General features: G+C 35.7%; 8 protein-coding genes and 1 long non-coding RNA gene across 10 annotated transcripts in view; 5 read left to right on the forward strand and 4 right to left on the reverse strand.

Annotated features, from left to right (window-relative positions):
* The window catches only part of LOC109065316 (NLR family CARD domain-containing protein 3-like), a 9,527-nt gene extending 2,196 nt beyond the window's left edge, over positions 1-7,331 (forward strand). Inside the window, exons 5-7 of the mRNA XM_042740201.1 lie at positions 1-153; positions 2,285-2,531; positions 4,241-7,331. The exon at positions 1-153 is cut by the window's left edge and continues 160 nt beyond it. Of these exons, the coding sequence (XP_042596135.1) occupies positions 1-153; positions 2,285-2,531; positions 4,241-5,826 (1,986 nt within the window). The 3' untranslated portion in view covers positions 5,827-7,331. The remainder of the gene's footprint in view (positions 154-2,284; positions 2,532-4,240) is intronic.
* A 996-nt stretch (positions 7,332-8,327) lies between these two features.
* On the forward strand, positions 8,328-13,952 carry chordc1a (cysteine and histidine-rich domain (CHORD) containing 1a). Its single transcript, XM_042740230.1, has 11 exons — positions 8,328-8,533; positions 9,078-9,127; positions 9,354-9,410; positions 9,712-9,872; positions 10,064-10,167; positions 11,256-11,314; positions 11,835-11,905; positions 12,003-12,105; positions 12,202-12,321; positions 12,896-12,958; positions 13,416-13,952. Exons 1-11 carry the CDS (start codon positions 8,470-8,472, stop codon positions 13,581-13,583), a joined length of 1,020 nt encoding a protein of 339 aa, XP_042596164.1. The 5' UTR covers positions 8,328-8,469; the 3' UTR covers positions 13,584-13,952.
* Positions 13,953-16,627: 2,675 nt separating this feature from the next.
* On the reverse strand, positions 16,628-29,010 carry LOC109050863 (glutamate carboxypeptidase 2-like). The gene is made up of 19 exons (XM_042740206.1): positions 28,742-29,010; positions 27,849-27,951; positions 26,627-26,813; positions 25,775-25,876; positions 24,937-25,062; positions 24,653-24,839; positions 23,636-23,729; positions 23,120-23,215; positions 20,769-20,854; positions 20,534-20,653; positions 20,371-20,453; positions 19,504-19,567; positions 19,308-19,375; positions 19,144-19,232; positions 18,956-19,046; positions 18,571-18,835; positions 18,157-18,238; positions 17,965-18,057; positions 16,628-17,095 (listed from the first exon to the last, which is right to left on the reverse strand). The coding sequence occupies exons 1-19, from the start codon at positions 28,812-28,814 to the stop codon at positions 16,903-16,905; spliced, it is 2,202 nt and encodes a 733-aa protein (XP_042596140.1). The 5' UTR covers positions 28,815-29,010; the 3' UTR covers positions 16,628-16,902.
* Positions 29,011-32,484: 3,474 nt separating this feature from the next.
* LOC109082593 (tyrosinase) lies at positions 32,485-38,578 on the reverse strand. Its single transcript, XM_019097445.2, has 5 exons — positions 37,689-38,578; positions 34,647-34,863; positions 34,425-34,572; positions 33,221-33,402; positions 32,485-33,141 (listed from the first exon to the last, which is right to left on the reverse strand). Exons 1-5 carry the CDS (start codon positions 38,526-38,528, stop codon positions 32,909-32,911), a joined length of 1,620 nt encoding a protein of 539 aa, XP_018952990.2. The 5' UTR covers positions 38,529-38,578; the 3' UTR covers positions 32,485-32,908.
* Positions 38,579-47,639: 9,061 nt separating this feature from the next.
* LOC109063968 (metabotropic glutamate receptor 5-like) lies at positions 47,640-95,319 on the forward strand. 2 transcript variants are annotated; one of them, XM_042740183.1, is made up of 9 exons: positions 47,640-47,670; positions 49,062-49,988; positions 65,598-65,847; positions 83,530-83,765; positions 86,885-87,131; positions 87,224-87,392; positions 88,493-88,619; positions 90,107-91,046; positions 93,395-95,319. In XM_042740183.1, the coding sequence occupies exons 2-9, from the start codon at positions 49,226-49,228 to the stop codon at positions 94,338-94,340; spliced, it is 3,678 nt and encodes a 1,225-aa protein (XP_042596117.1). In that variant the 5' UTR covers positions 47,640-47,670; positions 49,062-49,225; the 3' UTR covers positions 94,341-95,319. The 2 variants fall into 2 exon arrangements, with proteins under 2 accessions (XP_042596117.1, XP_042596116.1); XM_042740182.1 differs by lacking the exon at positions 47,640-47,670 and adding an exon at positions 47,729-47,911.
* An 11,219-nt stretch (positions 95,320-106,538) lies between these two features.
* LOC109063991 (dipeptidyl peptidase 1-like) lies at positions 106,539-114,250 on the forward strand. Its single transcript, XM_042740245.1, is given in 7 exon segments — positions 106,539-106,828; positions 107,779-107,924; positions 108,595-108,758; positions 108,909-109,087; positions 109,344-109,448; positions 111,135-111,266; positions 112,538-114,250. Coding segments are annotated over 7 exon segments (1,380 nt in total). The 5' UTR covers positions 106,539-106,674; the 3' UTR covers positions 113,038-114,250.
* A 2,067-nt stretch (positions 114,251-116,317) lies between these two features.
* On the forward strand, positions 116,318-121,018 carry LOC109064007 (ras-related protein Rab-38-like). The gene is made up of 3 exons (XM_019081024.2): positions 116,318-116,927; positions 118,439-118,719; positions 120,143-121,018. Exons 1-3 carry the CDS (start codon positions 116,609-116,611, stop codon positions 120,293-120,295), a joined length of 753 nt encoding a protein of 250 aa, XP_018936569.1. The 5' UTR covers positions 116,318-116,608; the 3' UTR covers positions 120,296-121,018.
* Positions 121,019-128,781: 7,763 nt separating this feature from the next.
* LOC122139897 lies at positions 128,782-129,363 on the reverse strand. Its single transcript, XR_006156632.1, has 2 exons — positions 129,177-129,363; positions 128,782-128,850 (listed from the first exon to the last, which is right to left on the reverse strand). It is a non-coding gene; the product is annotated as an uncharacterized LOC122139897 (long non-coding RNA).
* A 4,320-nt stretch (positions 129,364-133,683) lies between these two features.
* Positions 133,684-136,759, reverse strand: LOC122139888. The gene is made up of 2 exons (XM_042740099.1): positions 136,746-136,759; positions 133,684-136,417 (listed from the first exon to the last, which is right to left on the reverse strand). The coding sequence occupies exon 2, from the start codon at positions 135,748-135,750 to the stop codon at positions 133,684-133,686; it is 2,067 nt and encodes a 688-aa protein (XP_042596033.1). The 5' UTR covers positions 135,751-136,417; positions 136,746-136,759.
* Between the last annotated feature and the right edge of the window lie 7,420 nt (positions 136,760-144,179).

A 144,179-nucleotide genomic window follows, 5' to 3' on the forward strand; every position in this document is an offset into this window, starting at 1 on the left:
ACGAAAGAGGAGGATGATTTTGATGAAATTGTTGTAGGTTTCGAAGAACAGAAAGATCCTCCTCCTCCTCCTCCTCCTCCTCCTCCTCCGGAGGGCGTCGGCCTACAGTTTCAACACACACACCGCTCCCTCACCCTGCCCCACGTGCTAAGGGTCAGTAGATGTTTTTGTGTTCCTGTTGAGAGTCTTAGTCTTTGAGAAACTTAAAGCCTGACGTGAAATAATAGTTAGAAAAATCCTTGTGAAATGTATAAATCTGTAATGGCTTTTTTTGTGTTTATGTTGTGAGTTTTTATTTTTGAGACAGTTCTGTTTTTTGAAAATAACCGGAACCGTGAGCAATTTCTAAGTTTCGGTTCCGAAAACGGTTCTGGTGCGACACTTTTATTAGGGATGTGTTCTGTTTTTTGCTGGTGCTCTGAAGATTCGGCGTTTCCCGTAACGGATGTCACAAACCAAATAGCAGAAACGTCACCCTGCCTCTTTAATTACTGAGCACATTTTTTCTAAAGACGCACACTCCACAGGCACGCGCGCCGCGTCTTTAACTCTCGAATACATGTTTCCTACGACTGTACTGCACTCGCGTCTTTGATAACTGTGCACGTCGTTTTGTCTGACTGTACATGTACCGGCAGCACGCAGCACCTGCCGCCACTAAATTACATTATATTTGTCCCATATTGTCATTAATATACATACTGACTTCAACTTGGACCACTTGATAAATAGAATGCTATTTTTATGTAACAATGAGGGTTAGATTATTTAGTGTACAGGTTGTTTCAAGAGTGATAAACAAAGTGATAGAAAATATTTATTTTTATGTGTTTGTTAAAGTGGCGATATCCGAACTTGATCATTGCATCACAGCATCTCCTGACTGCATTATTATTTGTAAAATAGGTGATTTTATGGAGTGTGTGTATACATGGTTATAAGTATAACAGTTTATATTTCATTAATTTAGGGAAATGAGTGTCTCAGCCCTCAAGGGACTATTTGGCCAACCAGCTTATTCCTGATTGAAAAGCAAAATGTTATTGATAGTGTAAAAAACATTAACTTTGAAGCACATGCTGATTGATGGACTAGCATTACTCAACATTACTTACTTCCTCCTTGCAACTACATTCAGTGAAGGTAAAATAGTAAAAAAACATAATAATAGTTTATTTAAATAGAATCGGAACCAGAAAATTTGTATACTGTAATATATATGTTGAATTTTGACATTGACAACCTTTAAATTAAGTTGACAGTAAGTAATAAACAGTATTTGAGTATTGTGCTTTTTTCCTTACCACTATTTTTTTTTAATAGTAGTTTAATGATTTTAATGGAACCGGAATCGGAACCGGAATCGGAACCGGAACCGTTAGGCGGAACCGGAACTGGAAAATGTCTAACGTTTCCCAACCCTAGTAATGGCTCATGTAGTGTGATAGTGGGAATATGGAGCTTATAATTGAGGATAAAAAAACAACTATTTTATTAGATATTTGTATTATTTTGGTGCAGATGCTGATATTTATATGGAGGAAAAATAAGACAAGCTATCAGAATTTTATAACAATATAGCTATTTTAATATCAGTTGTCACTATATTTCCCCAAGATATGTCTTAGTAAGATGATATTTAAATGTTTAGCTTTATGATTTAAGAATCTGTTTAGTTTCTAAACGCATAATGCAATACAGTGATGATTTAGAGATGATATGTTTTAGTAAGATTATATTTAAAGACCATATTTGATACTCATAATTCAACATGATTTTACAAAAAAAGTTCTGTATAGATAATCAAGTAAACCAAATCAGTCCGGCGAGTGTTCATCTTGAAATATTAACAATATTAAAGTTATTCTTACATTTACTTCATAAAAATCAGTTAAGATTTCACAGCAGAAAGACAAGCTGAAAGTGGACACTTGTACGGTTAAACTAAAGGTCCTTGCACACACAGTTCATTTTATTTTCATCCTTTCTTATCAAAATGCTTGCTGCGGATGCTCGGAACTCAAAGTGCAATGACCTTTAGACTTTAATTTGCTAATAAAATAACAAATAATAAAATTAAAAATTAAAAGTCTAAACTATCAATGAGATGACTAAAGGCATGTCGTAGATTGTGCACAACAGGTTTTTCAGCAAAAGTTTTGTTCATTTTGAGGCCATGTACATGTCATTTTTAGAGAGCGAGGTGGCCAGAGGTTTATTTCTATATAAACCCGTGTTTGATACAGGATCCTTCGTGTGTTTTTTTTGTCTTTGTCTCATTCAGCAAATGGTGGGGTGTCTTTCCCAGCTCCATCCGGGAGATATCACCTATTTAAAGCGCTCTCTGAGTACTAACTGCAGATTCAAGAAGTACTACTCAAGGATTGCGGATCTTAATGACCCGCTGGATCTGGCTGATAAAATGATCGAGGTCTGCGGGCTGGGAGAAGCTCTGTATATGACCATACGAGGCATACAGAATGTCGGAAATGACAAACTGGCCGAATACCTGAGGAAGACCTGTAGAAGAGGTACAGCAGCTTCACACCTCACAGAAAACATCATTGTGATTCGTCTTTTTTTCTTTTTTTTTTTGGTCTCCATTTACAATAATACAATGTATTAAATCACTTATTTGATCCTAAAATGCTTATTGAGTTTCATGCACAATTTAAAAAAGGAACATGTTGATATTTTTTCAAAACTACCAAATGTTTAAAAAAAAATCCAAGATTTTAACACTTTAATTACCAAGTTCATAAATTATGTCACTTTGCAATCAAAAAATGTCGTTATAATGGAAGTCTTTTTTTCTTCTCATGTTTAACCCTTATGCGTTGTTGGGGATGTTTTCGTCCACTAGGGGGTAAAGTCTTATTTTGGCCACAACTTTCCCTGTGTTTCAGCAAATGGAATGATTTTTCGTGACAAATCTTATTTTGACACATATTTTGGGAAAATGCTTTGAAAATTTTCAAAAACTTAACAATACACTGTGGGCAATTTCACTACCCTTTTGTTATGTTCGTGGATAAAAACATCCACTAAATTAAACTGCTGTAAAAATGTATCAGATAAATGTTAAATATTTTTTTATCTATTTTTTGGCATAAGTCTTTTTATAGACTTCAGTATTGTTTAAAAATATCAAATGTTTTAAATATTTAATTATTTTGTTCATAAATTGTCACTTTGCAATCAAAAAATGTTGTTATAATGGAAGTCAATGGGGCAAAAACAGCCACGAACAATAAATGAGGGAGAAAAAAATAATATCTAATGCTGCACAAAAACTAAAAATGCATCAAAGCCAATGTTGTTACTAATCTTTGACATGCCCAAGAATGTAAGTTTTAAAAAAAAAAAAAAAAAATCCAGCCACAATTACTTTTATATTGAAAATAAGTAATTTTGTTTGGTTTTTCCCCCAAAATCAGTGACATCATTTATGAATGTGGCAATTAAAGAGTTAAAATCTTGGATTTTTTAAAAACATTTGGTAGTTTTGATCAGGACTGAGGTTGATTAATAGATTTATGCAAAAGAAATTGAAAAAAAATATTTATCTGATACATTTTTACAGCAGTTTAATTGAGAGGATGTTTTCATCCCGAACATAATGAAAGGGTAGTGAATTTGAACAAGGCACAAGGGTTAAAATGTTTGAATTATGTTATAAAAGTTTAGTCAGTTTCAGCAAAAATAAAATAATTTATAGTCTCTTTTGCTCATCTAGGCTGGAATAAAATATAATTTATAGATGATTCAAAGCTGAATTTTCAGCATCATTACTCCAGTCTTCAGCGTCACATGATCTTAAGAAATCATTCTAATATACTGATTTGTTGCTCAAGAAACATTTCTGATTATCATCAATATAAAAAACCGTTGTGCAGCTTCATATTGTATCGAAATTGTTATTTTGTGAAAAATGCATTGTATTCTTTGAATAGAAATTTCAAAACAAGAGCATTTCTTTGAAATGGAAATCTCTTGTAACATTGAAAATGTCTTTTACGTCCACTTTTGATCAATTTAATGCACCCTCGCTAAATAGGAGTTCATTTCTTTGGACTTTTAAACGATTTGTGACTCACTATAATGACTAAACCCGTCACATATGGAAAGAATAACATTTTTTAATATAGCAAAGTTCAATTTAGTATAGATTGTGGTGTAAAATATCTTCCTTTGTCTTTATATTCAGTCCCTGATTTGCTTTTGTTTTGTTTCTTTCCAGCCGTGTTGCAGCATGACCTGAAATTAGCCCACGACCTACGCTATTACTATCTCTACGAAGGCCGATGTCGTCCAGGTCGGCAGCGCTACATCAGCGACGTCTACGTCGAGCCCGTAACAGTCATCAGAGGCAGCAGGGAGCCCATCAACCTCGAGAATGAGGTCTACAAGATACCATACACGATCGAGGAGACCCAAATCAGGGCCGCCGACATCTTTCGGCCCCTTCCTCACGAACAGAAACCCATCCGTACGGTCATGATGACGGGAATTCCCGCCTGCGGTCTAACGGTGGCCGTGAATAAGTTCATCATTGATTGGATGGAGGAAAAAAACAATAAGGATTTTCAATTAGTCTTCCCTTTGCCAGCAAAAGAGCTCCACCTCGGGAAAGATGGAAATCTGAGCTTCCTAGAGATGCTCGGTAGCTTCTTCGCAGAAGCCGATGACATTAAATTCATCGAGAAGCCCGATTGCTTGAGTCTCTTCATCATTGACGCTTTAGAGCTTTGCAAACACAACCTGGACTTTAAAAACAATGAAGTTATCTCAAGCGCCAGGGTGAAAGCGCCGTTAGACGCCCTTCTCACCAGCTTAATAAAAGGCACGTTGCTTCCGAACGCTCGTGTTTGGATCACCAGCCATGTCACTGCCGCCCACCGTATTCCTCCGGAGCTAATCGACAGGTTTGTAGAGTTAAGAGGATTCACGGATGAGAAGAAGCAAGAGTACTTCACCAAGAGAACCACCAACGCTGAGCTCGGGAGGAAGGTTTATAACCACATGAAGCGCTCCAAAGCCCTTGAGATCATCTGCCACCTCCCTCTCTTCAGCTGGATGGTGGCGTTCATCTTCGAACGAGGCTTTCAAGATCCCGAGTACGGCAAACACCCACCTGGCATCACGACGTTTTATGCCCAGTTGATCGTCGTGCAGATGAACCGCTCGTTTGAGAAGTACCGCGGCTGCAACGTTGAGGCACAGAAGTGGAGGGATGAAGACAAGTCGTTTATTGAGATGATGGGGAAAATGTCATATCAGATGATTCTAGATGGACGGGACTGGTTCACGGTGGAAGATTTGGCCTCCGTCGACCTGACCTATGAAGATTTGCGCAGTCGCGATGAGTTAACCACTGAGGTCAGACGAAAGAACGACGACATTCACACTTGGATCTTCAAGTTTGTCCACATCACCGTTCAAGAGTATATGGCCGCCATGTACGTCTATGTAGCGTTTAGGAAGCATGGTAAAAACGTGATCGAACCAAGCAAAATGTCTTGGTTTCAGGGTCAGAATAAGGATCGGCCTGTGATTGAACTGTACCGGCCTGCCATCGACCGCGCGCTGGCGTCTCCGAATGGTCATCTGGACATGTTCCTGCGGTTCCTGATCGGATTGGTGACTCCAGGAACCGAGGATAACCTGCACGGATACCTGCTCAGTCACTACCACCCCAAAGCCAAAGGCACGGAGGATGTGGTCAAATACATCAACAAGAAAATGAGCGATAACATCCATCCTGACCGGAGAAGAAATCTGGAGTTGTGTCTGGTGGAGCTGGAGGAAGGCAAACAGGGAAGATGAGAAAAGCGGGAGAGTGTTCGATCTGTTAAGCAGGACTGTGAAACACTAAACTAAACGCAGTGTCCTGCAGGAATGACTCTGTTAAAGGGATGGCTCACCCTGTCTTTATTTACAATACTGGTCAATGGTTTGGAATAATTTGGATTTTTAATGCTTTTGAAAAGTCTCTTCCAAGGCTGCATTTATTTGATCAAAAACAGTGATACTGTGAAATGTTACTTCTATTTAAAATAGCCGTTTTCAAGTTGAGTGCATGTTAAAATGCGATTTCTTTCTGTAATGCAACGCTGCATTTTCAGCATCATTACTCCAGTCTTCAGTGTGATACGTCAGAAATCATTCTAATATGCTGATTAGTTATTGTTACTTGTGGAATTTTTTTTTTTTTTTTCAAGATTCTTTGACGAATAGAACATAAAAAAAAACATTTATTTGAAACAATCTTTTGTAACATTATAAATGTCTATAAATGAAGTTTAATGTATCATGATATAGCATTAGAATTGTTTCTTGTGCAGAAAATCAATATATTAGAATGATTTCTGAAGATCATGTGACACTGAATACTGGAGTAATGAAGCTTTGATCACAAGTTACATTTCAAAATCTATTCAAATAGAAAACGCTTCAAATTCTAATATTTCATTTCACTTGTTTTTACTGCATTTCTGATCAAATAAATGCACCCTTGGTGAACAGAAGAGACTTTTTCAGAAACATAAAAAAAATTCCTAATGATACCAAACTTTTGATTGGTGGTGTACACCATCAGCATCTTTGCTCACAGCAGGTTTTATTAATTGGGATAACACATTTTTCTTCATTTTTTTTTAAGAGAAAATCCACTGACTTGAGTGACACAGTGGTGTGTAAATGAGTTTGAGTGAGCTGTTCCTTTAACTCTTTTTGGTGCTGTGAGCCGTGAACATCAGTTTGCTTGTTTGAGTCCGTATGATGATGTGCCTGCTTTAGTGTTTCTTCAGCTTAAGAGAATGAGAAGAGCCAGTTGTAGCACTAATAAGTCTTAAAATTCACACAATGCTCTAAAGTGACTAAAGAACTGGATGTGCACTTTTTAACAACAATCACTGCTTTTATTCATTAAGCAGTCAGTAACATGAATAACTAGACTAGTATCCTGACAGAGCAACATGATATGATGTTTTTATTCATTTTTCTTTGCTTTTATTGAGTAGTCATTGTTTTTCAGGTTTTAGGAAATCACGAGATTGATGGATTTTACTTTCATCATTTGCTTCAGATTTACACTTTAGGAAGAAATCATGTAGTTACTCAACTAAACTTCTAAAAATGTTCAGTTGGTCTGCTGATATACACTGACAGTTGATGGATTGGAGGTAAAATAGTATTTAATTAGCTGTTTTTTGTTGTTGTTGGGTTTTTTAAAGAGGAGTGTGGGTTGCAAAGCCATAGGATTTTCGATTTATGGACGATCATCACTGTGTGCTTGACAAACATTTATAATAAAAGTGTCTTGTGGTGGAGTGACGTTTCTTTCCATATATAATTGATTTATTTTAAAAAAGCATGTCATGTACACCTGAGCAAAATTTATATGCATTCTTTATTGCAAAGTAGGTGTTTCTATATTTCTAAAAACATATGCTATGATTTGGAACTTTCATGCGTTTTTAAAATGCAAAAAAAAAAAAAAAATTGTGATTTTTATTCTTAAATATTTTTTCTAGGCTTATTGATTCGTGTAACTAAAACGATTACCATTGAAAATAAATTTCAGGGGCCAAATATTGCCCCTTGATTAAAAAAAAAATCCTAATACGTTAAATGCAATTAAATAAATGTTAAGTAATTTATTAATATATTTAATTACAAGTATCATAAGTTGTTACACCGAGCAGTTATTGTTGTTCGGATAGTGTTCACAGACTAAACTCACCGAGACGTAGGATTTTCCGATCTTTGCCGATGTTGCACGAGTCCCTGCCATGTGCTGCATCGGATGTATCATGGCGAATGTTCCGAGCTAAAACTGTGTTTTTTGTACGACATGAAACAATTCTTCCTGCAGGAGGCGCTTCGAGGTCCAGAAGCCTAATCTTCCATCTACATATCTCCGGCTATTTATTTTTTTTCCCTTTTTTTCCTGTTTTTGGAGACACTTGCACGATACAAATCTTAACCATTTAAATATTTTAATTTCAAGAATTGTTGCATGTGTCAGTATGTAAATCTACCTAAGTAGTTTAATAAAATGATCCAGCCTTATCGATGAATCGTGATTGTGATTGGTCCATCCTGTCAAACGGTGAGAAAAGTAGCGTGTACCACGTGACAACAACTATTTAAAAAAAAGACCTCCAGACAGTAATTTATATTACAAAGAAAAACTTTAACAGCCGCTACATTAAAAAATACACAGAGAATTGACAAAATAATAAAAGCACCCAATTTATAACGTCTATTTCATTCGCTCTGTTTTTTTAGTGATTCATTTCTGTTCACTCTTTTGTGTTGTTTCGGTAGAGTTCGCGAATTTTCCCGAACGCCTCGCGTGAGTTTCCGGCAGAGGACAGATCCGGCGTCTAACGTAGTGCAATATTATAAAAAAAAGACTGTTTTTAAAGGTTGTGCATACTCGATTTGTTTCGTGAAGTGTCCGTGATGTCCGTGTTGTGTTATAATAAAAGCTGCGGCCAGCGGTTTGATCCAGAAAACAATCCTGAAGGTGAGTGTGTGTCATCAAGTTTACTCATCATCTAAAGTCAGCGCATTCATTTAATATTTACCTTCATACTGTTACGTTTCAATGGGCTCCCATGCCTCTGGTTCCCTGTCTGTGCTTTAAAGTACACAGTGAGCCAGAAATACATGCGGTGCTGTTAATGCACAAATATAAATAATCTTGCTTTATTCATTGTTTATGGATTCATACATGCATTTATGTTATGCATAGAACACAATAAATGATATGCTGTCCTTACATGACAAAACACTGCAATATACTTTCATTTCCAAGTCATTAACAAACATATATAATCATGCATAATATGGAAATGTCACATAACTTTGCATTATAATTTGCTTTATTTTTTTAAAGAAGACAATATATGACACTGAAGAAAATATATGAATTAATAATAAAAAGTAACAATAATGATCATTCCAAATGTTAAAATAGGCGATTGAATGAATTTGCATGTAATATTAACAGAGATCTTTGTTTATAGTGTAGTGTTCGTTGGTTTTAAGTGTGAAATCGTGTTTTGCAGATGCATGCACGTACCATCCAGGAGTTCCTGTGTTCCATGACGCTCTGAAGGTGAGTGTTTGAATATCACGGGTATAAAAATATTCATTCTTTACATAATTTTCTATATTGCATTTTCGTAAAATAAACAATGTTATCTCACACTATTCCTTTGCACAGCTGCAAATAAAGTGCATATTGATTTTATTTTGTACCATTTACTGGTTTTTATTGGTGTCAGTGTCGAGGAAATATCTGTATTGTTGTTTTTTACTTTATTTCTCTCTCGTTTCTTCAGGGTTGGTCGTGTTGTAAGAGACGGACCACAGACTTCTCGGATTTTCTTAGTATTGTGGTAAGTGGCTCGGATCCCCGGATCGTTCTCATCTTTCAAGTTTAGTAAAACATTTTATACTCAAGTACATTGCTTCGAACAATTATTCTGTTTTGCATTTGTCTCTCAAACAGTTCCCTTTTGATAAAAGTTCAATCATATTCTAACCAGATATCAGATTCTTTCAGAATCTTTGTCTCAGGTTTATGGCAGAATTCTAGCATTAAAATAAAGCTATAAAATCCCCATTCGTGCAGATTTGTCCATGCAGACGCATGTTTATCTCATCGCTGAAATACCTCCACATGCTTCTTTCTGTCAGGGCTGCACTAAAGGTCCTCATAACAGCGAGAAGCCGCTGGAACCCGTGAAACCGGACGTGAAGGTCTCTGGAGAGAAGAAAGAGCTGGAGGACCTCAAACCCAGGTTTAACGAGTACGTCATCCAGGCGCCCAAACCTCTGGAGTTCATACAGAGACCCAGGTAACTCCTCTTCTTCATCTTCATCATCGTCATTATTATTTTAGCTGCTAATTCGTCAAAAAAAAGCTGCTTTAAAGCTGAAATGGAATCATTTTCATGATTTCTGAGTCATGCAACATTAACACGCTTAGTTTCTTGTTGGAGATGTTTTGTCTCTGTGGTATATAAATGAATGTGCTGCTGTGTTGCAGCTCTGAAGAGCCGCTGGTGGAGCTGCGCAGGAAAGTGTCTCCGTCTCTCAGTCAGGCGCTCGAGAAGCTCAGACTCGCAGGCGCTGAGCAGCCTGAAGAAAAAGGTGACGTTACACTCAAATAAAGATTGTAGAATTTATCAGATTTATTCTCATTTTATTTAAACCCATACTGAAGTTATGCATTTCTATAAAGTGGTGAATGGAATTTAATATATTTATAACAAATTATATAAAGTGAATACAGTTCTTTATTCTGAAAATAGAAATGATCAGACTGTATACAAAGTGTAGAATAAAAAAAAACTCCTTAAATATTAGAATTTTACAAATATCTAACTGGAAGATTTAATGTAATTGTTATTTTAGTTATTATCATTTTTTCTTTGTTTGTAAAAAAAAAAATATATTGTTAAATTGTAGTATACAGTTCATTTAATTATTATTGTTATTAAGATTTATTAAGGTGTTATTAAGTGTTTAGAGCTTGTATTCTTAAGTTTGCCATGAATATTGGTTTTGATGCTGATATGGTATTAATTAAAATGGAACAAGCAAACAAATAAGTAATTGATATTATATAAATATTATAAAAAATAAATTAAATAATAAATGATATAAAATATATTTATTTAAAATATGTGACCCTGGAGCACAAAACCAGTCTTAAGTGTCAGTTTTTCTAAATTGAGATTTATACATCATCTGAAAGATGAATAAATAATCTCTCCATTGATGTATGGTTTGTTATGATAGAACAATATTTGTCTGAGATACAACTATTTGAAAATCTGGAATCTGAGGGTGCAAAAAAAATCTAAATATTGAGAAAATCATCTTTAAAGTTGTTAAAATGAATTCTTAGCAATGCATATTATTAATCAGAAATTAAGTTTTGATATATTTACGGTAGTAAATTTACAAAATATCTTCATGGAACATGATCTTTACTTAATATCCTAATGATTTTTGGCATAAAAGAAAATCTATAATTTTGACCCATACAACGTATTTTTGGCTATTGCTACAAACATACCCCAGAGATTTAAGACTGCTTTTGTGCTCCAGGGTCACATATATATTATTTATTTAACAAATATATTTTCAAATAAATATAAATACATTTTAATTGTATTTGATCACATGGCTGTTGCATGCAAAACCTGAACTGTATGCATTTGTGATTTTTCCAGACGAGGAAGGAGGTGAGGTCAAAATTGGGACGACATGTAAAAATGGAGGCTGCTCGAAGGTTAGAAAAATATTTGTTCTGTATTCATCGTGCACAAAAAAAAAAAAAAAATTGCTACCACTGTACAATAAGGTCTCATCAGCTAACATTAGTTAATGCATTAACAAAGAGCAATACATTTGTTACATATTTGTTTAATGTTAATTAATTACACACATAATGAATTAACAATAATTAGTTAATTACACACACACACACATATATCTATATATGAGTTTATTTGCAAAAACAGATAACTATAAATAACGATAAATCATGTTTTTATTTTATTGTTGGTTTTATTGTGTTAGCTGCATTTTTTAGTTATTTTGAACCTAATAAAAATAACCCAACTGCAGTTTGATTGAGATTAAATGGAATGCACAATGAAAAAAACATGATTTTTGCCATCTGTTTTTGCAAATGAACTCTCTCATCTAAATATGTATTTATATAACCGGTGTTAGCAAGTGGAACCTTATTGTAAACCCATTTTTATAATTAAATAAGCATGCTAATAATATGTGATCCTGATTATCAGACATACAACGGACCGAAGTCTGATGAGGAGATGTGTTTATATCATCCCGGGACGCCCATCTTCCACGAAGGGTGAGGAGCATTGACAGTGTAAACACTGCTGAACAGGGGATGTTTTTCCTTTTTTGATGGTGTTTTTAATGAGCATGCATCTATATTTGCATTTCAGGATGAAGTACTGGAGCTGCTGTAAGAGGAAGACGTCAGATTTTAACTCCTTCCTGTCTCAGGAGGGCTGTAATAAAGGATCACACCAGTGGAGGAAAGACACGGTGAGCATCACACACACACACACACAAACACACACATGGGTCAGGATGATGTGATATACAGCGCTTCTCACATGCATGATGTTTCTTCTCTTCCAGGGAAAGAAAGTGGCTCCGTGTAGATTTGATTGGCACCAGACAGGAAGTCAGGTGACCATGTCCATCTATGCAAAGAACTCGAACCCTGAGCTCTGTTCTGTGGAAGCGAACAGCGTCTCGGTGAGTGTGTGTTATATTACATATACGTGACCCTGGAGCACAAAACCAGTCTTAAGTCGCTTGGGTTTATTTGCAGCAATAGCCAAAAATACACTGTATGGGTCAAAATTAAATATTTTTCTTTTATGCCAAAAATCATTACTATATTTAGTAAAGATCATGTTCAATAAAGATATTTAGTAAATTTCCTACCGTAAATATATTAAAACTTAATTTTTGATTAGTAATATACATTGCTAAGAGCTTCACTGGAACAACTTTAAAGATGATTTTCTCAATATTTATTTTTTTTTGCTCCCTCAGATTCCAAATTTTCAAATAGATGTATCTCAGACAAATACTGTCCTCCTAACAAACCATACATCAATGGAGAGATTATTTATTCAGCTTTCAGATGATGTATAAATCTCAATTTCGAAAAACTGACACTTTTACTTTCTGGTTTTGTGCTGCAGGGTCACAAAAATGTTTTTATTTTGAAGTTACTGTTGTTTCTTGTGGCATTCTCTCGTGATATTGTTTATTATTTTTCTGTAATTGTGTTGTTTGATGAATGATGTGTAATTATCTGCAGCTGAAAATACATCTAAACTTTGAGGGAGATAAAGAATTTGAGCTGAAGATGAATCTGTGGGGCGTGAGTATCATTAACCATCATTTATCTGCAGTTATAATTAAACAACATTAAATCAGACATAGTATTACATTTTTAAATAAATATTTTGAATGCTTTATTTTTTTCTGTTGCTATTTTAATTTGAAAGGTTTAGATGTTTTGTGTTTTTGTCTTTTTTTATTTTTTTATTTGTCAATATAGCTTTTAGAAATTATTGTTTAGTTTTAGTTATTTCTGTGCATCAAGTTAAACTAAATGAAAATGAGTAATGTTGCTTTGGCAGTTACCTGAAATATAGTAAATGTAAGTTTTTATGTTTTATTTCAGTCACAAAAATGTTTTAGTTTTTAGTTAACTACCACAATTGTTTTCCAGATAATGTCACTTTTGCTAAAACATCAAGCTAAAACATTAGCTTGAAACTCAAAGTTAATGATTCTGAAATGTGTTGTGCTAATGTTATCGATTGGGTTGATAGGTAATTGACATCAGTAAGAGTGTCGTTAATATGATGGCTGCTAAAGTGGAGGTAGTCATGAAGAAGGCGGAGCCTATGGCCTGGGCCCGGCTGGACCTGCCGCCTCCGAAGCCTGAACCGACCAATGAGAAGACAGAGAATCAAGACGGAGCGCGAGTGAACGCTTGACGAGGCAGACGGCCGTGATTAAGTGCTCAGACGCTCACAGACAGCAGTGATCAGTGATGAAACCTGCGGGTCTGTGTCACCTTACACTCACCACACACTGTTCAACTAGGAAACAAAGAGAGATTATTTATTTAATTAATTGGAGTTCATAAAAATCATAATGTGGATTCATGTCGGATGAGCACAACAACAGTAGACTATTTAATTTGATGTGAATGAAAAGCTGTCCTAAATCACTATCAAGTTATCAATGGTAAAAATATAGTAAATTAGTTGTTTTTAAAGGGATACTCCACCCCAAAATGAAAGTTTTGTCATTAATTACTTACCCCCATGTCATTCCAAACCCGTGAAAGCTTTGTTTGTCTTCAGAACACAATTTAAGATATTTTGGATGAAAACCGGGAGGCTTGTGACTGTTCCATAGACTGCCAAATAAATAACAGTGTCAAGGTCCGGAAAAGGTATGAAAGTCATCATCAGAATACTCCATCTGCCATCAGACGTGCAATCTGGGTTATATGAAGCGACGGGAACACTTTTTGTAATCGAAGAAAACAAAAATAACTTTATTCAACAATTTCTTTGTCAACAGTCTCCTCTGTGTCTCTCCATATCACCGTATGCTCTTCTGTGTCATCCGTGCCACAAGGATGCGCTGTTTTACGTGTATTTAGCTTTGATTTGAAAGAAAACAGCGCATCCTTGTGGCACGGATGATACAGAAGAGCATACTGGTTATATGGAGAGACACAGAGGAGACTGTTGACAAAGAAATTGTTGAATAAAGTCGTTATTTTTGTTTTCTTCGATTACAAAAAGTGTTCCCGTCTCTTCATATAACCCAGATTGCACGTCTGATGGCAGATGGAGTATTCTGACGACGACTTTCATACTTTAATGGACCTTGACACTGTTATTTATTTGGCAGTCTATGGAACAGTCACAAGCCTCCCGGTTTTCATCCAAAATATCTTAAATTGTGTTCTGAAGACGAACGGAGATGTAACGGGTTTGGAAGGTCATGGGGGTAAGTGATTAATGACCAAACTTTCATTTTGGGGTGGAGTATCCCTTTAACTGCTGAAGCTGATGACGTTTTGTTTTTATGACGTCACAGCAGTCAGCTTTTACAATTTGGTTTCACTCATCGAAATTAAAAAAATATATTTTTCTGCATATTTTTGTCCACTGTAAATTTACAGAATTGCATTTTTCATTGGGTGAACAATTAATAAGCATAACAGTCTCTCACAGCCTTGTTTTGATTGGCGTCAGATTTAATAAGCCATCAATTTCTACTGAAGTCTTTCTTAAACGTTTTCAGTCTTTAACTGTCACCATGGCAATAAAACTGATTTGGTCTAGCAATTCTTGCTTTTCTACTGTAAGGTCAGATATAATTTCTGTATTTTTTTTTTTTTTACTTGAAGTACCATCATTAGTTGTGGATTTGGTTTAGACTTGTTGTCACTGTCTGTAATGTGGTTAATTCCTCTTAATATGTGAGTGCTGTCAGCATTTACACAGAAGCAGATATACTTCTTTTTGTCTTCTTTTTCCATTCCACGTTGTTGTCTGATTCACAGCCTTCTGAATTCTCATAATTTCCTCTCATGCACTTTCACCTACAATTTCGCTCCTGTTGTGGGCTGGAAACTATCATCTGTGTTGTGTCCTGATGGTAGAGACGAGAAAATAAACCATCCATAAACACACGCTGTGTAGACTTACTCAGGTTTGGTTTAAATCCAACTAGAAAAAGCGCAGTAAATCACGGAAAACTGTATTTGCATCTGAATTGATCTTTTATGACACTGCCTCATGTTACTGTAAACATTAAATCACTGTACCGTACTCTCATATTTGTCTTTCTGTCTCATCATTTAATCTAATTTCATGTTTTACTTAATCTTTGCTAAAAAGCATGCATTTGACATGAAAATTTACATGAGCGTGGTTTTACAAATTCATAGTGAATGAAAATGATTTGTACCAGTTTTTACCAATTTTTCCATTATGACAATATATGCAAAAATGGTTTTGCAAACAATTCACTCAAATGCGACAATTTGTTCAAGATTTCCAAGCGATGTATCAAACTGTTGCTTTCATGATTGACTGTTTTTAAATCTCCTTGTGTCACATATGAGGTCAAATTGTCACTATTTTGGAACTATTTTATGATGACACAGAATTTTTTATTAAATATAACACTATCATATGTGTAAAATGTGCTTAGGGTTGTAACATTGCAGTCATTCATAGGTAGTGTACTAAATTAAGGAAACTAATGCCATCCCTGCAATTTGTCCACTTCAAATCTCTTTGGATGGAAGACATCTGCGTAAAGGAATAGTTCAGCCAAAAATGCAATTTTGCTGCAAATGTATATGCCCTCGGGACATTCTAGATGTAGGTGAGTTTTTTGTTCATGGTAAAATTTGGAGAAATGATGTGTTACATCACTCGTTCAGCAATGGATGCTCTGCAGTGAATGGGTGCCGTCAGAATGAGAGTCCAAACAGCTGATAAAAACATCACAATAATCCACACCACTCCAGTCCATCAGTTAATGTCTTGAGAAGACAAAAGCTGTGTTGTTAGAAACAAAACCTGCATTAATACGTTTTAACTTAAAACCGTTGCTTCTGGCTAAAATACGAGTCCATAATAACACTTCCTTCAGTGAAAAAGTCTTCTCGTCTGAATCAGGAGAGAAATCTGCACAGATCAAGCACCGTTTACAAACCAAACCAGTTTAGTGTTTAGTATAGTATAACATGCTTCTGAACAAGAAAAGATGGATTTTAATGTGAGGAGATAGACTTTTTCACTGGAAGAAGCATTATTATGGATTATGGGCTCTATTTTGGCCAGAACTAACAGTTTATGTTAAAAACGTCTTGACGGATTTGTTTTTTTCTTGCAGTTTTTGTGTTTTTGTGTTGTTAAGTTGTGGACTGGAGTGCTGTGGATTACTTGTGATGTTTTTATCAGCTGTTTGGACTCTCATTCTGACGGCTCTTATTCAGTTGAGAGAATGTGTTGATGAGACACTGATGCAATGCTACATTTCTCCGAATCTGATGAAGAAACAAACTCTACATCTTGGTTGGCCTGAAGGTGAGTAAATTTTCAGCAAAATTTTATTTTTGGGTGAACTACTCCATTAATATTTGACAATTTATCTGCTTTCTTCTGAGACTCAGATCTGCATGTGAAGTCCCTTATACACTGACATATGAACAGTTTTGCTGACATGCTGTAGTCCCGCATCCACAGCATGTTTTGAAATCCAGAAGTGAAGGAAGGCCATCTAGCTGACGACGGGCTTTAGCGTCTCAGCAGCTGCGTTGACCGTGAAGGCGGCGATGCTGATTTGGCGTTTGACCTCATCCCAGGCCTTCTGCCAGTCCACTGCGTTCTCAATGTCAAACAAAGCGTCATAAATCCCTGGGAAAGACTCACCCGCATATTTATTGTGACTGCTGGGCGCAAATATGATATGCCTGGAAGAGACGAGAGAAAAAAAGACAAACGTGTACAAAAAACCATGTAATCAGACAGAGCTGATACTTAAACTGATCTTAAAACAGCCAAGTGGTAATTATTGTCGTAATGGAAGCACAGGTAATGTAAATTTGGGATTTAACAGGAGCAGACCAGACCTAGAAGAAGTGTTCTTTTGAGCTCTAATAATGCAAAACGTGGTTTATGCAAGCGCAGATTCTCACTTAAACCAATAATCTCAAGCATTAAACTTGAGCGCGTAACTCATCTGTGACGAGCAATTCATCATATTTTTCCCTGACAAATGTTAGAATTAGTAAACAAAATCCCACAGATGTGCAGCATCAGCATCGTTCAAAAGTTTGGGGTCAGTAAATAAATTAATACTTCATTCATCAAAGATGCATCAAAAATAACAGTAAAGATATGTATACTATTACAAAAGATTTATATTTCAAATAAATGCTGTTCTTTTGAACTTTCTATTAATGCGTGAATCCTAAAAAATAATATGTATCCCGGTTTCCACAAAAATATGAAGCAGCACAACTATTTTCAACACTGATAATAATAAATGTTTATTTATTTGTTTTCATTTTGATTTGAATTTTTGTTAAACGTTTTGAATTTTGTTGCATGTTTTTTTTAATGTCCATATAGTTTTTATTCATTTTTATTAAACTAAATAAAAATGAAAATCGATGCTTTGTTTTTTTATTTATTTGTATTTTTATTGTATTTATTATTAGTTTTATTTTTAGTAACAAGTAGTAAAAAATATTATGTTTTTAGTTAACTATAACCCTTGTCAAGCGGTCAATAATGATTCTCTGAACTTCACAATGTCATGATGACAGATAGTGGTCACCTGTAAAATGGTCTCCCAGGCAAACCCAGCGGATCAGTGAAAGCTCTCTCTAAATACATCAGCTGATCGTTTACCATCCTTACGGCCAGAGCACTGACAGACAGATGCAGAGAAGACAACAGGGGTAAGAAACAGGCAATACAGTACAATTCTAAACCTACGGCAAAAAAACTAAATTTTTGTCATTCGTACTTCGAGGTGTCGAGCTGATCAAGACGCTGATGAAAGTCTCGTGCCACGACCGTGAAGTTCTCAACAGCAAAGAAGAGAGAATCTAGAACATAAACCATAAAGAAAGATGCTGACCGACAGGAAACGAGAGCTTTGCATCTGAATGAAGGGCAGTCACAGCCCCCACTTCTCATACCTAAAAATAAAGGTTCTTAATTGGCATCTATGGTTCCACAAAGAACTTTTAAAATCCATGGAACCTTTTCGAAGAACAAAAGGTTATTTAGAATGTTCCAAAAAATATCGTGTTCTTTTGGAAACCTGAAATGTTTCTTCTACTGAATCACTCACTTTTTATTGTAAAGAGTGTATAGCACACTATTTTTATGTGAACATATTAATTTTGCATACTACATGTCTGGATAGCATGAGTACCGAACGAGACGCTGTGCTGCTGCATGGCAGCAGGGTGCTTCAGTGCCAGCTGGTAGATGCTGTTGGCGTATTTGGTGAGAGACATGGCGTATTCCACACAGTCCAGAGGTAAGACCGGAGAATCGGCCAAACTGAAGATCAGTCCTCCCCGAACACGGGCCACGGCCTCCAGCCGGCGGAAACTCGGGTCGTAGAATCGCTCCACGATCTCGTAGGTCTCGTACACGCTGTGGTACACGGGGTAACTGCTGTAGCGCTCGGTTTTCTGGAGTAGGAGGGTGGGGAATGCTGAGTTAACTAACTTTAAATGCTGAGTGTGTAACTAATGTTTTTACTATGCACAGATGCTTGAGTTTAAAACAGCGTCACACACAAACACACTCACTCGGTTTTTGGTGTATCTCGCTCTTCCAGATGCAATGCCTAATCTGATGAAATACGCTTCAAAATCACTGCCAGAGCCCAGTTTACTGATCCTACAGAGAAAACACACACAAGCAATGCATCTCTAATCAGTCAGATGTTCTTATAGATGATTATGATCATCGTCATCCGGAAGCCGCTCTTCATTACCACGGTGCATCTCTTTCTGTGGAGTTATCACGTTTGTGCCAGCTCTGATATAAAGTCATGCCCTCCTCTCCCTCCTCTGGACTCGAAACTTCAGAAACACACTATTAACATCACTTGCATTTATATAGATAGATAGACAGATAGATAGACAGACTCAATCTCACCTTCTTGGTGATGTCATAAACCAGAGTGTGTAGGGAGGGAGTGCAGTCGACTCTCAGTGTGTACATACCTGCACACACACACACACACACACACAGTATCAGAATAAGAGACTTGAATACTTGCAGATGAGATCAGCACTGATTTTACAGCACAGAGACACTCATAATGAAGTGTGTGTGTGTGTGTGTGTCTGACCCTCAATAGCAGAGTCTGCATTGATGTAAGCCACGGCTCGCTCCTGCAGGACTCTGGCGTGATCCTGCAAGACACACGAGAGGTAATGATTACAGATACACAATCACTGATTCACTCAGTCAGTCATTCCTTTATTTAATGATTCATTGATTCTTTAAATAAGCATTTTTTGAATTAAACGGTTCACTCATTTTGTGGTTAATTCATTTGCTTATTTATTGGTCATTAATCTGTTCATTCAGTCAAGCATTTGTTCATTAATGTATTCATTCAATCATTCATTCATGCATTTTTAGTTCATTCAATTAATGAATCATACATTCATTCATCGATTAATTAAAGCAATAATTAATTTGTTTCTTTTCTGTCATTAATTTGCTCATTCATTCATGCACTTATTCATTTGTTCATTGATGCATTCATTCAGTCATTCAAGTGTTTTTAAATTAATTTTTCCTGCACTTTTTAATTAATTCAGATTTATTCCTTTATAACTGCATTTTTTGTTCATTCAATGAATCATTCATCCATTCAAGCATTTTTTCACTTATTCAATCAATGATTCATTCATTCAGTGTTTCATTCTGTTCATTCAAAGCTTAATTGATTCTTTTGTTCAATCAAGAGTTCATTTTCACATTCAACTGTTCATTCATTTATTAGTTTTTATTCATTCAGTGTCTATTAAATTTGTTAATTTATCTGTAATTTGTTCATTCAGTCAAGCATTCATTCATTTGTGAACTCAATCAAATGATTCACTGATTCATTCCTTCCTGTGTTCATTTTCTGTGCACTCATTCAATCAATAGATAATTCATTGATTCATTAATGCATTTATTTCTTCTTTCATTCATTCGTTCGTACCTCTGCCCATTCTGTGGATCCCAGCAGACCAAACTCTTCTGCGTCCCAGCTGGCAAAGATCAGCGTTCTCCTCGGCCTCCAACCTAAAACACACAGAGAGAATGTGTTCATTTGAATTAAAAACAAAGTGGCACTGTTACGCATGAATCTAGACGACACACACCTTTCTTCATGAGCTTCCCGGCCGCTCTCACGTTCTCGTGCACCACAGCAGCTCCTGACACGGGATCAATCCCTCCGAACACCCAAGCGTCACGATGGCCGCCCAGAATCACGTACCTGTCTGAACACACAGAACCGAGAACAAAATAAACCATCACAAACTCTCAGACAGTGTAACACAACTCTAAAAACTACACTAAACACGTCTGAAAGAAGACTAGATGAGCAGATGTCACCTGGCTCCACCGCTCCTCTGATCCAGCCAATCACGTTGTAGATACGGGTCACCTGATTATTGGTGTGGATGTTCATACGCACTTTACTAAAATTTCACAAAGACAAAATCCAGTAAGGAATCAGTACTTTCTAGTTTACTTTACACTGCATGCATGCATGGATGGATAAAAGCATCTGCCAAATGCATTCATGTAAATACAGCCTTCATTTACAGCCTGCTATATGTGTGTGTGTGTGTGTTTAAAGATGGCCTCCCCAAACACAAGGCCTTTGTATCAAACTGGCCGACCTCTATGGAAGCAGATTAGTCTCAAATATAATTCACGCAAAAAACACGATTCACACATGCGTAGACAATTTCACATGCATTAAACCTAATTCACGTACACACAAAAAAAATTCACGTGCGTGAAAAAAATAATATATTCACAAAAAGCAATTCACATGCGCAAAATAAAATTATATAATCATAAAATGCATTTCACAAATGCAAAACACAATTCGTAGATATACAACTGTGCACAAAAACCTTTGAATGTTTAAAATGTACGAGTGTCTGAATGTACGAATCGTCATTTACTACGAATCCACTCGGATTTGTGTGTGTGTGTGTTTTTGAGACTTTCCTGGCAGAGCTCTCTTCCCACGTGGGTCTGTCATACTCTGTAGCCAATCAGATGCGAGCTTACCATTTAACCAATCATATCATAAGCCACTGAGAGTGCATTCAAGGAGAGTAGTTTTGCACATGTTCAGATGAAGTCACAATAATGGCAGAAGCTTCCTTTTTTTGAGTCTGCGCGTCAGAAACAGAAGTTCTAAAAATCGCTAAAAACGGGCTTCACTTGTCTCAATTGAGTTCCAATTGGGTCGCTGTGTCCATTTCTTTTACTGTCTATGGGATTACTGATGTAAAGGCTTAATTTCTGTTCTAATTAATCCATATTGCGCAAAAGGTGCGCAGAATCTTGCTCCTTGAATGCACTCTCAGTGGCTTATGATATGATTGGTTGAATGGTAAGCTCGCATCTGATTGGCTAAAGAGTACGACAGACCCACGTGGGAAGAGAGCTCTGCCAGGAAAGTCTCAAAAACACACACACACAATTCCGAGTGGATTCGTAGTAAATGACGATTTGTACATTCAGACACTCGTACATTTTAAACATTCAGAGGTTTTTGTGCACAGTTGTATATCTACGAATTGTGTTTTGCATTTGTGAAATGTATTTTATGAATATATAATTTTATTTTGCGCATGTGAATTGCTTTTTGTGAATATATATTTTTTTTCCACGCACGTGAATTTTTTTTGTGTGTACGTGAATTAGGTTTCATGCATGTGAAATTGTCTACGCATGTGTGAATCGTGTTTTTTGCGTAAATTATATTTGAGACTAATCTGCTTCCATAGACCTCCAGGGTTCATTACAGAACAACAACAGAGCCACAGGAGTGTGTGTGATGTCGTGTGAATCTGTGTGTGTGCTGCGGGAAACAAATGCGTGTCGTCTCTCTTTGAGAACGCTGAGTGCACAAACCTCTCAGTCCTGCTGACATCACGCATAAAAATGAGTTAACCATTACCAGAAGTGCATGAATATGCATGTGTAAGCTGATTATGTGCTGTGTAAAGTTGAAGTAACGCATCATAACTGCAGGTTTTGGGGTTAAAGGTCAGGATTGGACTGTGTTTAATGCTCAGACTGAGGTTTAGAGTAGTTAACTGTCTGACTGAACATGAAATCACTGTTTACATCTTTAATAAACACCCATGGTATGATTCTTCCGAGCACATCATTCAAAAGAAAATCATTTCCTAATCTTAAATAGAAATATAGTAACATTTTGTAATCGTTTCCCACATTTCATGATGCAATCAATTCATTTTACCACTAAATATTCTCTTTTACTCAGAAACCTTAGAAGTCAAATGCATTGTTAATACTATTTCATGCAGTCTTAAGCCAAGACACCATGTTTCTGAAATATTACATATTAAATATGCTGAGACAATATATAATTAAATATGTAATATTTGAATCAGTTTCAAGAATAGAAATCCGAACACACTGGATGAAGCCAGGTTCAAAATTCTTGTCATTTTTTTTTTTTTTTTTTTTTTTTACATGTTAAAGGTTTTTACAAAGGATTTTTCTCTTTTTTTTCACCTTATGCAAGTAAAATTTCTGTCTCTCAAATTTCTACAAAGTGCAGTAAAATAAACACTTAAATGTGTATTTTGTATTCTTTCCGCTAGTCTGAAAGAAGACTTATGGAAAATTAACCAGTGCATGCCTGCAGAGTGTTGCCTTAAAAGATCAAATAGAGGATAAAAAAAGTCTCATACTTCTGATTTAAACCGTCTGTGAATCCCGGTCCGATTCTATATGAGATGTTCAGGGAGCCTTTCCAGTTATCCGGCGGATGAGGTCCTCCCATATGCCTACAGGAAGAGACATATATATATATATATATATATATATATATATATATATATATATATATATATATATATATATATATATATATATGATAATGCAATTTTACATGTCAATTTTAAATAGTTTTTATAATTCAAAAATATTATTATTTTGAATAATAATGCATGCATCACATACTGATGAATAAAAACTATTATTCAAAATTATTTTAAATGAAAATATGTTTTTTTTTTTTTTTCTTTATAATATTAAATACATTGTGTGTGTGTGTATATATATATATATATATATATATAAGAAATATACTATTGCAATAATACTATTGCTCTGGTTAAAAAAAAAAAAAAAAAAAAAAAGTATTTTTGTAATGTTTTCTATTTGTTTGAGGTGGACACAAATGTTTTTAGCAGTGGCCGACTCACTGCAGCAGGTGAACCGCGTCATGATATCCGATGGGATGCACTGGAATCTTGGGAAGCCCCACTGCGTCCTCCAGACTCGATCTGTAGGTGTATTCTACAAGACATTGACGATTCACAGTGATCAAGACAGTAATTTCAATGAGAATCTCATTTTATTAAATTGCACTCACTCAGCAATGGATGCTCTGTAGTGAATGGGTGCCGTCAGAATGAGAGTCCAAACAGCTGATAAAAACATCATAATAATCCAGTCCAAACCGTTCATAATAAATAAAATCGCTTTCTTCAGTGAAAAAGTCCATCTCCTGTTGTCTTCTAAAATTAAAATCCACAAACATATTTGTTTAGGACTGTTTTTGCTTGTAAATGGTGCTTGATTTGTGCATATTTCTTCCCTGATTCATACGAGATGGTTTTTTCACTGAAGAAAGCAATATTACGGATAGAGGACTTGTAAGTTTAGCCTGAAGCAATGATTTGAAGTTAAAAAACATCTTAATAGAGTATTCTGATGATGACTTTCATACCTTTTATGGACCTTGACACTGTTATTTATTTGGCAGTCTATGGGACAGTCACAGGCCTCCCGGTTTTCATCCAAAATATCTTAAATTGTGTTCCGAAGACGAACGAAGCTTTTACGGGTTTGGAATGACATGGGGGTACATTTACATTTATGCATTTAGCAGACGCTTTTATCCAAAGTGACTTACAGTGCATTCAAGCTAACAATTTTTTATTTTTATTTTTTAACTGACATGTGTTCCCTGGGAATTGAACCCACAACCTTTTGCGCTGCTAACACAATGCTACCACTGAGCCACAGGAAGTGTAAGTGATTAATGACAAAATTTTCATTTTGGGGTGGAGTATCCCTTTAACTGATGGACTGGCGTGGTGTGGATTACTTGTTATTGTGAATTATTGTGATGTTGTTTTTTTTTTATCATGAATTTAATCATTCTCTACATTAATCATAAAATCAGTTTAGAATCTGTCTGTGGCACAAACGCAGACCTTTGGCAGGGTATCCAGGTGTGAGGGGGTCTCCCGCCCCGTTCAGATTCAGCACGTTTCCTCTCTGAGCGCCTCCTCCTGGCAGGTTCCAGCCGTCGGGATACGGCTCCACGCCGTCAGCACAGTAATCCGCAGGGTCCGAGAACAGCACGATCCCTTTAGCTCCTGCTAACATCGCGTTCTTCACCTGCAAACACCGCCAAACTAGTCGTTCCGAGCCCACAGTATTTTCTTTTATATGTGAAACATAAAACAACTCATTAAACATCACGTCCGAACCTCACCTTGTTCCCACGGAAGATTTTGCCATATCTAGCGATGACGATTTTTCCTGAACAGTTTATTCCCAACTCTCTCTCCAGCTTAAAGAAATCCTCCGTCCGGCCGTAATTCACATAAACCAGCTCATCCTACGGTTCACAAACAGCAGGTTCATTTTACTTCTGATACGGTTCAAAGGTTTGCAGTCTGTAATAGTTTTTATGTTTTAGAAAGAAGACTTTTATGCTCACTAAGGGTGCATTTATTTGATCAAAAATTCAGTAAAATCAGTAAATAATATTACCATTTAAAATATCTGTTTTCTATGCGAGTATAGTGTAAAATGTAATTTATTCCTGTGATCAAAGCTGAATTTTCAGCATCATTCCTCCAGTCTTCAGTGTCACATGATCTTCAGAAATCATTCTAATATGCTGATTTGCGGTTCAAGAAACATTTCGGATTAATATCAACATTGAAAACATTTGCCTTGCTCTATATTTTTGTGGAAATGTGGAACATTTTATTTTTAAGGATTGCTTGAGGAATAGAAAAGTCAAAAGAACAGCATCTATTTGAAATAGAAATCTTTTGTAACATTCTAAATGTCTTTATAATGTCACCTTTGATCAATTTAATGCATCCTTGCTGAATAAAGGTATTAATTTCTTTAAGACTTTTGAATAGCAGTTATAAATTTGATGTAAAATTATGAAGACAACCCTTTATTTTCAATACGATACACTGATTAATCAAGCACAATAAGACCAGGATCATGCATTGAGGCAAAAACAGTTTTGGTTTTGATTTCATGTTGACTGTTAATTAGCACGTGTCAGTATTTGGCTATGTGTGCATCACCTCTGGCTGTCCTTTCGCAGAGAAAGCACTATAAGGAGGGACGATATCGGTAACATCTTCATAACCTTCAGGGACCGGCTCAGCCAGAGACGTGTTAAAGATCTGAGAGAGGGAAAGTGACATGTTGTCATCTATTATTTACTGCATTATGCACTGCAGTCATTATAAAACATCCACAGACACAGTCATGGACTTTAACCTGTCACCATAACAACCAAGGTGGAGTTGTTACTCGCAGCCTCACTGGTGATAAGATAAATGGCCTTAATATCACACACACACCAAATCTTCTGATGTAATGAGAGAGAGAACAGTCCCACACTTTACAGGTTCAGTTATGAACCCACTTCATGATCTAGAACTATTTTTTGCTGTTTAAGGGTCTGGAGTTCATTTAAGGGTTAAAAAAAAAAAGTCACATTAATGTTCTTCAGATCATTGTTTTGGTTTCTTGAAAGCACATGAAGAAAATAAAAACTAGTGAAAATAAAGTTAATTATTTGCGGAACTTTAAAAGGTTCTCCTATGACAAAATCACGCCTTTTAGTTCTAAAAATTTTATTTGAAAGAATTTTAAATATTTACATTTTAAAAAAATGAATTTTGTTCTAAAAGAGTGCAGATGTGTCAGGTCTGAAGAAGTGCATGTGGGCTTGCAGCCTAAGCGCACTTCATAGTATGCAAACTACTGGTTGACTGATAAGGGTTTCTAGAAGGAGGGGTGTCCTTTATATCTACACAAGAGCAGCTCAAATTAATCCCTCATTTACATTTTATGCAATATTACTGATCGATCCTGAAAGTGTATATCCAGAAAGGTGTCTTGTTTGTGTTCTGGTTGTAAGTATGTACCTCAGTGCCCAGGTGGTCCACTATGGAGATGTAATTGGGGTTTGTTTTATTTGGGTATGACAGCAGCACGTCGTACGGCACTAGCTCCACGGAGTCCAGCCCAAACTCCATCCACTCGTCCCGGATCTGCTTTGCCAGATCCAGATTCTGCTGCGATCCAGCCAGGTGGGGCAGCCTTGTGAACTTCCTGTTTAGGTGACAAACGTGAATAACGAGAGACATAATCTAGATATTAATATCAATTCTATATAGAGAGGACAACTAGGTTAGCAGTAAACTTAACTTAAAGGAATAGTTCATCCAAAAATGAACATTTCAGGCCATCCAAGTTTGTTTGTTTCTCCATCAGAGCAGATTTGGAGAAATTTTGCATTAAATTGCACTTACTCAGCAATGGATGCTCTGCAGTGAATGGGTGCCGTCAGAATGAGAGTCCAAACAGCTTATAAAAACATCACAATAATCCAGTCCAAACTGTTCATAATCCATAATAATGCTTCCTTCAGTGAAAAAGTTGTCCTCTCACATCAAAATCCACAAACATATTTGTGACACTCTCAGGCTAAAGTCTCAAAATCTAATTATGAGATGACAAGCATCAAAGTTTGATTTCAAACATTATTTTCACTATGATTTCAATCTTTGACATGTCCTTACTCAGTCGATATTAAAGAAATAAAGGTTATATTTTCACAGAATGTTCTACATCTTTATGAAGGATGATTTTATGAAGAAAACAGTAAATCACAAAGGCAGGGTTTTCACAGGCAGGGTCCCATTTGTTTAGGACTTGTAAATAGTGCTTGATTTGTGCATATTTCCCCCCTGATTCAGATGAGATGGCTCTTCACTGGAGAAAGCAATATTATGGATAGAGGACTCGTAATTTTTGCCTAAAGCAATGATTTGAAGTTAAAACATCTTAATTGACAGACTGGAGTGGTGTGGATTATTTTGAGTTTTATTTTATCAGCTGTTTGGACTCTCATTCTGACGGCACCCATTCACTGCAATGGATCCACTGGTGAGGAAGTTATGCAATTCTATATTTCTCCAAATATGTTCTGATGAAGAAACTCATCTTCATCTTGGATGGTCACAGGGTGAGTAAATATTTAGCAAATGTTCATTTTTGGGTGAATTATTCCTTTAATGATATTATTCAGCAACATCAGAACTAGTTTATTTAGGGCATGTGGACAGACAGGCATCATTTTCCCACCTGAGATGATGTTTAATATTCTCTGCCTGCATCTCATCCAGAAAGTCGTGGAGGAAGCTTTTTGATGCATCTCCGTGATTAATAGTAGGTCGAGCACACCAACCTGAGAACAGCAGTTAAGAGAAACAGACACCTGTTACACCAAATATTAATGAAAAATCCACACAGGAGGAAAGAATAATGAATTATTTCAAGTAATTGCCTAAAAAGTGTCATTAAAAAATCCAGTATCACTAATGCAATAGTGTATTTTTTTAAAGCAACAATAAACAAAGTGATCAAACCGTTTAAGTTCCCAAATTTTGTTAAATGAATTTCCATGATTTTGTCCATGCAAATTTGGTTAAGCAATTTTTTACATTCTATGCAATATTTAAGAGTCAAACATTAACAGAAATAAAAAATGACATTGCCATAGTAAATTTCCAGCACTTTTAATGATTATACAATGTTTAAATTCTCTGATATTTCTAGATTTTCCATAACTGTGTAACACAAGAACATCTCTTCTTCAAGACTGTAAACAATTATATTCAAAATAAAAATATAAATGCGTTTAAACACTTGTTTTCGATAAAGATGGACCTATTAGAAGTGAATGGGGTCTCTGTCTCAGTATAGACACACCTGCCCTAAAGGCCTTCAACACCTGTGGAATGCAGCGCGTGAGATCTGGACAGGTGAGACCAAAGGTAGCAAACACCTGAACTAGTTTCTGGCCAAAACTCCACGCGTTAATTAATGCTGAATCTGAAGCGTCCCAGTGTGTAACAACTTTGTTTTGTTTTAGTGCTGTCTTCTGGCATAATTATGCGCAACAACTTGACTCTGCATTAATCACGACAGGCATTGCATATAATTATAAATACTTCTATAAAAGTAGAAAAACTCACCAATAACAAAGCCAATAAAGAATATAACCGTTAACCGGCAGAGAGAGCTGGTTTTTTTATCCTCAGTTCCCATTTGAATAAACAGCTCACATTGGAAGTTGGAGAACTAGTGCTAGGAGGAGTGAGTGAGATATGTAGGCGGGTCTTGGCTGGCTTGTGTTGTTCATTAGTTCATTGCAGCGAATCGGTTCGTTTGAGTGAAAGTGATTCACCAATTCTCTTGCTTTATCAAGCAAAATAAAAGTTGCCGTGCAGGATTCTACGCGTTTCTTCAAATATTTGTTTTTTTACTGCCGCTGAAAACAAACTACTTAAACTAGTTTAAGAAGCCAAAACCAGGTTAACCGGTTTGTTCTCCCAAACTGAAACAAAGCTGAAAAGGTGCCAAACCCCCTCTGAGCTATCAAATCACCCTGACCATTTGAAACCAGTTTGGTGAGCAGAGCAGACCACTTAAAGTAAAAAAAGGTTAGGCTGGATGGCTGTTGTTGTTGATTTCAGTAGAGACGTCTATTTTTTTACTCTTAATCACACCGATTCAATTCATTGTTTCAGACAGTATTTTTTGTGTGTGTGTAATTTCCAACACATGGCCGAACACATACCTGTACTAGTTTAAAAGCTGCGGGTAAAGAGTGACTTGCAAATACTTTGCGTTGATTCTACCGAGTCATGGCACTGAAACGATTCAGACGAATGATTCTTTGGCGAATCGAACATGGCCGGTTCAGTGTTCAGTAGATAGTTCACACAAAGGCAATATACAACCGCGCATACAGATGCGGTTAGAGCACGTAGTGACTCATTAGGTAGAGTTTCAGTGACTCACTAAAAGTAGGGAGTAAATGTGCATAACCGCAACCCTATTTTGAAGCAATAGATGGCACTGTTGGCATATTACGAGAAAATAAAAAGTGTTTTCACTCATAAATGTAGCTTCTAGAAAGTATTTCCTTTCTACAGTTCTTAACGTAAATAAATAAAGCTAATAAAACTAGATTAACTAGGCTTTTATAGGCTAGATAAACAACTTGTCAAAACAAGTTACTGAGAAAACCTGACCAGAAAGTTTGAAATAGATAGCTAGATAGATATTTTATTAAAGTTATTTGGTCTTTAATAATGTTCTCAAAACATCATTTATACGTTGTTCATTGAATGTTATTTCTGAAACGTTTCAGCTGAACGTTCGTGTAACATTTTTTTTAAATGTTGCTACTTGTTTTGGAATGTTCAGAGAGTATTCCAAAGTAACTTTCCCATAATGTTTGCAAAATGATTAAATAGAATGTTCCCTTAACATTTGTTTAACTAAGAAAAAACTGCACAAATATAGTGTTTTCATAGTTTAATGGGAAAGTTAGCTAAATATTCTTTGAACATATTTTTGTAAGCTCAACACAGTGCAGTATGCAGGAATCAGTATGCTAGTATTCCATTAATTAGAGCATACTGCAGTAGATAAGTGGAATGTATTCCATGCATACAGAAAATTCACACACTGCACAGTTTGTCATACTGCAGAGTAGTATGGAAATATTTGATTCTGTCTACATGCATCTTCTCTAATCTCATTGGTTCTTCTGCTCCAGAGTGCAGGTGGATGGTCCGTTTGGCAGTCCGTCAGAGGAGGTGTTTAATTACGAGGTCAGACTGTGTGTGGCAGGAGGAATCGGAGTCACGCCGTTCACTTGTGTTCTACAAGCACTATTGTGAGTGAGGCAACCTGTCATTTTTGTTACACTTTACTGTAACATTAAATCATCATAAACTCTCTGGCCTGTGTTCTAAATGGAACACTAGTGTGCTGCAAACTACACAGTGCACACTGTGTACTGCATTTCTTTAGTTCAGATGGTGGTTGTAGGTTTGATTCCAGTAATAGATCATCGCAGGATCTATTTGTACAGAAAATACTGTGCACTTTATACATACTATGTGCTAAAAATAGTAAAAGTATGCTGTTACTAATATATCCGTGCAAATCTCTCCGTGCATATACAAACAGTTTAAATCCACAGTAAAGTGTCTGAAGGTGGTGTCGTGTGTGGTGCAGTGATGATTGGCATCAGTATAAGTTGAGAGGGCTGTAATTCATTTGAGTTTGAGGGGCCCTTCAGTCTTTCTATTGGTTTGCTGATCTGCTGTGTGGCCTTCGTGAGAGGGTAAAACACTATTCAGAGGCCCAAACTGAACAAGAATATGCAATTTAGTGCAGATGCTGATATTTATATGACCAAAAATTAAGATGAAATTCTGATGCTTATAATGTAAATTTGTCAGATACTTATAACATTAAAGCAGATACTTACATAAAATGTTGTAAATATCTATATGCATGACAATTACTAAAGGCTATGCCTCCAACTGCAGGCAGATGTTATACATATGTTAATGTATAATGTGAAAAATCCTCTTGAAATATGTTTTTCTAACAGTTATTGTCTTCTCTCTGTAGCTGTGGCAGGACAATCGGCCAGATTATCTGAATGTTCAGCTCTACCTCAGTAACACCCAGGGATTACAGGTGTGTGTGCTTATATCTCATGATATTACTGCTTATTTAATATTCATTTATAACTTGAGTTTTGTAGATGCAAGCATTGTTCTTTTGTTTACAGAAAATCTAAACATCTAGTTCGCTATTTTACAATAAAATATGCATATATCAGTTGTGGACCCAAAGGGATCTCTTGCACAATTACTTTCTCATTCAGGGAATATTTGTGATTGTGTATGTAGTGTTTGTCTGCATGGACCTGCACAACCCTTGATAGACCCTCAAATGAATAGTTCACCCAAAAATGAAAATTTGCTGAAAAAGTACTCATTCTCAGATCATCCAAGATGTAGATGAGATTGTTCATTCATCAGATTTGGAGAAATGTTGCATTGCATCACTTGCTCAGCAATGGATGCTCTGTAGTGAATGGGTGCCGTCAGAATGAGAGTCCAGACGGCTGATAAAAACATCACAATAATCCACAAGCAATCCACACCAGTCCAGTCCATCAACCAAAAGCTGCTTGTTTATAAGAAACAAATCCATCATTAAGACACGTCCAACTTCAAACCGTCACAAGTCCATAACCCATAATTACACTTCCTTCAGAGGAAAAAGTCCATCTCGTTTTGTCTTCTCATATCAAAATCAAAATATCAAAAGCTGCTTTGGCTTGTAAACAGAGCTTTATCTGTGCAGATTTCTCTCCTGATTCAGACCAGATCACTTTTTTACTGGAGAAAGCAATATTAAGGACAGAGGACTCTTAATGATGGATTTGTTTCTTACAAACACGCAGATTTTGGCTTCCAAGATGTTAACTGATGGACTGGACTGGTGTGGATTACTTGTGGATTATCGCGATGTTTTTATCAGCTGTTTGGACTCTCATTCTGACGGCACCCATTCACTGCAGAGCATCCATTGGTGAGCAAGTGATGGAATGCTACATTTCTCCAAATCTGATCTGATGGAGAAGCAAACTCATCTGTATCTTGGATGGCCTGAAGGTGAGTAAATGTTAAGTAAATTTTAATTTTTGGTTGAACTATTTCTATAAAAACAGGGTTAAATAACACTAGTGCACCCAAAATTGAAAATTTCTCGTCCTCGTGTCATTTCACGTGTTGTCTTGGTTATTAATAGTATGTTTTGGTTTATTGTATACCTTTATGAACACAAACGTACACAATCATATTTAAAGTATAACTTTTCATTATTTTTAAATATTTATTTCTTATGTATTCTGTACAGCACAACAGTTAATCACCCATCACTTCAGTATCACAGGATCCTTCAGAAATCATTCTAATATGCTGATTTGCTGCTCAATATTTTGTGACAGATTTTATCTTCAAAATTCTTTGATGAATAGAAAGTTCAAATGAGCAGCATTTATTTGAAATAGAAAGATATTACAAAAGTCTTTACTGTCACTTTTGATTCATTTAATGCATCCTTGCTGAGTAAACTCTGACTGACCCCAAACATTTGAACAGTAGTGAATGTAGTGTGCATTATGAATACTATAGCAGGATTCAGAACGCAGCCCTTGTTGCATGACCCTGGTTTAGAGGCGAGACCTTGTCTCGTTTGTCACATGACCTGGTTTAACTGGCGTATCCGTACGGTGTATCCGTCCTCACTGACACGTGTCTGTAGGGTCACAGTGTAGTCTGATATGAAGTCGATCCCTCCTCTTCGCTGCTGTTCAGAAGCGGCTGTCTCTCCCCATATGACTTTCTCCTCCTCGTCCGTCTGTGACACGCCACAGTGATAATAGCTGCAATAATTCCCACCACGGCCGCCCCGAGGATCCCCGCGGCCAGCAGCCAGCGCCAGATCTGCCGAGCTTGCTCCAGATACGGCGTCAGAAACTCCTGCACAAACCGCTGACCTGACAGAGAGAAGAGTGATTGAGAACAGAGAGAGACTGAAGAAGAAGGAAAGTCTCTCAATGCATGCAAATGACTCACTTGGGTCCTGTAAATATGCATATTCATAACCCAGAGCTTTAGTCGAGAGGAAATAATCTCCGTTTCTGTAGAGAGGGATGAAGGGGACCATGTAATAGCCGTCGTTGTGTCCGATCGGGGCGTTGGCGGTCGGGTAGTGTGTGCGGGGAGGCTGGTGTCTCCTCAGCCATTGCTCAAAGATGCTGAAACACAAACGCAGAAGTCAATGGGAATGAGGTTAATCATGTTTGGATTCATGTTTCAGTGAAACCTTCTCAGCTATTGTTGTGTTTTGCATTCAAATATGTTTTTTATGTTGTTGCTAGGGTGTTCTGGCCAGATGGTTTCTAACCGGCTCAAGTCAAAAACACCAACCCTCAAAATTATGACTTGAATTTGTGTAAAACAATTAAAATAGGCTTATGCATTAAACAAAAATGCAAAACTACATGAATTTTCAACCAGGCAAAAGTTAGAAGCTAAAGTTGGCATTAAAAAAAATGTTTTGTTGTTTATCTCACATTAATATGTAAAATTAAATTGCACTGTACTTCATAAATCATAAATAAGGTTCATAAATCCCTGCAGGTTTGTGAGTTGATGAAATGCTAATAATTAAATCTTTAAAAATGTAAAATTAAAATAAACAATCTTGAAATAAAATAATCAAAATAAAACTACTAAAAAAGAGATATGGGAAAATATGTATATATTTTTATCAATGCAAACCCCTGCTGATTTGTGAGTTTTTATGAAAAGCTAATAATTATTTTAAATCTTAATGTAAAATTAAAATTAATAAATAATCTTAAAATAAAAATAATAAAAACAAAACATAAAAAAATTACTAGTATTTATATATAATTTTATTAACAACTCGAACAGCCCTGAACTGTACATAAAAATGAAACACTTACTGAAAAAAGACTATATATATTAATATTTACCTGCATGCCATTTAAGCATTAACTGACATCATAAAACAATGCAAAATTAGTTTAAAAGTATAGTAAAGTCAAGCTACAGTATTATAGTAAAAAAAAAAAAAGTTACATTATTGTTCAAGTGAATATTTTAGGTCAGATGTGTTTGGCTGTATTAATGTATGTAATATTTATGTGCATGATTTGAGGTGTCGTTCATGACTATTGCGCACTATTTTATGGGGAAGATATGCATGAAAATGCTCAGGGTTAGTAGTTTGCTATGTGTGCATGCATTTCACCTGTCGACAAAGGCATGATGTAGAAGGAAGATGGGATCGTTGGCGGATCCCTGCACTGAAGACATGGATCCATTCATGAAGGCGTGTAAAGAGTTGTGCATCAAGCTCTGCCCCGTTACTGCCAGCCCCGTCTCAGGACTCGCAAATCCTGAGGAAAAGGTGAGACGCGTTCAGTGCTTAGAGCCTGTGGTGTTAAAGAAGTGTAAATTCTGTTTTTCTCACCTTCCAGAGCGTTCCTGAAGCTCATGTTGGCGCGTCTGTCCATCAGACCCGTCTCGTACTCTGTTAGGCTCAGCACTGACTCCACGTCTGCGGAGGTGGGCAGCCGCGGGACACGCTTTCGGTCGTGGTTTCCTGGATTACGCAGTAACGGTCCCTCTGGAGACCCGTCACACAAAACCTCACGCTGGTTGTAGTCTTCGGGTTGTGAACAGATCACCTGCACAGGTATAACACACCAGCAGACAGTCCAATATCATAAAACAAAACACATCTAACCAATAAGGGTGCAATATGTGAATCAGCCTGTCAAGAACACTAATCAAAAGAAATAAACTAATAATCATAACTTACTTTTCAAAAGTTTGGGGTCAGTACATTGTTTTCATTTATTTGGAAGAAATACATATTACTCTTATTCCGCAAGGATGCATTAAATTGATCAAAAGTGACTGTAAAGACATTTATTATGTTACAAAATATTTCTATTCCAAATTAACTATTGCTATTCATCAAAGAATCCTGAAAAATAAAATGTATCACATTTTCTACAAAAATATTGGGCTGCACAACTGTTTTCAACATTGATAATAATCAGAAATGTTTCTTGAGCAGCAAATCATCATATTAGAATGATTTCTGAAGGATCATGTGACCCTGAAGACTGCAGTAATGATGCTGAAAATTCAGTTTTGATCACAGGAATAAATTACATTTTACAACATATTCACAAAGAAAACAGCTATTTTAAATCATAAAACTATCTCTCAATTTGACTGTTTTTACTATATTTTTAATCAAATAAACGAAGCCTTGGTGAGCATATCTATATTAATAAATCTTACCAGCCCCAAACTTTTGAATGTTAGTGTATTTATTTTTCTGTTTTATTATTTAATTTATTATTCAATATCGATTTCTTTTAGTAATACATAATTAAAATAAATTTTATATTGAAATCATTACTTTAATTAAATATTTTATTTTGGCTAGTTGCCAAGGAAACATTTTATTTAGTTGTACTTAATGTACTAAAATAACTAAAACTAAAACTGAAATAAAAATGAAAATTATATAGACAAAAAAAAAAAAAAAAAAACGCTAATAATGTTTATAATAAAATCGGAGAAAATAAAATTACAAACTAATAAAAACTATTATTTTAAAATTGTAAACTTTTTTCAAAATATTACTGTTTTTACTTATTATTATTATTATTATTATTTTTTTATCAAATTAATACATCATTGGTGAGCAGAAGAGACTGTCTTCAAAAACATAAAAGAAACCCAAAACTGACAGACCCACACTTGAAATAAAATAAATGTTTTAATAAAATAAAAAAAGTAAAATTATTTTTATTTCAGCTAGTTGGCAAGAAAAGCATAAAAACACAACAAAATTATTAAGAATAGAACAAAAAATGAAATAACAATGGAAAAATATAATAAAAATAACTATTAGCTATTTTAAGTTGTAATTTGTATTGCACAATATTACTGTCTGTACATTTTGTTCTTCAGATTTAAACACATTAATTAAAAAAGTTAATTCTAATAAAATATAGTATTAAAAAATTTAACTTATTTAATTTCAGCTAGTTGGCAAGGAAACATTTTATCATTTTGATTTAGTTTAACTTGATACACTTAAGTAACTAACTAACTAAAAAAAATTAACTATTAAGAAAAATGATGCTGTTGTCTCAAACTAGTAAAACAACACTGAGCCAAAGTCTTGTCTGTACTGCTCAGAAGCTGCTTCGGTTAATTCTCTTGTGGCTCTTGTCGAGGGTCTGTGCTGAAGTTAACGGGGGTTTAGGGGCCAGACACACTCGTGACCCTCTACAGCCTCGAGGCCACGTCACACAATCACACCTTTATTAACACATCGTCACACGCTGCGCTCTCAGAGGAATGTGTGACATCATCAGCGCTCTAGATGGATCAGCTGAACTGACATCTGACACGCTATAGGACCAAATCCCAGTCACATGGCTAAAACAAATACAGCTGATATCCTGTATTAAAAAGACTGAACTTTTAAAAAAATTATTTTCTTTTTAAGCTACGTGTTTTTAAAACCTGACATATACAGCTATCACAATGCTTTTGAAGGTACTCCAAAAATCAGGCCAATTTTTAAAACTGAAAAGATTTTAGATTTATTTATTTGTTTATCTATCTGTCTATCTTTTTTTTCTTCAGTACTGTCAATAATTTCTTTAACATAGCAGTTATATTTCCTATGATACAGTTTTAGTTTTAATTTTAATTACTAGAAGGATAAGTAGAACAAAAACATAATAAATACTTGAAAAATCATGTAAAATGAAACTGAATGCCTTTACTTAACTGAAAATAGTTTATGGATTAACATGAACTTTTTTTGAAGTAAAAATGTATAAACAATTATTTTAGGTTTATTGCCATTTTAATCCCTACTGTGATATGCATTTTGATTTTTAATTATTTTGTTCAAAACTTTTTGAGTTTATTAAATCTAAAACTATAATAAAATCATGAATTGAAATAAAATAAACATTAACTGAAATAATATAAAAAATATTTTTTTATATATAAAAAAAGTTGCAAAGGAAACATTTCTAATTTTTGTTTACAGTAAAATAACTAAAACAAAGTCAACTAAAAAGGATTTATTTATTTATTTATTTTTAAAACTTTTTTCACACTTAAATGCTAAAGAGTGACTTCAAAACTAACAACAATAATAATAATTTGCAAATAATACTACAGGCTATTATCTACCTTGATTGCATAATTTAACCTTATCTAAATTTAAACTATGCTATAATAGTTGCATTGTGTTCACTTGTTTGCCCAAGAGCTACTACAAAAATATGAATATAGTGGGATTTTAGTTTGTTTTTGTGTGTCTGCAAGAGACTTTTGACTTTGTCATGAAATTGCATTTCCTGAAGTGCAATTTTAAATGAAACGAGCAAACATTACTCGAGGGATAAATGACTAAACCACACTGTATTACTGGCATGTAAAAATAATGTTTTCATGTTTTCATGTTTACCTTCCAGGAGGAGAACACCGAGGATGGGCTGATCAGGTTGGGGTTGAGAGGACTGCGCGCCCCCATCAGCTCATCCGTGCACACCTGACAGTCTTGAGCGTCACGCCAGTCCCAGTAAGGGATGGTGAAGTTAAAGTCACCGGTCAGCTTCCGGATCTCATGCTCCCAGAACAGCAGGTAAACGCGATGCCAGGGCAGAAACGCGGCCGATTCGTGCGCAAAGTCAATGTCGGCCCACACGTTCCCGGGACCCCCGAGCAGCGCATCACGGGACACGTAATAGTGCATCCAGACGAACAGATCGTACACACTGATGTCGGTGAACATGGGTGTCGAGCCGTTGTTCATCTGCGCATACGTGCCCGTCACGATCACATAATCGGGGCTGATGGTAGTTTTGGCGAGGTTGAGGTACGAGATGAACCTTTGCCTCTCAGATACGGATAATTGGAAGATGTTTCTGCGCACAGATTCCCGTCGTTCCCCGCAGCTGGCACCAAAGTAACCAAACTTGCACTCGCCGCAGTCGAACCCCATGTAGTTTCCGGCGCACTGGCAGGTTTGGTTGTAGAACACCAGAGGCCAGCGCTCGCGGTCATCCAGGCCTGAATGTGGGTACTGCGGCCCGTCGGGAAGATCAGAGACCGTGACGTCTTGGCAGAAGCCTCGACCCGACAGGGAGCCACACACCGAACCGTCACCTGGCCAGACCGGACAGCAGCGCTTGCTCTGCAGGACGTCCGGTGTGGTGCACGGCCGAGGAAACTGCTGGAGAGACGGACTCCAGAACTGAATGAAGAACAGAAGCAGAGGGAGAGACATGATGAGACCCAGACGCATTAGAGAACTTCAGCTCACTTTCTCTTTACACACCGCTCTGCATCCCTCCTTTCCACACACACACACACACACACACACACACCCTCGTATCACATGCTAGGGATGAAAGCGGTGACCCCCGCTCATGTTCGGTCTCGGGACTCTGAGGAATCCTTGCGAGATCATTTCATTTACAGTTTGGGAAGGAGCTCCTTTCATCCAGAATCAGGCATTTTAACCCAATAACCAGCAAAGTCAACACCGTTAATGAGGGTTTACTGCCTGCTGCTGAATAATAGAGTTGAGAATTGTGGTTACTTCAGTACATTTGCTTGTTTTATGCATTATAACTCTTAAACACAAGCAAGTTTGAATGCATATTTGATTTCTCTTTTTCTCATAACTGATTTTGGGGTGAGAAAAATTTCCGTAATGTTTCTTAAAGATGTTTTTTATGCTCAACAAGCTGAATTTATTTGATCAAAAAACAGCAAAAACTGTACAATTATGAAATATTATTACAACTTCAAATAAGTGATTTCTATTTGAATATATTGTTTATTTATGTGATCAAAGCTGAATTTTCAGCATCATTACTCCAGTCTTCAGTGTCACATGATCCTTCAGAAATCATTCTAATATGAATTTGCTTTCTGATTATTATCAATGTTTAAAACAGTCGTGCTGCTTCATATTTTTGTGCAAACTTTTTCAGGATAAATGGGAACTTCTAAAAAAAAATGTCAGAATTTATGTAAAAAAAAAAAAATAATAAAATTTGTAACATTCTAAATGTCTTCACTGTCACTTCTCATCAATTTAATGCATTCTTGATGAATAAAAGTATTAATTTCTTTGAAGCAGAAACAGGCCCCAAACTTTTGAACAGTAATCTATTGGTGGTAACAAAAATGAAAAGTTGGCCATTTTTTTTTACTGATTTTATAATTTTTTTTCTGTTCTATAGTCCTGCAAATTTGTCAAATCACATCCATATTTAGTCCTTTATGCCAAAGCATATGTATTTTATGATAATTCAGTGATGTGATAGGGAATGATTACCATATTCATGTACCTTGTTTTTATGTTTATTAGAGGCAAGTTGCACATTTGAATTAATTTTACTCTAATCATGCACTTCTGAAAATTTTCCAAAAGCATTTTTTTTTTTACAGAGAATAAAATCTCTAAGAGTTTATTAATGGCTAATTTGTACTGAACCTCAAACTACTCCAAGAATACCACGGTACATGTCCAAAATATGGTGTAATCATGGCGCTTTATCCAAACTAGCCAAATCATAAGCCCAAATCATATCCAAATCATAAGCCCATCACATGTTATTGTAGTGGTGAGGAGGTGCTGATGATAATGCAATGGCATGAACGTCACAGGATTACTACAGCCGTGGGGTTTCTTTCTCTCTGCAGTCAGGGGTCATCTGCACAATCAAACGGTTTCTGCATTTCATTCTTAATGCAAAGAGTGGCCCATAAAAGAATTAAGCTACTTTGAAATGTTAAAATGCAGTTGCATTTGATGAGAAAATAATAGCATGAATTCACATTTAGAAAAATGTAGTGAAGAATGTTGTTAGGTTTAATAAAACAAATTTATTGTGACATTTAGGCTATGAAATGTTGGTAGAACATTGTTATAGTTAATGTGATTTAAAAATGAACAAATGAATAAATGAATTTTGTAAATAAAATTTACAAGAATGTTCTACATTAGGAACAGGATTATTATATTTAACTAAAACAGAACCTAAAACATTTTCATTACTTGAAACAAAATAAACATTAACTAAAACAAAAATATTTAAAATATTTTATTTTCTCATTTAAATTGTACTAAAATAACAAAACTAAAACTGAAATAAAAATAGCTAGAAATTATACACACGCACACATATATATAAAACTATTAACAATGACAACAACAGACAACAAAAACACTAAACCTTTAACTTAAAAAAACTGATTTAAAATATGAATAAAAAATAAACAGTATCTAAGTGATAATTGAGTGTGATTTGTTTGTGTTTATTTTTTTTTTTGGTTTGGGAATTATTAGGCTTAATATTCTGATTTCAAAATCAGTGGAAAAAAAAATTATATAATATATATATAATTTTTTTTTTTGGAAAGCTGGATTATTTAGCATGATTAATACAACTAGATGAATTAACATTGTTATTTGTGCCAATTAGATATACTAGACCCCCCCCCCCCAAAAACAAACAAACAAACAAACAAACAAACAAAATTAATAAATAAAAATAAAACTGAAATAAAAAAATATTAAAAACTATATAGACATGCATACATAAAATACTGAAATTATAATATTAATACTATAATACTAAAATACTAATACTTCAAAATTGAAATTAAAATTCCAAAATATAAAAATATAAAAATAAAATTCTCAATATTAGCATGATAAATACAACCATATGTATCTGAAAGAGCAGTAATCTAAATATAACATACTTATCATGTCAGTTAGATGCCCAGCTGCAAATAAACCAGAAGCACTGAATTTGACTTTAATACCTCAAGTGGTCTACAGGCGGCAGTGTGAGTTGAACTTTTGCCAGTCAGCACTGGATGAAAGCCAGGATCCTCAGTGAATGGAGTCAGTCGTTTCTTCTCCCAGAGACTGGACACACTGCCATCTGTGGAAGTTCCTGTGTTTGACCTCTGGATGGATGGATGAGACCAGATCATTTGGTAAAATGCAACAAAGGTGGATTAAATTCTACATGGTGGAAATCACAGGTTATGAAAGACTGCAAATAAAGGGCCTAGTTGTCACAGTTTTTACACTGTTTATACACTACCATTTTTGGAAATTAATACTTTTATTCAGCAACGTATTAAATTGATCTAAAGTGTCAGTAAAGACATTTTTAATGTAACAAAATGTTTGTTTCAAATAAATGCTGTTCTTTTGAAATTTCTATTCATCAAAGAATCCTGAAAATAAAAAGTATCACAGTTTCCACAAAATTATTGGGCAGCACAACTGTTTTCAACATTTATAATAATCAGAAATGTTTGCTGAGCAGCAAATCATCATATTAGAATGATTTCTGAAGATCATGTGACACTGAAGACTGGAGTAATGATGCTGAAAATTTAGCTTTGATCACAGAAATAAATTACATTTTACAGTATATTTACACATAAAACAGCTATTTTAAATCAAATAATAATTTAATGATTTCAAATAATATTTCACAATATTTTCAGTTTTTATATCAAATACATTTTTGAGTTTTGCCCATTTTTGTAGTTTATATTTTATATATTACTAGTAAAAAGAACAAAATGTTTTTTGAAAAACTAAAATGAAATCAGAAAATATATAAAAAACATTATTCAAAATATTATTCTTATTATTTTAACATTATTAATAATGCTGGTCATAAATAATAATAAATGATACTAAAATAACACTGATTGGTAATATTTGAGCTTTTATTAGAAGTTGAAATTTCTAATTTCTATTGAAAATGCATAAAAAACTACACTGAAAACTGTACCGTTCTTTCCCTGAAAGCTGCAAATGGAGAAATGGTTTCTCTCATGTCTTTAACTTTTTCTTATTGTTAGCAGATTTTCAAATGCAGGAATCTTTATATCATCTGTGTTTCTATGGCAACAGAGATTATGTCAATGTCATTTTGAGACACCATCAAATAATTGATTTACTGTCATTTTTATGGGTTTTGTCATATTTGTAGAATGATAATCTCTCTCAGCACACGCCGACAGCTCACAACATCACCGCTGCCTTCGGTTCACAAGCACACCGAGGTTCAGTCTGTCCTGCTTCAGTGATCTGACAGATTTACAAGTGACACAGGACTGACAATAGCAGATGCAGGGAATTGATTTTATCCATCATTGATTGGATTGTGAAAATTTGCCATTTCATTAACAACATGGAGTTGGAGGGGAGGGATTATAAAGTAAGAGGGATTTGTGACATCACCTAAAATATATATTTTATATTTTTTTATATATATATTCATTTTAATTTTAGTAATTTTGTAAGTAGTTTTAGTTTTTATATTTTTACTTGCAATTTTAATAGTTTTATTAATTTAGTACTAGTAGTAAACATTACGGAAAATGTTTTGCTTAAGTTGAAGTTTTTCATTTAATATTTGTTTATGTATTTTATTTAAATAAAAATGTTTTTAACTGTTACTTTTAGTTAACAATAACAATATTAATTAGATGTTTGTATTAGTAAACTTATAAATACTTAATATATAATCAAGTATATATGTGTGTGTATATATACATATATGTGTGTGTGAGCATGTTTATGTGGTTTATGAGGACACAAATTTGTATAATGACATGGTTATGACATAGGTATTACAATGAGGAGGTGATTTATGAGGACATTTTCAGTGTCCCCGTAATTCAAAAGGCTTATAAATCATTCAGAATGAGTTTTTTTGAAAATCCAAAAATTCACAAATTTTCCTGTGAGGGGTGGGTTTAGGTGTAGGGTTGGGGTAGGCCAATAGAAAATACAGTTTGTACAGAATAAAAACCATAAACCACATATACCAACGTGTGTGTGTGTGTGTGTGTGTGTGTGTGTGTGTGTGTGTGTGTGTGTGTGTGTGCATCATATGTAAATATATAAAGAAGTGATAAATAATAACAATACTTGTCTTGTTTTGTCAGGGTACCATCAATATTCAGATTAGTAGTTAACAAACTTTTTTTCTCATTACTGATTCCTAACTTGTTTGTTTTGGCTCCTCCTTGTCCTTAATATTTGATTGCATCCTTTTGGTGCAGCAGTTGCCATGGTTACTTCAGAACGCGACTATATTTAGCGGCCAGTTTGAGTTTTGTCATTACTGAAACTTTGCTGTTGAAAAGTAAAAAAAGAATATTTGCTTTTAAATAAATAATATGTACTCTTTAGTGGGTGTCAAGCCTTAATCACAGGTTTCAGACCCTCCCTAAAGCCTCTGTAATTCACAGCCAGTGTGCGCCCCGAGAACACCCTTTAATGTGACTCCATGAAGCTGCGCAGCAGACCGTGAGTCACTCTCACACCTGCTCTTCCCACGCACGTGTCCAGCTTCTGAGTGTGTGTGAGTGTGTTAAAGAGTCATTCAGGAAGCTGACATGTCCTTCATGAATGGTTTCTGTTTAAATTACAAGTGTGTGTACATATGTGTGTTCGGGTCTGGTTTGAACTTTGAATGTTGTGCTGTTTTGGAGTTTGCTTGACTTAATGTGTGTGTGTGTGTGTGTGAGAGTGAGTAAGTGTGTGTTCTTGCATGTGCATGAGGACTCAATTACACACTTGAACCTCTGATTACTCGTCATTACGCCTTTAAGAGCGGTTGGGAGGGGTTGCCATAGTAACCTGACCCCAGAAGCCATTGAACAATTACTCTTGTACTTTCTAAGAAGTGTTTAGGAAGCTTTCCAGCATCTGAGTGTAATTTATTACAAGCCTACACTCTGCGGTCTCAATCATGCTAATTCTATAATTAACAAGCATAATGCTATTAGCAGCATTCCAGCGCTGGTTGCTGCGTCTCTGAGCGTTTGGATGAACAACCAGCGGTCAAGTGAACAGGGATTAGATGGGTCACATGATTTCTGTGGGAAGTGCTTTTGCTCTAATATTGATAGTAATGGTATTGGTCAGTTGTATTAATTGTTCTAAAATATTGTACAACTCCAAAAGAATCTGTTTTGAGTGAATAATGTGTAATGTTTCACATCTTTATTGTTTTGGAAAAAAGATAATTTAACATGTTCTGAGCTTTTATGACAGACTTGCTCCAAATAGTAGGTTGCCATTAAAGAAACAGGAAATGCTTTCTCCAGTAAAAAAAAAAAGTGTTTTTTTCTGAATCAGGAGAGAAATCTGCACAGATCAAGCACTGTTTAAAAGCCCAAACAGTGCAAAACAGCCCTAAACAAATATCTCGGTGGAATTCAATGTGAGAGACAACAGGAGATGGACTTTTTTTTTTTTTTTTTTTTTTTTACAGGGGAAGCATTATTATGGATTATGGATTAAATTGGTATTTTAGCCGGAAGCAATGGTTTAAAGTTAAAACTTAATGTTGGATTTATTTCTCACAAACACACAGCTTTTCACTGTTCAAGACATTAACTGATGGACTGGAGTGGTGAGGATTACTTGTGGATTATTGTGATATTTTTATCAGCTGTTTGGACTCTCATTCTGACGGCACCCATTACTGCCATACACTGATGCAGTGCTACATTTCTACAAATCTGATGAAGAAACAAACTCATCTACATCTTGTATGACGTGAGGGCGAGTAAATGTTCAGCAAATTGTCATTTTTGGGTGAACTGTTCCTTTAAATATCATATTATAGCCTGTTTAATGGCCTTTTTAGTGAAATTTAACAGTAATTTCAACCTAAAATCATTCATTAAATGATAGCAAATCAAACCATTGTTTGTCTGACAGTCAATGCAATTAATAATTGTATGTATTCTAAAAAGCATGTGACAACCTGCCCCAATCTAACAATTATGAAGAATACTCTTGTCCTGAGAGCACATTTTGACCTTTCTGCTAAAATCATTAGTAAACCTTTGTATTCCAGACTGACTTTATTGTGTTCATTTGTTTACCTAAGACCTATAATGGGATTTTTATTTGGAAAATAAATAAATATAGATAGATAGATAGATAGATAGATAGATAGATAGATAGATAGATAGATAGATAGATGCAGTTAAAGTTCTGACTTTGATACTGAGCTATAGTGTTTCTGACAGCTCCACAATACACATGTATAATATATATGAAACCAATCAAATATATATGAAGAAATATGTGTTATATCGGCCCTCACAGCATCTTATAGCTTGCAGTATGTGTTTGCTTTTGTTGGGGAAGATTTGAAAGCTGGTTGGATTTAGCGTGGGCTTAATGTTCAGCATATTGTTTATTCTTTTTTAGATGTTTGCATATGAATATGGAAGCAGATTTTCCGCTGTAATCTGTTTTGTGGTGGGCGGCTCACTAAACGCCAGTCAGACATTAAAGAGAAATGCTGAGATTAAGAAGATTACCTGGTTTGTTTGAGTTTTTGCCCGGCTGAAAAGACCAGTAGTTGGTCTCTTCCCAAGAATAGCGACTGAAGCGCCTAAACCAGACTGTCCTAGTCATGGTCTTCTCAGTAAGGTACGGGAAGAAAACGAGAGTGTATAAATTACGACTTTAAGTGAGTAATGTTAAATTTAGAGAGATAGCCTATATAGAGAGATTTACGAGGAAGGCTATCTATATTGTGGTAAACATCACAGGAAGCTGCTGGAGTGGCTTTGCCCTTTTAACGGTCGTTAATCCCGCGCGCTGTTGGCGGGAACGTTAATCCCGCGCGAAGCCCAAGGCCACTTTGGCTAAAAAGCCCCATCCTGTAAAGGAGCCACCGTTTTATCCACTTGTGCCCGCACATATGATGACGCACAGTTAGGCTACGAGAGGTGTTTCACACGAGATATCGATCGGCGAACCGCGCCGTTTTGCGTTTTAAACTGTTGGCATGGAAACGAGCGGGAAAATGAAGCCACTGTTGCGTGACTGAGATTCTGCCGTTGCAACGTTAAAGGTGGATTAATAATAGAAGTGATGATCTCTTCCATGCTAGCTTGAAATAAACCGAGAAAATAAAGTTTGCTGATAAGGTGAGTAACTTAACTTTATAGTATGGTCGCTATATTCTCACATAATTAAGTTGCTTTCAGAAATAAATTGTATATAATTAATACTAAAATAAAATAATCGACTTTTTCCTTTTTATTTAGTAATATCCATATAGATAGCAAAACATTTTGTTGTTGTTGTTGTTGTTATTTTTGAATACATTTTAAATTAATAGTGTCTTAGTAGTTTACCCTAAAATTTGAAAAGTTTATGATTTACTCACCATCATGTGTTTCAAAACTTATATGACTTTTTTTACACTACATTTTGCAATGCTAAAGCTAAGCTGTTTTCTGTGAATGTGCGACTTCCGATTCTTTAGCCGCTATAGAAGATAACTAGAAATATACTAACCGTGCACTGGACGGTAAAAGTATTTGCTCTACAAGCAAGTGCATTTATGATTATGATAATAAATTAAAATGATATAACAACAAATACCAGATTATAAGATTAAGCAGTATAGCAGACCTTTTTGACGTTTTATGAAAAGGTAAAATAACTGGAAACAATGACACCGGAAGCCTCGCACATTCAAGTAACAAATGGCCGGCTCTTAAATTAAAAATAAGGTTGTTAAAAGAAGATGTTTTGAAAAATCTTTGGGTGACCCCAACGTTCTTCAGAATTTCTTCTTTTATGTTCCACTTAAAATAGAAAGTCACTCGTGTTTGGAACGGTATGAAGGAGATCAAATAATGACAGAGTGTTTATTTTTGAGTGAATTACGCTATACATTTTGCAGCAAGTTCAGTCATTTCCCATCACCTTACACTGGTGTTCATTTAGCCTGCATTTGATCTTTACAGCTTTAAATCCACTGAATTAATTAAACATCATCCCTTAGACTTTGAAAGGGGGTGATTTGCATTTCAGTCCCGAATGGTGAAGTGCCACAAGGTGGTGGTCTTCCGCTGGTTTGAGGTGGGGTACCGCAGGGATTGGTGTGGGGCCCCTCTCATTTTAAAAACATATGCGATCTTGCACCTTGTCACTCACAAACAGGCACCCTTAACGCATTACCTGCGTTAGAGCCTCATCCATTCATTCACAACAGCAGGAAAGCATGTTTCGCAAACGGCCCCATGGTCTTTTGTCTCATTTTTAAACATTCAATGATAAAAGAATCACTGTAAATCATCGACACTAGATGTGAGAAGGAGAAGCGCACGCTTGCAGGTGCCACGGCCGGTTGGATGCAGCCAGTCTCGGGGTTCACTGGTGGGAGGGGTTGAGTCGCGGGCTGGGATGTGTGTGCCCGATCACGCTCCGGCAGTGTTAGTGCGTGACAAGAAGACACTACAGCTGTGGCTCTCTGGTGCCCCTCCGTTTACCGGGATACCGACCCCAAATCTCCGAGTGGTGGGCCTGTGTAGTGGAAGGGACGTGCGTTACGTGAGTTGATTTTGGCGCGGGGCAGGTAAGAAGAAACCGTCACCAGAACATCACCACAGACAACCTGTGCACGGACACACGCTCTGCGCGCGAGTTTGGATCTGTGGAAGCGATGATGTTCTGGAATGAGGAACGCGCGCTCTCTTTTTGTGTTTCGCTCTCTGCAGATTATCGTCCGACCGCGAGCATATCGGTTGTATGGGTACCAGTGTGACTTACTGGGAATGTATCACGTGCAATTTCATATGCATTGCATGTGTGACTTGGTACGAATGTTATATTTGCAATGTTAAATATGCAATGTCTTATCAAGGCTGAGGAGATGCAGGAGGTTGTTTATGAGATGCATTTGAGCACATGGAGTTCTGTGGCTACTGCAGTGTGATGCGTTTCAGCACCGCGGACAGCGCAAGGCTCCCGTTCTCTCGGTGATCAACGGCAAGGTCGTTCACTCTCATCCGTCCCGTTCCATCTTTGAGTGGAGCTCTCTGCCATATCAGCCTGACATTTGCATTCACTTGAGTGAAGTGTGCATTAAATCCCAGCACGATTTCAATGCGAATGGCTGATATTGGCGAGGTTTTTGTGCGATTGCAGTTTGTTTCCCCTCCTATTGTTTCTTTTATGCCGGAGGCAGAAAGATGGTTCGGTGGGATGCATTAGTTCTTTTCGCTTACATTCAGCTCTTGCCATAGTCTTTTATTCGAAAGCGAGGCAGCTTTTCATCGCCTCTCTAATGGACCCCACATTTTAACAAGGACCCAGGGTCCAATCTGCGGTTTGGCAGATGAAACCGGCCCTTGAATGCAGCTGAATGAGGGAATTCATTTATGCTGGTCTTTATTTATACAGATGCCATTGCTCTGAGACCAAAATGAGTTGCTTTTGAAAACCATGCAGTGCAGTGCTTTAAATACTCTCCTGTTTTTATTGTAAAAAATTGTCACCTCATTTTTGGTCTCTATGTGGTCTGCACTTGGAATGAATGGGTCTGACAGACAATATGAGTGGTTTTTGTTCATGTCGAGGGCCTGGAAGCTTTCTTGGCTATTCTTGAATGTCTGTTGATAGCCTTGTAGCAACGTTTTTGTTGCACTTTCAGATCCAGAACACACGTTATATTCAGACAAAACATCATGGCACACTGAAACAGATGAACTTGCAACCATATACACTAAAACAATTGATGTAGAAACAGCTTTCACTCAGAAATTTGAGTGAAATTTGAAAGACATTGAATGAAGTGTGAAATTTCGAAGCAGAAAGACTGAAAAAGTATTTTCTTGTTAAATGCGCTCTAATAATCTTAATCTGATTTACAACTTTGAAAAATAATTTTTCCAGTGTACATTTCCCATGTTTTGTCTGTTTGTGTGGATGTAATAACATTGCAGTGTCCATCTCCTCTCATTCAAGGTTATGAGACCCCTCATCTCATGCCGGCCCCAGCTCCAGGTTGCCACGGCAATGACCCAGCATCCTGCTCAGGGTCATCATAGAAGCTCTCGGACAAATGACAGCACGGTTCAAAGCCGCATGACTCCAGAATCCCCTTTTTGTGTAATCAAATACAGAAAGTTATGAGAAGGAACGAAGCAACTGGAATGAACTTCCTCACTGTGATTGCATCTTTGGCCCAAACAAGAACAAAGACACGGCCTCTAATTTACTCCGAAATGGTCAGCCTGTATTTCTTTGCGATGCTGCTACTGGCATCACTGGCGACGGCGGGCCAGGCCAGCGAGCGGCGCGTCGTGGCCCACATTCCAGGTGACATCATAATCGGTGCCCTCTTCTCCGTCCACCACCAGCCGCCGGCCGACAAAGTGCATGAGCGCAAATGCGGGGCAGTACGGGAGCAGTACGGCATCCAGCGTGTGGAGGCCATGATGCACACACTGGACCGAATCAACGCCGACCCCAAAATCCTCCCCAACGTCACGCTGGGCTGTGAGATCCGAGACTCTTGCTGGCATTCTGCCGTCGCTCTGGAGCAAAGCATCGAGTTCATACGGGACTCGCTCGTCGCTGCCGATGAAAGCGAGGAGGCTGGGGGTGGGGCCAAGTGTGCAGATCCCGGAGCCACGCCCATGAAGGGCAAGAAGCCAATCGTGGGGCTGATCGGTCCGGGTTCGAGTTCCGTGGCAATTCAAGTGCAGAATTTGCTGCAGCTGTTTAATATCCCGCAGATCGCCTATTCCGCCACCAGTATGGACCTCAGCGACAAATCACTCTACAAATACTTCATGAGGGTGGTGCCATCGGACGCCCAGCAGGCCAGAGCCATGGTGGACATAGTGAAGAGATACAACTGGACCTACGTATCTGCCATCCACACAGAGGGTGAGTGTTTCATTTACATTAGCATTTAATCTAGCTGAAGTTTATGAGTCATTTCAACGGATTCATTACAAGAATCCCAATATAAGATTCTTTTGCTTGTGAGTTGAATTCAATGATTAATTTATTAGACTAATTCAGCTTTTTAATTTTTTTGATAATTCATTGCAAGAATTAGATTATAAGAGTCATTCATTTCTTTAACCAATTCATTAAAGGAATCTGATCAAAGAATCATTCAGCAAATCATTAGAGTGTTTAAACGTCTTTTTGAATGATTCATTGCAAGAATCAGACTCTTTGGTTTGTGAATTGGGTTCAGTGACTAATTCTGTCTTTTTGACCAAAAGACAGGATTTTTTTGACAGAATTCAAATCATTTGCGATTTGTATGAGAACTGTATTAAGCTTGTAATTCATTAGATTGATTCAACTTTTGTCTCTTTGACCAATTCATTACAGAAACTGAATCATAAAATTCATTTAATTGTGATTCATTTAATTGTTTGATTCATTATTCATTAGCTGATTCCACTTGTGATTCATTAGAATGATGTACCTTATGATTCTTTTTGACCAATTTGTTACAGGAATCGAATCGTAAGAGTTATTTGTTTCAAAACTGGATTCAGCTACAGAAGTAGTCCATTTGCCTGATTCAAGTTGTGATTCCTTTTGACTAAATTAATACAGGAATTGGATCATCAGAGTCACTTATTTGTAAATTGTATTAAGCAAGTAATTCATTATACTAAATCAACTTATGATTATTTTTAGCCAGTTTATTACAGGAATCTATTTTTTCTTCCTGCAAGAAATTCATTAGACTGATTCAGCTTGTGATTCTTTTATGATCTGATTCTTTTAATTAACCTCTCAGAGAGTCCTTCATTTATGAATCTGACTGCACTGCTCAAGCTGTTTGTTTTCCATGTATGGTGAAATGGCATGCAGTGGTGGTCTGTTTTATCACAGTAGTGATGTTAACATTCAATTCATACTGCAAACTCATAGCTAAGATATGATTTGTTTTGCCATGCTGCTTTAGATTCTGTATCAGTGCGGTGCTGTTCACACACACACACACACACACACACACACACACACACACACACACACACACACACACACACACACACACGCGCGCGCGCGCGCGCGACAGCATTGAGGCGTGATGTTCATGGTGTCTGTTTCAGAAGAGTCACATGTATTCTGTCAGTGTGGCCTCTTTTAGTGTCAGATGGGAATTGTGTGTTAAAATGTTTGTGAAGTATGTGTGTGGACATCTTTACAGAGCAAAAGAAAAATATTAAAAAAAAGTCTGTTGATAGGTTTGTAAATCATGTAAGCATATATATCTCCACTACAAGGTTATTATAATTTTACATTTCAATTTTGTCATGCTTATGAGGGCAAAAAGCATCATTTAGTTTTTTAAGGCTCTTGAAAGTGTGAAATGGACTAGTATAATATAATGTACTGATTTTCATTTAATACATGTGCGGAATAAGAACACATAAGGTAGGTGAAGTGTTTAAAACACACAAGCACAGTTTAACTGAATGATAAAGTTTAACCTCTTTACTTCATGTTGTTAACTCTCTGTTGTTCTGCTGTTTTGTGTTCATCTGCTGTTCCCATTTGCTCTTTTATCATTGACTATAATTTGATTCAATGACACGTTCAAATCTGACACATTTTGATTTGTTTGGCATCACTGACATCGGACACTGAGGGATATGTTATGGCTAAAGCATGCTGGGAAAGCACACACAGTAGTCATGGTAAATGAAGCCTAATCAGCATTCAGTACAGAATGTGTTTGTAATTGTGTGTGTGTGTCAGAATCTGGTGGAGTGTAACCTTCACTTAAGATCTCAAGAACTTCAGCTCTCTTCCCACGCTCGCATCCGTCTCTCTCTCTCTGTCTGCGCATCTCGTACCGTCTCTCTCGTCTCCTCTCAGGAATAAGCAGCTGTGGAGAGAGTGACTGAAGGATGGAATAGAGATTAGTTTAACTAGATTGGGTGGAATTTAAAAGCAGAAAAAAGTGGCATGAGCCGAGCACTGGAAGAGTGTAAGAGATGGAGAGGAGAGGGGCAGATGAGTGAGAGACGGCCGTAATGGAGAGAAAGCCAAATAGCACGATTAGGAGATGAATATTAGACACAAGCAGAAAGAGAAATAGAATCAGTTCAGTTTGAGGAGAGCTGAGGAGCTCATCACACATGCTTAGTCTTACAATGATAGTGTTCTTAGTGGAATTTGGAAATGTTCTCCAATGATGTCATGGTTCTAAATGGAACTTTTGTTCTTAAAGGGATAGTTTACCCCAAAATGAGAATTCTGTCTTCATTTAGTCACAATCATGGATATAATGTATCATCTTATTTGTGTGTGGTTGTAGCATTAATATTAAGATGCGCTCATGCGCTCATTATGAAATATTTATTAATATCTACCTTCTCGCTTTTACCCAAATATTAGGTAGTGAGGAGATTAGACAGCAGCATATTTTATCTTTCGCCAACCATTGCATCTTTACCAAGCATCTGGTGGTGACACAGAAACATCTTAAAGGAAAAGTTCACCCAAAACTGAGCATTTGCTAAAAATGTACTTACCTTCGGGCCATCCAAGATGTAGAAAAGTAACATGTTAAGATTTGGAGAAATGTAGCATTGCAACAGTGTCTCAGCAATGGATCCTCTGCAGTGAATGGGTGCCGTGAGAATGAGAGTCCAAACAGCTGATAAAAACATCATAATAATAGTAATCCACACCACTCCAGTCCATCAGTTAACGTCTTGTGAAGCCAAAAGCTGTGTGTTTGTAGAACAAGTCCATCATTTAGACATTTTTAACTTAAAAGCATTGCTTCCAGCTAAAATATTTCCTCTGTCCATACTAATTCTTTCTCCAGTAAAAAGTCATCTTGCCTGAATCAGGAGAGAATTCTGCACTGATCAAGCACTGTTTACAAGCAAAAACAGTCCAAAACAAATATGTCTGTGGGTTTTGATGTGACAGATGACAGGAGTTGGACTTTTTCACTGGAGAAAGTGTTATTGTAGATTATGGGCTCATGTTTTGGCCAGAAGCAATTGTTTAACATTAAAATGCCTTAATGATGGATTTGTTTCTTACAAACAATCAGCTTTTCACTTCACAAGATGTTAACAGATGGACTGGAGTGGTGTGGATTACTTGTGGAGTATTGTGATGTTTTTTGTCAGCTGTTTGAATTCTAATTCTGATGGCACCCATTCACTGCAGAGGATCCACTGGTGAGCAAGTCACATCTGGAGATAAGCGAGGTGTTATGGAATCATCTAAAGCGAGGTTAGTAAAGCTGTCACGTTGAGATGTTTTGGTTCTAGTTTTGAAGAGCAAGAGCTACTGCGAGGGTTTCGTCGTGACACTGGGCTGCTCTCTCGTCTTGTCTCGATCGGATTCTTTTCTTTTGATCGTTTCACCTGCTTGCCTGCATTTGGGAGACACTATGACACACCTGCAAGCACTTGTTTATGCACTGGATATCGCAGGTCCTGTTGGAGAGACGTGTCTCTTTGTTTCTCAAACTTCAGGGTGAATGAGAATATTTTGAATGATTATTAATGACAAACTGGTATATTCTCCATGGCAACCTCTCTACCTTCTTTCACTCTCGGTCCTTTTCATTTGGATTGTAAACTCTGAGCTGCGTGGGTGGACGGAGTGAGCGAGAGACAGGCATGAATAAAAGCGGGGTTTTGATGCGAGCTGGGTTTGTGTCATTTCTATCAGCCGGTAGCGCTGATGAGCGCGGAACACAGCTGGCTTAACGAGGCACAGAATGGGCCCTTAATAAGCCACAGGAACCTTTACAAACACACAATCTCACAACCTTTTCTCAACGGCACACACAGTGTGTCATAACAGACTCCGGCCGAAGCACGAAAGGACACAGTGCCACTCAAAAACTTACAGTCCTGTCTCATTTACGTGCACTGGCTAATTTAGTTTTTTGTGTCTGTGATGCCAGTTGGATTGAATTCAGTCCGCCTCTTAGAGGCTGAATCTTACAAAAACATGTCAGGGTCACATTTCACCCCAAAATCAAAAGAAAACAAATAAGAACTGATATCTTGATGAAAAATTAAATTTAAGAAAATTAAGCCTATATTTAAGATTATTATTATATATATATATTTTGCTGTGCATTGCAAAATTTCTCCCTAATCATAATGCAAAACCCCCCAGGTATTTACATTACAATAATGAAAATTCTAAAATATAATAATAATAGATTTAAACAATTATCCATATGTTAAATTATTAAATATATATTATTATGTATTTATTAATAAATAATAAATAATAATTAATAATTAATTAATTTTTATTTATTTTATTAGTTTATTTTTTATTTAAAAAATGTATAATACTTTATTTTTTATAATTTTTTTAAATCATTGTTGTTATTAATGTTTTGTTATGATGATATTTTTTTTGTATTAATTAAAAAAAGCTTTGTTTTATGCAAAATATAACTTATATTAACATACTGTATATCTTTTTTTCTTTTGACTTTAGGGTAAAACATGACTTTTTTTTTATATAGATATTTATAGGTGATGTGTCTCATCAGTTTAATTTGTTGCAAAATTATGACAAAGCCATTTGTAAGTTAATTCCCCAAAAGTGTAACTCTGTGGTATAATATGGTTTCAGTATGTTTTTATAAACATCACGACCAGCCCAAAACAGCAGTTGACTCAACCAATGGACCAATAGTGAGAGTTAGGGGCGGGGCTATCTGTTTATCTGCCCAATGACAGTATAGGAGACTTGTTTAAAAACAGTCATTATTTTAGCAAAGTCATGCATGTGGCGCTGAAATTACACTCTTCACCTTTCAGGTTTGTGAATCTGTAACTAGACTTTATATCAGAGGTTGTATGATTCCCTTCCATATAAGGCAGTGGAGACATTGAAATGCACTTCCAGAGGGTCATGGATCTGTTACCATGTTATTTTCACTGTTTCCATTTCTGCCAACGGGGGTGGAATTTTTTAAGTATTACAGCCTGTCTGATGTAAATGCGTCTTTGTTTTCCATGCAGCAGACACTTCCTGTTTCATAAACAGACAGGTGACAGCTGGAGTCCTCAGTCTGTGGTGTTTTGCACATGATGTTGTGGGTTTCATCTGGCTATAGTCTGAACTTTCCATCTAATGCATAAGATACAGATACCTGCCTTGATTATATCAGCAGATCGAAAATTAGTTTCAGAGGCAGTGAAATTTATTACATTTTCATAAAAGCAATTTTTTGAATTGGAAAAATGTGCACTGATGAATCCCTCACAATATGGGCAGGGACATTCGTTGCACAACGGCACAGACCCTTTTAGTCGCAGTTTATTCCTTTGAAATTCCAAAAGGAATCACTGATCATCTCAAAGCCTCATGGGATTGAGAAAATGTGTTTGTGAATATGGCATCTCACACCCTGATCCGCTGCGGGCCGTTTACTGTCATCCTAACACTGCTGATGCACTCTGACATTTACACAAACATCTATTCTGATCTCTCTGGCCGGCCAGTGGCTTCATGATCCACCCGCCGTCGGGGCCAGACTCATCCGTTCTCAAGCCAACTCTAATTTCAGCCATGAGTAATCTTCTGAGGCTGGTGTTAAATGGCTACACATGCTTTTAGAGATTTTGTATCAGAAAAATGCAAAGACTTTTTCTAAAAAGTTGGATTTAAATGCTGAAAACCTGCTCAAAGAAAAGATTGATCGTGCAGCATGATGACTTCACATATTCGTCTCTGTCAAGCCAACATAAAACAACATTTGTGAACAATTTCACTTCATAACATTTTTATTAGGAAGATAAAATGGATATTCAGTAAAAACATTCAGCATATTAGAATGATTTCTGAAGATCATGTGACACCGAAGACTGGAGTAATGATGCTGAAAATTCAGCTTTGCATCTCAGGAATAATATATATTTTACAGTATATTCACAGACAAAACAGCTATTTTAAATTGTAATAATATTTCACAGCATTAAGGTTTTTAATGTATTTTTGATCAAATAAATGCAGCCTTTAACATTAAAAATCTTACTGATCCCAAAATTTTCAATTGTAGTGTGTGTGTGTGTGTGTGTGTGTGTGTGTGTGTGTATATACACACACACACACACATACACATTAATATATACTCAAAATATGAATTTTGAAGAAAATAAAACAGATTACTGGAGTACATTTTACAAGAAAATACAAGAAAATTGTAGTCTTTGTACTTCAAAATTTTACATTTAATTCAGTGTGTTGCTTGTAGGTTCTTTAATCATGAAACAATTGTTTCTACATCAAACCTTTTTCAAGGTAGGATTATTTACTTTGAACAAATTTTTACTCAGAAATTGATAAAGTTTTAAAAAAAGGCAAGTAACACTTTAAATTAAATGTGAAAAATATAAAGACATTAAAGACTGAAACAGTATTTTCTTGTAAAACTTTCTCTGAAAAATCTTTACAACTCTGAAAAATCTTTTTTTACAGTGTAGTTATTCATATTTTTCATAATAGATGACAAAAGTATGTTATATAGTAGTGTTAATAATGAAAACAGAGAACCAGAAACTTATTTTAAGAAAGCAAACAGGATCAATTTTGTTTTTATGTTGGTCTTCAGGCGTGTGTTTTCTAGATTATTTTCCCGCATGTCATTTTTAGTAATAGCATGGTCATCAGAATTTTTCCGTCCATAAAAGAAATGAAAGGAAAGTGTTTGGGACTTTTCACGAGTTGCTGTGAAGCTCCGCCTGAGGTTATTTAAATTAGATTGAAATGTCATGTCGATTGAGTACAATCTTGTGTATTGAACAGGATGGAGTCTTTGCACTCGGCTCTTGTCGTCAGCACTTTACGGGAGGCGGCTAGTTATTCAAGAACGTAAGAGGACAGAAAATCATTTAAAACAAATGTTTAGAGAGACGATGGCCAGACTCAGTGTCTGAATGCATCACAGAGAAGAAATGAGACCAAAAACCCATTCAAAAACCATTTGACTTCAGTACAGTGGAACCTGAAGTGCTAAAATGCGACTTATTTTTGGGTTCTGTTGTAGGTCATGCAAACCTCTATAACAGAGGTCATTTATGAGTCACTACAGGCAAAAATGCTTTTTTTTTTCCATGCATCTGAGATTTTGAGGTTTTTGGCTTTTCATAAACTTTTTTTTTTCAGACTACTACAAAGAAAACATCTAAAATGCACTTTCAAGTTCAATTACAATCCATATCTTTAAAAGTGTCATCGGATGCCCATTTTCCACAAGTTTATATGATTCTTTAGGGTCTTAATGAAAATTCTGTATCATACTTTGGTTAAAATTTCTCTATGGTAGTGTAAAACAACACCCTTTTACCCTTGTCAAAAACAGCACTGTTCACAGAGACCCGTTTTGGTGCCTGTCCCTTTAAATGTTAATGAGCTCTTCTGACCCCTCCCCTCTCTTCCATGGAGTGATGAGCTGTTCTCATGAGACTGTAAATTTTAGCCGCATTCGTCATGGAACTTACTCAATAGCACAGTATTAGGAAAGGCGATTTAAAAAATAACTTATACTCACTTCTTCTTTTGGAGAAGCTGGAGGGGCCTGTGCAGAACTACGTCACACTGCCTAAAATCTGTGAACAGCTTGATCTGAGACACTTATGATTTACTGGGATTAAAAAAAATAAAAAATGGGTGGATTATTATCATTAGGATGCTTGTGTGCACACACTGCCAACACACATTTCAGTTCAAACAACATGTAAAAGTGAATTTTGCATCCGATGACCCCTTTAAAAGTACTTTTAACAGAGAATTTTGTTTTTATAATGGGTTGGGATGAATTTTTCATCTTATGAAGCATTTAATTTTACTAAACTCTTTATTCCTATCCATATCTATACTGAAGGATTTGTTCATATATAATTAACCTAATTTTTTGCAAAGCTTTATACCTTTAAAAATGGCTATATATATATATATATATATATATATATATATATATATATATATAATTTTTTTTTTTTTCCTTTCTGTTCACAGTATAATAAATGAGAAATACAAAATCTCCTCTGTAAAAACCTCTGACTTTAATGTCAACAATTTTTTTTTTTTTTGTTATAGAAATCTAAAGATTGTAAAAAACAAAAACAAATGCTTGGTTGAAATGGTTGTAGAAATCCTTGCAAACCAGTGCATCTTTCATTAGATAGTGCCTCATTTGCATATTTAAACAACATTTCAGGAAACTTGTAATGCAAAATTTTTTGGCAATTTTTAATGTAATCAACTGGGGAGGTATGGTGATATATATTAGTTATGTTTTACCCTATTGTCTCCACTTATATATAGGCTAGAAGTTTTAAAGATGCTAAGCAATGGTTTGGAATGCAGTGCAGCAGTCATAAGTAGTAATTTTATGGTGCTTTTTTTTTTGGTCCGTCCTCATTCATTTTGATTGCATGAAAAAGGAACAGTGTGAAACTTCTCCACCAGAGAAAGAAGGTCATACATGTGTGGAAAGACATGAGGGTGAGTAAATTATGACAGACTGTTTATTCTTTCCTGAACTTTTCCTTTCAATATCATCTAATGGATTCACACACACATAGGGACGCGTCTTCTGTGTATTCGCCACAGCAATTAACCATGATGTCTAAATGTCACACCGAATCAAAATAACATGTGCAGATCAAATTGTCAGGCATTCAGGATGCTTGTTTGAGTCTGCGCCGGTTTCATTTGGCTGTGAGGAAACCTCTCGGCTTTATTGAAAATACAGCCGTCTCCTGTAGCTTTAACCTGACTTACACCCATTCAGAACGGACTGGAAATCTGCCCAGTCTCGCTCTCCATCTCTCTATTTTACACCTTTTAACTGCTGTTCATTGGTCAGATAAAATGAACGAGGTCACTTTTGTACGGAAATCCGGATGAAATTAATCAAAGCGGAGAGAGAGTCACTTTTCTGCTCTGATGAAAGAAAGGCTTTTCCACCGCTGTTAAATAATCATCCCTTTAATTCAAGAGAAGAAGAGACGAGAGCGATGGTGTGTGGGTGTCTCCTGATTTTATTCTGCATTTCTATTTCTCAGTTTTCTTACTTCATTACTTTTGCCTTTTTCACCATCTGCCATTTCTCCTTCAGATGCTTGTCATGCACCTTTTGTCTCGTTGTACAGTCTTAGACATGCTAAAAAATAGCCAGTAATGGATTATGAGCTTTTCCTTCTATGGCGTCTTCCCATTCATCTCATTTGCATATACAGTTAAATTAAGATAAATAAAGACATAATCATGATACCGATGCATTTTTCACACTGTGAAAAAAAGTGTAAATAAAACAAAGATTATTAAAACATTTTACAAAAAAATAGCATTTCAGTATGTCAGCTTAGTGTTTAGTTCAGTGTTTTACTTGCTGTTTCTTTTTTGAATGTGAAAAAAAGGTAAGTGTTTTATCAATATTTTTTTTTTTTTTAGCGCAGGATCCCAATTCTTGTCTTTTTCGAAGACTTCATGTTTTTTGCCACTGTGCATTTTTGTTTTAATTGCATTGTAGTTGCATTCTAGCTTGTCTTCATTCGTATATAGGCCCTTGATGTCTTCCTTTTTGGAAATTAATTAGTTACTTTTTTTAATGTAACACTCTCCTCTGAACATTGAGGTCTTTTAAGGAACATGTAGCTGTTCGTTTGAACAACTTTGTAAAGTTTATGGCATCAGATGAAGAATTTTCATACATTTTAAAGGGATTGTTCACCTAAAATTCAAATTTTAGAATTACTTTGTTGTTCCAAACCTGTGGAACACCAAAGAAAAAAATATATAGAGTAATCAATAAGTCATGACAACATATTTTATTTCATAATACTTTAACTTATCAAAATAATTTTATCAGTTTCAACTATATTTTATATAGATAAGGGATTCAATTAGACACAATTAAAAAAAATGCATTATAATGACTAATCTGATTATACTTCAAAGTTGAAAGCAGCACCTAAACTTAAGTTAAACTACATTTTTGATACATTTTCCATCTTTTGTGTTTCAAAGTAAAAAGAAAGTCAGCTAGGTTTGTAATGACATTAGGGTTATTAAATATTGACAGAACATGCCGTTTCAGATTTATGTGAGTTTTAACTGTGGTCAGTTATTTTTTATGTCAGTCAGATGGTCTCTTGTTGTCTAAGTAGGCGATTCTTGGCCAGAATCAGTTGTAATGTGTGCCAGATTTGTTGTCGATAGTCAAAGGTTTGGGATGCATGAGGCTAGACGTTTTGTTTCGTAATTGATGAACTCAGTAACATTGACGCTGTTATTGAATCAACACTGAACTGACATCTTCTGTAGAGCTGCTTTACAGCTGAAATTGAGTTTGTTTTATAACTGATGAATGTTTACAGCACGAACACCGATATTTTCCTGATTATTATTGTGAATCTGCTTTGAAACTGTCTGTATTGTATAAAGTGCTATTTAAACAAATGTGACTTGACTTGACTAGACAAGACCCACAACTCCTGAACACACACACACACACACACACACACACACACACACACACACACATATATATATATATTTCACATTTTATTTAATCATTATTTCGTACTGTAGATTTATAAAGCTGTTAGGACTGTTGGTTACATCACATAACGTAGTTGATTTCAGATTTTAATCCTTGTGTGAACATTTGGCACAATCTTTCATCTGGTCTTTTAATGCTTTTTATCAAATTTTGTAATATTGTGATTCATTCTGAGCTGGTTCATTTAGTTGAATTCTTTGAATCCTCATGGAAAAACATGGAAGAATGCTTCCAGAACCCACATAGTGCTGATAAACAACATGTGTGCGATCCAGTGCAAGTCATTGGCTGATGGAGTCCCTTCTACCTGTCAATCACTCAAGCCAGCCAATAGGCTTAAAGCAAAGGAGGGGTTATGTGATTATGATGTAATCCTTTCTAATTGTCTTTTTTTAATGTCATTAGATTGGTTTAAGGGTAGGGAGTGTTTATTTGATTATTGTGGACAGATTCTCCATTAATATACTGTGTGTTTCCTGTGGAGAGGGACATGTATGTGCCATCTGCTCACACATATCAGTGCTGGATTCCTCACAAACCAAAAGTGCTCATAGGATTTTGATGTAGTATGCAGTTAAATCATGGAAATGATAGTAGGAGCGTAGAGCTGAGGGGGAAATGCGTTTTAAGAGATGGATTTCAGATGATATCACCACGGGACATTTTTCAGACGGCGTGGCGCGGTGGGGGATTTTTATCATTCGATGCTGCTGGATACTCCACTTGATTTAGTGCAAATACTTAACATAATGTAACGGGCTGATAACAGCATCTGTCTCTTATACACGAGCAGCGGGGCAGCTTTTAGGACATTTATATTATAAAAAGCCCATATTTTACACTCCTACAGCATTTTATTTTCTCCCCCTGAAGTCAACTTATTATGCCAGAAACGTTTTTTCAGGATCATTTTACATTTTATCTCTGAGCGTTCGAGTTAAAGAGGATTTTGCTACTGTACCTTCTATATGCAAATGAGCCCTGTTGTGATTGGCTCACCTCTTTGCATGTGAAATTAGATTCATATTTACTTGCAGGTTGTGCTTTCAGCTCCAATATGCACTGTAAAAATTATTTTTTGTATATGTAAATAAAAGAAAGATAACCGGAGTACATTTTACATGAAAATATTAATAGTCAATGCTTTAAAATTTCACTTTTATTTCAGTGTTACTTGCTGTTCATTTGTAATTAATTGTGAAATTTACTAGTAATTTCTCAGAGAAAACTGTTTGCAGTGCACACCAACTTTTTTCAGTGTAGCCATTCTTCAGTAGTCACATTATTTTATTTTATTAAATATATTATAAAAATTATATATATATATATATTTTTTTTTTCTGTCAATTTTTTTATTTACTTTTTTTTATTTAGTTTTTTAATTTTATTTGATTTAATATAGCTTGCTCTGTTCTTTTTCTATTCTGTCCATTTTCTTTTTATTTTATAATAATAAAAAAAACCTTGCTATGTGTACTTGTTATAGCACTTGCATATCATTGCTCTTTTGTTGATTTTGATTGCTACCATTGTCCTCATTTGTAAGTCGCTTTGGATACAAGCGTCTGCTAAATGACTAAATGTAAATGTATTTGGTGCCATCCAATAATAAACAGAACGTTACAAAAATGTGTCACGGAGGAGCATACGATAAGTTTTGTGTCAATATTCTAGACGTTTCACATGTTTCAACAGCATTCAGCATATGAGTCAGTCAATACAGAACTGGTTAAACTAAAAATAAATAATGTGTCATTATTTACTCACCCTCATGTCGTTCCAAACCCGAACGACTTCTGTTTCTTCTGTGGAACACAAAAGGAGATATTTTTACACAAATGTGGACAGTTACAGAAATGTTTTCAGTGAATAAGACATTACATTTTAGTCTGTTCCTCATCATATGACATTAGACAGATGCATATAGTCATAGTTACTTCTTTTAGGTGCTTTTTACTGTCTTTTTTTAAGCTTGATCATTCACTAGTTTGTATTGACGAGCAACCTGAACATTCTTCAAAACATCTCATTTTGTGCTCTACAGACGAAAGTTAGTCATATGGGTCTGGAACAAATATGAGAGTGAATAAATGATAACAGAAGTGTAATTTTTAGGTGAACTGTCCCCTTAAATCCAGAAGAATGAATGAAGAGCCACACATTCCTTCACCTATCGTAACAATAAAGTCCAGACGACTAAAGTGCAGCCAGAGAGAGAGAGAGACAGTGCTGATAGCATCTCTCTTCAGCTCCAGTGTGTCTGCTGTAATTACAGAGAAACACACTACAACACATCCATGTCAACACTCTCTCAGGTAACACAACTGTTACCTCGCTCTTCCACTAATACACACTCTCTGAAATCTGATGGATTTCTGCTTGGGTTAAAAAGGGCAGCTCAGCATTTGACGTTCAGATGTTCGATTTTCTGCTGTAATATTTATCCACATTCCAGCCGAGCGAGTGCTGCACTTTGAGGTGGAGGTGTGTGTGTGGTTTATGAATTAGATTGTGTTTAGACTGTGTCTGTTTCTTTAGGAAATCGCTAATGAGATCTCTATCATCTCTCCTAGACAGCAGTGAGATTAAATGACTTTTATTTGACGCTTCTGCTTTTCTGCTTTTTTTTTGAAGAAAAAGACTCTATTTGTCTGTAGAATCTCAACTCACAAACTGTTTGGATTTGTCAAGATACCAGAGTATGCAATCATAATGTATAGATCTTAATATGAGTTCAAGCATTTCTCATTAAATTCTTGCAAAACAAAATGACCTGAGCTATGCCTATTAAATTCATTTTTTATGACTTAAATTAAACTTTCATTTGTGTCTTTTTAGTTCTCTTAAAGAATTTCAGAACGTAAAACTATGGTGGAATGTTTCATGTGATATGGAATGTCATTTTGGTAATATTATTTTTAAGCTTACAGTTTATCATGAAAGTATATGTAGATATTTTAATAGAATATATTTAAGATTTTTAAATCAAAATTGTTACGGTTATAAAATTAATATTTTATAATATTTTATAACATAAGTAATTTCTTCTTGTTTAATATAATATTTCACTGTATAGGTTATCTCAACCTAAAGGTAACAATTAATAATTTTTGAATGGTGACCTATTTAGATTATTTTCTGCTAAAATTACTTTTATATATTTTATTTATTATTTTAACATTTTTATTTTATTTTATTGTTTTTTCCCCATGAAGTTGCATATATTTTATCTCTGCTTTGAGTTTTTTAATTTTGCTTTTTCTGAGCTAAAGGACTATAAAATATTAATTTATTAGTTCAAATATCATTTTGTAAATATTTATTTAATCAGGTGTTTAGTTGAGAGTAATTTCATGCTTTGAAAATGATCTTTGTTCAATGATCTTTTACAGGAAGATCTATTTTACACCAGTATTATATGTAATTTATTAGTGTTACTTATAAATTTAAAATGTAAAAATACACATTTTCACTGTATATGGTTAATCAGCTCAAAGTGAATTAACATTTATTTTATTTTTTTTTTATTTTTTTTTGAGCTCTCTGTGATGTTTCTAGGACATTATGGGTCCTCAACAAACAGAGATCATTAGTTTAATCGAATGTTTAGTTTCATGAGTCGTTTCATGCTTTGAAAATGATCTCTGTTCAATGATCTTTGACAGGAAGTGAAGGCTAGTGTTCTCTTTATGAACGGAGACTGATTGTGTCAACAGTGTGTGTCTGTGTGTGTGTGTGTGTGTGCCATCTGTTCGTGTCTGCTGCTCTTACTGTGAAACTAATTACAAGACTTTACACGTAACCACAACAACCAGGACCAGAACCTGATGAAACCTTTCTGAGGAACCTCAGTCCTCTCACACATCTGACACCTTCACAGCTTCATTTATATATATTTATGAGTTTATATATATTTATGAGTTTATATCATATTCTGGAAGAAAGAGTCATTATTGTCTCAGCAAACTTTAATAAATCCATACAGCTGTAGTCTGACACAATGTCAGTATTTCTCACTGTAACACAACGTTCTGTGCAAACAGATGAAATCTGCTATAAACGTGAAAAGAAAAAGATTGCTAAATATATTTTTCTACATTTAGTTTGTGTTGGTCTCTACACTAAAAAAAAATGTTGTAGGATTTACACTGAAATGATTTTTATAAAAATAAAAATTGTTTTTTTATTTTGTATAAAAAATTGCTAGTAAATTTATATACATTTATATTTAAATTAAATGTATATATTATATTATAAAATTATATTTATACTTATATAAAAACAAAAGTAGTCTGTTATGTTTTCATTATGTTTTTGTTTTGTTTTCATTTTGACATTATGATTTCATTTTGATATCTATAATGATACTTTTTCTAAAGGTGTGTATGAAACAATTTTCACTAAGATTTTTTTTTTCTCCAGATTATTGGAGTACATTTTGACAAGAAAATACAATTTGAGTCTTTGTACTTGTTTTATGTTTAATGCAATGTGTTCCTTGCCATTTCTTTGTAATTATTTGTGAAATGTACTAGCTTTTTTTCTAATAAAAATTGTTACAAAACAGATTTTTTTCAGTGTTCACACACATTATTGAATAGCTTCTTGAAACACATTTTACTTCATTAAAAGCAATTCAAAAGAACTTATATTCTGACAAAATTTTTTTGCAAGCAACATGATCCTTTTTTATGAATTAATCAATTTATGGGTTGGTTATGATTCATTATTTGTGAATTTTTTACAGTTTCTGAGTAAAATTTGTTTCTACGCCTTTGTTTCTTTCTTCAGTGTATTCTTTGGTGTTGTGTTTTCTTTCAATTTCAACCATATTCTGAATTTTATATATTAGATTTGTCGAAAGTGTGTCAGACATTTGATATATAATACTGTGACTCATGACTAATTTCTTTAGTTAACTGAATAATCATATCAAATTTTCTCTGTTTTCCCCCCAGGCAACTATGGTGAGAGTGGGATGGAGGCTTTTAAAGAGATGGCGGGGAAGGAAGGCATTTGTATCGCTCACTCGGATAAAATCTGGAGTAACGCCGGCGAGAAGAGCTTCGACCGTCTGCTGGTCAAACTGCGCAAGTATCTGCCCAAAGCTCGCGTGGTGGCGTGTTTCTGTGAGGGCATGACTGTACGAAACATCCTGATGGCCATGAGACGACAAAACCTCGTCGGAGATTTCCTGTTGGTCGGCAGGTCAGTGGAGGAGTGAATGATGAAGAACATGGAGAAACTGAGTGTGATTTTACTTGGCCTTCGACTGGAGATTTAATTTGTAAAACCAACTAAATCTACAACAACAAAAATATGTTTGTTACTTGAAATAAAACAAACATTAACTAATACAACATGAAATACTTTTATAGAAATATGTTTGTTATATTATTGCATATTTCTGAGCATCAAAATAATCCCAAAGATTTTCAGTTCACAGAGTTTTTCAGTAAATAAACAATGCTGGGTAGGTTACTCTAAAAAGTAAATTACTACCCACTAAACACAATGTATTTGTGTTTTTGTCATTTTTCGCTTTTATTATTATTATTATTATTATTAAAATGGAAAAAAGTTGCCTTGGCAACTAGCTGAAATACAATAAGTTTAAGCTTTTTTATAGTTTTTTATATTTCAGTTAATACTTATTTTATTTCAAGTAATGAAAATGTTTTTATGGTTCACACTTTCAGAATGACAAGGTGATTATTAGATTTCCATTTTTAGAGGAACAGTTCCTTTAACAAACTCTTCTCTCTAAATGCACTCAAGAATCAATGTGTGTGTGTGTGTGTGTGTGTGTGTGTGTGTGTGTGTGTGTATGTGTGTCCCTATATGTTTGACTTTTTCAGCGTCAGCTGTTTAGTCCAGATGAAAATCAACAGGAAGTTTCTTCATCAATATCATCTTCATAACCATCATCATCATTACATTATCTTCATCAACATCATCGTTGCAGGTAAAATGTCTTGGGTTTCTTAAAAATAAGGTTAAAAAGGGCGTTTTCGCAAAAAAACTTTCAGTAAACAGTTCTTTAAAGAACCTTTTTTTCTTAGTTTGAAGAACATTTTATGAACCTAAAGAAACTCTTTCCATTTTAAAGAACTTTTTTTTTTTGGAATGGAAAGGTTCAGTAGATGTTGAAGGTTCTTCATGGAACAATCAATGCCATTAAGAAGCTTTATGTTTAAGAGTTCACCTACACACACACACACACACACCCACACCCACACACACACACGTCTCCTCTCGTCGAGTCTGAATGTCTCTGATGGCCGCTGTAAGACTCTCACACACCGTTAGTACCGCATTTACTGCTTCAGTCTCAGGTCAGATGGAGGGCTTTCTTCTGTCTGAAGTGGAATCACAACAAGAGCCGACGGTTGACCGCAAAACAACACAGCATGTGTGGACAGAAATTGAAATTAATAAGTAATTAAGCTCCTTTTTTTTTAACTGTGTGCATCTCATGTCTGTTTGTGTGTGTGTGTGTGTGTGTGTGTGTAACATATCATATCATAAGTGATGAAATATTTGACAATTTTAGATGAACTATCCGTTAAAAAGTCCAATGTAATAGACCTATTTTCAATGGTGCAGTCCACACTAGGATGTGCATCTCTCATAGCTTTGTTTTCATTTGATAACGCCCTAGAAACCACCCAGAACACATTAGTAATACCCTAACTACCCCTCAAAATACCTTAGTAACACCATAGTTACCACCCAGAACACCTTAGGACTGCCCTAGCAACCAGGTAGAACACCTTAGTAACTCCCTAGCAACTAACCAGAATAGTAATTCCATAGCAACCATCCAGAACACCATAGTAACACCCTAACAACCAGACAGAAGACCTTAGCAACATCTTAGCAACCACCTACAACACCTTAGTAACACCCTAGCAACAACCCAAAACACCTTATTAATGACCTTGCAACCAACCAAAACTCCTTAGCAACACCCTATCAACAACCCAAAATGCTTTATTAATGACCTACCAACCACATTGAATACCTTAGCACCACTTGCAACCTACCAGAACACCTAAGTAGTGCCTTATCAACAGCCAGAACACCTTAGTAACACCTTAGCAACCACCTACAACACCTTAGCAACACCCTTGCAACCAGCTAGGACAAATTAGTAACACCCTAGCAACTAGCCAGAAAAGTAACGCCCTAGCAACCACACAGAACACCTCACCACCACTCTAGCATCCAGCTAGTACACCTTAGTAACCATCTACAACACCAACCATGAACACCTTAGCAACAATCTAGCAAACACTAAGAACACCTTAGTAATGCTGCAACCACACAGAACAGCTTAAGACCGCGCCAAGCAACCAGACAGAATGCCTTAGCAACACCCTAGCAACCAGCCAGAAGACCTTAGCAACCACCAATCACAAATCTATGAAAGATACATATATATGGCTTCTTCTTTTATTATGGTCAGTATCTTTCTCAGATTTCTTGCACCTTGTCAAATCCTAGATCTTCTGCGTTTATTTATGATGGCAGTGGGAATTCATACACATGACTGTGTTTCCCGGTGGACTGATAAAAATCGGTGCTTCCCGACTCCCGGAAATTGCTTGAAACCAGACAATCAGATTAGAGCTTGTCACTGGAGAAGCTCCTGCCGTGTTTGTGTGCAGAATGTATCGGTCCAGTCCTTGGGTCAGATACGCGGCAGTCCAGAAAAACGTGAGCAAATAGAGCAAACTTCATGATCATTAAGAGCCCTGAGGGTGTTTATGATGCGTTTCCTGTCTGCCTCCCTCTCAGGCAGGATGGGATGTTTGCGATGTGGTCTGTGTTCCATGCGGAGGAGCTGTCAAGTCTTCGTCACCCTCCTCTTCCTCCCGGCAGAGCCGAGAGTGTGAGAGGAATATTTATCAGATGAGAGAGAGAGAAAGAAAGAAGAGAATTCTAGGCCAAAGCGAGGGAATGACAGAGCAGGCATCGGAGATGTGTTTGCACTAATGTATTTGTTCAAATCAGCCAGAGTAAGGAAAAATAGATTTATAAGTGGATGATTTTTCACTAAATGGCTTTTAATTTGCACAGAAATTTGATTAAAAACATTAATCACATCAATTACGTACAGTGAATTGCATGTATAAATATTTGCTGAGAAAAGTCTCAAATTAAGATCATTTTAAAGAATTGTTAGTCTGTGTTTATATATCTGGTTATATACCTCAGATGTTAAGTAAATCCATTACTATGCAACTGTTTATGGAATATGTATGCATTTTTTATTGTCTTGTTTTATAATCACTCTAAATGAACTAAATTTACATGTTCAATTGGCATCCCCGCTTTTAATTTGTAATGCGGTTGAATCTACTTGAAGGCAGACTTAGAAATGAAGCGTGTGTGCATGTGTGTGAATTCCCCTCTGCTAGACTACTGATCTAAGGCCAGAGATGAAACACAGAGGATCAAAGCGTCTCATAGTTCAAGGTCTGTCGTTTCTAGAGTGCACACACACACAACAGAACAAAACATCTGCTCAAGGAAGCACATGAACTCATATACACACCCACATTATTTTTAGGATGTTAAAATACTTTCTCACATAGTGCATGAAAAATTCAGACTGACGTTACAGGAAGGTCCCGAGCCATATCTAGAAACGAGAACATCACAGAGACTGGTTTAGTACGAAACCATCTAGCAACCATTGCACCTTAGTAATACCCTAGCAACCAACCAGAACACCTTAGTAATGCCCTAGCAACCACCCAGAACACCCTAGCAACACCCTAGCATCCACCCATAGCACCTTATTAACACCCAGACATCAGAACATCACAGAGAATTGAAGGAGGTTTTGTAAGCAATCACCTAGAAACCACCCAGAACACCTTAGCAATGCCCTAGCAACCATTTAGAACACCTTAGTAATGCCATAGCAACCATACAGAACACCTTTTTATTTACTATTGTGAAAGTGCTTTGAATCAGTCTACATTGTAAGAAGTGCTATATATAGTCAGATGTTATTTCACTTGACTTAATATCCTAGCAACCATCCAGAACACCTTAGAAAAGCCCTAGCAACCAACTAGAAGGCCATCTTGATTATTACCATGAAGCAGCTTTGAATCAATATGTATTGGAAAAAAAGTGCTATATGCTTAAAGTCATTTGACTTGACTTAGCAATGCCCTAGCAACCACCAAGACAGCTTAGCAATGCCCTAGCAACCACACAGACCACCTTAGTAACATCTAGCAACCATAGCATTGCCTTAGAAACCACCCTCAACATCTAGCAACCATAGCATTGACCCATAACACATTCAAACAACCTTAACAAGAAGTACCTTAGCAATGTTAACACCTATGATACCATAGCACACCCCAGCAACCTTCATAACGTTAGTAAGTGCCTTAGAAACCACCACTTCGCATCCCTAGCAATGTCCTAGCAATGCACTACTACCACCCAAAATAGAAAATAACAACCACCTAGGAACATTAGCAACACCCTAGAACATAACTTAGTAATGGCCTAGAAACTGCCCAGAACACCAACACATTCAAGCAACCATACAATGCACTAATAACAAACCAACACAACCACCTTAGCAATGGCCTAGAAACTGCCCAGAACACCTACACATTCAGCAACCATACAATAGCACTAACCCCACCCAAAACCACATGCAACATCCTAACCACACCTAGGATACATTAGCAACACCCTAGCAACCTCTCATAACTTTAGTAATGGCCTAGAAAACTGCCCAGAACACCAAAACACATTCAAGCAACCAGAATGCACATCAAGCAACCATAGCAATGCACTAATAACCACCCAAAATACCTTGGCAACGTCCTAACAACCACCTATGATACCTTAGCAACACCCTAGCAACCACTCATAACTTTAGTAATGGCCTAGAAACTGCCCAGAACACCAACACATTCAAGCAACCATAGCAATGCACTAATAACCATCCAAAATACCTTGGCAACGTCCTAACAACCACCTAGGATACATTAGCAACACCCTAGCAACTTCTCATAACTTTAGTAATGGCCCTAGAAACTGCCCAGAACACCAACACATTCAAGCAACCATAGCAATGCACTAATAACCACCCAAAATACCTTGGCAACGTCCTAACAACCACCTAGGATACATTAGCAACGCCCTAGCAACCACTCAGGACACCTTAGCATTGAGGAGACACTTTTTCTTTTATGTATATAGTCAATTGTACTATTCCCTTTGGTGCTGCTGTCGGCACAGAAAATGCACTCTTTGTATTGGTTTAACTGCTCGTTTCTGAGGGTTTGTCATGTGGCGTTCCTCACAGGTTTGGCACAGCCACTGTGGTTTGGTGGATTGGGCTTGTAGGATTACAAATGTGCAACAGTAGGAATATCCCAGATCCTCTTACACTCTCGCTGCAGGATCTAGTGCACACGAGTCCGTCACGAGCAGCTCGCACATCTGCCCTCTCCTCATTCCCGCCGCGAGCGTCCTGTAGGGTTAACAGAGATGAAACTCTATGTGAGACGCCCGCGTGTCAGTGTTAATGGACTCGTCTCTCTGAACTCTCCCGACAGTGATATCTACAGCCCGCGTGACACACATTAGCCCCGTCCTGCTCGCAGCTTTTGCCCCAAGCGCTAACTGATTAATGACGCTCGAAGTGTGTGTGTTTGGCACGGTCAACAGAACTATTCTTTTCCATTTCCCCATCCGTGCTGCACTCTGAGCTGGAGACAGAACGAAAACAGAACCAATACCCTTCCACGGCTTATTGCCATAGCAACAGAATTGTCACCCGTACCAACACCACCGCCTTCCGCCAGCCTCAGATTTAGTCAGAGAGGGATGTGAACAGGCTGAGAGAGAGTTTAAAGTCAGGCCTCTGGAATTACCATGAATATCTCGTTCTGCCTCCAGGATTCTCACAGATGAACTACCACGAACTTTCACAGACGCAGGTACAGCTGCTCAGAGCTGCTCCACGGTTCCTAGAGTCTAGAGTAAAACTGAAAAAAAAAAAAGAGAGGCACGTCTTATATTCGCCTCTGGTTGGTGTTTAATCAGTGTTGGAGAAGCTGCTTCTCAAGCTCCTCATAATCTAACATGACATAACATAACCAAATAGCAAAACATATTGATAGAGATAAATAATAAATGCTATATAGAAATGGTGGATTTTTCAATGAACTCTATTAGGTTGTTGTTAATAATATTTCATAAAAAATTCTGAAATAAAAATGTATTATATACAGTACATATTGTATAGATACAGATGTTATTTTAGTATTATTTTACTTTTTAATATTTTGAATATATTTTATTGTTATTAATTGAGTTTTTGTTTAATTAATTTAACATGAAAGGTTTTTAATAGTTTTAATTGTAGTTAATAACAGATACATACTAAAATTCTTTGGAGGAACTTTTGTGTAGAGGGATCTGTTTTTGAACTGAATCATTCATCTAAATGAATCAGACTTCCTATTGCTTCAAATGAGAGAGGGTACAGTTTTACTGTTTAATAAGGCTTTAAGTTGTTTGTTGAAGGCTGTAATGGAAGAACACAGAGAGAGAAAACGTCTGGAAGTGTTGAGTGATTGTTTGAGTGTCCACAGTCTCAGAAGTTTCCTGACTTGCCGATCAAAGTGACAGGAACATTTCAGTGTGAGAAACCCTGTGGGTCACTTGTGTGTGTAAATGTCAGGATTTTGGGGTGTGTGTGTCTCTGTCCTATGATTGCCAGCACCCTCTGGTAATCTGTCTGAAAAACTTAACAATGTGTGTGTGCGTGTCTGTGTGTGTGTGTGTCCATCAGTCTCATGTGAATGGGATTGTTTTTCTGTCCTGTCAGATTTCACTGTTAGTGTGTGTGTGTTTGTATGCAGATGGACACAGCATGAGGTTTTGACCTCATGGTTCTGATCTGCAGCAATCCTAAAACACACACATACCACTTAACCTGACGTTTTTTAAGACAAAAAAAAAAAATTAATAAAAAGAAGTCCATACAGATTGTGCACTATATAATTTTTTATATGTGATATATAATATATATAAGTTATATAATAGCAGTAGATTGAAATTTAGTTGTTATTTGCTGAAATTCTTCCTGTCTGCCATACAGCAGTTGTGTATGAATTCAACTGTGGTGTATCGAGATGAGCTGCATTAAATTTTTCAAAATGTCACACAGCATTGTTTATCCTATGGATGCACGATTAATTGAAATAAAACTAAAATTACAAAATCATTTATTGCAATTATCAAGGCAACATGCACTAACCATCTTCCAATATGAGAAGTGCTTATTAACAAAAACCACTCCCCATGCTTTTCCATCAAAATAAATGAAGAAATTAGGACAACCATAAATAATAGTTTTAATTTTACAGTAGATAAAACTATTATTGTATTGTTTCTTTAATTTGTTTTCAGTAAAATTGCAATATTAATATTTCCTATTTTGTTTTTCTTTTTTAGTAATTTGTAACGTTGTTATGGTTATAACAATAATTTGTTATTATTATTAATAATAATTTATTCTAAATTATAATAATAATTATTATTTTATATCAGTATAATCTAACCATATAATCACAAAATTTCAGCCAAATTGTGCAGCCATACAAACAAGCCACAAACCTTTTTTTTTCAGTCAAATTTAAATCATATTCACAATTTTTATCAGAAAAAAGAATCATTTCATGTTTGAATTGGATGCAAGCATAAACAAGGCTTGACAGCTATTGTATTAGTTTTATGAATTCTATTGTATACTGAGAATGTCAACAAATATATATTATCACGAGACATACAAACGATACTTCATATAGAAATCTGAACCCACATGAAACAAAATATGGTTTTGGGATGACGATGGTAAGACTTTTTGGGTGATAACTTGTTACTAGCTTGTTGCTTGGTTCCTAAAATCAAAGTATCAGAAACACCGACCGTTTGACCGAAAGCTATATTTGTAGTAGTTTTGTGATGACTGAGAGTTTGCCCGAGCTCCCGGTCTGTACGTTCAGTGTTGTTTAGGCATGTGTGTTGTGTGAAGGGCAGCTGTGGCCAGTGTTTTGACTGGCTGTAGTAATTGCGCTCTATTTTCAGCTCTCTCTGAACGCTTGACGATGGCCCATTATGGCCTGACGTAAACAAATGCAAAGACCACAGATATCTTTCTCGTTCTCTATTTACTTTTCATCTCTTCTGACACCTTCACAAACCCTGTTTACCACAAACTCTTTCATGCTCTGCTTATTCTGTCCTTTAAAGTCAACATGAGCTCAAAATGGACCCTATTTATCTTCTTAATGGATATTTCTGGTCTAATTGGGGCACGTTACTACAAGGACAAAAAATTGTTTTCAGTTTTAGCCTAAAATCTTGCCAATGGCAGTCGTGAATAATGATTCGTTTAAAAAAGAACCGTTGGCATTGGAAAGTCAAATGTATTGTGAATGTTGTTTCATGTTGACTTTAACCTCTCGCTATCTCTTTATGCTGGTTTTCTCTCGTTTGGCACCCAATTAGCAGCCCATCCTAAGACGTCACTTCATCTACAGCCATCACAGCATTTTACACATGACAGGAGAGCAGAGAGGAGATGAGAGGAGATCTGGTCTGATCTGGGCTGTACGGTCACAACACAATTCATTTGGAGGTCGTAACTGTCAGAGCGGAGACACGGATCTGATGGAGAGACGCTGGCACACGCTGACGCTGTCCTCCTGTGAACGTCCTCTACATATCGTCACCTCATGCTGATCAGCACATGTTTCTGTAAAACCTTGGTGTGTGTTCCTCGTTGTCATGGCAGCAACACTAGCGAAACACTCAGGTTCGATTCCGATCTTAAATCTTTAATATTCATGTACTCTGGCGTTCAAAAGTTTGGGGTAGGTAAATTTTTTAATGTGAAAGAATTCTCTTCTGCTCACCAAAGCTGCCTTGATTTAATCAGAAACACAGTGAAAACAGCAATATTGGGAAATATTATTACAATTTCAAATAACTGTTTTCTATTTTGGCAATTTTTTTTTAAATGTGATTTATTTCTGTGATGCGCAGCTTAAATTTTAGAATCATTACTCCAGGCTTCAGTGTCACATGATCTTCAGAAATCATTCTAATATGCTGATTTGGTGCTCAAGAAACATTTCTGATTATTATCAATGTTGAAAACTCTATTGCTGCCGAATATTGTTTTTTAGGTATTTGATGAATAGAAAGTTCTAAAAAACAGCGTTTATTTGAAACAGAAAACTTTTTAAGATTATAAATGTCTTAACTGTCACTTTTAATCAATTTAATGCATTATTGTTGAATGAATGTATACATTTCTCTGAAATAAAGAAATCTTACTCACCCCAAACTTCTGAACAGTAGTGTAGATCTATACAAAACCCCTTTAGTTTCCTCTGATTGGTTTAATCAGTGGTAGAGGTGTTGTTTATTGATCAGGGATTGGAGTTGTGATCAGTATTGATGTGTAATGCTGGCATACTGACAGAGAAATGTGTATGTTTTATGAGAAAGACCTAGAGGGAGACATTTAAAGCCACACAGTGTTTCACCATTGACTTATTTACAGTTGCCTCTTCATATTCAGTGGAGCTCAGAGAAGGTATTTTGACACTGAAAAATTGCACACTGCAGGTTTAAAGCAATAGTTCATCCATCAATAATGAAAGTTCTGTCATAATTTTGTTCCAAACCCGAATGACTTTCTTTGCTTCTCAAAGCTCAAATGGAGATGCAGTTGTTCATCAGTTCATGTGTCATACTAAAGCTCTTTAGAAGAAATAAAACAGACAATAGATGTCATCCAGTAAGAGAACACTGTAAAAAAAAAGAAAAAGTTTTCAAATATGAGATATATTTTAAGTAAAACATATATAAAACCTATTAGAAATTGTAGCAATTTCATATATTAACAAATATAACTAGCCCATACAAATTTGTATGTTCATGTATGTATATATATATAAACCAAAATCCATCAGTACATATTGATATTATATAATTGAAAAATTGAAAATTTAAAAATTATTGCAAAAACATATATATAAAATACATATTTTTGTACATATGTTGTTTTAATAAAATTGCATATGTAACAGAGTATAGGCTATCTATTGTTGACATATGGTTGCTACATTTAATACCATATAAAATATCACCTTACATACATACACGTACATTATTAACATGTATACATACAAATTTTACTATGGGGATTTTATATAAGCTATATTTATCTTCACCTACTCATACGTATGTGAAAATTATATATTGACTTATGGCAAAATCACTCTTGGCAATAAGTGTCATAGATCACATTTCTAAAAGGGAATAAAACAGAATATTGTAGCATGCACTTAAAATTGTCATTAAATCAATGTGCAAATCTTTTGTAATTATTTGTGAAATTTGTTATAATTTTTTAGTGTCTAGGCCTATAAACAGATTCTGATAAATAAAATACTGGACGATATATTGGCTATGTATCGGTCATCCAATAATTGTTTCTCCTCTGAAACGCTAGAGGATCCACACTTGAGATGTAGCCGTACAGAAAAATTTAAAATAAAATAAATAAATAAAATTGCCAAAATAAATGAATAAAACTCGGCCATGGCTATATATTAGTTAACCGCTAATTGTTTGTCTTTTAAAACTAGCAGAGTTACATGTGAGATTAGTCAGGCCTTTTTCTCTGGAGAAACATCTGAGAAGCAAGAGACTTATGTAAAATCTTCATTTGCTCATTTAATCACTGCTCGATAAACAATCAAGATATTTAACAAGATCTCATTTGTGGTTTTTCTCCCCTGTTGAGAGTGAAGCAGAGAGTGAATGTTGTAGAGTGTTTTCGGTAATGGTCTTTCTCGTGGAGCAGCGGATGAGATTTTGGGGCGCAGCTGTGTGAAAGCAAGGATAGATATTATCCTTCAGAAATAAACAAGTCCAGACCGTATCTGTCTGCCTGTTCATGTCCTTTTCTGATGGCACTGATGGATGTAAAGAGACAATCCCAATAAATACAGACTCGATCTAAACACGTGGGTAAACGAGTCAGTCATGTTCACAGGTAGATGATGCTTATCTGCATTTATTAATAAATGTAAGATATTTAATCCTATTGTGGCAAACAGGAAACTCTTTATATCCGCCCACTCACACAGAGGCTGTTTGAGGTCTGCATGCTGAAGAGCAGACGCCCACATGTGTGGCGCTTGTATGAAGTGTGAGAGGTCTGTTGTAAAGAGCCTTTCATAACACACACACACACACACACACACACACACACACACACACACACACACACACACACACACACACACACACACACACACACAGTCAGCTCTTTCACTAGACACAAGCCAGTCAAAAATTACACAGTTGTGTGTGTGTTTGTCTTACAATTTTGAGTTTTTGTGAAAGGATTCCTTCAGTTCACTCTGTATCATAAAACTGATCATTTTAGTTCTGGATGCTTATTGGTCAATCCTAAAACAATTTATATTTTATATAATATTTTCTAAAATAATTTAGTAAAAACTTGTGCTGTTGCTGATTATATTCTCTATAGAAGTGTCTTTTGTACCTTATTGTTTAATTAGTAATGACATTTGATTTTGAAGGACCCTTCTAAATTAATTGAATGTGCCTTTGCATAAAAGCATCTTCTAAATGAATGCATATGAATATAATGTAAATGCCAATGCCATGGTAAGCATTTCTTCTGCCAAAATACTTGTTAGTAATTATTATTAGTATTGTAAAACTGCGGAAACTTGTTGTTTTCCAACAACAACAACAAAAAAAATGCTGTTACATTTTTACACTTTTGGAAGGTGATGCCATGCTAATTTATTCTAATTTTACAATAATATGAGCAATAACTGTAGTAATCATGGTGTTTTGTTGAAAGTATGGTCATAAAAGGAAAAGCAACAAAACATTTAGCTCATGTGGATAATATGAATATTAATCATATATATTTTATTTGTCTGTGATTTAGTTGACTGTGATATGTATGTGTGTGTATATATATATATATATAATTTGGTTTTAATGTAAATTAATGTGGTATGTAAATACAGATTTTATTTGAATTAAGGTTAAAAGGTGATAATTTTTATGTTAAAATATTTTTTATCCCATTTTAATGTGCCAATTAGTAGATGGTTGTATGTTTTATAATTATTTTCATTGTCATAAGCAGTTTTATTTAGTGATGCCTGTGGTTTGAAAATTATATTCTTTGGTTTTAAATTGAACATCCCAGAGTGTCTGAACGTGTGTGAGTGTATGTGAGGCTCAGATGACATTAATCAGTGTTGTATTAGTGTAACATTAGTGTTATATGAATGTTTCTGCAGTGATGAGAGTTTGATTGATGAGGCACTTCTCATTTTTAAACACCTGCTCAAATACGCCCAACACATTAATAAAGACTGACGTTATGCTCAGATTTACACACACACACAAACACACACACACACACACACACAATCTCTCTCTCTCTCTCTCTCTCTCTCTCTCTCTCTCTCTCTCTCTCTCTCTGAGACACAGAAAGCGCAGGTGTGACCTGTATGAGTCGCTCCACAATAAAAAGAGACATGAAGTCAAGAAACAGCAAATGTTTCTCTCTGTAAAACTGACCTTGTCTTTTTCGAAAGTCGCTGTCAGATTTATCAAACAAGGATAGTTCTATCGCCATGGCGATCTGTCTCCTCGTCTCCATGGAGACGGGCTCCTTCTGATGGAGAAGATGCTGAGAGACTGAGAGAAAGATCAGCTGCTGGAAAGTTGTGATTCAGAGCTGAATGAAGAAACAAGAGGAGATTTAAGCTTCCTCCCTTCAGGGAAACCTGACGGAGCTGTGATTAACGATCCGAGCTCAGAACGGACCTTGTTTACATTCTCTAGACACACTTGTGGTGTTGTTGTGAGCAGTTCATTAGTTCATACATCACAGGAGTCAGTAATCCGCTGCAAATAAGAGTTCTTCAGAAGGAGTGCATTGTGGGAAGCTGTAACGGCTCTGGGACAGAAAGCGTTCGGTGGAGAGAGGAAGTTGGCAGTGGAAGGGCGTTTGTGCCCCTCTGATGATGCCGGACACAATGTGCCAGTGTTTGTGTACGGTCACGGTTCAGTTATCTCTGCTATGCAGCACTTGTTCCAGGCGAGAGTGTGTTTGCATGATGAACTGTGCTGCTGGTCAGCGCTGGTTAAATCCTTCACCTTGGGATGTGACAGCGGCATGAGCTGCCCTCACTCTCTCTTTATCTTTGGGGTTTTAATAACTTTTTGTGTGAATCTGATGGGAATGGAAAAAGTTTTTGTTCTCTCTCCTTTCCAATTACTTAATTAATATCAGTATAGATCCCAAATATCCTTGATTTAATAAAAGAAATTTGAAAGTCAAATGTCTCTCTCTCTCTCTCTCTCTCTCTCTCTTAGTTCAGTTCAGTTCAGTTCAGTTCAGTTCAGTTCAATTCAGTTCAATTCAATCCATTTCAAATGAGCTTTATTGGCATTACTGTATAACATATTACAATGTCTCTGTCTTTCTCTCTTATTGCACACTCTTATTGCAAGTCTCCTGCTTTTCAGATATTTTTCTTTAGAAAAAGACTCAAGGGTTTGTATTTTTGATTAAGTTTTTAGTTCTATTATTTTTGTCTTTTTTTTGTTTTAGTTTTACACTTTTAATTGTTTTAGTATTTAGTGTTTATTTTGTTTTCAGTTTGTCTTTTCTGTTTTCTCCTTATTCTATCATTATATTATTTTTGTTTTAATTTAGTTTTCATGTATATTTCAATTTACTTTAGTTGATAGTTTTCACTCTATTATCGTTTCAGTTTAGTTTTATGTTGTTTAATTTTTTAATTTACTATTCATTTGTATTTTATTTTTTATTTGCTATTTAGTTTTTTATACTTTTCATACTATTTTTTATTTTAGTTTTACAGTTTTAACTTAGATTTAGTATCTATTTGTTTTATTATTATATATATATATTTTTAAATTAGTTTTCATTTGTTTTTTCAATTTACCAATTATTATTTCAGTTTAGTTATATTGCATTTTCTAGTTTTAATTTATTTAGTTGTTTTTGTTTTAGTGTTTTAGGGCCGCTAATAATAAAGTTAATATATTAACATCATTTAACAGTATTATATTTCTCAGCACAGCTCTTGTATGTTAAATAATTGTAAAGGTATCAAGTTTTATACTATGCCGTGTTTCATTATTAATCATTATTTTATTGTATATGTATTTTATTTTTAATTTAATGTAATGTAATTTTTATTTGTTTTAATTTTACTATATTCATTATTATTATTATTTATTTCATTATAATCTTTTTTTTATTTTATATTTTACATTTGGAGTCAGTAGATTACATTTAGAGTCAGTTTAATTAGCAATTTTCCCCAGTTATGTTAGTTTTTGTTTTTATTTCAGTGAAAAAAATGTTTTAATTTAGTTTCCTTTAATGTTTATAACACTGCCAATAATCTGACATCTCTAGAGTTTCAGACGAGATCTCAATTATATCTTAGGACATGCTAGAGTCTGCAATCAAAAGTCCGAGATTTCAATATAAACTCAAACATTTCTCATCAGAGACTGAATAAAAAAATTACTTTTTTGCATTTATATTTTATTTTTCCTAATGTAATTTAGGAGAAACATCTAAGCCGATACTGTAATGAAACACTACTGTGAGCCTTCACCACAAACACACAATGTATCATTTTCAGTAGAGTTCCTCGGAATCCCCCATAAGCACCTACTTTAATGCTGTCGCCATGGCTACAGTCTCAGCCAATCACGTCGCAGCCAGCTGTGAGGTCATCAGTCCCTCCACAAAAGCGCACAGGGTGTCAGATGAGTTTGCCCACAATGATACCATCTGCACCCTGAGTGTGTGTGTGTGTGTGTGTGTGTGTGTGTGTGTGTGTGTGTGTGTGCTCGTTTGCACTAGTTTCATTACTGAGGTGACTGTCCTTCTCTGACTCTGTCCCGACTGAAGTGTGTGTTGTGATTTGATGTGTGTGTTTTGTATTAAGCTTAACCCCGGGTTGATTTCTGCAGCTGACCTGTTGGCGAGGATGTAATTGAGTTAGCAAACACACACACACACACACACACACACACACACACTCACACACAAGCTCCTTGTAAGCTGCCTACCTACTCGGGTGGTGCTTGAGATGCTGCCTATTAAGAGCAATACAAGTAAGCTGCTTAAAACATTACAATTCAGTTCTGATGCTCATTAGGATTTGGCTACAAAATCATACATGCACAAACTTTAAAATATGTGCAACTTTGATGGTATATATAACACATGAACTCATAAATCACCTCTAGTCAGTTTTATTGTGTGGTTTCATGTAAGAAATAATTCAATGCTGTATGATTGTGTCTCACACATACACAAAAATAAAAAAACATTAAATGATTTTAAAATATTATTACAAATAATTAATTTTTTTTTTTTTTAAAAAGTCTATAATTTATTGAAATAATAATAATTATTAATGTTTTATATTTATTTCATTTTTTATAATTTTGTTATTATTTAATAATTTGTAATTATTTATTTATTTAATTATGTTATGTATAATAAATTAATTTGACATTTTTAAACAAAATAATAAAATAATAATTATTAATATTATTAAGTTTTATGTTGTTTATTTATTTTTTAATTATTATGACAAGAACTCAGAGTTAAACTGTGTCAGAACAAATTCATCTTGATAATGTCATAACTTTGATAGAAAGGTATGTAATGGATAACAATCATCCAAAACTTCAGACATTTGTTAGTAATGACAATATATACACAACTATCAACACTTTGTTGAACAATTACCAAGCAATGCTTAATTTTGTTCAGTCTGTGGTGTAAAAAGTTCCCATTAGCATTAAAGAAAAAAAACACTTAAGCAAACCATGGTCAGGTCAAAGTGTCTGAATCATTTTTGGTCCCACATTTTTATCAATTTTACTCGTAGTCCACTGTATGAAGACTTTTTGGGTATAATATGTCACAGTTTACTTTATTTTGCTTTACTCACTAACATAAATGAACTACAGTGTCCTGCACTAGTAAAAAAATATCAGAAATTATATCTGGTGTCAGAATAGATTTTGGTTTAAAGTGATTTTCTTTCTTTCTTTTTCTGTGATTAACATTACAGCAGCTAGTAAATTAGGTGCGGTCACTTTAAGAGACAATGCATCCGTTATAATGATACACATCCAATTTCTTTCTCCACTGTTTACTTTCATTTCAGACATAACCAACAGTTTTTTTGTTTTTGAGAGAATACTCTCCAAGACCGGTATTTTGTCAATTTTGTATGTATTTGTCGGCCAGTTTCGGTGTTTAAGCGCTTTGAGACACGTCTCTGTGTGTGTGCGCGGGTGCTGAATTGGGCTCTTTCACGTCTTTTTCTGTTTGCATGTTTAAACTGCGATTTACAGATTACTAAATCTGTGCAACTTTGACATTTTATATAAAATATGAACTCATAAATCACCAATTTAAATGTGTAATTTAGTGCTTAGATGTCATAGAAGATATGATTCAGTGGTGTATGATATGTATGATTCAGAGTCGCACACACATATACACTTACATACAGATGCATGTGAGATTTTCACATGAACAATTATCAGTCTTTTAAAAATATGCCTCTAGTTGTCATGGTTACTGGGGAAACTGGCAGAGAAAAATAATGAGTCATTTGTGTGCGGTGTTCATTTAATTGGCAATTTGTATCTACTTTGTATCAAAACTATTTAATTTGTTCAAATGTATCAGTGTGCGTTACGGGAAGGCTTCATGTGGCTGAACCGAATGTTTCAGCTTCACGTTGCCAAAATCTCCCCCCTTCTCTCTCTCTCTCTCTCACACACACACACACACACACACGGGCTCTGTTCCAAAACATAGTCTTGCTGTCTGCTGCCTACACAGGGAACCACTTTCTAAGGCAACACCCTACATGTTATGCAACCTCATAAGTGAGTGATTTGAAATGCTGCAGCAACAAACAGCTCTTCATGTGAACATCAGTTGATTTCAAAAGAGTTAGCTATTATCATGTTGCTAATTTTTTTTATTTTATTTTTTTTATTTGTTGTTTAATAAATGAATGCATTTATTATATTATTATTACTTTCATTTGTAATAATTTTTATTTTAATTAGTTTTGGATTCAAAAGAATAATTTATATTCACACTTGGTTTCAGTCAATAATTTATGAGTGCATTGAGAATCAACATTTTTCACTTTATCTGTCATGTTGGATGGTTGTTTCCCACTGAAATTGTTGCAGTGCATTCTGGGATTTACTACAAAGTATGAAATTGTTATTAATAATATTATATTTAATATTGTTTATTTTATTTTTATTACATAATGAACATTTATTTGTAGTTATTTTATTTCATTTTAATTAGTTTGATATAATATATATTTAAAAACTAAATTTTATATAATATTTTTATTTATATTTTTCTAAAAGTCATTATATAATATATAAATATGATTATATTTTAAATTATAAATCTAATATATATATTATTTTAGATTTTATTTATTTATTTATGTTTATTTTATTTAGTTTTTTATTTTGTTTAGTTTATTTTAATAAGTTTTGAATAATGTATATTTGATTTTATATTAAAAATTTACAATAACAAATTTAAAATTATCATTTTATACATTTATATCATATATGTCATCTTGGATAGATTTTTCCCACTGAATGTGTTGCATTGCATGTTGCCTTATGGCTTCGCACACTAATTCGTTCTCTCCTTCGCAGTGACGGCTGGGCGGACCGTTATGATGTCACTGACGGGTACGTGCGTGAGGCCGCCGGAGGGATCACCATAAAGCTGCAGTCCGCAGACGTCAAGTGGTTTGATGATTATTACCTGAAACTGCGTCCCGAAAACAACCCACGAAACCCCTGGTTCCCCGAGTTCTGGCAGCACCGCTTCCACTGCCGGCTGAAGGGACACCCGCAGGAGAACAGCAAATACAACCGCACCTGCGGCAGTGAGTTTCCACAGCATCACTCAGTCTGAGTCTGTGTCCTCATGTGCTCCCACAGTGACGTTTAGCGTTGAGAAGAAAAGAAAAGCCAATCCTGTCTCTCGCAGACAGAAACACATGATTGCTTTCTTTCATCCAGACTTTCTCTTCAGATGTCAGACCTTCCATTAGTCTCGCTGTCTTTCATTGGCTCCATTTATCTGAGCTCTGCTTGAGTTCAAAGAAACTTTGTCAAATTTTCCTATTTCAAAAAAAAAAAAAAAAAAAAAAAAAACGTTCAATAGAAAAGAACAACCACTTTCCCTCTGAAACTGGAATCAGAGCTGTTTGCATATAAACCAGCGTGAGCAGACAGACAGAGCAACAGTTTAGACTGAGACGCTGCTTTAATGGCAGTTCACAAGAATTTTTCAATCAGAGCGAGCACTTCTGAATGAAATCAAGTTTGCTGTGAAAACAAGACCGTGCGTAAGAGCAGCTTCGTCTTTGTCCAGTATCCAAGTTCTAAAATTATGAGCAATAAAATGCCATGGAACTCTTTTAATATTTTTCTACTCTTTGTGAAGGAGTTTGTTATTTTTTGTTTCCTCTCTTCCATTTCTTTTGATTTGCAAAACAGTTTTGAAAAAATAAGGCATGTGTAATTTGGTAAATATATTCTATATTATTAATATACCAGCTTGACAAACAACACCAAACTGTTGCGTCAAATCAGGTGCTTTAATGTTTCAAAGCAACCAGTTTTCTGATCAAACAATTAGGAAAATATATTATGTATAATCTGAGTATTTATATTATAGTGATTTTATTATTGATATGCAAAGCATATCCAAAACTGAGTAGATTTACTAACTGCAGAAATTATTGTTTGTTTTAATGATTTTCCTGGTGTTTTTTTTCAGTACATAACAGAAAATATATGAATGCTTTTGTATTTGGGAAAATAAATACTAAATATTGAACCAATCCATAAATACAATTTGAGGGAAAAAAGTAATAAGAAGAATAAATTTAACAAATTAATGTATTTTCTTAAAAGTACCAAAGGTCCAAAGTATCGTGTTTTTCAGTATATAATGCAGTTTATTTTAGTTTTATTGAGATACCACTATAGTTTTTATTTTATCTTTTATTTTTACATTTCCTCATTTAATGTTATAGTATTTTTGGTTTGTGTGTGTGTCTGTGTGTGTGTGTGTGTGTGTGTAATTTTTTGTCAGTGCCTATACATTTGTGTTCAGTTTTAGTTATTTTAGTTATCAGATTAAACTAAATGAACACGAGAAATTATATATATATTCCTTTATGTTTAAACATGCCATTATTCATTCATTATTAAAGAAGTCCTCTCTAGACCCTTCACATTTTAGTAATTTATACTTATTTCTAAGTTGCCATTTTTATCATAGAGTTTAGAAAAAGTTGTGTCCATGCAACTGACTTATTTTATGAATAATAATTGAATCTTTGAAAAATTTCAGTCTGGTTTCTGCTCCCAACATAGCACTGAAACTGCTCTGGTTAAGCTCACTAATGACCTGTTGCTTGCAGCCGATGCTGGCTTGTATTCTATTTGAATTCTTCTTGATCTCAGTTCAGCCTTTGACACAGTGGACCACAATGTCTTGATCAACCATCTAAAGACTTATGTTGGTATCAGATATGTGGCTCTGGATTGGTTATTTCATATTTGTCGAACAGGTCCTTTTCTGTGGTGCTAGGAGATGCCTCCTCTTCTCGTGCTCCTTTTTTTTTTGTGGGGTCCCCCAGGGTTCTATTTTGGGTCCCCTTTTGTTTACGATCTACATGCTACCCCTGAGTCAAATTATGCATAGTTATGACATTGAGTTCCACTGCTATGCAGATGTATGTTGCAATAAAGCCTGGCATTATTGATATATCCCATATTATGTCCTGCTTCATAGAGATGAAAAATTGGATGTCTAAATATTTTCTGTAGTTAAACGACTCCAAGTCAGAGGTGCTTATAATTACCCTGTGTGGCTCCAGTATTGTTATCATTAATAATCTCTCCTGTAGCCTGGCTGCCTTATCTAATAATGTTCGAAAAGAGGCCCGCAACTTAGGTGCAATTTTTAATTCAGAACTGTCATTTGATGCTGGTGCAGTCTTTTTTTGCACAACTGAGGCAACTAACAAAGATAAAGTCATTTCTTTCTTTTGCAGATTTAGAAAAGGTCATTCTTGCTTTTATCTCCTCCAGACTTGATTATTGTAATGCACTTTATTCTGGTATTAGCAGGCAAAATCTCCAAAGATTGCAGCTGATTCAAAATGCTGCTGCTATGTTTTTAACACATACTAAGAAAAGTGATAACATTATACCGATTCTTGCTGCTCTTCACGGGTTGCCTGTGAGTTATGGAATTGATTTTAAAATTTTGCTGCTTGTTTTTAAAGTATTGAAGGGTCAGGCTCCTGCCTATTTTTATGATTTATTAACTCCTTATAAGCCTAAACGCTGCTTGCGATCCTTTGGTAGGCCCTTATTATTGGCTCCGAAATCTCGACTTGTTACTAAAGTTGACTGTACCTTTGCTGTCCATGCCCCTAAGCTGTGGATTTCCCTGCTCGAGGATCTTAGGCTGGCAAGCACTGTATCCTCTTTTAAGTCTCTTATTAAGACTCACTTTTACCGTATGTTTTTTTCTTAATCTTGATGGTATTTTTGTATTTTACTGCTGTACTGTTATATCCTTTTATTGTAAAGCATTTTGTAACTTTGTTTTGAAAGGTGCTATATAAATAACAATAAAGTAATAAAATAGTTTTTTATGGTTTTAGTTTTAGTAAACTAATAGGATAATAACCTTGAATTATAGTGCTTTAGTCAAATGTCAGATGTGTTTCTTGTGCTCATAAACCCAGACAGCATGCAACATGCAAAAACTCATCAAATGTATAAGCAGTGTAAGACCACCAATTATGAGCCTCTCACTCGGCAGAGGTGGAACTATGTGTCTCTTCACTGCACAAAATCAGTTTCACAGAGCATAAGCAAATTAGCACAGTTCATCATTGACCTGTCTACAGGATACAAGCATGAACAGACGAGTGATCTGTCATTAACCCCAATCTCTTCCTCTTCCTCTTTCTCTCAGAGCGGGATTCTCTGCGGCAGCAGTATGCGCAGGACACCAAGATGGGCTTCGTGATCAATGCCATCTACAGCATGGCCTACGGCCTCCACAACATGCAGAAAGTGCTGTGTCCCGGTATGGTGGGTCTGTGTGATGCCATGCGGCCCATCGATGGGTCAAAGCTCCTCGAGTTCCTCATGAAGACCAACTTCACTGGAGTGTCGGGGGAAAACATTTATTTTGACGAGAACGGAGATTCGCCTGGGAGGTACCCTACCAATCTAATAATCCATTCCACCCTTCATTTCCATTCATCTTAATTTCAGTGCACTAAATCAATACTCCTAACTGTGTTCCCAGTTACGTGATCATGAACTTTAAGAAGATGGGCAAAGATTATTTCGACTACACGAATGTGGGCAGCTGGGACAACAGCGGACTGCAGATCGATGACGATGAGATCTGGCCCAACAAAGATGAGATTATTAAATCTGTGTGCAGTGAACCTTGCGATAAAGGTCAAATCAAGGTCAGGAGACTGTGAGCTCTTTATCAAGCCTCATAGTGCTGTGTAATGTTTAATTATGCCCAATAATTGTGTGTTTTTGTTGGTAAATGTATTGGAGTAACAAGTAAAATCCAACTGGATTCAACTGGTTTTGCTTCAAGACACACATTTTATACTGAAAATCAAGCGGTGATTGCGCCAAACAATATATAAAATTATTATTAGTTTTATAAAATGAAAATCAAGAGTTGGTTTTAGAAGAATTATTATTTTTATGATTATTATTATTTTTTTATTATATTAATAAAATGCATTTATTTTAAAAATGTTATTTTTATTTAATTAATATTTTTATTAACAATACATATAAGATTAAAAATATGTTTAAAGTGAATAAACATTCTAAAAGTAAATATATTTATATTGACTATAAAAATAGAACTTTTTAAAGTAAATAAACATTCTAAAAGTAAGTATAATATTTAGATTTAAATTAGTTATTTAATATAATTTAATATTTACTATAAAAAATATTATATATATTATATAAGTAGTATATTATAAATTATATATTTAAAATATTATAAGACCTGGAATATCATAAATGAAAAGCATAAATTGACCTGCTATTATCTGGTGAATCATAGGCGAAACCTATTAATAAAAATAAGTTAATTAAATTAAGTTTAAACATGCTATTAAAGTAAATCTAATGTTTATATATTTGCTATATAAATGTTTATTTATTTTCAAAAATATTTAATCTTTTAATTAATATTATGCAATATAATTTATATATTTTAGAAAAAATATACTTTTTAGTAAATAAACATATAACATTTTAGATCATCTGAAATATTCTAATTAGAATATTATATATTTCAAATATTATAATTATTTATTTTATTTTTTTTTTACAGTCAAGCGTTTTATACACAATTTATCTAGTTTTCTATGACCTGAAATATCACAACTGTAAAGTATAAATTGACTTACTATTATCATCTACTGAATCATAAAATGGCTATCCTAAATGTACTATTTACTATTTAGAAGTGCTGTTTTCCGTCCTGATGTGATTATGACGGCACGTCACACGTGCTATCCTCTCTTGCCCGCAGGTGATACGTAAAGGAGAGGTCAGCTGCTGTTGGACATGCACTCCCTGTAAGGAGAACGAGTTTGTTTTTGACGAGTACACATGTCGTGCGTGTGAGCTGGGATCCTGGCCCACCAACGACCTCACCGGTGAGTCCACAAACACATCAGCTCAGCGGAAAGATCAGACCGATGACCCCGATTCTCCTGCCCTCACCGCCCGTGCCTGTGTTACACCGCGGGTTCACTGACATGCTTTATCCCTCTCTATTCACATCCAGTTTAGGAAATCTCATTCTGTAAAGTGCTGCAGCCTCGGCCACATGCGATACTCAAATACAAATCTAAAATTTCATGGAGTGTTGTTTGGGATCCCAAACCACAACCAAAACAACTTATTTGCAAAGTGCATGTTTGCATCTCTCTTACATGGCCAATAATAGAAAGAGAAAGAAAGAAAGAGAGATATTTGTGCCGTAGAAAGCAAATGCATTTCAATAAATCATTTCAGGGAAATGCGAATACACACAGTCATTGAGCTAAAAGGTTAACAGCATCAAAACCATCTGAGCTGAACTTATCAAATCTGTCTCCCTGTGATCGGCCCCCACACTTTATTACCACCTATTTATACCATCAGAGAGAAAGACAGAATCATACAGCCAATATTACCAAGTACTCTACATTATTACACTTTTTTAATGAATTTGTGTTTGCCAATGCAATACCCGCCTCCATGATATTAGGGCTTTGTGGGTGGTTGCATTGCTATATGGTTGTTTAGATGTACAATATAACACAATATAATATAATATAATTTATGATTACATTGATAATTTTTAGAAAAAGTATTTTTATAGTAAATATAAATATTCTATTTACTCATATAGTATATGTTTATTAACTATAAAACATAAAATATATTTGTTTTCTATAATATTTAATCCACTAGAAAATGCTTTTTTTTTTCAAAGTATTTAGAAATTATTTTTAATCCTTATCATATAATAAATATAAATTATATTATGTTGTATTATATAAAGGATGTGATATTTAAAATATATATATAATTTGTTATATATTTAAGTAAATATTTATATAGTTAATATAAATGTTGTTTCATGTTATAGTGTTTATTTACTATAAATATAGTTAAACCCTTTGCTTTTAAGTGCAATTTCCATAAAATTATTTTTGAAATAGATTTTTTAATATACTTATCCAATAATCAAGCATAATATTATAAATTATATTGTCATAGTATCTAAACTAAAGAATGAAATTTAATTTTTTAATTATTTTATAGTAAATATTTATATTGTAAATAATATATTACATTTTAAAGTATGTTTATTTAAAAAAAAATAGTTAAATATTTTCTTCTAAAATACTTAACTAGAAAACGAGTGAGTGAGTGACGTGTGGCCAGGTACGGTGTCCCATACTTGGAATTTGTGCTCTGCATTTCAACCATGCAAGTGCACACGCACAGCAGTGAGTAATGAACAAACACACACCCGGAACAGTTTTTTAAGTTCGATGCTCTTTTTGTGAAATAATTTCTAAAAGTCCTTATCCAATAATCAGAAGGATTTGCAAGAAGCACCACTATTTCTAATTTTCTTCATTTGTTTCAGGATGTGACCCCATCCCAGTGAAGTATTTGAGGTGGGGTGACCCCGAGCCCATCGCGGCCGTGGTCTTTGCCTGCTTGGGCCTGATGGCCACGTTCTTCGTCACCTCCATCTTCATCATCTACCGCGACACTCCGGTGGTGAAGTCGTCCAGTCGTGAGCTGTGCTACATCATTCTGGCGGGCATCTGTCTGGGGTACCTGTGCACCTTCTGCCTTATCTCCAAACCTCACGTCATCTACTGCTATTTGCAGCGGCTGGGCATCGGCTTATCACCCGCCATGAGCTACTCGGCCCTCGTCACCAAGACCAATCGCATCGCTCGGATCCTGGCCGGCAGCAAAAAGAAGATCTGCACCAAGAAGCCTCGTTTCATGAGCGCCTGCGCCCAGCTGGTGATCGCCTTCCTACTGATCCTCCTGCAGCTGGGCATCATCGTGGCGCTCTTTGTGATGGAGCCTCCCGACGTCATCCATGACTATCCCTCCATCCGCGAGGTCAACCTCATCTGCAATACCACCAACTTAGGCGTGGTGGCGCCACTGGGCTACAACGGCCTCCTCATCATGAGCTGCACATTCTACGCCTTCAAGACGCGCAACGTTCCCGCCAATTTTAATGAAGCGAAGTACATCGCCTTCACCATGTACACCACCTGCATCATCTGGCTGGCCTTCGTGCCCATTTACTTCGGCTCCAACTACAAGACCATCACCATGTGCTTCTCCGTCAGCCTGAGCGCCACCGTGGCTCTGGGCTGCATGTTCGTGCCAAAGGTTTACATTATCCTGGCCAAACCGGAGAGGAACGTCCGCAGCGCGTTCACTACATCGACAGTGGTGCGCATGCATGTGGGAGACGGAAAATCATCATCCGCCGCCAGCCGGTCGAGCAGCCTGGTCAATCTGTGGAAGAGACGAGGATCGTCAGGAGAGACGCTCAGGTGTGTGCAGAGTTTTTAAAAGGTACCGTTTAGGTACTAATATGTACCTTTAAAGGCTTAGTTCACCCAAAAATTAAAATTCTGTCATTAATTACTCACCCTCATGTCCTCCCAAAAACCTTCGTTCATCTTTGAAACACCTGTTGCGATATTTTTGATGAAATCCAAGAGCTTTTTGAGTCTCAATAGACAACAACGCAACTGACACGTTCAAGGCCCAGAAAGGTAGAAAGGACATCATTAAAATAGTCCATGTGACATCAGTTGTTCAACTAGGGGTGGGTGATATACTGGTAGACACGATTAACCAGTAGAAGTTTGTTAACTGGTAGAGATTTTGGACTGTTGTCTCTATCGTGTTTACGTGGCTACAAGGTCACATGGCATTGCTGTGCTACTTGGTCACAAAAACGTATTGTGTGCTCGTGTTTTCAAGCATTGCAGTTTAAAAACAAGTGATTTTAAGCCACTGAAATGCAATCAGCATTAGTGCAGGAGTAATGAACAGAGATATCTTTGCTGCTTCATAGGCCTTGAACGGTTAAATACACACACTTGTATGTCAAAATGCCCATCTCTGCAAGTATCCTCATAAACACAGAAATTTAGGTCTTAAGTGAAACCAAAAGGCTGAGAAAGAAAACACTTGTGTAACAGTATATTGGATCCAGGCAGCTCTTAAAGTGACAGCAGTCTAATATTCCTATTTTCTGCCATTCAGGTTAATCAAACAACAAAAGACAGAAAACCTACTCTTGATGAATTTATCAACTTTTTTAAATTTAATAAGTTGTGTTAATTTTTTAATTTGAAATGTGTATTTTATTTAGTGTTTTTATTCATTTGATTATATGATTATGTATGTAGCATTTCTTAATTATTTGTTCTACTGTAGTTTTTTGTCCTATTACTTGTAATTAGTTTATTATTCTTTTTTAATCGCTGACTTTACTTTATTATGTTTGTTTTATTTCTTAATTATTTTTAGTTTTTTATTTGTATTAGTTTTTTTGTGATATTTACTGTGGTGACACGAAATATGAATTATGCTGTTTGTTCACGAGCATAGCAGTGCACACGGATCCGTTGTGGTACTCTTGTGAATGCACATCGTAGTCTGACACGGAAGAGAATAAATTGTTGAATAAAATCATTATTTTAGTTTTTTTGCACCCAAAAAGTATTCTCGTAGCTTCATAAAATTACGGTTGAACCAGTGATGTTACATGGACTATATTAATGATGTCCTTACTACATTTCTGAACTTAGAACCTGTCAGTTACTTTGCTGTCTATGTAGGTCAGAAAGCTCTCGGATTTTATCAGAAATATCTCAATTTGTGATGTGAAGATAAAGGAAGGTCTTACAGGTTTAGAACAACATGAGAGTGAGTAATTAATGACAGAATTTTCATTTATCCCTTTAAGGTACTAATATGCATCCTTTAGGTGTAAATAAGGTACAAAGGTATCTTTCCAAAGGATACTCCCCCAGTGTCAGCTTTTGTACCCTTTTTCTGAGAGTCTAGATTTGCATTTCCTAATGAAAACAGATGCATACATAGTAGGCAAAGAATGGTGTTAACATTTTGGTAAGTTCAGGATTTATGCCTCGGTTCTGTGAAATTGAGAGTCGCTCTGCTGTTGTTATGACACGGAGAGCACATCTTGTTTGTGTGGTAATGATGGGGCTGTTAAGTTATTGACATCCATAAAAAGAGAGTGTTTACCTTAGACGACCTGTGATTATAGGAATGAATGTATTTAGTGTGTCTGCTCACACTGCCTGTTTACCACGTAATCTCTGTTCACACATACTACATAACCCATAGATAGACAGAAAGTTCCATAGAGACACAGAACCATAAATATTAATATAGTAATTTTACTGTTGTACGCTAAAATTAAAGAATTATTATATTTTTCTTAAATGCTTGTTTTTATTTTACAAGGAAATATAACACATTACAGAATGGTAACAGAAACACACTGCCCAATATACAAAGGGAATACAAAAGCAAAATTATACATAAGATGACAAACACAGAGCATCGTATCACAGATTGAAATTAAAAATTTAATCAATAAAAACTAGGGAGAATATTGTTAACTAATTTAATAAACATAAAAATAATAATTAATATTACTACTATTACTACTACTACTATTATCATTATTATTGTTGTTGTTATTATTATTATTATTTTTTGCCAAATTATGCAACTCCACAACATTTTAAACCTCAATGTCAGTTTTTATGAGAAAAACTAGGTAGATAGATAGGTGTTATTTGCACTGGAGTTATTTTTCAACCATTGTTACGGTGAATATTATTTAATGCTGTTGCAGCTCTAATGGGAAGTCAGTGACGTGGGCCCAGAATGAGTGCAGTTCCAAAGGCGGCCACCTGTGGCAGCGTCTCTCCTTCCACATTAAGAAGCGCGAAAGTAACCAGACGGCCGTGATCAAACCTTTCTCCAAAACATCTGAGGGACGCTATTGCGGAGGCAGCGACATCCACACAGACAACAGCACCAATAAGCTCTATGAGGTCACCGAAGCGGAGGAGCGCTATCCCATCACCTACCGGCCCCAAACACCCTCACCGATCAGCACCGTGTCCCAGAGAGCGAGCATTGCATTATCACAGAGCGCTGGCGCCGCTGACTCCCAGGTCATGAGCGTCTCTTCATACATGTGTCAGACTCCGCATCGCGGTAACGGCGGTGGAAGTGCATCGCAGGGATCTCTGATGGAGCAGATTAGCTGCGTGGTTAACCGCTTCACAGCTAACATCAGTGAGCTCAACAGCATGATGCTCACCAGTTCTCCTCCAGGAGGCGCTGTGGGTTTGTCCACCAGTGCATCCGCACACGCTCATTCTGTCGAGCCCTGCTGTCCTCCAGCCTACCGCCTATCCCGAGAAATTTCCATGCCGACTACCATGACCACCTACGCCGAAATCCAGCCCCTCCCACCTGTGGAGTCTAATGTGGGTCGCTCCGCCCCTCCCTGCCCACTTTCCAGTTCGTCACGACTCAAAACTTCGCCCACGACCAGTGGGAAGGAGCTAAAGATGGGCGTGCCCTCAGCTCTGGAGTCGCCGCCCAATCAGCAGGAGCTCGAGGAACTGCTAGCGCTGACTCCGCCCTCCCCGTTCAGGGACTCCGTCGGGTCGGGTAGCGGCTCGCCGAGTTCTCCCGCTTCGGATACCGAAACATCCGCTCTTCCGCCCATCACAAAATACGAGTGCCTGGTGCTCCGACACTACAGCCAGAGTTCGTCTTCGTTATGAGGTCAACAGATGGAAGAATGGAACGCCGAATGGCGTAATTCACGTAGGTCGGATACGGACACTGCTTGAGTGTGTGTGTTTACATGTTCTCACCTTTGGACCAATGCAAAACAGGGTGTTGCCGTCCCTGTGGAGGAATATCTCCAACATCAGACCTGCAGTAGAATCACAACGGTGTCTAATCTTTCGTCTAGTTGGTGTTCCGTTGGTCTATTTTGGTAGTGGCCTTAAACAAACATGGCTTTCATCTAATTAGTGCTGTTTCTATGAGGACTACAATATGTTGTTGTGCCCCCAGAAGGACGGGGGTGGAGAAACACCCAACCTGGGACCTTCCCACACACGGATATTACGAGCCTTTTTTGCTACGTTCATCATCAAACAATGAGATTATTAAGGGCTGGAAAAAGGCACGGCATCAAAGGGAAAAGCCTGTATAATTACATGTTGCATAATCTTTAGCTCGCACACTCGTATGCCACTGCTGGTGCGCTGTAATAATTGAAGAGTGCGAGCTGACGTCCCCGATGCTTTCCGAGATTCAAACGCAATCTTTGAACAAAGTGCTTTGTTTGATGTACCACAGGACAGCGTGAGAGACCAAACAGACCGATACTCAGACACCTTAGTCACTGTCCATAATTTTCTCTTCTCCTTTTTCTTTCTCTTTTCTCCTTATTCTTCCAGTACTCTGCCTTTTTCAGGAACAGAATATATGGGTGAATCTCATGAAACCTGTTAAGATTATATTTCAAGTAGTCCATTCATTCATTCTATAATAAATAAATTACATATAGAAAACTAAATTTATTTTTTAATTTACTTTAATCATTTTTTTTTCTTTCAGTAATTCATAATTTATTATTTTAATATTGGGTCATTATTTAAAAATAAATGAAAACAACTGCAATGTTCTTAAAATATGCTTAACATCCTGTAGGTAAAATATTTATTTATTTATTTTAAATTGGTTTATTTATTTATTTATTATAGCAAAAATATTAGATTTATTAAATTCAATAGATAATAGATTTGTAAAAGAAAAAGAGAGAGAGAGAGAGAGATTTATTTAAAATGTTTTTTTACTTACATTTTTTTATTTATCTGTTCAATTTATTTATTTATTTATAAAAATGCATACATACATTCATTCACTCACTCACTCAATCATTTCTTTATTTAGTATTATTATTATTGTTCATTTATTATTTATTTTTATTTTTTTTTGGGGGGGGGTCGGGCTTTATGAGATTCATCTGTATGTTTTTTTTTTATTATTATTATTATTATTTATTTATTTAGGTAGATTTAATTGTGGAACCAAATTCATTTCCAAATTATTGTGGTACCATGATACAGTGGTAATATCAGATGGTAATACCATGGCACTCCAAGGTACTTTTAAGAATACCATAGTACTTACACATATCACTCCTAATAAACTAGTTCACAGTGGTTCATCAGTGAGCTGAATCAAATCACACTCTTAAAAATAAAGGTGCTTCACGATGTCATAGAAGAACCTTTTTGTCTATATGGTTCCATAAAGAACTTTTCTGTTCCATAAAATGTTCTTTGTGGCAAAAGAAGGTTCTTCAGATTATAAAAAGGTAAGAAAGAGATGGTTCTTTAAAGAACCTTTGACTGAATGGTTCTTTGTGGAACCAAAAATGGTTCTTCTATGGCATCGCTTGAAGAACCTTTTGAAGCACCTTTATTTTTAAGAGTGCATAGCACTCAGTGAACAACATTTTGGTCTGGTCCTAAGGTCAACATGGAACAAAAATGCACCCTGCTTACTTCCTTAATACACATTTCTGTTGTTATTTTAAACAATTAATTTGTGCACATTATTCCAAAGAAAAATAACTTGCTCCACCTCTGAAATTATGTACAAATGGACATATTACAGAAGTATAATGGGCTGCAAATAATGTTTCATGTTGACTTTAAAATATACTTTTCTCTAGCAGAAGGGCTTTTTATGTAATCTTAAAGATGTATCTATCTATTGTTCTATCTATAGTTCTATCTATCATATCATATCATTCTATCATTCTATCTATTAAGTTTTGAATCATAATGAATGAGTTATGAGTGCACCATGAAGTCATTCTAATCCTTTTGACTGATCGTTCCTATCGATTGTGTAAATATCAAGGGCATGCGCACAGCAACAAGTCTAGAAAGTTTTAACAGTGACTTATTGTCGAACCTGAACAATAGCAGTAATTTTACACAGATTACATGAGGACAGAGTAACAGAAGATCTAGAGTATAAAGATGTCTTTTCTTACCATTCCCTTGTGTACAGAACGTGCTTAGATGAATGTGAGGCTACTCAAGTGTCTAGCAATTATATGATAAACAAAAAAGTGAAATTTACAAGTAATATTTATCTTAATAGAGCTTTTAGTGCCAAAGGGGGGAGGGGAGGTGATGGGCCGAAATATGTGTTTTTCGTAACATGATATGAATCGTTTTTATGGTGAGCATTTTTTTATATATATATATTATACATATATATTATAAATGTACCAGACTTTGGGACTCAAAGCAATACAAACCATACGCATATACAGAGCACATCGGCTTAAGACAATATTTGTGCTACATCAAGTTTTTTAATCATTTTGAAACTTCTTTCTGTGAATGAGAACTCTTCCTCCATCTCTGACGTTATATTTTGGGGATTCAGGCCGCGTCTACACCAGAAACGCATCAAAACTAGATCGCTCACATTAAAATGTGCTTCTGTCTACACTGAAATCTGCACATCTGCTTCAGACACTTTATAATCCCCAATTACCTGAACTACAATTTTATTTCAAAATATTTTGAATTTTATTTGTTATATATTTAAATAAGTACCGAGAGTTACATAAAAGCCAGCTAACTACTATATATGTTGTAGCAATACTAACTTAAGCACATATATATAAGTATTTAACATAATAAGTATATGATGGTAAATCATGATGGTCACTTGTAGACAGTCTCCTAACCAGGCACAACATGATTAAGCATGAAAGCTTATGTTCGCCACAAGCAAATTGAATTAATTAATAAATAAAATATAATTGTGATTTTTTTTTTTATCTCACTATTCAGGCTTTTCTCAAATTTATGAGTTTATATCTCATATTTACGTTTTGCGCTATTCTGAGAAAAAAAAATAATTGCGTGATATAATCTCAGAACAGTGAGATAAAGACAAACACACAATTCTAATAAAAAAAGACAGAATTATCTGTGGTGGATACTCTGAATTGCTAGATGCAAACTCAGAATTCCGACAAAAAAATCAGAATTGTGAGACATAAACTGAGAGTTTCCGAGAAAAAAAGTCAGAATTGTGAAATGTAAACTCAGAATGCTGAGAAAAAAATCAGAATTAAGAGATGTAAACTTAGAATTCTACGAAAAAAAGAATTGCGAGATGTAAACTCGGAATTCCGACAAAAAAAATCAGAATTGTGAGACATAAACTGAGAGTTTCTGAGAAAAAAAGTCAGAATTCTGAGAAAAAAATCAGAATTAGGAGATGTAAACTTAGAATTCTACGAAAAAAAGAATTGCGAGATTTAAATTCAGAATTCCGACAAAAAAGTAAATTGCAAGAAGTAAACTCAGAATTCCGAGGAAAAAATGTGAATTGAGAGATGTAAACTTAGAATTCTACGAAAAAACTATTACAAGATGTAGACTCAGAATTCCAACAAAAAAAAGTCAGAATTGCGAGATGTAAATTTAGAGTTAAACTTCAGAATTTTAAGACAGAAAATCGCAATACCTTTTTAATTTTTATTTAGGGGCGGAAAAAGTAATAAAATGATCTCTTCAGGTAAGTCTGACTCTCTATTTCTGCAGTGTTACGACATCTCCAAAAATTCTTCTATGCAGACCTAACTGTATATTAGGTATCAAATATCTTCTGTGATTATGCAGCAGAAAAAATTTTTGTCGTTGGAAACTTGTCGCTTTGTGCCTGGTTACGACAATGTAAGCTGAACGGACCGCTGATGTAAACTAACAGAGAAATTGCAACTGTGTTTTCTATTTATCGTTCTATTTATCGTATCATGAAGTTTAAAGGAATGCGGTTTTAAAATCTCGTCACACCGCCATCTTACTAAATGACTATTTCCTCTGAGAAAATACTGTGGTCAGCATAATTAATCCTTTCTCTTTGTTTACTTTTCTAACATATATCAGGGTCACATATTGAATCATAAATCTGTGTAATATCCCAGATGATCTTTTGCTACAGGTACACAGGAACAGCCGGAGAGATTATTCAGATTTACTGTGCTACATAAGAAAGCAGCTGTAGTTTGTCAGGAAAGGCTTAAATTTCATTCGGCGAGATCAAAAACATGATGCTTGAAAGACCCTGTGAAATATTAATAAATCTGCCCCGGAAGGCGATCTCTCCGTTTGCTTCGTTTCTGTTTGCGAGTTTCTTTTTATTAAGTGGGTTTATGAACATGACAGATACTTTTGGTGCATTTGTAGGAGCTCTGGGTTGAATGTGAATGTTGCTGCCTATAGTAGACTCACATTGATGTTTACATTTTGCTACATTATCATGCTTGCTGGAGTACATGGGATCATTTATCAGTGGTGAAATGCAATCATTTAGCGTTCGGGCTACAGAACGTGGTCGCTCTGAATGTGTTGCACATGTTCGTAACCGAGGGACGAAAACGATTCTGTGACTCCATCTCAAGTGCTAACATCATTTTGTGTATGGTTCTTTACTCTCAAGTGATCGGTTCTATTTTTGTTATATCTATATCTATATCTATATCCATATATTGAGACTTGTGTTTGCTGATTCTCTGATGTAGAGATTCTGTAGGATGTTGATCATCATTGACGTGGTACTGCAGATGACTTTTGTTGACATTTGTTAATATTCCAGTTTCTTGCAGCTTTGTGGGGAAAATAAAAATGTGAGAAAATGCTTACGGCTGTGTAAAAACATAATCCCTTTTTCTTGACATGGAAACCATTGTGGTGTAGTATGAAACCTTTCCAATCATTATTAAAAACATGGAATTAATCCACCCGTCTCTGAGAATTAATGACTGTTGAGACAACTTTTCCTTTTCAACTTTTGTGAAATTTATAACTATACAAATTATAACTATACAAATTAATAGCTATTACAGTTTATATATACAGTATATATATTTTTTTTTGTTAAAGTTTTAGTAATGTTGTGCATTTTTTTATTTTTTATTTTTATTTATTTATTTTTTTTAAATGTCTATATAGTTGGGTTCCATTTGTAACAAAGGTTCAGAAAGATATATTGCTCATTATTAGTTCATGTTAGTTAATGCATTAAGTAATTTTAACAAATGACCTTATTGTAAAGAGTTAGCTTTTTTTAAAAATACATTTTTAATTTCAGTTTTAGTTATTTATAGTTCAAGTTAAACTAAACAAAAAGGACTTGACAAAATGACAAAAATGTTACCTTGACAAGTTTCTTATTTTATTTTTATGTTTATTAAATAAGTGTACATTTTATTTCAGTTAATGTTTATTTCAATTAATGATATGAGTTTACTTTTTTTTTTGTTTAAATGTTATGTTTATAAAATAAGTTAACATTTTAACATTTATTTAAACTAAAATGTTAAAAATGTTTAGTTTGAATTTTATACTTCTGTTCATTTTAATTAATAAAATAAGTTTACATTTAATTTTGGTTAAGGTTTATTTCAAATAACATTTTTTTTTTTTTTTGAGTTTAGGTTTAGTTAATAATAACTGATTGGGGGTGCATGGCAAATGCTTTTATCCAAAGCGACTTACAGTGTATTCAAGGCACCATATTCCATATTCAACACCATATTCAACATATTACCATCCATTCCCATGGGAGTCGAACCCATGACCCTGACTCTACAGTTTGAGCTACTGTAGTTACTGGTTAATGGTCACATTTAAGCAAATTAACATCAATATGTCAAAGTTCCTATATTATATGATAAACAAAGAATGTGTAAAACTGTAAATCATCTTCTATACAGGAAATGTGTATTGCAGTTTTATTTACACGTCATCTTCCCTCTTTTGGACCAAAGTCAGAGATATTCCACTTTGTATAGATCAGAATGAGTTACCAAATGCGAATCTGCTCCAGTTTTAATCTGTTATTATTGGCTGACTGGTTTATTACGGCACTGTTGAATAATGTCTGTTATTGTATTTTGCCGTATCAGAGCTCAAAGCCACCAGCCTCCACAATGAGCCTCATTCATAACACACAAGCAGAATTAATTTGTGTGTGAATTGTTCATGCAACCATTTTTACGTAAATTGTTGCATTGAATTGCATTCGACAATTTGCGTAAGAATAGTTTCAATTCTGCAGAAAAATACTCAAACTCTGAAGCAGCGACAGACTGATGAACATATGAATGAAAGTGCGTCAGTATTATTTTCCATCACTCAAATGTCTTGCTTTCATAGCTTGTGTAGAAGTGGGCGGCAGTTTCCATTATCCAGTTTTCATTCTCTATTAAAGACTCTCCGCATCGAACATGCTTGGCATCTTATAAACCCCTGGCTTCTCTTTGCTAGTGTACCTCCATTTAGATTTGTTTTCCCACTCTGACTTGACAAATCTAAAGCATTCATGAGAAACATAAATAAAACACAATGCAGAGAGAAAGTGGAGGACATTGTTTGAAAAATCTCTCTCTGTGGAGAAGAATGGATAATAATGTGTTAACTTGAAGGCCGTCGCCTGCAGCCATTCGAAAAGATTCAGCACTGTCAATGGATTTAAGCTTTATAAAAACAGATATTATTCACATATGTTACTGCCCAGACCTTTAGATGGGAGACTCATCTGGCTTTGGGTGGAATGAAATGTGTTAAAAAAAATACACATGGTGAGAAAGCTAGATTAGTTAGTTTTATTTCCATAGTTGTGTTGTTTAACTTATGCACAAAATTGGAATATCGCATGAAACATATGCAAATAAGGCACCATTAAACTGCCACATAAACCTGATGCAAAGCAAATATCATTAAGAAAAAGGTCATGTGCTACGGGTGTCCCAAATTCGAATCCCGACTGAGGACCTTTCTCAATCCCAATAAAGGCAAAAATAAATCTTTAAAAAAGAAAACAGTAATTTGCTGCAGTAGGAGAAGCTTTGAGTGTCCCATTGTGCATAACTTTTTTAATGTGCATCACGGAATTTATTCTGTAAATGTGTTTCCATCGTAGTTTACAGTATGTGCATGTTTTCCTATTCTATAAAAAATTGGATAAAAAAATAGTACATATGTTTTTAATGCACATTTTAAGAGGTGAAGAGTTAATTTTCTGTTCCACTAACATCACTGAATGGAATTGCAATTTTCTACTCCATCCGTCTACCTTTGGTTGCATCAGGTGATGCACAAGAGACATTTTTAGCAACTAATATATTTGCTATTTTAAAGAATTGTCATGTAGCAAAGGTCTTTTCCTCAAAAGCGCTGTGCTGCAAACCTGCTGCATGAACACTTTCCCCCAGAGCTTTTGTTTCTCACTCTCGGATAGGCTGGAGATCGTATCTCAGCAACTCTAGTTCACAGTCTGGCCCATGAGACCTTTATTACACCAGCCCAGATCATTAAGCAGCAGACCAGCACTGTGCTCCATCATTTCAGCCGTGTGTTTCACTTCCAAGCTCATTTATCAGCACTACACACACACACGGCAAAGTCATGTGAGTGAGCATGTGACTGAACATGCAAAGCAAGAATGGCAACAGTATGTTCAAAATATAGTATTGCACAGTGTATACTGTATTTGCAATATGTAAGTATTAAGGTCACATGACCTCATTACATTGATTCAGCAAGTTACACTCTTTGCATTTTTTTATTACAAAATGTATTAGCTTTTGGCACAAAATAGTCTAGACAGAGATGTCAAAAATCATCGTTAATATTGCTTTCTGGTTTATGCTAGAAATATCACTAGAAATACACTGCAAAAAAATATTTTTCAAAGTTGTAAAGTACATTTCAGTACATTTTGAGAACATTTTAGAAAATGACTTTTTCTCACAATTCTAAGATATTTTTCGCAATTGCTATTTCAACTTTTCTTCTCAGAATTCCAAGTTTACATCTTAATTTGAGTTTATACAGTATGTAGCAATTCTGACTTTATATCTCACAATTCTGAGATATGAAGTCAGAAATGTCAGAATTAAATTTTGAGTCAGAATTGTTAGATACAAAAAAAGTTGTGAGATTAAAAAATCGAAATTAATTTTTTATTTTTTATTCTGTGATGAGAACAAGCTTCCACAAGTCTGTCTTTGGTTATTCAGTGCACATATTGACAGATGCATACAGAATACTTGCATAAAAAACAAAATTTTATAGTAATGCATAGTGCATACTATAGAACTCTTAGGAGTTGGGGTGAGATCCATGTGTGTTTTAACACTGTACTGAGTGACAGCAGATGGCGAGCTTATGTAATTACGTGTGGGCGAGAGCAACCAACAGCAACGTGTTTGAATTCAAGACCCCCAGATCACGTCATTCAAACACACACACACACACACACACACACACACACACACACACACACAGCATGAAAATGTGTGGTGATTATACTAATTACATATGAGACCACTTTAGAAGCACACACACACACACACACACACACACAGCTGTCAATCTGTGCCCTCGCACTCAAAGCTCCTCCACACAAGCATATCATGTAATGCTGTTGCATTTGTCTTACAGGATGCTTCCTGTCTCATCTGTGTAATTTTACTTGTACTATGTGCTCATCTGTAATGTAAGCAGAACATCACTGACTGATAATAATGGCTTTGCTACCACACTACTTTCTGCAGTGCACATACACTGACAGAAAATAAATGTAATTTTTAAATTCACAACTTTTTATCTACTCTAAAATGTGCAAATTAGTACCTTAAACTTGTAATATGTACCCTTACTGTACTACTATGAATCTTTGGTAACGCTTTACTTGTAGGCTTTATATATAATGCATTATAAAACTATTTTTAATGCATTAATTATGCCTTGTAATGCACATTATCATGCATAGAACGATCTCATTTATAATTCTTGCTACACTTTTTACAGATTATACTGATTCATTAGTATACCATTGACAATATAACACATTCAAATACATAACATGAGAATCTAACACATTTTAACTTTGGTTACAGTAATTTATGAAAATATATAATATATTACAATGTACATTATGAACACTTACATAATGAATTATTCATAAATGCTTTAAGTAAAGAGTTACTGAAACTTTTAAGGGTAAACAAGGTACACATTTGTCCATTTGTGTGTACTGCCTCAGAAACTTGCTTTGTATCTACAAATGCATGAATGTAAAAGTATAACATTTACCAAAATGTACAGTATAGAATGGAGCACACTGCATTGGGAGTCCCACAATGCAATGTATATACTGTAGCTTAAACTCCTATTTGAGTGAATGAAACAGAGACAACATCTATTTCATCTTATCATTTGGTCCAACTTCCAAAGGTTAAGGTGTTTGAAAATGCTAAATAATCTAAACGAGCAAAATAATGTCATATGTCATTGTTGCATTACACTCCTAAAAATAAAGGTTCTTTATTGGTATTGATGGTGAAGAACCTTCAGCATCCATGACACTTTCTATGGTTCTTTCTAGCAGAAAAAGAAAAGTTCTTTAGATTAAGAAAATGATTCTTTGAAGAACTGTTTACCGAAAGGTTCTCTGGGGAAACAAGAATGGTTCTTTTATGCCATCACTGTGAAAACTCCCTTTTGGAAGCTTTATTTCAGTGCACTATGCTACTCTGCAATCTCTCCTTTTCATTTCCCACTTCACAAGCGTAACAGTGACAGGAAACTGCCCTGAAATCATCTTCTCATTAGTGTCAGCGATACGGCAATGCTTGAAAACAATTCTGGCAGATGAAACCCTGGTGCCGCACCAGGACTCCAAATAAAACAGCTGTTTTAAAGTGGACGCACTCAAACTCTCACTTCCTTCTGTTTCTCGCTGTCTTCCTAACACACACACACACACACAATGGCAGTGCTGTACATCTAAATAGCCCGGGTGACTAATTCCTGTGCATTTCAGTGTTCTGTGCTGTCTATTCTGGGCTTTTAGGATGGAGTGTGTGAATCATAGTCGTTGTGGTAATTGCTCCTCTTTGTCTTCCCCCACCCCGCTCCGTTCTGATTGGTTAATGAGGCTCGTTAAATGCACCAGCTTGTTCGTTCAGTAGAAGAGACAGCTGAGCTCAGAGGGGACGTCAGATGGCCTTTTCTGTCTTGAACAGCTTTAAATTTAATCAGCCAATAGCATTTAGGAAAAAATAATGCAGGCAATGTTTGTTGGCTCCATATATTTTGTTGCTCACTGCATCATTAGGTGTTTAAACCACTAATGGAGCGAGGAAGTTTTTGCTCATACAGTACAGCAGTGGGGCACATTACTGTTCCCAAAGGTCAAAATGTGTGTTATGCTGCTTAAAGTCTTAATGATTTTGTGTGTGTGTGTGTGTGTGTGTGTGTGTGTGTGTGTGTGTGTGTGTGTGTGTGTGTTTTGCAAAAGTTTGTGTTTTTGTGTGTGTGTGTGTTTTGTTCTTTTTTATTGTACTGAAAATCTGTTGGGTTTTTCAACCATCAGGTGCTGAAACTTGCATGTGAATGTTCCTGGAACGGTTCAAAGTATGTGAATGTTTAATGAGGCAAGCACTGACAAGTTTGTGATTGATTGTCGCTGGCTTCAGAAGAAACGGCAACATTAGTAAGTTTAAATTGAATTGTGAGAATGAGAGTCTGACTCTGACAGATGAAACTTTACTCATCCTCAGTCCATTCAAGATGTAGATGAGTTTGTTTCTTCATCAGATTTGGAGAAATGTAGCATTGCATCACTAATTCACCAATGGATCCTCTGCAGTAAGAAACAAATCCATCGTCAAGACGTTTTTAACTTCAAACCATTGTTTCCTACTAGTCTGCACAGATCACACACCATTTACAAGTCAAACAGCTTTAAACAAATATGTGGGTGGATTTTGCTGTGAGGACAACAGCAGATGGACTTTTTTCACTGGAAGAATCATTATTATGGATTATGGAAGCAACGGTTTCTTTATTATGATTTTTTTTTTCTTATAAACCCGTAGCTTTTCACTTCTCAAGATGTTAAATGATGGTCTGGAGTGGTGTGGATTACTTGTGATGTTTTTAATCAGCTCTCATTCTGACGGCACCCATTCACTGCAGAGGTTCCATTACTGAGCAAGTGACGTAATATTACATTTCTCCTAATGTGCTCTGATAAAGAAACAAACTCATCTACAGCTTGGATGGTCTGAGGGTGAATGCCTTTTACATTTTTATTTTTGGGTGAACTGTTCCTTAAAGTGTAGTGTAAAACTATATTATGAATACTGCAACTTAATGCTCTAACACAAAATGTTGTGTAACTTATGCATAAAATGGTAACTGAATCCTACTGTAAAAGAGCAAAATGTTTAAGCAAAGTCCTGAAACTTTCATTTACAGTCCTCAAAACAGTCAGAAGTGAAACGAGTAACTCCTCACTAACACGTATTTCTGTTGTTTTGCTGATAAAGCGGTTATAAAACAGAAGTGTGTAACTCATGACTCTAAATTTTCACTTCACTAAAGAGCTGTCTCCAAGGGATTGCATGTTTCTAATGCAGTGATAGGCCTACTGTGGAGACACATTTGTTGAAAACATCATTAAAATTTCAAATTCAACATAACACAGCATTTGCAATGCACTCTAATCTATTTCTGATTTAAACATGATTGTTGTTTTTGTAGCATATGTAGGCTACCTTGTCCTGATTGAGTAACTGTCACTGTAAATAATGTGTGCATGATCAAATAATGTTTGTCTGTTCGTGTGATGAATGGGTTTGTGATCAATGCATGTACTGTACTTAAGTGATTGAGTTAATGCATGCTTGTCATAAGAGTTAGGCCTAATTATCGTGTGTGATAGAATCAAATGCGCATGTTTGCATGATGAATGTGTTTTCGTCGGTGTGACGGTAGCTATTACTTCTGCGCGCTCACAGGCATGTCATGTGACTCGTGTCATATGATCATCGCTGTATAAGTTCCGTTGCAGGCGGCTGGTCAACAGAGAGTTTGAGTGCCGCAGGTGGAAGGACGAGAAGGACGAGAAGGACACGCGTTTGTATCCTTGCGTCTGGTCAGCTATCACTACCGTTATATATCACTGTCTGTCCGCTGTCGAGCCGTCGTAAGGATGCGCGCGCTCGCCTTCATTGTTTTGTTGGCGTTCATCGGCGGGTCTGCGGCCGACACTCCGGCCAACTGCACCTATGAGGACCTGCTGGGCACCTGGATCTTCAGCGTATATAATGTGGGTCAAGACCGAAACATCAGCTGCTCCAGCACAGGTCAGACCAGATCAGACCGTCATACTATCTGAATCAGTGCGCTTTTGTCTTCCACACGGAAGTTCAGTTTTACTTTCGGTTTCATGCTCATGCTTTTTGGATACTCTTAATAACACTGATACTGTGGTAGTACCAGAAGGGTGCAATGATTAGCATTGCTATTATACTTTGTTTGCTATTTACCATGTTAGTGAATGGTTACCATGTTCGTATACCAAAGTATTTCCAAGTTACTCCAAGTCAAAAAACATGGTTGTAGTAGTCATAGTAGTATTTTGTTAGTGTCAGTCCATTAGAGTATCTTTTTCCTAGTTAACAACATTATATCACTAATGCTGTCTGAGAGTACAGCAGTAAACTTGATTGCTGTTTTTGATAAATATTGTATATATTGTTAACTTTCCCCATTGTATATGTTGGGTGTGTTTTAAAACCTAGTAAACTGCCCAGAAATGTTGTCTATTTGAATGTTCAAAAGCAGATGATAAGCTGCTCCATTGGTATACTTTGATATTTACCATGCTATTGACTGAGTTATTACCGTGTTCATGTGCCATGGTATTTCCAAGTTACTCAAGTTATACCATGTCAAAAACATGGTTGTACGATATTAATGTAGTGTTTTTGTTAATGTCAGTTTATTGGAGCACGTTTATCTTAACAATATTATATTAACTACTTTAATTCTGACAGAGTACAAAAGTGTAAACTTTGATTATTGGGTAATAATTTATTTTTCCTATTGTAGATGTTGGCTTCGTTTTTAAAAACCTAGTGAACTGCCTTCGTAGGCAGCATTTGTGGGCATCATAGGTGCATCTGAACATTCAAAAGCACTTATGATGTACAGAATGCTATACATAGGCAGGTATTGAATTGCAGCCTTTGTGTTTGCATATCACTAAAGTTACTTCCTTAAGTTCCTAAATCAAACTCTGACTTTTAAACAGGAAAATCAGTGAAAACGGTGACCGTGGACCTGCAGAAGTTGTCCGTAGCTGTGGATGATCTCGGGCACACTGGGTTCTTCACTCTCATCTATAATCAGGGCTTTGAAGTGGTGATCAATGACTACAAATGGTTTGGGTTTTTTAAGGTAAGCATGACGAGACACTTTTAGTCTCGGTAACAGCACATGACTGATCAGATGACTGTGGTTTCATAACAGAAGGGAAATTCTGACATCAGCTCTTTTGTGTTTCGCTGTTCTTTATTGTACTGGTGTCTAGCTCAAATGTGGTATGTGGTGGGGTTTTTTAATGTAATTTTAGTACTTCAACTTAAACTTATTACAGTAGTTTCCAAGGCAACGTTTTTTCATCTACCATTGAATTGTATTTAGTTTTTTTTTTTTTTTTTTGTCCTGCTTTGAGTAATTTTAGGTTTTATTGTTTTTAAATGTCTATATAGTTGTTGTTGTTTGTTGTTGTTTATTTAAATTTTAGTACTTTTGGTTATTTTAGAAAATGAGAAGTGTTGCCTTTCGAACAAGCTAGTTTTATTATTTTAGTTATCAATAAAAACAGAGCATTCAAACAATAAGAAATCAACAAAATATGAAGACTTTGCCCTTCATATACATATTTAAGAACAATTTTAGAATTCGACTATTTATGTAATTTTGCATATCCCTAGTATTAAAAGGATCACATGATGTTGTTTGAGAGTCATATAAAATGCTTAAATCTATTCATAATAATAAATGTACTTTAACAGTAACGTTATTGTATTGAGTGTTGTTATTTTTTTTCTCTGTGTGTGTCTAGTATTCTCAGCAGGGTTCAGAGGTGACCAGTTACTGTGATCAGACGCTGCCGGGCTGGGTTCATGATGTTTTGGGGAATAACTGGGGCTGTTTCACTGGGAAGAAAGTGCAGCCCATCCCACCCCGAATCGACCACAATATCATGCTTGAAATCCAACACACACTGTAAGTGTGTCAGCAGTTTTAGTTTCTCACTCGTGACTCAATTGTCCTTTAATTGCTCTCTATATCTTGATAAGCTCTCATGTGATTTCATCAACCTTGAGTGATTGATGTATTTACTGGGTTTCATGATAACAAACATTTACTCTCTAGACTCATGAAGCTGCCATACACAAACAACATGGTGTTTGTGGATCAGATAAACTCCGTTCAGAAGTCTTGGAAAGCGACAACATACAGTCTCCATGAGACCCTCACCATACAGGAGATGCTGAGAAGATCAGGAGGACATGCCTCTCGTATACCACGGTACGCTCACTTTAACTGATGCAGTCAGGGCTTTTGTGAAAAATAAACAACTGATTTGAGTTCATAAATGTCTGGTGTGATTTTTAGTTGGAAGCATTTTACAGTAAAAGTAGTGACTGCATAGGTGATTATTTTTCTGCAGAATATTGTGTACTGAATATTAAGAGCAGCAACATTTCATTTGGAAGATAAATGGTCATCTGCAATTTTATGTTGGTTTCTCTCTCTCTCGCTGGTGATTATTTTTTTGTTGTTTTGCTTTCTCTGTCGTTTTATGAGTGTTGTCGGTTTTTTCAGACAGTAAGATGGCAGCTGGTCTTCCAGAACACTGGGACTGGAGAGACGTGAATGGAGTCAGTTATGTTAGCCCTGTCCGCAACCAAGGTGTGTGTGTGTGTGCGTTGAGAGGAAGAGGAAATGCTTCAATCTGTCCTGTATTGTTCAGAGTTGTGATTGCTCAAGTTAAGTATATCAGAAAGCTCTTGGTGTTCTTTACCATCTGCAGTTGAGTCCTGGGAATAGCTTCAGTATGCTTCGATTGATTGATTGATTATTTTCCCTCTAATCCAGGAAGTGTGTGTTATTGAATGATGTAGCTGTTCTTACTATAGAACAGAGCCTGATAAATGATGCTAGAAAGACTGCCATAAAATTATAAGCTTATTCTAGTCTGTGTTTGGCTATTGTTTATTTTTACAGAAATTTCCCCAACAAACCTAATACAGTACTTTATTTATTTGTTTGTATAAGAGAATAATAATAATAATAATAATAATGATAATGATAATAATAATTGTGAAGTAAGCCTTCTGGAGAGGAGCGTATGGATATTTAAACTTAATATTTACAATTTAAATTGTACATAAGCCAGAGTGTTTTTTTTTTTTTTTTTTTTTTTTTTTTTTTTTTTTTTTTTTTTTTTTCCAGATTCCTTTAGACCGTTTTTGATATTGATATTATAATTTGGTGATTATTTTGATTTGTTTTTTTTTTTTTTTTTTTTTTTTGATATTGATATTATAATTTGGTGATTATTTTGATTTGGCTTTTTATATTTTTAGTTTTAATTTTAAGTTGTTTTTTTTTTTTTTTTTTTTTTTTTTTTTTTTTTTTTTTTTTTTTTTTTTTTTTTTTTTTTTTTTTTTTTTTTTACCCCCTTTGATCCACCCTCTTTTCCCTTGTTTTTTTTGTTTTTGGGAGTTTTTTTTTTTTTTTTTTTTTTTTTTTTTTTTATATATATATCTGTTTTAGCATTTATTGTAATTCAAATTAAATGAGTTACAAACGTCGCCTTGACACTGAAATAAGTGAAAGTTTTTCATGTAGTGATTTATTTTCCTTTTAAAAAAATAAATAAAAAATACCGCAAACAATAAAATCAACAGAATGGACTTTTTTTTTTTTTTTATGCCACTGATCCTTTTTGATTTTCATTTTGTCTTGTTGGGTCATTACTAGTTGGACCCAATGGTTAGCACGAGCTAGTTATCTTCCACTGGAACTACACCATCTTGTTTTAAAATGTATTTCAGAATTAGCCATGTATTCTAAAGATATTTGTGGGAAATGGATCTTTTTGGACTGAAGTGATTTGGTTTAAGATCTGTTGTCCCATGAGCAAGATAACCAGGGCTTGTCACTAATTTGTCTGTTAAAAGCTTTGGTCAAAAATCGTCTGACCGTCTTTGACACTAAGCTTCTAATCACTATATGACTCGAATTTGTTTCTTTCAACTTATGTACCTAAAGCATGCTACTCTTGGGTTTACAATCTCATCTTTCCTAGTCAGTCTTGGTGAAAAACACAAACTGATATAGTCTTGCTGGTTGGTTCTCTCTGAAATAAGTGCTAGGAGGTGATCGGCTCTTCAAGCACTGGTCGACGTGTCCCGAGTGGCTCGTTCCTTTCAAAGCGTGATGGTGTCTCACTTTTGTTAAGAGCTCCTTCAGATGCTCTGGACACATTAGAGGAGGAATGAGAGGATTAAAGGATAGCTCTGTAAGACAAGTAAATGAGGTTGTAAATTGTAATTTTTCATCTTTAAATGATTTCCTTCTCTTTCTTCCTAGCTCAATGCGGCAGCTGTTACTCTTTCGCCACTATGGGAATGCTTGAAGCTCGAGTCCGAATCCAGACGAACAACACGCAGCAGCCGGTCTTCAGTCCACAGCAAGTGGTGTCCTGCTCCCAGTATTCTCAAGGTAAAAGCACGTGTTACTGCACTGAGGCAGTGTTTAATGTGACCAGTATCTGTGCTGAACTTCACAGGGCTTGTCTGCATATTAGCAGTTATAAAACCGGGACTGTTTGCTCTTCCAGTACCCTCAGGATTATAGTTACACAATCCGATTGAGATCAGAATGGATTCTTTGCATAAATGTTTGACTCTGGGGTGTTACACAATCAGATTGAGTTTTTTATGGTTTCTTTGTTTTTGTTGATTTTTTTACAATTTTTTTTTTGGGTTTTTAGAATTATATATTTATTTCTTTAGGGATGTAAAATTCTATACTTTTACATTATTCATTATTTAAGCTGTTGTTTTAATTTTGTTTGATTTTAAGTGGACTTTCCCTTTATAAAATATAATGGGAGGATGGTATGGGAGCGAAATGAAAGCATGTTAAAGGGATTTTTTTTTTCTTTTATTGCCTGTTGTTTTTAATAATAAAGTGTATTAGTAGTGTTAAATTTACAAATATACAGAAGTCCTATTATAAAATTGTTGCTACCAATGTTTTTTTTCTATACATGCATGCTATTGTTTTAAATATAATGGCTTTTATTAAGTTGTTATATTCTAAATTGTTGCTACTAAAAAATGAATTATAATTTGTATAATGAATTATCATTTTTCTGATCTAAACTGCAAGTTATTCTAATCTAAGTCAGATTAATTTTATACATTTGATTATAATACTATTTTTATATACAGACAACAATTTTGTCATTCTCAGTTTTATTTTTGTATCGAGAAACTATTACGATATTTTTTTGTTAATATTTTGAATTGTATTTAGTTTTAACAATTTTGTCCTGCTTTGAGTAATTTTAGGTTTTATTGTTTTTAAATGTCTATATAGTTGTTGTTTATTTCAGTTTGTTATTTTAGTACTTTTGGTTATTTTAGAAAATGAGAAGTGTTGCCTTTATGTACTAGCTAGTTTTATTATAAATTTATTTTTTCAGATAACTTTTTTCAATCATTGAATATTATTATAGGAACTAGCTAGTTTTATTATAAATATATATATATATATATATATATATATATATATTATATATATATATATATATATTTTTTTTTTTTTTTTTTTTTTTTTTTTTAGATATTTTTATAACCCTGGTTCTTCCCCCGTTTTTCCCCCATAAATGTTGCAATTAATTGAATATTCTGAAGTTAACACTTTGGATTTCAGTCTGTATTTAAATTTTTATTTTTTTTTAATATATATTTTTGTCTTTTGTACAGGTTGTGATGGAGGTTTTCCATACCTGATTGGTAAATATATCCAGGACTTCGGCATTGTGGAGGAGGACTGTTTCCCGTACACCGGGGATGATTCTCCCTGCAAAGTACCTGAGAAATGCACGAGGTACTATGCCTCCGATTATCACTACGTGGGTGGGTTTTACGGTGGCTGCAGTGAGGCGGCCATGATGCTGGAGCTGGTCAGGAACGGCCCCATGGGCGTGGCCCTGGAGGTCTACCCAGATTTCATGAACTACAAGGAGGGCATCTACCATCACACCGGCCTCCGTGACTCCATCAATCCGTTTGAGCTGACCAATCACGCCGTGCTGTTGGTGGGGTATGGGAAATGCCATAAGACCGGCGAGAAGTACTGGATCGTGAAGAACAGCTGGGGAGCCGGGTGGGGCGAGAATGGGTTTTTCAGGATCCGTAGAGGAACCGATGAATGCGCCATTGAGAGCATTGCTGTAGCTGCTACACCAATCACCAAACTTTAGAGAGTGTAGACGAATTGGTCAGTTGAAACGAGCACAGCCTGGAGAAGTATTTTGATGATGGCAATTCGGAAAAAGGGAAAACAGTGCTGTTCCTTTTTTTTATTTTATTTTTTTAACTTTGTCGCCAAGTTATAAACATCTAATTTGTTTGGTGAAATGGCCTTTTCAGGTCCCTTTTAGTAGCAAACCATTTGAACGTGAAATTACAAGTCTCTTTAGATTTAATTTTCACTCATTTCCCAATTCTTCATACATTATGAAGCTTGAAACGAAGTTAATTTCGGCTTCAAGGTTCTACTCTTCGGTTGTCATGTTGCTCTTGTTCCATGTGAGTCGACATCATCTCTGTCTCCGTAGCTTTGACTTTTGGTTTTTACTGTTCTGTTTTGGCAGCCCTTTAAGGAATAATGGTGAGGCCATCTAGTTTCTGCCTTTTCAAAGTCCCAGTTATCATCTTCCTCTGAGCCACCTGTCCACCTGAAAACTCCTGATTTGGCCCGTCTTGGGTCACCTGCTCTTTCAGTTGTTGCTGTCACCCAAAACCAACCCTGTCTAGAGTGTGGTTATGGTTTTAAATTGATCTAAAATGTAATTTTTGTAGGTCTTGTCACTAGATTTTTGCAGTACCGTGTTTTGTTGCAACTGACCTTCTGCCTACATTTGTTCATAATCTTCTACTTTAACACACAAAGTTGTTCTGCCCTTTTTATTTTTATTTTTTGCTCTGTTTGTGGATTTCCACAAGGACTGTGTGTATTACTAATAGCAGCATTGCCCTTTTTTTTTTCTTCTCTTTTTTATTATTTTTATTTTTTTTTTTTTTGTTGGATCTGTGCTAATGAAAGTTGGGTGCCTTCAGGTGCTGCAATGTGCCTCGACTGCTTATAATGTGTTTTTAAGAAAAGGGATTTCAGATTTTCATTGATCCATGTGAGCTCTGAATGTCACATTTGCACTCTGCCTTTTCAATTTTTACACCACTCTTTTAATTGGACACAGTCAATTTGTATTTAGAGAATATAAAGTTGGCAATTGCTCTCAGGAAAATCAGTACTTGTGGTTTAATGAACAATCACTTGAGTCCTTTGCCAACAGTTAAGCTGCTCAGGACTATTTGAATCCATTGATTTTATCACAATCTTAGATTTTTGCCTTTTTTGTGCTCCTGTATACGTGTCATGATTTCATGATGAATAAAGTTGCTTTTAAGATACTTTTGACCTCAAGTGTACTTGACTTTTGTATAGCCTAAATGGAAAGAAATGCATGAAGTCAAATTTGTATTTATCCCATAAGTCCATTTGAATCGAATTTCATAATAGTTCTGTCAGTTCAGAATTTAAGTGGGCTTTGGTCATTTGGGATGTTAACTATATTCCATGGTGTAATCATAGTATGGAAATGTATCTATGATACATTGCCAAAAGTCTGTGTGTACCTGCTTGACCATATTTTGGGGACAGATTTGTACACCGAAGTGAGCTAATTGAGTTACATTACTTTGGGTATGTCCAGATCTGAATGGAAGAAAGGAGAAAAAAAAAACAATGCAGAAACTAAATGTCCCCATTTAGACAGATAAATGTTTTTGTTTTACTGATGACCGCTTTAGTATCAGGCAGGGGCGGACTGGCCATCTGGACGTTCTGGAGAAATCCAGAGCCTGGCTGGTTCATCATCAAAGAAAAAGTGTCAGATAAAGTGACGTTGACAGCCGACAAAAGGGGGCGCTAATGCAATCTATTTTTGCTTATAAGAGGTCTTGAATTTGGGGACAGAAAGACAACAATTGCAATATAGATTAGGCTATGATTTCACTGAATAAACTTGAGCGATGCACGTTTCAAAGTCAGGCGCACTGCTTTGTCCTGCGGTTATCTGGGAAGCTGCTATTTCCTAAAGTGAAACTTGCTTGCAGAGAACGAGTTTACTTTTCAATAAGCCCGTCTACTATTTTTGCTACATATTTTTAAATGTGAACCAGTGGTTCGACAAAAAGCTAATGCATTATAAAAATCTAAACAATTAAGACACTAATATATATTTATATAATTTAATATAATAATTGACTAATAATAGCCTAATTGTTTAAATTAATATAATAATTGATACTTTTGACTCTTCCCTTTTCTTAAAAATTATTTAAAGTTTGAAATGTGAAGTTAAATGTTATTTTAAAAATCCTGCATTAACCCGATTATTTTATGGTACCATTTGGAATGACTATTTATTTTTAACTGTTGTTTTGAGAATGTTCTGTAATAAAAAATAGGACCTTTGTACATTTGTTTGTTGCAAATTTACAGACAATGCAATTGAGATGTTTATTTGTTAGGGCGTTACTGCTGACAGCAAAGTTTTCCTTCTGAATTAGCTTAACTGCACACGTTTTATAGTTAATAAAATCTTTACAAACAAATTACATTAATTATACTTTAATTTCCTTCAATAAAAAGGAAATTGGGTAAGACAGTGTAAAAGGTGTGTGAACGTGGATTAGTAATCTGGCCCCTTGGTATAAAAGAGAAAAAATGCTGGCCCTCGTCTCTGTCAAAGTTGCCCATCTCTGCTACAGAGCATATAGCCTATCAGCACTATATTAACATCCCAGGACACCCCTAGTCCAAACGTTCACTGCTATTTATTACTTTATATTGTCTGACATGAATATTCCATTCATTCATAAAGAGACAGCAGCGATTCTACACTGGGTTACATTTGAGAGATAGGCCTATTGAGTTAGAAAATAGAGTAAATGAAATCATCGCCTATAAGGTGATAAGACTGATTAACATGAGACACACACACACACACACACACAGAGAGAGAGAGAGAGAGAGAGAGATGTGAATACTCAAAGTGAAGAATTCTGTTGAGTTTCTAGATGATTCTGTTCAGGTTTCTAGGTTTATGCTTATTGTCATATTATACATTTAGCATTCTGCTCTTTTTCTATAGATTTAAAGTATTTTAGTTCATACAATAGTACATTTATTTCAATCCCCTACTGAAAAAAATAAAAGAAACCATCACATAATTTGTAATAACTGGTTATAATGAAATTGCATTGGTTTTAATAGAAACTGTAATGGTGCCTGTGTCGGTCTCTATTGTTAATTGATCACCTTCTGTTGGTGGCTTTTGTTAAAACCATTAAATCCTAATGTAATATGTCCCCCCAAAAAAACACACTACATGATACCATTATTTAATGGTTAAAAGTTGATGGTTTGTAGTGGTATTTGTAGTGGAAATCATTAGGATTTCTGTGCTGGTTTCTATTGTTTTTGTCAGCAGGGTCACCATGGGGTTTGTGATGTTATAAGCCATAAATACGACATAGGATAGTCAGTATAAACTTATTATAGGACCTACACTTAAGTCTTCCCGCATTTTTGTAATTGGTGAAGAACACGTGTCAGTTGTTGAGGGCGTGATCCTCACAACTTCTACTTCAGAAGGGTGTTTTCTTTAAGTGTTTAATCGAACATTAGTATTAATAATGATCTTTTACGAAAACTGTACTTAACATGATGATGAAGTTTGAACAGGCCCCTCCGTCTCTGGTCTCATGCTCGACGGTCGAGTCACAAGTTGCGCTTTTCTCGCCGCGGGGCGTTTCTGTTTCTTCCCTCAGAGTCTGACCGCGGATCACACGCGTCCATGTTCGGCTCCGTCTCACACAGCTATGCAGAGCCATCACCTGAAGGAACACTTGTATAAAATCCTGGTGATCGGGGATCTAGGTGTGGGGAAAACCAGCATCATCAAGCGCTACGTGCACCAGAACTTCTCACCGAACTACCGCGCGACGATCGGCGTGGATTTCGCGCTCAAAGTTCTCAACCTCGAACAGGAGACCGTTAGACTACAACTCTGGGACATCGCCGGTAATTATTATTTTTATTATTATTATTTAAAAAAAAAAAAAAAAAAAAAACTTTTCTTCTGGGCCTTAGATTTTGATGTTACTACATAAATAAATAAATAACAGGAACAAAATTACACAATTTCATAAATGCATTAATTTGTATAGTTATATGTAGCGTACAGTCTTAGACAATGATATGCGCGTAGTATTTTTTACGTTATTTTTCTTTACTTTTAACTTGTCACAAAGTTGTGAATAACTTGCATAATGATAGATAGATAGATCAGAATCAATTCATATGGGGTAGATTTTTGCAGTTACATATATAACATTATATATATAATTTATATAAAGGCTTTATATAACTTTATAATGTTATGTGAAACAAACATATTCAAAAATGTCGTAATCTAATTACGAAGCGGCATTGTTTTATTCTCAAGTCTCTCTTGAATAACGTTCCTCACGCGCGCTCGCTCTGCGCGGTCATGTGTTCCTCGCTCATGTGAGGGAGATTTACAACTGAAAAAAAAAACAAGGAAAACAGGAACGTCGTTGTGAATAGAGGTAGGCTATTTAAACACTTCAACAACGTTTAGCCTACATGACGAATGTCTTTCCATTTAATATCGAAAAGCCTTTTATAATAAAGAAAGCATGACATCTTTAGTTGTTAATGGCAACTATTTATTTTTTTAGCTGTTGGACCCTTTATTATAAAGGAGGTCTCGTGTTGCTGCACTACCCAGCTAACAAAAAATATGTTCTGGGAATATTTTGCTAACGTTTCCATTAAGTTATGAGGAAATTTTTTCTGGATGTTCTCGTAAAGTTCAAAAGGTCCACTTTTTAAAATGTTAAAAAAAAAAAAAAAAATCTTGTTTATGCAAACATTAAGAGAACATTCCAATTTAGAATTTTGCAAACATTATGGAATGTTACTTTTCAATATTCTCTGAATATTCTGAAACAAGTAGCAACACAATGTTTCAGAGAGAGAGAGAGGAAAAAAAACATTCCATAAACAATGTACAAATAATGGTTGTGTGCATTAAAAAAAATGTTTATTCATAACTTTGAGAGAGCATTGCTAGAAAGTTCTGAGAACATTCTCTGTTAGCTGTGTAGTTTCCATTGCTCTCTAAAGTTTCTCAGGCTTCACTCCACTGCTCCAGTAACTTCTGACACTAATCCTGAGCGCTCAGCTTTAAGTTTTCACTGGAGCTCAGTGGAGTTGATCAGTATGAGCCGTTGGAATGTGCTTCTCCTCATTAACGATATCCAGGCTTTAGTTCGGACCCTTGGAAATGTGCACAAGAATCTCAAAGTACTATCACGTGGATCAGAAAAAAGGAAAAGGCAGAAAGATTGAAATTCTCTCGCAATCACCCAAGGCTTCAGCTGAAGATAAACCTCTCATTGTTGTCTTTGTGTTCTGCTGTGATCACCATGAAGTCACGGTGAAATGTATGTTCATGACCTATATAGCTGGTATTTACAGAAGACTGTTGTGTGGTCTTTCTTCTGCAGGCCAGGAGCGTTTCGGGAACATGACGCGGGTGTATTATCGAGAGGCCATGGGAGCCTTCATCGTTTTTGACGTCACCCGGCCATCGACGTTTGAGGCGGTGACCAAGTGGAAGGAGGATCTTGACGCCAAGTTGAGTTTATCCAACGGTAAACACGTGGCGGCCGTGTTGCTCGCCAACAAGTGTGATCAGGGCAGAGATGTTCTCACCAACAATGGCATCAAAATGGAGCAGTTCTGCCAGGAGAACGGCTTCGTGGGATGGTTTGAAACTTCAGCCAAGGTACGTCATGAATCATCATTTAAAAACAGTTTTCATATCTCCAGCAGAGTCTTCAGATATTCAATGTGATGTGCAGAGAGGTTAAAAGGTCAAGTGAAAGGTCATGGTATATGATCTAGTTTCCGTTCTGTTGGTTTGTGGTTTAATTGGTTGAAAGAATCATTTACACTTGACACACAATCATTCATGGAAGCTTGTTTCCGCTATGTGATAAAAAAAAAAAAAAATGTAAATGCAGCTTTTTATCTCACAATTTTGACTTTTTTTTTCTCACAATACTGAGTTTTTTCTCACAATTCAGACTTTTTTCTTGCAATTCTGATAAAAAATAAATAAATAAAGAGATGTTAAACTTGCAGTTATGAGAAAAAAACTGATTTTGGAGATAAAAAGTCTCAATTACCTTTTTCTTTTATTCCATTGCAGGAAAAAATGCAATTGCAATTTTGAGAATAAAAGGCAGAATTGCAAGATAAACTCAGAATTGAGCGATATAAACTCAAGATGTTAACAAGAAGTTAACTCTCAATTCTGAGAGTTTTTTATCTCGCAATACTGAGATTTTTTTTTCTTGCAATTATGAGATTGCACAAAAAGTCAGAATTGTGAGATGAAAGTTGCAATTACCTTTATTATTTTTTTTAGTCCATGGCAGAAACAAGCTTTGTGTCGGTTCAAATTCTGCTCACCAAGACTGCAGTTATTTGATCAGAAATACAGTAAAAACAGTAATAATGTGAAATATTATTGCAGTTTAAAATAACTGTTTTCTATTTGTATTTACTGTAAAATTTAATTTATCTCTGTGATCAAAGCTGAATTTTCAGCACCATTCCTCCAGTCTTCAGTGTCACATGATCTTCAGAAATCATTCTAATATGCTGATTTGCTGCTCAAGAAACATTTCTGATTATTATCAATGTTGAAAACAGTTGTGCTGCTTAATTCTAATTTTTCTTTTTTTTGTGCAAACTATAGTGCATTTTATTTTTCAAGATTTTTGATAAATAGTAAGTTCAAAAGAACAGCATTCATTTGGAATAGAAATCTTTCATAACATCATAAATGTCTTTACTGTCACTTTTGATCAATTTATGATGAATGAACTTTTACTGACCCCAACCTTTTGAAGAGCATGCGAAGTGAATGAGCTGTTAGACTTCTCCTTTTATGCTCAAAGGAAGAAAATGATAACAGAATTTAAATTATTTGAATGAGCTGTGTGAATCAGTAGTGAATCAGTGTTTGTGTGCGAAGATGATTAAAGTTGACAAAACCGCTCACACTTTCTGCTGACTCACAGTCCTTCGGCTACAGTACGTCATGAATATTCACAAGCTAATTAATGCAGTCACAGCCAGAGACGAGGTGTGTGAACACTGACAGGAAAGGTTACTATCTCTCTCTCTGTCTCTCTCTCCAGGAGAATATTAATATAGATGAGGCTGCACACTGTCTAGTGAAGCACATTATAGCTAATGAGAGTGATCTGCTGCAGTCAGAGGTTGCAGACACCATCTCGCCGCAGCAGGAGTCTAGCCGCGGAGGAACCTGCTCAGCGTGTTTCAGGTCCTGAAGAAGATCTCCAGAGGGTCTCTGAGGAGCGCTTCTCCATACAACCTCATTCTGGCTCTTTCAAGTCTTTCCATCACGTGTCTTCTCTTCTCATCTCATTCACATCTCCTGTCATCTCTGTTTATCTGTGTCAATGCCGGAGAGGCGACCCTGTCGCCGTGTCTCAGTTTCCATGGTAACAAGACTTATCAAACACTCTGCAGAGGAGAAAATGTTTTAAGAGAAAGAGACAGCGGTGAGAAATCCATCTGCAGAGCTTCAGGAGAACTTCAGGTTCCTGCAGAATCAAAACCATACATTCTTTCATTTTATGATCATTTTACTGACCTGCTTTGCTTTTAATTAATATTTTTACTGACTAACAGAAATGGGCTGAATAAGCAAAACCAACAAATTAAAAAACATTTTATTTTTGCCCACTGAGCAGAGCGAAACTCTTTTTCCATGTTTTCATGTTTTTTTTACCTTTTAAGTCAAGATGTTAATGAATTATGTACGCAGGTCTTAAAAATATTAATGAATTTGAATATTTTTGGTACATGCAGTTGCAGATGTTTCTAAAACAGGGTTTCTGAAAGCAAATGTAAGACCTTTTAAGACAAAGTAAAGAAAATTTAAGAAATACATTAATATGGTGCCTAAATGTATATGTTTTGTATTCGCAACACTTAAAAATGTGAAAGTTACAGTTATTTTATTAATTCCACAAAAAAGCATAAATAGCTCTCTAGAAATATGGAAATCACTTTTACTGTACCTTCACACTGCAAAAATTACTTGTTTTCCAGTGCAAATGTCTTTTTAAATCAAGATACATGCATTTCAGAAAAACAAATGTCTGCCAGTGGGCTCAAAAAAAATCAACAATTCAAAGGGAAAACAAGTTTTTTGTTTCCCATTGCAGATATTTTTTCTCATTTTAAACACGAACTCACTTCATTTTGTTCAATTTCTCAGAGAACAAGACTTCATATGTTCAGTTTGCTTCTCAAGTGAATATATCTTGATTTAAAGATCTTTATCAATTAAAGTCTTTCTGCATTGATTTAAGGCCTTAATTTGTGGAAGGTCCAATGAAGAGCATTATAAACCCACAGGAACCCTGTCAAATGTTGTGATTTCTAATGCAGTGCCATCAACCAACAACATTTGTTCTTTTATTTATCAAGTGTCAGTGATATAAATATATATATATATATTAGAGCATGTGTGATGATGTCCTGTAAATACCCCTGTATTTACCCAGTATACAGCAGAGGAGTTCAAAGTTAAAGTATTAATAAACATGATCTTTAATAAAGTGTGTGTGTTGTATTTCTCACTGCTGTTGGGATTTGAATGTGTTCATGTTCAGTGAAACGCTGTGTGATTGTGTGATTGAGGTTAGTTATTAGGCTTTGTTGTATTATTTAAAAGAAAAGTTCAGTTAGCTGGAGCAACAGAAGCCTCTGGAGATGCTGGTTTCACACAAACATTTTGCTGAGAGCAACATCAGATCATACACATCACTCCAGAGACAGTTATTGAACACTATTACTGTATATTAAATAAATAAATAAAAAGGAAAACCTGTATACACAATACTTATGGCTATCTGCTATTGCAGACAATGGGCAGGATTCCTGAAAAGCTTCTTAAAAGGGTCATGACATGAGAAACCAAATTTCTCTTGATTTTACAGAAGATGTCCTTTGTATACTTAATACATCCTGCAAGTTTCATAACTTCAAGTTAACATTCAGGCTGTTTTTCAGAGACAGGTTCAGAATGAGGGTTTAATTTTTCCACATATTTATTAAATATGTTCCTCAAGGAACATATTAAAATAATCATTTAAAAAAATCATGTCATGGCCCCTTTAAGAAAGAAGTTCAGAAGAATGTTACTAAATGCAGTTCTTCAAAAGACATTTTCAAAAATGTTGTTCTTAAGAAAATGTAAGATTTAATGCAAGCTACAATTTATCCCAACTTCAAGAGGCTATTTACGATGATTTTTACAAAAATTATTTTCAATTTGTCTTTAAAACAGTCATCAGAAAAAAAAAAGATTCTAAAAAATGTATTTGGGAATATAATATTCAAACTAAAATTTCAAAATATTCTTAACTTAGAAAAAAAGCAGTTAAGCAGAATTTCATTCTTAAGAATGCTTTGTGAATCCGACACAAAAAATCTAACATTTCTCAGTTTGATAAAAAGCATAAGAAAAGCATTTATTACAAAAATTCATACAATTGAAATCATATGTCAATAAAATCTAAAATGTAAAGAATGTACTTTTGTTTAGGCATGTTAAATCTTAATGTCTTAGTTTTTTTAAGTATGTATAGTACTAATAAACTGAATGTGTTTTAAATACACGATAACCAGCTTTATATATTTATCATTTTTCAATCAAATTCATATTTAATATATGCTGATTCTAAACTATCTCAATAAATGCATTTTGAAAATAGGATTAAAATCAAGTAAATGCAAATAGTTCATAATAAACTATGCTATTGTTTACTGAGTGTTGAAATCTTACCTGTTTTATTGATGTATGAATGACAAATATGCATCACATTAAAGGGATAGTTCACCCAAAAATGAAAATTCTGTTAATAATTACTCACCCTTATGTTGATCCAAACCCGTAGGACCTTTGTTTATCTTCAGAACACAAATTAAGATATTCTTGATGAAATCTGAGAGCTCTCTGACCCTCCGTAGACAGCAAGGGTACCACCACGAATCACGGTCAAGGTCCAGAAACGTAGTAAGGACATCGTTAAAATTAAGGACATCGTTAAAATTGTATTTTTGAAAGCTATGAGAATACTTTTTGTGTGCAAAGAAAATGTCAAATTTAGGCCTAAATTGTTCTTTTGGTGTAAGCTGATTCTCCTGAAAAGCATTGGCACAATGAAAGATGTTTGGTGAGTTTGCAGATAGTAACAATACATATGTTAACATCACTACATATTGATTTCCTTGCCATAATTTTGGACTGTGTCATATACTGAGCTACAGAAGATAGATGTGTGTGTGTGTGTGTGTGTGTGTGTGTGTGTGTGCGTGCATGTTTGATCAGACCATGTGATCCCGGTCTCACAGCTCCTAATGAAATAAATTGGTTGTGAGATAATCCAGGTCAAGTCAGCTCTGACCTGACACACAGGGAGGAGAATTCATTTGATATGCAAACTAGAGCATGACCAGCAGGTCAAAGAGTCATTTTCCCGCTCTTGCTCTGATGTGGTGGGCTGGAATGATACACAAGCTTCTGCTTCTGGATCTTGTGAGTGTTTTATTGCCCTTGATTAATGATGATTATGATTTGGTTATATTCTCAGAGAACTTTATCACTACTGTCTTTCATACTTAAATTCACATGCTACTATGCATTACAAATACACTTAAGAATACTTAGATCTAAATTTAAGATTCATGTATTTGAAATGCATATAAAATATCTATTTATTTGAATGACACGGTTTTAACAAACAAACCATTAAACTTAATGTGGTGCATATTTGTCAGTCATAAAAAATCATGACATAGTACATTATTAGCTATTTGCATCTATTTGATTTTATTTATCATATTTTCAAAATGCATTTATTTAAATCTGTTCAATTGTGAAAACATGAACATGGTTTAAAAAATGGCTAGCTGTGGAATATGTCATAATTAAAGCATATGAGATTGAAACAAATTAGATTTATTGATGATTCATGTATAAAGCCTGTTAGTGTGTATTTAAAACAATTAACAGTTTATTAGTATGCCATGACAGAAATATATCAAATTTTCATGTACTGTATGTATGACTGATAAATATGCATCACATTCAGTTTATGTAAAAACTGTGTAATCCAACTGGATGTAGATTTATATTACAGGCTTAACATTTTAATTAGGCACTTTGCTGGTGGTGATTGGAAAGCGTGTACGTTTGAGTATGAAGAGTACAAATTGTAAAAAATGATTTAATTAATAACCTAAAATTAAGCATTAGAATAACTTCTCTAGATTGTTGAGATACACAAATATCAAAGCTGCCAATTAACACAACTTTACATTTCAAGTGGACTAAACAAACTTTTAAGGCAGCATAACAATAACTTTTCAAGTTGAAAAAATAAATAAATACAAATAAATTATAAAAATACATAAATAAAAAACAGACACAAACTTGCATATTGATACTTCAGATCACTTTATATACTTTTGCATGAAATTGTGAGTTACCTCAAATGTATACCTCAGAATTCATTACTGTTAAATAGTGCAAGCTTTTTGCATGTGATATTGAGCACACTATAGTTTGGGATGCATTAATCTTAATATTGTGTTGGATATACAGTATATGAATTGGCATTCAGCTCAGGTCTCCATGTTTGTCTCATTTTCTATTCCCCATCTTGTATCTTGTTCAATAGCAGGTTGAATTTCTCAGAACTGAAAGGAATAGATTCATTTTCGGTCTCAATTACTGAGAGATGTTTTAGTCCATCGATCATATTACAACCCTTCCCTCATCAACTCTCTCTCTCTTGGATGTTTTAAATGAGGAGGTGAACTGAATTCTGGGAATGGAATCCCAGACTCATCCCTGACAGGAAGTCACAGTCTGCAGGAGAATAAGGTCTTCCTGTCACCGAGAAACGCTTTTCTTCTCTTAAAGGTTTTGCCCTCTTTTTATTGTCTTTTTCCTGTTCTCTTCTGTAATAAGCTAAAAGTTTTCAGCAGTCAAAAAAAAAAGCAAGAAAATGCAGACATAAGAACACATCATCATTTATTATATTATATTATATTATATTATATTATATTATATTATATTATACAGAGCACACTGTAACAAATAAAATATCCATCGAAGAAATGTCCAATTTCACTTACTGTACCAAACTTTTTTTGACTTATTTCTTCACTCATAATAAAAAAAAAATACATAATTAAAAAATGTGAACGTATTTTTAAGGTAAACAATGCTTAATTGTGTTGAATGTGCACTTGTAGTGTACTTAAAATCTTTAAAGTATATTTTAATATTATTTAAATAATTGTAATAATTCTTAAAAGTAAATATTAATATTACATTCAAATTTTTTAATTGTTGATAATAAAATATTACAATAAAATACTACTTAAATGCACACTCGTGACTGTTTTACATTTTAAAGTACAATATATGTTTTATGTAATCTTTGGCAATGCTTTAAAAAAGTACATCTATTTTAATGTGTTGACTAACATACTAATGCACATGTAAAGTACTTGATTATAATTTTAATTTTTTTGTGTTGAGTTTTATAGTTATTATATTTTAAAGTTGTTGATTATATTTTTAGGTGTATTTTGTCATTAAAGTGCATTTCACTTTACCATAAATGCTCGTCAGTACAATCAGCAGTACACATCAACCATATTTCAAAGACAACAGAATTATGAAATTACAAATTGAGATGTACTTAAGTAGGTCAAAAAAGCACTATAGCATTTCATATAAATTTAAACTTTAATAAATTTTCATTTCATTGTAAATAATATGCAATTAAGTGTCCTAAAAGAGTTTGCCATTAAACAGTTTACTCTGAATTGTATTATTTCAATAAAAAGTTTTCAAATATCCATAAACAAAAAGGTAAATTTTCTATTGTAAATAGGACAGTATAGAACGCTTGTTTTTACCACAGGATAAAAAATGCAATTCTGAGTTTACATCTCACAATTCAAACATTTTCTCAAAATGTTCTCAAGAATTCAGAATTCTGAGAAAATAAATTCTAAATTGTAAGATAAAAACTCTGATGAAAAAATAGTAAACATGACCACACTTTAAATATTTCAACGTGACGTGATTCTGTCTGGAAATGTTTTTATACTATACAACAAAACACACTTGATGCAACAAAACACACTTTGATTAAAAGATAGAAATCAGTGAAATAGACTGAGTATTACCGCATTAATAAGGATGTTAGGAATGGAGATGATCTGTAAATACTCCATTTGGAGAAAGAAAAGAGCAGCTTTAGAAACAGGCCAGTGAATTATAGCAGATAAAATCAAAATTGACATTGCGTGATATTTAATTAAAAATAAATGTGCATGTGCATTAAAAAGAGAGAGTGATGGTCAACTGTCTGCAAACAATAATACATTCATACAGCTGCTGTTATAAATGCTTTCATTCATAAATCATTCACCACAAAAGTGGAACATAATTGTGATGCATGTACAGCAGGATTTAAAGAACAACTGTTTAAATGCATGAATGCATGTGTGTGTGTGTCAGCATGTACACATGCATTGCTACAGATGTGACACACACTCAGACACTTGTAGACTGCAGTAATCACTCATCTGGAGTTTAAGCATCTCTGACACGTGCAGTAATGAGAAAAGCTGTGAATAATGACACACATGTACAGACATCAGGAATATGAGAGGACAGAGCTGGACAAGAGTCTAATGAAGCTCAGATTTGACCCAAACAATAACTGTCAGTCACTTAATAGATCAAGCATGAGCAAACAAATATCAGTAACACACACACGTGTACAGTAGGTATGTGATTGAGATCAATAGTGGACAAAATCATAAACTCTCCTTCTGAAACCTGACAGACTGAACAAGACACACTCAGGCTGTGCTGAGAATGAATCACTAGTGTACTGCACACTATTAAAGAAACTGAATGCATAATGCAACAATAAACATTTGAAACTACATGTGTATGCTAAAGGATATCATCAACATGACATCAAAATTTACTATTACTTTTAATACCTCACTCATCCTATAGTACATGATTCTTGAGTTTTGACTGAAGTCATAAGAAAAATAATGCTATTTTTGTTAAAATAAATAAATAAAATAAAAAACATAACAAAATGCAGTTTTAAATTGACAACATTAATATCAGTGATGGACAAAATGCAAAAATCAAGTATACTTGAGAAAAAGTACAGATACTACAATAAAATGTCACTCCAGTAAAGGTGCTTGATTTTGAATGTACTTAAGTATCAAAAGTAAAAAAAAAAAAATAAAAAAAAAAATTCTAAGCAATGAAATGTGTATAATGCAGCATGGAAGTTTGTTTTTGCCACAGGAAAATAAATAAATAAGACACCAAAACACCATTAAAACATTAAACTTCAATATACTAAAATAAAAATGTAATTTAAGAATTTATTGTGCAGAATCTGGCAGTAAGTTTTGGGAGTTCATTTTTAGTCCATCTCTGATTCTGAAAAGTCTGACTTGCAGGATTGACTAAAAATGAGCTCCTAAAACTTACTGCTGATTCTGCAAGATAAATTCTTGAAAGAGTGATACGACAAGATGTGATGCTTGTCCTTCAAGCGTCACTCTCAACATATCTGTCTATAAAGCCTATTTAAAAAATCAGTCAATGTATTTCACAACACTCCAACACTGTTATTCTTATTAAGTGAGGGTCATTTTTTAGGATTTTGTACCCAAGCAAAGTCTCTCAGAACCTGACACCTTGTAATTCTGGAGACTCCAGGAAGGCTGCAGTTCTGGAAATTGTTGTTATTGAGTTTGGGTGATTTTTTATGGTTTTTTACCTAATTCTTAGAGTTAATTCTCTTGTAGTTCCCAAGTCTCTTTTCTTCTTCACCTGTTTTTTCTAACCGTGCTGACCCAATAAGCATTTTGCTATCCGATGGTCATGTCTGAACTTTGCAAATTCAAGTATTGTATTAGTATAGCATCCTTCTCATGGAATTTTAATAATTTTTGACTTTCAGTCAGAGTTAAATCTCTTTTTTTTTGGCTCATTTTATCTGATACCTAATAATTATGCACACCATTTGCAGCCTTCATGAACAATTATACATCACTTATAAATTATTAAATACAAAGTTAATAGTATAGTTATTAAGATTGGTGTGGTTTGGAATCTGTAAATGTGCTTGGAAAAAAAATATGATCAGAATATCAACTTACCTAATAATTATGCACACACTTAATTAATTTTCTTTTATTTATTCTGCATTTATTAAGAATTACTGATTTATTTTTAAAACAAAGGGAAAAGTTACATTAAGCAATAGTTACATAAAACTTAAATTACAATTTTAAAGATTCTAAATCTATCTATGCTTTACCATGATAAATGTGTGGAAGGGAGTTTATGCACAGGAAAGATAAAAGTATTCTGTTATCACAATTAGGCCAAATGATCTAAAAACAATTTCATTCTTGAACTGACTGTTGGTGTCAAGATACCTGTTTATCAGTCACAATCTCTCCGTACACCTGCAGGAGCGTGGTTGATGTTGTGGTGGTGAAGGACAGGTGTGCAGAGACATCAGCAGCTGTGGGCACATCTGGACCAGCGCTCTCACGAGGAGGAGACAGGAAGGATGCCAGAGCACTTCCTCTAGTATCCCTCCATCAAGCAGCTGTGTGTCTCATAAAGGCCATATGTGTAGCGGCCCCTCGGATATATTGATCAAGACGCAGAGAGTTTCAAACGGGTGTCAATTTATTTCTTCCTCTCAACGAGCACCATGCACCATGAACACCGTGAAAACTACAGAATAAACAGAAGAAATACAAAATGCTTCTATGTAGTTTCACAAATAATTTGCACATTAATCATGTTCACATATTAATACAAATCATTTTAACAAATGACCAATATGAAATATGAAATGTGTTTTTAAGCCTTCCTGACAAATGAAATATCACATGCTTCTTTTAAATGAAACAATATATTATAATTGTTTACAGAAATAATGTTTTTATATTGATGACATGTGCAATAAACCCATAAACAAATTAAGTGTTGACATTCTCTTTTCCATAAACAATATCCCTTCTGATAATAATACAAACTCCACCCAGTTTCCTTCATACCTCATTCCGCTTCTCCAAGGGCGCTAATCAAAGAGTTTCTGCCATCAGCTACCATGCTCTCTAGCTCGACACACCCTCACAGTTCAGAGCTCTTAGAAATAACATGTACAAGCAATACAAAAATAATAAAGTAAATCACAATGTAAACTCTTTCTTTACAAGATTCAAATGGATGAACATGATAAATTACTAAAAGTGGTTACAAGTTTTTAAGTTTTTACCGTTCTTTCCGACGATACGTGAACACCACATTGTGAAGAGAGAGTAGCGGAAGTCTAACGTCACAAAAAAAACCATCCGAAGAAAAACGGCGCTTTTCAAAATAAAAGCGGAACAGACAAAGTGACACTGTAGAATTATAATGTCTTAACATATAAATTGTAAAATGTTATATATGTTATAAACTGTGTAGGAGAAAATGAATACGATTTATAAGACATTTACACTCCCACCAAATCCTAGTACAATTAATAAACAAATATACAAAGAGTAAGTGAATTGTGCAGGATTTCTTGACTCTAAGAAATGAATAGCCTGAAGTTAAGCTATCAGAGGCGTAACTATATGGCATTATGCATAATAAAAAGCAGTTTGTGCAGTGTTGTCAATCGCCTTTTTTTTTTTTAATCAGGTTCTCTAGGAGGAGCACCAATTTTTTGATTGGTCTCTCAATAACTGAGGGCTTGGAGGGTGGATCTTGTTTTTTATGAGGTTTTCTCTCACCAACTTGCACTTTAACTCGACGAACCAAGCCATCACTACTTTGAACAGTCTCAATCACCCCGTCCAAGTTGCCACTGATTTCTTGGGAGGTTGTCGTCTTTAAACAATGACAATGTCATTCACTTTGAGGTTGCGCTGAGGTGAGTGCCATTTCTGTCTCAAGGATATGTTCAGCAGATACTCCTTTTTCCAGCGGCTCCAAAACTGTTCGATGAGATACTGAACTCTTCTCCACCTCTTTGTCGCATATAGGTCCTCCCTGACAAATACTCCAGGAGGAGGAAGAGCAACTTTAGATTTCATCATAATGAGATGATTCGGCGTTATAGGCTCCAGTGCCTGTGGATCATTGATTCCATCCACTGTTAATGGGCGGCTGTTAATGATAGCCATGGTCTCATATAGCAGTGTTCTGAAGGAGGCGTCATCAAGTCGACCTGGGCACTGTGCAAAGGCGGCATTCAGCACATTTCTAACAGTTCTGATCTGGCGTTCCCAGACACCACCTGCAGGACTGTCAGAGGGAGCATTGAAGACAAATTCGCACTGCTTCTCAGTCAGGAAGATTTCCAGTAGCTTAGTGTCACATTGTTTAAGTGCTTCCTTGAGCTCATTCCTGGCGCCAACAAAATTAGAGCCTTGGTCGCAGCGAAGTTGTTTAACAGCTCCTCTCAGGCTGATGAAGCATCTCAATGAGTTGATGAATGAGTCTGTTGATAAATCTTCGAGCATTTCAATATGAACAGCTCTAGAGTACAGACATGTGAAAATCAAGCCGTATCTTTTGTACTCTTTGCGGGCTTTCCTTACAATGAAAGGACCGACAACAGTCCATGCCTCTGTATGTGAAAGGTGCTGAGGCTTCAACGCGTTCTGTGGGAAGTTCGGCCATTTGTTGTCTCTCTGTCGGCCGTCGCAGTTTCCTGCAAAGCACACAAGTGTGTATCAGCTTAGCAACCAATCTGCTCCCACCAATTACCCAGAATCCATTGGCCCGAAGCTCCATTAAAGTCTGGCTTCGACCCTGATGGCATGTCTTAGCGTGGAAATGAGACACAATCAGCTTGGTGATGTGGCTGTTATTCTGGTAGGATGACTGGGTGCTTGACTTTATGACAGAGCGATGACTGGTTCAATCTGCCACCAACACAGAGGAGTCCTTCAGACCAGATAGGGTCGAGACGGAAAAGAGAGCTTGAGTTTTGGAAGGTCTTTTTTACCCCTGAAGCATCTTTATCTCCTGGGGAAAAGCTTGCTGCTGTACGATCTTAATCACTTCATATGCAGCCTTCTCACGCTCCTTAACAGTCACATACTCGCTGTGCTGTTTCTGTTTAGACCCCAGCCTCTTGATTCTTGCCTCCACCTTAAGAACTGTTTGTCCAGGAGGAAAACTGACACAGACGCCTGAGGATGTCATTGTAGTTTTTGACTTCCTTTTTGCAAACACCTGAATTGTCTTGACTTCAGGATCACCAACAAGTAATTCTGATGGGAGCGCTGGGTGTTAGAAGTAATTTACTCTCCCAGAGAAACTTGGGTCCTCGCAGCCAGTTTGTTGAATGAATGTCTGAGCACGAAGACCTCGGGAAGCATGATCTGTCGGGTTTTTCTGCGGTGTCCACATAGTGCCACTGACTGGGATCACTGTTATCCCTTATCAGCTGAACACGGTTTGCAACAAATATGTGGAATCTACGGGCATCATTGTTAATATATACCCAAGCACAACTTTTGAATCTGTCCAGAAAACCTCTTCATCAATCGCTATGTCAAGTTCACCTTTTTAACATGACACTGACTTTCGTAGAAACCACAGCTGCCGCGAGTTCTAGTCTCGGGATACTTTTGACCTTTGAGGGTGCAACCCTTGCTTTCGCCAGCACGAGACTGCAATGGACTTCATCCTTGTCATTTTTAAACCTGAGGTAAGAACATGCACCGTATCCCACGCAGCTGGCGTCCGAAAAATGGTGCAGCTCTACTCTGACAATGTTATGGAAGTCATATGGGTGGTAACATCTCGGAATTGAAACCTCTTTCAAACCTCTGAAGCCCATTTATCCACTCCTCCCACCCGTGGCCTTATATCTTCTGGGAGTGGAGGTGGATCATTAGCCATCCGATGCCTCTGTGACACAGCTCTTGAAGTATACGCTTTCCAGTTGAAAAGGACTTGAACGCTTTTCCATTTAGGCTGAATGGAGCGATGAATCCAAGTGGATCATAAAGAGAGGCAATGACAGAAAGGCAACCACGCCAGGTTGAAGGCTAATCTTTCAAGCTGCTGTTAAAACTGAAAGTGTCAGTTTTAATCGACCATTGAATGCCGAGTGCACGCTCTGATAGGGTTGGTTCCAGTCCTAGAGGTTCAATGGTTGCTGCTCTTTCTGAGGGATCTAAGCAGGCGAGGGCTGCTTCCTCATTAGAGGTTGAATTTATGGAGGCGTAGGCCTCCTCTATTGCACAACTCCTGTGACTCAGTGATCAGTTTCTTGGCTTCCTCGACCGATGGAACACTGACTAGCCCGTCATCAACATAAAAGTTTTTCTCTACAAATGTTGATGCTAGTGGATAGGTAGCTTTGTGTTGCCGTGCCAGATGTTTCAAGCCAAAGTTGGGCACATCCTGGAGACGAGGCAGCTCCGAAGAGATGAACCGCCATCCTGTATTCTGTGGTTCCTTATTCTCAAATCTCCATCTTTCCACCAGAGGAATTTCAGATAATTCCGGGATTCAGGAGTGACAGAGAACTGATAAAACATTCTTTCGATATCACAAATGATCGCTACAGCCTCCTTCCTGAAGCGGCAGAGAACTCCTACCAGAGGATTGATAAGATCAGGCCCAGTTAGTAGAGTGTCGTTTAGAGAAACACCATGGAATTTGGCTGAACAGTCGAATATGACTCTCAGCTTGTCTGGTTTTCTGGGGTGATATATGCCGTGATGCGGAAAGTACCATTCAGTCTCTCCTGTAAATGTTGTAGGGGCAGGCTCTGCATCACCCTTGTTAATTGTTTCTTCCATGAATGTTTTGTATTGATCATAATATTGTTTGTTGGTCTTTAACTTCTTCTTAAGGCACTGCAGGCGAACTGTGGCTAGCCTCTTGTTGTTTGGTAGGTTGGGTGGACTGTTGCCCTTGAAAGGGAGGGGCATCTCATAATGTCCATCTTTCTTCTGCGTGATGTTGTCACTGAGGAACTGTATGAAATGAACATCCTTCTGGGACACATATTTATCTTCATAAGTTCTCTCTGTGAAATCTGATTCTAGGGCTTTTAGAACATCTGTCGTCGATGGAATTGGCAGTTCTTTTACTGTGAGCCGATGCACAAAGCTCTGACTTCCTTGTCTGTCTAGGTGAGGATTTGATGAGCCTATGATACTCCATCCTAGATTTGATCTCTGTGCAAACGGTTGATTTTTGTCCCCAATGATAACCTCAAGAGGAGTTAGTGCTGCTGGACAGTCATATCCAATCAAGAGCCCTACATCACAGTCTTGAAGGGGTGGTAGCTTATCTGCCAAATGTCTGAGATGCCAGAGTAAGGCTGTTTCCTTCGTTGGAACGTAAGACTTGTCCACCGGGATAAAATCACGGCTGTAGGCCTGCTGTAATTGGATGTGGTTCTTAGAGTGCAGTCCTCGAACTTGTAGACCACGGACGTTCTTGCTAGATATGATTGTGTCAATAGCCGTCATAGTACTCAATTTTAATTTTACTGGTTGGGCATCAACATTCAGTTTGTCAAGTATATCTTCTAAGACAAATGTTGAGTCACTCTGTGTGTCCAGTATTGCGTATGTAAGTACTTCTCTGTGTGGCTCTTGTATTGAAGACACAAGGACTGGGACGATACTTGAGGTAGCGGAAGCACGTTGTGTTGATGCATGGGATACGACATTGTGCGTTTCCAAGCTTGCATGGTTTTTCTGTGGAAGTGGAGCTATTCGTTGTTGCTTCCACAGGTCTTTGTTTCCTGTCATCGTGCAAGCAGGTTGTGTGACGACGGCTGCATATGCTGCATGTGTGTCGTCTCTTACAATCTTTGGTCATGTGACCCTTCCTCAAGCACCCAAAGCAGAGCCGATTTTCACAGATGAATGCTTTTTTGTCTTCACTACTCTTTGCTGCGAAGGTGGGGCACTTGGTGATGTTATGAGCTTCACTTTTACAGATGAAGCAAGGTGATTTTGGTTTACTGCCGTTTGTTTCTTGTTTCTCCTGAGCGAAACTCTTTGTTTGTGTATTTGTGTTGAGAGCTTTGGCTCTCTTTGGTGATCTTTCATTTGTGGCCCTGAAGTTCATCAACAATGGAGAAGCAATAGGGTTACAGGCTATCCGTGCCTCTTTGCTCAGGAAGTTTGTGAAGCATGCAAGATCTGGATAGCTTCCGGATGTGTCAAGTTCCTCTACAACAATTCGACTCCACTTGCGCACAATCCATTCTGGTAATTTTTTGAGCAACTTGTGGTTTTCCTCACAATCGTTAAGGATAGCTAGTCCTTTGACGTGGGGCATCGCCTCAGTGCAGCCTTGGAGGAAGTCAGCGAACTCTTGTAGTGCTAGTGGATCGTTTGTGTTGATCTTTGGCCATCTCATGAGCTTATCTCTGAAAGCCTTTTGTATGATGAACGGGTTCCCATATCTGTCTTGTAAGACTTTCCATGCTCCATTGAATGCACTTTCTGAATCTCGATAAAAGAAACCTTCTACCGCTTTGCGCGCCTCTCCAGCAAGATAATTTTTTAAATAAAACATCTTCTCACTTGGTGGGAGGGGTTTTCTATCAATAAGAGCTATGAATGTCATCCTCCAATCTGTAAACTGTAAAGGGTCACCACGGAACGTGGTTGGTTCAGGGACCGGCAAGCGGTTCATGCTTAATGAGCTGGCGATTACCTGGGCTAGACTGACAGACTCCTGGGTCATTGTCACCTCAGGAGCAGCTTGGTGTGGATGGAATGATGCAGCATCAGGATTTAATCGAGGTTCATTTTGCTTTCTGTAACAAGCAGAGTTAGTTTGGTCATTAATCTCCTCATCATGGTTCTCAAACCCTTCAAAATTGTCATATGCTCTCACACGAGCTGCTGCTATGGCAACGTCTTTTGCTGCTTGTAACTGCTGCAATTTGGTTCTCTCTTGTTCCAACTGTTGTTGCATTTCCAACTCTTTTTGTTTTATTTCTACTAACATTTTTGCCTCTTTAAGTTTCCATTCACCTTCTAACTTGTGAAGATGTGCTTGCTGTGCTTGGATTTCTTTCATGGCTTTTGATTGTTCCAGCTTAGCCGCAAGCTCTGCTTGTGCATCTACTCTACTGCTGTGGGTACTGGTTGAGCTGGAGTGGTTGCTCAATCTCTCCGGTGACTCCGCTGAGCTTACCGTTTCAGTTTTAGTGTGGCCAAAGACAGACCCATATTCATCTTTGTTTAATGTTTCTCTTACCCTTTCCTTCTCAAGTTGATCATTATAATCTTGATTAATAGTCTCTAGACGGTTACTAATAAGGTCACGAATGTCTTTTGTTAGCGTAACACAGGCATCCATTTTCTTTACAATCTCTGGTGTGGTGTTACTGTTACGAAGTAGAGGTTCATACTGCTGGCACACGCCATCATGCTTTGCTTGAATGTCTTGCTGTAATTCAATAAGGTCTTCTGATGAACAGAGGGTTTTTAATTTTGTCCTAGTCTCCCTTGCTACCAGCTTCCAAGCGTCATAGGTCTTGTTAAATGCTTTCTCACGTTTTCTGGTGTCTTGGTCATGCATCTCTTGGCCTTTCTCTGTTAGCTTTCTTTCACGTGAGCTGGACCTGCATGGGTTGTCTTTAAGTGACATCTTGTTTGTTTGTGCTGCTGCTTTAAGTCGAGTGTAGCCTTCGATTGTCCAACGCCTGAATTTACATTTATAAGCTGTAGTTATCCTTTACCACAGAGTAATATTTATGCCACGCATTAACAGATTATGGACATCTAAAAGGATTTTTAGCTTAAAACAGTAACAACAAAACAACCCTTTTAACCTTTTCATAAACAGACATGACCCAAGCGCATGGGCTAGTTTCTTGAAATAGTCACCAGTTTTAGAAGCGTTAGGAACTGAGAATTAGCTTGCAAGATATTTTGACCTTATAATACCATATTATTATTTGAGTCACTTCAGCAAGCGTGTGTAAAAGATTGTCCCTTTTCAGCTTTTTTGCTCCTTTGCACCCAGTGTCTCTTTTTGCAGCTCTAGCTGTACCTTAAGCATGCTGTCCATTTTAAGTCTTGCCTGTGTGCAGGAGTTGGATGCAAGCGAAGTAAACTGGCCGGTATTAGGTTGGTGGTTGGACTTCAGATGTGATGGCATCAGCTTCTCACCAGGGATGGCAGGGCTGGTGCAGCGATGAGTTTTCACTGTAGCGGCCCCTCGGATATATTGATCAAGACGCAGAGAGTTTCAAACGGGTGTCAATTTATTTCTTCCTCTCAACGAGCACCATGCACCATGAACACCGTGAAAACTACAGAATAAACAGAAGAAATACAAAATGCTTCTATGTAGTTTCACAAATAATTCGCACATTAATCATGTTCACATATTAATACAAATCATTTTAACAAATGACCAATATGAAATATGAAATGTGTTTTTAAGCCTTCCTGACAAATGAAATATCACATGCTTCTTTTAAATGAAACAATATATTATAATTGTTTACAGAAAGAATATGTTTTTATATAGATGACATGTGCAATAAACCCATAAACAAATTAAGCGTTGACATTCTCTTTTCCATAAACAATATCCCTTCTGATAATAATACAAACTCCACCCAGTTTCCTTCATACCTCATTCCGCTTCTTCTCCAAGGGCGCTAATCAAAGAGTTTCTGCCATCAGCTACCATGCTCTCTAGCTCGACACACCCTCACAGTTCAGAGCTCTTAGAAATAACATGTACAAGCAATACAAAAATAATAAAGTAAATCACAATGTAAACTCTTTCTTTACAAGATTCAAATGGATGAACATGATAAATTACTAAAGTGGTTACAAGTTTTTACCGTTCTTCCGACGATACGTGAACACCACATTGTGAAAAGAGAGTAGCGGAAGTCTAGCGTCACAAAAAAAAACCATCCGAAGAAGAAAAACGGCGCTTTTTCAAAATAAAAGCGGAACAGACAAAGTGACACTGTAGAATTATAATGTCTTAACATATAAATATAAAATGTTATATATGTTATAAACTGTGTAGGAGAAAATGAATGCGATTTATAAGACATTTACAATATGTTGCAGACGTCTCTTCACCTCCTCGGATTTCTCTTTCATCCTCTCTCTCTGTAAATCCTCCCGCTCCGTGAACTCCTTCTGATAACGAGTCTCCAGTCATTTTCAGGCTTTATTTTATTAGTGGCATTTTATCAAAGACCGATGTCCTCTGAGATGCTCGTTTGATATTTAATCTTGCCATCGTGGCCCGGAGAACAGTATTATACGCCACCGGCTCCGAACTGGCGTCTGCGCAGCTCTCGCACAGACAGACTTTATGGATTTTGTCTGTTTGACTATTAAAGGGATTTAATTGACTATATTGCAGTCATTTATCTCTCGGTGAGATCAGCGATTCCTGCGTGATTTAACTGGTCAGAAAAACTGATGGAGAAAATTTTGAATTAGCATTAGTGTTGGTGTGGGGAAGTCGAACTTAATCTTCATGTGACTGGTTCTGTTTACATTTGTGAGCGCAAGCTACATTAAAGTGATTATTACATTTTGAATATGGATATTTTTCTTACAAAAATGCATCAATTCATTAAAGGAGGCCTTTGTTCAGCTGCGTGAGACACTTTTTTTTTTTAATGGATTCACGCTTTTTATTTCACTTCTTTTGGACTGATGCATGCAACATCCGCTGAGTGCCATTAAACAGCTTGAAAGATCAAAGACTATTTTTTATGTAACGCCGACTGGATTCGTCTGAAAGAAGAAAGTCATATACATATACATATACATCATGACTTGAGGGTGAGTAATTTATGGGCTAATTTTCATTTTTGTGTGAACTAACCCTTTAAGTAAACAATTAGATAATACCATTTAGGTCAACCAATTACCAAACAATGCTTCATTTTGTTCAGTCTGTGGTGTAAAAAGTTCACATTAGCGAATTAAAGAAAAAACACTTAAGCAAAACATGGTCACGTCAAAGTGTCTGAATAGTTTTTGGTCCCAAATTTTTGGGTATAATATGTCACAGTACACTTTATGTTGCTATCCTTACTTACATAAACGAACTACAGTGTCCTAGTGTCCTTTTTTTTTTTTACCACCCACTAGTAGTTAACTAGTAAAATAATTTTTGGTTTGACTGTATGTTGAACAATGGTCACATGACCTGCAGGTAAAACCAAAAGAGTTTTGCTTTAAAATTATTTATTAATTTCAATTTCAAATTCATTATTAGTTTTTCATCAACTCACAAACTAATTTAGGAAACACTGCTATATAAAATAGTTCCACACTATAGGAAGTCAAAAAAATAAAACTAACTGCATTTGGTAATTTTTTTTTTTTTTTTTTTTTTTTTTTTTTTTTTGGTCAGAATAAGCTGAACTATTATGGTTATGGTCATAAGTTTGTCTATGTGAGACTTGCCCGCAAACACAATTATAAACCACACAAATTAGCATTTTACTTGGATGAACAACTAATAAAAAGCAATATAATGCAGACTGACTGATAAGCAGAGCAAGTCTCAGCACATATTTCCTGAGGGTTCTGCAGGACCGTATCTCTCCACAGCCTCAGCAGAGGAGTATTTTAATTAAAAACTGAATCAGAGATGATAAACAATCATTCACAGACCCGGGAGATGAGGAAGGAATGAAAGAGGAGTGTGTAAATGAACAGTTAATGAACTGAGAGTCTATGCACCGCAGACAGACGGAGAAATAAAATGCCAAATCTACATTCAAATAATCAGAGGAATCCAGTTTAAACCCTCACTGGAACTACAGGAGCATCTGGATGCTCACGGGGAGCGATTAAACTGAGCAGCGAAGGACAGACGGATAGACAGACGACAGAAAGAGGGGCATAAAAGAAAGCTAATTTCTTTGACCTTTTGTGTCTTGTTTCCTCCTGCGGTCTGGTCCAGCTGGAGGACGGGCAGAGGTGATGATCTGGACTTCAGTAATGTCTTCTGATTCCTCTCTCCTCCAGTCGGCGATAAGTCATCTGGTCAGATCAGACGTGTGTGATTAGATGAGAACGAAGACTGAGAGAACAGAAAATAGAAAGCATGACGTTCATTTCTTGACTTTATCAGTCTCTGAAGGGTTCAGTGAAACAAGACAGCAGCACAAGTATAATGTTCGAATTTACACATTTGGGTCAGAACAACTACCAATTGCTGGCAGTTGTGTGTTTGGACTGATGGACATTAATGTTTTGTATCTTTATGGATGGCAGTGATTACAGTAATGATACTAATTATATTTTCTAAATTAATGAGATCTTCATAATTTTATTGCAGTGTTGGATCGAATAGACCTCCAGATCTAGACCAAGAATACAACCAGAATATCAGTAGACACCTGGGATGAATAATATATATTTATAACATAATTATATCTAATATAATATTATAATTTATTATATAACAATTATTTAATTATATATAATTTAATTATACAATATTTAAAATATAATTATACTATATGTGTGTATATACACACATGTGAGATTTTTATTATAAATGAATATATTTTATACAGTATTGATAAAAAAATGAGTCAACAGAGTGTTGCAAAAATTCTATTTTAACTTTCTGTTCATCAAAGAATTCTAAAAATTTGTTTACACAAAAATATGAAGCAGCACAACTGTTTTCAACATTGATAATAATCAGAAATGTTTCTCGAGCAGCAAATCAGCATATTAGAATGATTTCTGAAGATCATGTGACACTGAAGACTGGAGTAATGATGCTGAAAATACAGCTTTGATCACAATAATAAATATATAAAAAAAATATATTCACATAGAAAATTGTAATAATATTTCACAATTTTGCTGGAATTCTTTTTTTCTTTTTACCTTTCTTATGGTGACCTGTCAGCCAATTTTAATTAACTGAAAAAAAAAAAAAATAGTTACTGATTTTTTTATTTCCTTTTTTTTATTGCATAAGAACAATAACAACATACATATACAGAGGATCACATTGTATTCAACTATTATCTATTACATTCATAAAAACATCAAAGGAAACAACAGAGAGCGAAAAAATAAATAATAAAAAAAATAAAACTACAGGGGGGGGGGGGGGGGGGGGGGGGGGAATTACAAAAAGTTCCAAAAAGATGAGGATTCAAAAATTCTATACATCCGTTTCAGTTACTGAATTTATAACAGCATTCATTTCAAACATGGAGCCATTTTATAGAGAAGAACAATACTATATTTGATGGTGAAGATGCCTCACAACCACTGGCTAAGGCAATAAATACCTGTAGTATAGTAGAAAGAGACTATAGCGTTATCTGAGATCATCAGAATGACATTAGCTCAGCTCTGAGATCATCAGGGGCCGGTTTCATAAAACAAATTTACCAAATAAGTCAGGTTTATTTCAGTTGGTCTGACTTATTGTCAGTTGATTTGGTTTAAAATACATCAGAATAACTGAAATAAGCCTGGCTTGTTTAGTAAACTTGTTTTATGCAACAACCCCCGGTTTAGGTCAGTAAACAAGTTTACAGCAGGTCTGAACTAGCAGTAGTTTCACTGTTTCTATGCATTGAAGACGTTCACAGTCGAGACCAATCAGCAAATTAGTAAAATTGTGTAGCTAACCTTGTATATGCATTTAACCTTCTTGTCTGTGTGTGTGTGTGAGAGAGAGAGAGAGAGAAAGAGAGATAGAGCAGTTCATTTGCAGTTTCTTGCCTGTTGGTCACGCTCTGGTTTGCATATCAGATGAATCATCTTTCCGAGGTGTTGGGTCACAGTTAAATTGAACATCTTGGAAGCAATTTATTCCATTAGGAGCTTCGAGTCCAGGACCGGAATACAGACAGCCAATTTCAGCTCCTCTAAAGCGTCAAGCATGAAGGAACCCCGACAAAAGATGATAGATTTAGCCAGACAATACACAGCATTGGCATGAGGTGTGTGTGGGTCGCGTTTCTATATTTGAGCAGGTTTATGGAGTAAGATCTCACAATGCTACTGCGATTTTATGTCTCTCTCGTCAACAGTACCTCATTCTTTTCATTCATGAATGACTTTGGGTTTTAAAAGACTGCTAAAATCCTCTCACAACACGGCGTGAGGTCTCATAAAGAGCCCGTAATTGAGGACGAGCTCCGACACGTGTCAACACATCCATTACTGCTTTAACACTCGTCTAATCGCTTCTATTCTCCATCACCAGCCTTTGTGTGTCCACTTCATTTTCCTTCGTTTGAACAGAGAACACGGTGAAAAAGACCGCTTGTCTGTACTAAAGAAAGTCAAACGCTGTTCAAACTGCTTGGTTTAAATTATGGAGCACTTCTGGAGGACTTTTGAACAGTCCAAAAGAAGTCAGAACTAAAGGCTGAGAGGATTTTAAAAAAGGTATATCCACCTTTTATGCAACGCGAAAGTAAGCTGTTTTATTTAAATGCGAAGATGTGCTGCAGTTTGAGCTACAAACCAGTGTGTTTAGAATTCTAATAATAGGCCTACATTCTAATAATATGAAAACAAATAACAGTTAGTTAGCAACATATCAGGCTGTTTTCTACAGGTAGAATAACTGGAAGATAAAGACACTGGAAGTCTTGCAAAACATCCAAGTTACAAATGGTGGAACCCACTGCCAAATTAAAAATATATACTGATCAGTTCTAATTCTACATAACACTTTTTTTTTTTTTTTTTTTTACATGCTACTATATAACTTTCAAAGATCTGTTTTACACGATTTGGTAAATCCATCTTGCTGAAAAAAAAAAAAAAAAAAAAATAGAACAGTAGAAACCATCACAGGAGTTCTAATGGTTTCCACTTTGAGCTTATTTATGAAAACAAACTGTTTATGATTACTATTGAAATTGTGTATAGCCTAAAGCATAACAGTGAAAGTAAAATAAATATTTTAGGCATGAAAGTGGCATAGGCTGAGTTTTGATATTTGGATAGGATATTGGGCTTGTTTTGGGATATTTTTGATTTGCATTTAGGCTGGTTTTGTTACATACCTGGCAACCCTGTCCAGTGATGTGTTTTGGGCCAAATTAGGATTTAGAGGTTTTAACATGGCACCAATACAGGCAAACAATTTACCAGTAGAGACCCACAGGGACCATTACAGTTTCCACTAAAACACATACATTTCCCATTTTAAACCATTAAATGTGGATTGTTTTGGGTTCAGCAGGGCAGTGAGGGGCCAAGGTTAAGATGATTATTTAGCAGAGCACATAAGAGCAGAAATATAAAAGTTATTGGTTGTTATTCTAGAAACTGACCACCTTAAGCTGCTGTGACCTGGTTTTTCCAACAGGAACTGTGCTGCAGATCACTCTGTCTCACACTTTAATTCAGTCCTTCAGCGTGCTTATTATCCTGATCTTAACAGGGAGACTGAATCTGGCTTCAGAAATGAAGTAGATTTATGATTTATTAATGGCCAATTTCTCCCCGTTGCACACCTACAGGACAAAATCTGATTATGGTAGGAGTGAGAGAAAGATGGAGAGATGGATTTGACAACATAATGTAGATGAAAAAAAGAGTATGATTCTTTAGATCCGTACAAATACAGATTGTTCAATTCTATTCACTGCTTTTAATATGAACACATTACAATCAGATTGAACAGAATCTACTGGTTTAGTCTGAGCTCTGAAGCACAAGCCCTACAGCACTGATTTACAAGTAAAACACAGTCTTCTCATGAAGTTTCATAATCATGTAAATCAGTGAGCTGACATAATATTTGTAAATATTCTTATATAAGAAAATATAAAACAGATCGCATTTAGGCCACGCCCCCAACGCTCTTCATTGACTTTCTATTGCGGGAAGCTGCCTCGTTGTCATTTCTGACTTATAACAAAAACAGAGCAATGCCTAAGAGCTGATATGTGACAAGGTGTACAGTAAACAAGCTAAAAAACCCAGAACTACGTTTTTATAAGTTTTGTTTACTGTACACCTTGTCACATAGCAGCTTTTAGGCTGTTTTTTTTTTTTTTTTTTTTTTTTGCTATAAGTCAGAAATGACAAGGAGACAGCTTCCCGCAATAGGACTGTCCCCTCCACCACCAATCCCCCCCCCCCCCCCGTGTCTGAGTTTTTGACAGGAACTAAATATTACACAACACCAGAATTTTGAGTCTAAAACGGGGTCTGCAGCATTTTTTGAGAATCAAACATTAAAACACTCTGCAGTAGTGTGGAAGCCAGGCAGAACCGCGGAAAACACTAGTGTAAACGTATTCCCTCTCATTGCTGTTCCAGCCATGGGGCTCAAAGCAACATATTTACTGCTGCTCATGTGCGTCGCCATCATCCTCACCAGCACTGAAGCTCAGAATCATCTACTGGGACCAACACAGCCTAAACCTGACACATTCTGTCGTAACGCTCCTCTGCAGATGTACCCATCACGCAAAGGTTGAACGTGCTTTTTGTGTATCCTGCTTGTGGCAAAAGAAAATAGCATGCATTTGAGGCTGTAATTAAATATTGAGCAACAGCGTGTATTTGTGTATTTGTATTGTGTTTTGTTTGCGTGTGTTTGTTTTAAATGCCGCTTACTCATTTATGAGAAGGACCCAAGTAGCATATCTTACTTTTTTGGTTGATATAATCCTTTGGTGTGTAAATGTATAATTTTCTTTTTATAGTGTGTATTTATATTCAATTTCATTTAAATTTTATAGTTAAAATAACTAAAAAGAAATGTATTTTAAAGTTTAAAATTAGACCGCCTTTGGAAAGAGCAGGCAATTGGGAGCCCGGGTTTACGCTGGAAACTCGTCAGTGGACTTTTGTCATTGTCACTACTTCAGTTAATTTTTATATGAATGAATCTTTGAAGGGAACCAACTGTCTCCAGAAAAGTTTCGCTGGCATTTTCATTTTATCCAGGAAAGTAGCGTTTATGAGCAGAGCGCTGCTTTTGTTTACAAGACGTCCAAAAGCGCCTCCTACTGGTAAAGAATGAATGTGCATTTTCAATAATCCAGTCTCTAATTTTGGTTCCGAGTCAGTCAAATGCGA

The sequence above is a fragment of the Cyprinus carpio genome, chromosome B15, assembly GCF_018340385.1.
Source record: "Cyprinus carpio isolate SPL01 chromosome B15, ASM1834038v1, whole genome shotgun sequence".
NCBI classification, from domain to species: Eukaryota; Metazoa; Chordata; class Actinopteri; order Cypriniformes; family Cyprinidae; genus Cyprinus; species Cyprinus carpio.

Excerpts from the sequence above, each read along its gene's own strand:
- LOC109050863 (XM_042740206.1), bottom strand. The coding sequence starts at position 28,814 with ATGGGAACTGAGGATAAAAAAACCAGCTCTCTCTGCCGGTTAACGGTT. Across the intron at positions 19,568-20,370 it reads GATCCACAGAATGGGCAGAG|GATCACGCCAGAGTCCTGCA; the intron begins GTACGAACGAAT and ends TGTGTCTTGCAG. Across the intron at positions 18,239-18,570 it reads GCAGCACAGCGTCTCGTTCG|ATTCTCTCTTCTTTGCTGTT; the intron begins GTACTCATGCTA and ends TTTATGTTCTAG.
- LOC122139888 (XM_042740099.1), bottom strand. The coding sequence starts at position 135,750 with ATGTCACTTAAAGACAACCCATGCAGGTCCAGCTCACGTGAAAGAAAG.
- LOC109064007 (XM_019081024.2), top strand. The coding sequence starts at position 116,609 with ATGCTCGACGGTCGAGTCACAAGTTGCGCTTTTCTCGCCGCGGGGCGT. Across the intron at positions 116,928-118,438 it reads ACAACTCTGGGACATCGCCG|GCCAGGAGCGTTTCGGGAAC; the intron begins GTAATTATTATT and ends TTTCTTCTGCAG. Across the intron at positions 118,720-120,142 it reads GGTTTGAAACTTCAGCCAAG|GAGAATATTAATATAGATGA; the intron begins GTACGTCATGAA and ends CTCTCTCTCCAG.
- LOC109063968 (XM_042740183.1), top strand. The coding sequence starts at position 49,226 with ATGAGAAGGAACGAAGCAACTGGAATGAACTTCCTCACTGTGATTGCA. Across the intron at positions 83,766-86,884 it reads ATACAACCGCACCTGCGGCA|AGCGGGATTCTCTGCGGCAG; the intron begins GTGAGTTTCCAC and ends TCTTTCTCTCAG. Across the intron at positions 87,393-88,492 it reads GCGATAAAGGTCAAATCAAG|GTGATACGTAAAGGAGAGGT; the intron begins GTCAGGAGACTG and ends TCTTGCCCGCAG.
- LOC109082593 (XM_019097445.2), bottom strand. The coding sequence starts at position 38,528 with ATGCGTCTGGGTCTCATCATGTCTCTCCCTCTGCTTCTGTTCTTCATT. Across the intron at positions 33,403-34,424 it reads CATCATGCCTTTGTCGACAG|CATCTTTGAGCAATGGCTGA; the intron begins GTGAAATGCATG and ends TTTGTGTTTCAG. Across the intron at positions 33,142-33,220 it reads TGCATATTTACAGGACCCAA|GTCAGCGGTTTGTGCAGGAG; the intron begins GTGAGTCATTTG and ends TCTCTCTGTCAG.
- chordc1a (XM_042740230.1), top strand. The coding sequence starts at position 8,470 with ATGTCCGTGTTGTGTTATAATAAAAGCTGCGGCCAGCGGTTTGATCCA. Across the intron at positions 10,168-11,255 it reads TGAGCAGCCTGAAGAAAAAG|ACGAGGAAGGAGGTGAGGTC; the intron begins GTGACGTTACAC and ends TGATTTTTCCAG. Across the intron at positions 12,106-12,201 it reads ACCAGTGGAGGAAAGACACG|GGAAAGAAAGTGGCTCCGTG; the intron begins GTGAGCATCACA and ends CTTCTCTTCCAG.